This window comes from Papio anubis, chromosome 3 (assembly GCF_008728515.1).
Source record: "Papio anubis isolate 15944 chromosome 3, Panubis1.0, whole genome shotgun sequence".
In the NCBI taxonomy this organism is placed as follows: Eukaryota; Metazoa; Chordata; class Mammalia; order Primates; family Cercopithecidae; genus Papio; species Papio anubis.
The window spans coordinates 4,934,114-5,077,713 of NC_044978.1; the positions used below are offsets into that span (position 1 = coordinate 4,934,114).

The 143,600-nt window shown below is 44.4% G+C and overlaps 2 protein-coding genes, 2 long non-coding RNA genes and 1 pseudogene across 24 annotated transcripts in view; 4 read left to right on the forward strand and 1 right to left on the reverse strand.

Moving 5' to 3' along the window:
- The first annotated feature begins 4,810 nt into the window (after positions 1 to 4,810).
- Positions 4,811 to 16,437, forward strand: LOC110743366. Its single transcript, XR_002522331.1, has 3 exons — positions 4,811 to 5,229; positions 14,209 to 14,276; positions 16,287 to 16,437. It is a non-coding gene; the product is annotated as an uncharacterized LOC110743366 (long non-coding RNA).
- Positions 16,438 to 29,148: 12,711 nt separating this feature from the next.
- ACSL1 (acyl-CoA synthetase long chain family member 1) lies at positions 29,149 to 100,991 on the forward strand. 18 transcript variants are annotated; one of them, XM_031664128.1, is made up of 23 exons: positions 29,212 to 29,356; positions 40,813 to 40,873; positions 51,255 to 51,481; positions 67,695 to 67,809; positions 72,690 to 72,754; positions 76,223 to 76,324; positions 79,656 to 79,755; positions 79,977 to 80,155; positions 83,432 to 83,464; positions 83,598 to 83,649; positions 84,177 to 84,250; positions 86,931 to 87,008; positions 87,078 to 87,155; positions 88,947 to 89,081; positions 90,640 to 90,774; positions 91,401 to 91,496; positions 92,471 to 92,543; positions 94,365 to 94,453; positions 95,095 to 95,211; positions 97,144 to 97,287; positions 98,662 to 98,763; positions 98,876 to 98,947; positions 99,320 to 100,991. In XM_031664128.1, the coding sequence occupies exons 3-23, from the start codon at positions 51,287 to 51,289 to the stop codon at positions 99,458 to 99,460; spliced, it is 2,175 nt and encodes a 724-aa protein (XP_031519988.1). In that variant the 5' UTR covers positions 29,212 to 29,356; positions 40,813 to 40,873; positions 51,255 to 51,286; the 3' UTR covers positions 99,461 to 100,991. The 18 variants fall into 18 exon arrangements, with proteins under 18 accessions (XP_031519998.1, XP_031519986.1, XP_003899458.2 ...); XM_031664126.1 differs by lacking the exon at positions 40,813 to 40,873 and having other exon boundaries at positions 29,183 to 29,356; XM_031664135.1 differs by lacking the exons at positions 29,212 to 29,356; positions 40,813 to 40,873 and adding an exon at positions 39,074 to 39,187.
- On the forward strand, positions 55,650 to 56,820 carry LOC116274113 (annotated as a pseudogene).
- A 9,450-nt stretch (positions 100,992 to 110,441) lies between the features above and the next one.
- Positions 110,442 to 114,918, reverse strand: LOC108586169. The gene is made up of 3 exons (XR_004182597.1): positions 113,804 to 114,918; positions 113,200 to 113,725; positions 110,442 to 110,749 (listed from the first exon to the last, which is right to left on the reverse strand). It is a non-coding gene; the product is annotated as an uncharacterized LOC108586169 (long non-coding RNA).
- Positions 114,919 to 116,293: 1,375 nt separating this feature from the next.
- Positions 116,294 to 143,600, forward strand: part of CENPU (centromere protein U) — a 43,271-nt gene continuing 15,964 nt past the window's right edge. For 2 of the 4 annotated variants that reach the window (XM_009207960.3, XM_017959256.3), the window contains exons 1-7: positions 116,294 to 116,422; positions 119,427 to 119,475; positions 121,361 to 121,478; positions 125,358 to 125,463; positions 133,126 to 133,186; positions 133,689 to 133,925; positions 137,294 to 137,363. In XM_009207960.3, coding sequence (XP_009206224.1) covers positions 116,373 to 116,422; positions 119,427 to 119,475; positions 121,361 to 121,478; positions 125,358 to 125,463; positions 133,126 to 133,186; positions 133,689 to 133,925; positions 137,294 to 137,363 — 691 coding nt within the window. In that variant the 5' untranslated portion in view covers positions 116,294 to 116,372. The remainder of the gene's footprint in view (positions 116,423 to 119,426; positions 119,476 to 121,360; positions 121,479 to 125,357; positions 125,464 to 133,125; positions 133,187 to 133,688; positions 133,926 to 137,293; positions 137,364 to 143,600) is intronic. The other 2 variants (XR_647631.3, XM_003899406.4) reach the window with 1 other exon arrangement.

Sequence of the window (143,600 nt, forward strand, 5' to 3'; positions counted from 1 at the left end):
ACTTGAGTCAACCTTGAGAACATTATCTAAGTGAAATAGGCCAGACACAAAAGACAAATATTCTACGATTCCACTTATAGGAGTTACCTAGAATAGACAACTTATTAAAGACAGCAAGTAGAATCGAGGTTATCAGGGGCTAGGGGGAAGCAGAAATGGAGAATTATTCTTTGGTGTGTACAGAGTTTCAGTTTATTTTTCCAGAAAAAGTTCTGGAAATGGATAGTGGTAATGGTTGCACAACCTTGTGAAGAAACTGCCACTGAATTATGCACTTGAAATTGGCTAAAATGGTAATTTTTGTGTTAAGAATATTTTACCATAATAGAAAATGCGTAGAAAAAACTGTATGCATGATTTTTTTAAAAACACATGCTTTGAGACATAGGACAATGTGTAGTGAGATATTAAGGTGTAATCTCAGAGTATTCATTGATTCATTGAAAAAAGCTAATTCTATTGAGTCCCTGCTTGTGCCAGTTACTCTTCTCGTTCTGGGGACGGAGCTTGATAAACAAGACAAACAGGCCCTTGCTCTAGTGGAGGGGGTCACAGACACTGGGGTTATAAGAAGATTCTTTCGTTTTTGCCCCTTTCTATATTTTCCGAATCTTTCCAATGGGCACTGTATTTTTATGTATGGAGAAAATATAAATGGAAGAAGGGAGGCAATTATGAGATCAACATTGGCCCAAGATGGTTGTTAATTTTCCTCTTCCTCCTGGTCTTATGCTGTGAGCACACACCTCATTAATACAGAGAGGACCAGGTCCGATGACGATGAGGGAGGGATGCAGGAGGATCGGAACTGACGGAGCAAGAGAGTGGCGCCTGCTCAGTCTGCCATCCTGCTGTCTCCCAGCTATGCTTTGAGCTTTCTGGCTTCCAGAGGCACCCGAACTCCAGTGATCTGTCAACCCCCCTCACTCCACCCAGTGGTCGTTTACATCAGTGTTCAAAAGATCCAGAGCTGCTCTTTTTTTGGTGCTGGGATTTTTATTCTTTTAACAATAGTCCTGCAATAGCTCTTGAATAATTATCTTGACCCCTCCTCTGCTTATACCAGGCTATCACCCTTCTAGAGACTCGAAAAATTATCTGAAAATATCAGGCAGAGGTTAATAAATGAAAGGCCTCAGCACCTTTCCTCCAAGAAATTATTGCTAATTTGGGGCTCCTCTTGCAACATAGCAAAACCGAGAATTTCAGGGCTTTGCAATGCAAAAAGTCCCCAGTGGCCTCGTTTCTACATTTCCTCTCTACCCCCAACTAATTGACCGTAAGTTGTTGTTCATTCTCGTCTGATCTTGGCTAATATTAGGTGAGGCAGTTTGACCCAGATGAATGAAATTCTGCTTCCTTGATCATGACTGCAAAGGAACACCGCCCCGTGCCCCACCTCCTCAGTGCGGAGACAGGAGGAATCCCTCAGACCCTGTAGCTCTCTCTCATCTCTAGCAGCCTGCACCCCCTGCTGTAAGAGATGAAAGAGATCCACACGACGATCCCTGGCATCTTTGGCTACTGTTATTCTTCTGTATTCCTTGGCCTAGGGATCTATTTTAGGCAGTAACTTCCACTCCCTCTCTGTCAGAAACCTCTCTCATCATTGAACTAGATTTTGGAAGTGTATGAACATCTGGTTTTTGGACTGTGAGTCCCCTCAAGGCTGATAGCACGTTTAATTTTAGCTAATGAATGGATATTTAATTTATGAGTATATGATGAATGAATAAAACCAGCTTTGATGGTTTCATTTTAATCTCATTCCAAGACAAATCTTACTTTCTATATTTTTCCCCACAAAAATGGATCTTTCTTCTCTATTTCAATTCTTTTTATCTACCTCTCCCCAAAATCTCCAATTATCAGCTCTGCCATGGGAAATTTCTTCTCTCCTCTCTGTTCTGACTTGTTCGTGATCCAGTCGTTCTCTCTAAGAAAGGCTATGTAGTTTGGAGGTTGTGAAGCTCAGGCTTCCTGTGTTCAAGTCCTGATTCCACCACTTGGTGGTTGTAACCTCTGTGTGCCTCAGTGTCCCCACTTGTAAATTGGGGCTAGTCGTAGACACCAGGTTGTGGGGTCACTTCAGGAGGGGTAATGAAGATAAAAAAAAAAGAACACATATCGTTGAACCTGGCAACTGATGAAAGATTCAATAACGGTGGCTGTTAGTAACATTTAAGTAACATTTTACTTAAATAGATAGAGGTTATGATATTATCTAGGTAGTTAGCCCTTTCTTAAAGGCCTCGGTCTAACCCAACACTTTATCATATGGGGAGAAAATGTGTAACTGAACTGTGAGGAAAACTCTGGAAGGATGGGTTGCTGGTGCCAGAGAGGAGGGGACTGGAAAGTGTGGCAGCTCCTCTTGCCCTGCCGTCTCTTGCCTTGAACCCACTTCCACGTGCCTCAGAGCCTTTGAGCCTCCAGCAACTCCACCATCTGCTCCAGGTGTGAACTTTGCACATGGTGAGCTCACTGAGGTCCAGCCTACTTATCAGCTGTCTTAGTCCCCTCTTTCAAAGAAAGGAGCTGCAGTGTCATAAGTACAAACAACTTGCCTGGGTCTACAACCCCAAGGTGACGGTGTCGAGTTGTGATCCCGCGTCTTCAGAGGACCAGCTGGGACCTCTGGGAGACGCAGAGCTGCTGGGGTGCTCTTCACGTGCACTTAATCTGCTGTGTCCACTAAATCTACCCCACTTCTAACACCCCAGTCCCAGGCTCCGTGGGTGCAAAACGTGAGTCTCTGCACCCCTCTTCACATCCCGGGGGGGCTTGAGAATAAGCCAGCAGCCCGGACCTGGGCTCTGTGGCCTGGTCATGACTGCCAGTGGGGGCCTTGCATCTGTGTCCTCAACCCCCAGCCTGGCCCCATTTTGGGGACTTGAACCAACCCACAGTGTCAGTTCCTGCCATAAACAGATTTCAGGGGATAGCAGCACTTCCTCTTGACTCCCAGGCACTTGAAGGCCGCCTGCATCCTCCACTCCTAGGCCTTGCCGGCCTGAGGGCAAGCTCCTTCCATGACCTGCAACTTCAGAAACTAGGCCCTCCTCCTTACTTCCCATCCCCCATTTTGTCAAAAAACCTAGAATGTTTTGTTATGCGAGGAGCCTAGGTTTTGACAAACCCTAGGATTGCTAGTATCTCTTTTTGGAGTGGACTTGAACTGTTTACTACAACTGTGACATGCAGCAAATCACTTTACTGCTCTGAGGCTTTACTTCCTTCTAGCCAGAATGAGCATTAGGCTGGACATGGTGGCTCATTCCTGTAATACCAGCTCTTTGGGAGACCGAGGCAGGTGGATCACGAGGTCAGGAGTTCAAGACCGGCCTGGCCAAGATGGTGAAACCGGATGTGGTGGTGGGTGCCTGTAATCTCAGCTACTCGGGAGGCTGAGGCAGAGAATTGCTTGAACCCAGGAGGCGGAGGTTGCAGTAAGCCAAAATTGCGCCACTGCGCTCCAGCCTGGATGACAGAGCAAGACTACATCAAAAAACAAAAAAACAAACAAAAAAAACAGAGCATTAAATATATGACTTCTTAAAACTGTGTGGATTTTCTCTGCTGTAGGTGAAGACCTCTAGTCTTCATTTTCAACTCATATGCCTCATGCTATTGTTCAAGAATCATCTTTTCTATTCATGTAAGCTATATACACTGATCTTTTAAAAATCTTATTTATTATTTTTTTATTTTTGTAATGGAGTCTCCCTCTGTCACCCAGGCTGGAGTGCAGTGGTGCAACCTCAGTTCACTGCAACCTATGCCTCCCGGGTTCAAGTGATTCCCCTGCCTCAGCCTCCAGAGTAGCTGGGATTACAGGTGCGCACCACCACACCTGGATAATTTTTGTATTTTTAGCAGAGATGGGGTTTCACCATGTTGTCCAGGCTGGTCTCGAACTCCTGACCTCAGTTGATCCGCCCGACTCAGCCTCCCAGAGTGCTGGGATTACAGGCAAGAGCCACTGCACCCAGCCCTTTTTTTTTAACTTTAAAATCCACTTTTGACACTTTTGTAAAATACCATCAACCTTGTGTACTAAGCTACTGTTGTGACAACCATGATAATTTCCCTCTGAAAATGCTTTGGAGACACGAAATAATAAAAATAACCTTTAAAATGCAATATCACTCTGATTCTATTAGGAAACACATAAGTCACTGGATTTAAACTATGTCAATGCCCTGTACTTTCCGTCTCTCAGTAGGTACTGTAACTGTTGGTTAAATGATTATTTTTCATGCTTCCTTTCTCATTTCTGCTTTTTAGATGTTTAAAATGTCTTTGCTTCTTGATAAGCGAATTATTTCCTCCCACATGACCATGAGTCATGACCTTATACTCTTGTTTCAGTACAGGGGAAAGTGTCATGAATTTACTAATGCATTCATTCAGCAAGTAAACTTCTGCAATCCTCGTTTACTCATATACTTTTACATAAACAAAGAGACCCACAAGCTTTTTGAGTCTTCGCAACCCAAAACATGTATTTGAAACTGAAAATTAAATCACTCCATGTTTATAGGCATATTGCTTGACAGAAACATATAAATCATTACCTGGATTTTTTTTTTTCTTTGAGATAGCGTCTAGCTCTGTCACCCAGGCTGGAGTGCAGTGGTACAATCCCGGCTCACTGCAACCTCCGCCTCCCGGGTTCAAGCTATTCTCCTGCCTCAGTCTCCTGAGTAGCTGGGATTACAGGCATATGCCACCACCACACCCGGCTAATTTTTTTTTTTTTAATTTTTAATTGAGACAGAGTTTCACCATATTGGCTACGCTAGTCTTGAACTCCTGACCTCTGGTGATCCACCTGCCTCGGCCTCCCAAAGTGCTGGGATTACAGGCGTGAGCCACCGCACCCAGCCTGGATTTTTTTTTTAATCCAACCCAATTCTGTATTTTCCTCTAGAGAGATTGACTCACCAAACCTATCTCTTTCCTGGAAACACAATCAAATTAACTTTCCAGTCACCACTGCATGTAGGTGGGGCCACATGAGTAGTTCTCACCAGTGGAATGTAGTGAAAACGAGATGCTGTCTCTTAGGGACTAAGGAAGCTGTCTTTCCTCTTCTGACATTTGCTGACCAGATGATGCTAGATGATCTTGAGACCCTGTGCTGAAGACTGGAGAACTGCAGGAAAGGAGCCGTGCCTCTGAATTATCGTGTGGAAGACTGCTTGTCTAACCGCTGACGACTGTGAGGTAAGTCATTACGGATCTGGGATTGTCTGATACAGCAGTCAGCAGGCCCTGACTGACACATCCCTCTTACTCTTTAAGTTGAACAAATTAGCGGCTGGAGTGTTCTGGGTAGCGTTGCTATATGGCATGGTGAAAGACGGCACTTCACAGGTGATTTACAACCCTCCTACCATTTACTCTGTATTCATTTCGAATAATATAACCTATAATTTCCTAACCTTCAGCAGAATAGGAAAAAAGGCTCAAAGCCACAAACACACACGTTTCCTTTCAGTGTACCTTTGCTGATCACCCACAGTGGCGAGTTCATGGGCCTGGCAAGACCTCTCCCTATTTGGGCGTTTCGTGAATACAGAAGAATGGACACCCTGGTGTGACTCAACATCAGAATCCAAAACATGGCATCTTTACCTAGCCCTGTTCGCTTCTTTTAGATCATCAATAAACATAATCTGTTTTCTTTCAAAATAACATGGTTATCTAATTCCCTTCATTAGCAGCTAGTAAAAGAGGCCCCCGGCTTCCCGTGACCTAATTCACCGGGTCCCTGAGCTATTGCAGGCTTTCCCGCTCGCTCTTGCGACAGGCACAATCTCACTTCTTTAATGTAAGGTATGGTTTTTCTGTTGAAATGTGCTTCCTGTTTTCACCTCCATAACTTACAGGCGTGACTGCCCGGGTCTTCTCTCATCATTCCCAGCCCACTGCCTCTTCACATCCCGTGGTACCTCTGTCTTCAGGAGCCTCCTTCACTACTGTTCCCTGGAAATTTATCTCAGATCATTTCCTTTTAGGTCTATCTCTTCTTTAAGAGAAATAATTTTAAAGTCAAAGCTCCATAATACAGAGATCTGTGTCTCTTTCCCACCATCTGTTTTCTGAACCTCCCCTCCTGGTTCAAGCCTCTGCAGGATAATTTGAACACAAATCATCGACTGCCAACTGAAATCAAACAAGATAATGTCCAATTTGCCCTTTTTTCTCTCTCATTTGTCCCAATGTTTATATTTCTCTATCAGTCAATGAACAAATCACTTTGGTACACTGTGCCAGTAGCTTTGAGAGGAGAACAGAAGAAATACAAGCAAGCTCACCAGTAACTTATGAGGCTCACTTACATGAAGCCATTCAAGAATAAGACAATAGATGACAGCAGTCACGTGGTGTGTACAGAAAGACAGAAAGTGCGTTCAGACTTGCAGAGGGGAGAGATCAATGTGTGCTACAGCCAAGGAAACATTTAGTAAATATGGAATTTAACCCCTAAGCACTGTCAGGCTAGAGCAATAGGAAGTACAAACATTTCATATGCAGAGAATAACACGAACAAAGGCACAGGAGCAGAAATACAAGTAACAGACTCAGTGGGTCCTGTTCGTTATGCACCTGTCCTGACCCTTGCACCATGCCGGGCCCTTTGCATTCATTGTATCTGATGCTCACAGCAATCCTGAGATTATGAGGTGGATATTTTACAAATACAAGAAGTCAGTGTTAGAGAAGTACTAAATGGCAGAATCAGGATTTCATGTCTGTACTTCATTCACCGTGTAGGAAGGTGAAGGTGGTTAAGGAGGTGCCGCTCTGGGAGCAGAAGGCAGTCACTGGGGCAGATCGGTGGAGCTATGTTACGGAGATCCAGCATGGTCAGTGAGGATGCTGGGCCTCACCTGGTAAGCAACAGGGACTGCCGTAGGTGTTTTAGCACAGAAATAGAACGGCAAACTTTAATCAGACACAATCTGAGTTCGAGGCCATGTTCTGTGTTAGCTGTGTGACTGGGAACCACAGTTAAACCTGCTGAGATTCTGTTTCCTCCTCTATAAAATGTGTTCAACAGCAACATCAATGTATAGCATTGAAAGGCTTAAATGAGATTATACTAAAGTACCTGAGATATAGTTAGCATTTACTATATGATAGATGTTGTTGCTGTTACTACTACTACCACCACCACCACTGCTGCTGCAACAGTGCTTAAGGATGATAATCTGGAGAAAAACAGCTAACAGATATCTCCTGAAGACATGAAATGAGATGGCATAGATAGATAGATAGATAGATAGATAGATAGATAGATAGATAGACAGACAGAAAGATAGGTAGATGATAGGCAGATAGAGATATATGCCATTTGGTTATATATACACAATCAAAACTTGACTCTGGAAATACAGATGAATAAAGGTGAATTAGAGTCTAGTATAAAGAGAGAAGATTGGAGAATGAGGATTGACACATCTGGGATGTCCACAGTTGGGGAGCAGGACACGGGAGAGAGTCAGTGACAGACACAAGGAAAATGCAGAGGAAGAGGTAAGATGGTCACGTAGACCACAGCAGTCAGGTAACAGGAAGGGGTTCCTCAAAGGGCGAGTGAGGTCTACTGTGCCGAGGCGTGCTATGGGGAGAACAGATTAAGGACTAGGAAAAGGCTTCTGCAGTTGGGGTGGTGACAATGTGGAACACAGACTGGGAGGAACCAGGTAGGAGTAAAAGACAGTGGCCACAGCCACAGGCACTGCCCATTCATCTGAGGTGTAAGTATACAGAGAGAACTCGGCTGTGGCTTGAAGTAATAGCAAGACAAAGAAGGAGGTTATTTTTAGTTCTTGGAGAGGCCAATACTGCTGATAATCCTGAGTGAGCTTCAGTTCATCCCTACGCCTTACTATGGCACAACTCTTCATCGACTGGTCTCTGAGCCTGCACCCTCTTACGGTGCAGGTTAGTCCTGCACTTAGTCTGGGTTCTGTTAACTCTTGTTTTCTCTTTCAGGTCTCACTGTTGCTACCCCACTCATCAACTTGATCTGTTTGCCCCCAATCCCACCATTTTGGATGACATTATGGATGCTCTGATCTTTAACAAATCTATCCAAGATTGTCTGTTTCTTCTTCTAAGGTGTCGCCAGGAATGAAGATTCTTTCACCTGATTTATTTATTCTGGTTTAACACGTGTCTGAAAAAATAATAGCAATTATTATTATCATCATTGTAGAATTCATTTCACTCCTCTCAAACACTTTCAAAAAGTCTCTTCATCTCTTCCACTATGATTATACTCAGCTGTTACCCAACTACCCAACTGTATCTTGGGGTTGTGTAATTCTGTCATGAGTTGCACTCAACTGTTATCAAACATATCTTGGAGCATGCACCAGGAACAAAACCCCTAACTCAGCCCACCTTGCAAGTAATTCTTAGGCACACACTTTCTCCACAAAGCCTGGCTAGTTGAAGTTCTCTAAATCCCCGCCCCCACCCCCCACCAACCCCGGTTAAGCATAGGACTTCCATGGTTACATCCTATTTATTACTTTCCCAAACATGCTTAATGCATTTCATCTCCAGTTACAAACATTGTCTGCTAATGAACAATGTAGATAGTTACCACGTTGTATAAACAGTTACTTATTTCCCTTCTGTTGTTGGTTTTATCCAATAAACTAGTCCCATCACCTTCAATTTATATCACCTTATCTCATACAGATGAGAAACTGTATGTAATTCAGCCTGTCTAAACTGGAGGTAACGCTAGACTGCAGTATCCCTGCACAGTGTCATATTAAAAATGGCGCCCTATAAATTTTTTATGAGTTAATAATGATTGTGATCCTATTCCTATTTTCTACAAGTTCTTCTATTATGGTGGCAATTAAATAGCCTCACTTTCATTTTCTGCAAACCTACTGCAGTCATCATTAACTTTCTTAATTGGCAGTGGCTCTGAATTCCAGTCTTCCAGAGAGTTCCCATAAACAGCCTCTTTCTTAATACTTATATCATAATGTTTTCCTCCTTCCCTTGCATTTCATTCCGCCTTTGGGCAGGAACAGCATCATTTCCTGCTCTTCTGGGGTTTCAACACTGACTTCAAAGCACCCTTGCTCATCTCACTGGGAGACTCTGCAGCCAAGCAGAGATTTGCATGAAGCCCACCCACCCTTCACCAGCACAGGATACATGGACATAACTGCAGTGACTCTTGGCGACTAGTCTCTGTGGTGCACACTCTCCACCCTACCACCAAAAAGGTCCCCAGTACCCTAAAAGGAACTGTGGACTCAAATATCACCTCAAATAAAATGAGGTCTTTCTGAGAGAAAAGAGATGTTGACGCAGGTGATGGGGAGGGAATAGGAGAGAGTTGATATAAAATGCAATTATAGGCTCTTATGCTTTCCAAAGAGGGGGATGATTCAGTGATTCCTGGCTAGTCCACAGCCGTATGTCAACTGAGGTTAAAATGCTAATTTGAATTGCAAATCTCTGAAAAGAAGGGGAAAAGCTAAGGAGATAAAATTTAACAGGGTGAGTCCTGAATTTATATTTAAACGAACTCCACAAGTACAAGAAGGCAGAGGCTGGCAACAGTACTTGCTGTCATGTTTAGTTGGCCACTGGTCAGTCTGACACAGCACGGGGTGTGATCATGTAGCAGCTATGAAAAGCTTATGCTGCATAATAATAGTAGTCATACTTTAAAGCGTATTTCAGTTATGAATGCACTCTGACCAGAAAAGTAACTTGCACTAGAGTAGCAGTCAAACAGCAAGACGCGTGGAGAAGTGGCGCTCGCTGTGCTTCAGCAGCTCAACAGTGTCTCTACTCTCCCAGCCTCTTCTTTCTGCTTGCCACCTCTCAGTCACAAGACGGCTGCTGCCACCCAGGCTCATATCCAAATTCAAGGCAACAAGAAGGCCATGGAGTGGCCCCTGCCAGGTATGGCCTTTTTCCAGGCATCCCCAGCAGATTTCTCACTGTCTGTAACCACATCCCACAGCGTTCTTTTTTTTTTTTTTTTTTTTAAATACTTTATGTTCTAGGGTATATGTGCACAACGTGCAGGTTTGTTACATATATATGCATGTGCCAAGTTGGTGTGCTGCACCCATTAACTCGTCATTTACATTAGGTATATCTCCTAATGCTATCCCTCCCCGCTCCCTGCACCCCACAACAGGCCCCAGTGTGTGATATTCCCCACTCTGTGTCCAAGTGTTCTCATTGTTCAATTCCCACTATGAGTGAGAACATGCGGTGTTTGGTTTTCTGTTCTTGCAATAGTTTGCTGAGAATGATGGTTCCCAGCTGCATCCATGTCCCTACAAAGGACACGAACTCATCCTTTTTTATGGCTGCATAGTATTCCATGGTGTATATGTGCCACATTTTCTTAATCCAGTCTGTCACTGATGGACATTTGGGTTGGTTCCAAGTCTTTGCTATTGTGAATAGTGCCATAATAAACATATGTGTGCATGTGTCTTTATAGCAGCATGATTTATAATCCTTTGGGTGTATACCCAGTAATGGGATGGCAGGGTCAAATGGTATTTCTAGTTCTAGATCCTTGAAGAATCGCCACACTGTCTTCCACAATGGTTGAACTAGTTTACAGTCCCACCAACAGTGTAAAAGTGTTCCTATTTCTCCACATCCTCTCCAGCACCTGTTGTTTCCTGACTTTTTAATGATTGCCATTTTAACTGGTGTGAGACGATACCTCATTTCCCACGGTGTTCTTAGGTGCAAGGCTGGCCTGGAGAGTCAACGCTTGGGTTTTCCTATACCTGCATGGGACGTGGGCAAGAAGGAAGGGAGTTGGGTTTAGGAAACCAGTAGTGCCATCCCTTTACTTATATCCCATCTGATCCCCGCAGCAACCCTGAGGAGTGGCTATTTATTATCCCTATTGAGCAAATGAAGAAAATCAGAACTGGCAACATCAAGAAAAAATGAGGAAAGACATACATTAGTAAATAATAAAGCCAGGGTTCCAATTCAGATCAGGTTGAATCCAAAATTCCTCTCCCTGCCATTATAATGCATCATAGTGTTCGGGTCATGTGGGCCTGGGAAGGATGAATCATATTCAACTATCCCACCACATTTTTGTCCATTTTTTAAAAACTAAAGTATAACATACATCTTGTTATGTTAATACTGACATCTCGAGAATATTAAATCTTCCAATCCATGAACATAGACTGTTTTTACATTTATTTGGTTTCTTCTTTGATTTATTTCAACAAAGCTTTGTAGTTTTCACAGCATAAGTTTTGTACTTCTTTGTTAAATTTAATTCTAAGTATTTTAGTCTTTGTATCTTAAGTGAAATTACTTTCTTAATTTCATTTTTGGTTTGCTCATTGCTACTGTATACAATACAATTAATATTTGTACATTGCTCTTAATCCTGTAACCTTGCCATACCTTATTCATCTTGTTTGTTCTTTGAATATGTGAAACATTTAAAAGATTTTAAAAGACAGAACTATACACAAAGGTATTGTCCTTGTAATTTTATGTCTGATTGGAAGAATTCTCCACAGACTAGCTTCTGGTGGTGCACTTTTCAAACCTTGTTTTTCTCCACTACCCATACATTTTCATGAGAATTCTGGGTACTAGAAGGTACAGTCATACCACAGTATGACCTCTGGTCCTGGACTTTAGTATCAGTGCTGTTAGTCAGTAAGCCATAGGAGTATTCCTGGAGGTCATTTTCTCACTGGGGTGCCCAGTAATAACTTAACCATATGTTGAAGTTACGGGAAACCACATCATTATAACCTACTCCACCAAAACTAAATGTATTGATAACTCAATTTCCCCTTAATTGGGTCTCCAAAATGCCCACTGACACCTGATGCAAGGGGAAATGTGATGGAGGGGAGGCTGAAGTGAAGGTCCAGCAGACTTAACTAGTTGTAGTAAAGATACTTTACCTCGGAACAGTTACGAAACATATGACCATGCGAACACAATTCTGGGTCCCCTCTGGGACTCAGAAGAAGGTGTCAGTGCTAACGAGGGGCTCTAAAAGTGAAAACTTCATTAAATTCATTGCAAATCCGCCTTTCTACTCCAACTCTGAGTTGTGTTCCTTTATTTGCAAAATACAAATAATATTTGCTTTGCCTATTTGAAAGGTTATTGTGATATATAATGAAATTTGTGGTTTTTTAAAAAAAATTTGTATTATTATTTAATGCCTGATTAGAGTTTTTGTGTATTTCATGCATTAGAGTTTTACATGTATTTTCCAGCATTGGCTGTGACAATATCTCCCTTCCCACATTCTCTTCCTATGATAACTTTGACACTCCTCCACTGAGAGCCTGGGTCTTTGCTCCCTCTCTTTGAATTTGGATGTCATCCTGTGGCCACAGCAGAAGTGACACTATGACTCCAAAAGCTACGTCATAAATGGCAATACAGCTTTCAACCGGCTCTCTTGAAATCAAACTGCTGTAAGGAAATTCAAACCATAGAGAAGCCCACACAAAGAACAGACAGCTACCTCCAACCTTCCAGTCATGCAAGGGAGCCCATTTGAAAGTGGTCTCTCCAGGTCCCATTAAGCTGACACAGGGTGGAACACAGACAAGCTGTAGACTCACGAGCAAAAGCAATGACTGTTGTTGCTTTAAGCCTTTAGATTTTGGAGTGGTGTATTATGCAGCAACTGATAACTGATACACCATCCCAGCTTTCCAGTGAAGGCCCTCTCCACTCACGCCAAAATGAATTTCTGTTCTGCAATACACTTTGCATTTCCCCCAATATGCCTTTCTCATGCCATCTCTTCCAGAATGTTTTCTGCCCATTGAAATACGACTTGTCCTTAAAGGCCCCTCTCAAATGCTACTTCCTCTCTGAAGCTTCTCGCACTGCCCCCGCCAGTTTTCCTATCTCCCTCCTCGAAAATCTTGGAGACCTTTGATTCTATCATTTATACAGTACTTATTGCCAGGATTGATATTTAGGATATTTATCAACTGACCCAGAAGGGAAGCTTCCTGGATTATCCGTCCTGGGAGCGCCCTCTGCCTTGTGGCAAAGTTGGTTCCACACCTTTTCAGCTCCTCCTCTTCTAGCCTAGAAGCACCTTAAAGGCAGGCTGCCTCATATGTTTTTCCTCCACGCAAAACATAGGTTCTTGCACATAATAAACTTCATACATTATTATTATTATTGAGACAAGTCCTGCTCTTGTCCCCCAGGCTGGAGTGCAATGGCACAGTCTTGGCTCACTGTAACCTCCACCTCCAGGGTTCAAGCAATTCTCCTGCCTCAGCCTCCCGAGTAGCTGGGACTACAGGCACACGCCACCACACCCAGCTAATTTTTGTATTTTTAGTAGAGATGGGGTTTCTCCATGTTGGCCAAGCTGGTGTCAAACTCCTGACCTCAGGTGATCCACCCACCTCGGCCTCCCAAAGTGCGGGGATTACAGGTGTGGGCCACGACACCCAGCCCATACATTATTTTATAAATAATTTGTTGGGACGTAAAGATGGAGAGAAAATACTCACAGGGGAGAAAGAAGATTAAACCTTTAATACTATAAATTACTGAGAAATAAGATCATTTTTCTCAAATTGGGATTCTGAAGTCACAGGATTTTTGATCTGGCAGCTTTTTAGAGATCATTTAATTGGGTCTCACTTTTTTTTTTTTTTTTTTGAGACGGAGTTTTGCTCTTGTTGCCCAGGCTGGAGTGATCTCAGCTCACTGCAACCTCTGCCTCCTGAGTTCAAGCGATTCTCCTGCCTCAGCCTCCGTAGTAGCTGGGATTACAGGCACACACCACCATGCCGGCTGATTTTTATATTTTTAGTAGAGACAGCATTTCATCATGTAGGCCAGGCTGGTCTCGAACTCCTGACCTCAGGTGATATGCCTGCCTCGGCCTCCCAAAGTGCTGGGATTACAGGTGCGAGTGACCGTGCCCAGTGATTCTTACATTTTTGTGTGCAAAAGGATCCCTTGAGGAAGATGGGGGAGGGGCATGCAGGTTCTGGAGTTCCCCTCCAGACATTCTGAATGGGCAGATCTGGCTGGGCTGATGCAGTTGCCTCCTTAACAAGCTGCCCACCTGGCGCTGATGTGGGTAGTCTGAGGCCCACAGTGTCAGAAGCCCGGTTTAGTCAGGCTTCTGCATGGTGACTGGTTTGTCCCCTCCTGCAGGAGTCACGTGTCCTCTGAACTGGCCATGGAGCAGAAGAGGCCGCACAGCCAGAAGGAAAGGAAAACTGGTGAGGAGAGCCACAGCTCTGGGGCTGGATTTGAAGGAGAAATCACTGCCTTTCATCCTTGGGTGGTGGTAAAAGCACGTCTTCCTTTGGGGCTGTCCTCAGGTGGGGTGATCTGTTTCTTCACAGTCAGTCATTGTTAATGGTGTGAATCACTCAACTCTGGTTCGACCTCCAAACTTGGCTACCCGTTCCCACCACTCCCTCGTCTAATTTCACTTGCTCACAGCCCCAGGGCCATGCTGAGATTCTAATACTAGATCATCTACTGCCACCCGTTTTTCCTGCATAAAATTTACCTTGTTCTGAAACCTTCATCTATATAGAAAGAAACCCATGAAGTCTTTCTAGTTTATTTTTCCAGCTTCCGTCTCCCCGTCCCCTAGAATCGTTGACAGAATGAATTAATCTGCGCTGGGATCTGGGTCTCTGGTTGAGGCCTTGGAGCCACCGCCTGTGCCTGTGAGCTCACCCATCATCGCTAACAGGTTGCTCCACAGCCTTTCAGATCTCCATATTTCCCTAACATAAAACCCAAGGGGCCAGGCGCGGTGGCTCATGCCTGTAATCCCAGCACTTTGGGAGGCCGAGGTGGGTGGATCGCTTGAGGTCAGGAGTTCGAGACCAGCCTGGCCAACATGGAGAAACCCCATCTCTACTAAAAATACAAAATTAGCCGGGCATGGTGGCACGTGCCTGTAATCCCAGCTACTCGGGAGGCTGAGGCAGGAGAATTGCTTGAACCCTGGGGGTGGAGGTTGTGGTGAGCCGAGATTGCACCACTGCACTCCAGTCTGGGTGACAGAGAGAGACTCCATCTCAAAAGAAAACACACACACACACAAACACACACACACACACACACACACACACACAAAACCAAGGGACTTCGGGAATTAAAACACCTCGACCCTTTCATCACCAGTGTCTTCCTCGTCTTAGAGGCAGAAAAGGAAAAAAAGCAGTGGGAAGCAGTAAGAAGCTACCGCTGACTCACTATGAATTACTGCTGACTTTGAATTATTCAGCAGCTGCAGAATAGCCATCTTTTGTTTAAAAAATAATAGGCTTTTCTGAAATGCTTTTTGGTTTTTTTATTTTTATAAATACCTGCCCAGAACAGTCAAGACAACTGACATCTGCTAAGTGACTGAGACCCTGTAGAATTTGTATACTGGCATGGTGTGCAGTTTCGTGCAAGTATAACAACAGAGACAAACAAATCTCTATCATTGCCACAGACTGCTTATAGCAAAATTCCAGAGCTCCTGTCATTGGTCTTTAACAGTTGTGCTTTGTTGATTTTGTTACAACGGGTGCATTTGTGTCAACATTATACAAAGCACTCCTTATCACAAGAGCTAGTTTCACTCTACAACCATACTGTAAGACAGGTATTATTTTAAGATCAAGAAACCAAGGCTCTGAGAGGTTGAGTGACTCACCTAAGATCATGAACTAATAATAAGCAACAGATCAGGGACATGACCTGGGACATTGATGCCAATTCCAGGGCACCTTCCACCGTATCATGTGGCACTTGCTCTACATATGTGCCAGGCAGCACCCACATGGCTTTTGCTCATGAAACAACGTGGACCCAGGCCTACACAGCAGTTGTGAGAAAGTGCCTTCAGCTGGGAGCACATCTGGCCCAGGGCACCAGCTGCCACTCCACGCTCTGAATCCATCCTGGCCTATGCTGAGGCTCCCTTTCCATGGGCTGCTCCCCGCCCATGATGGGGCATGGCAGGGACACTAAGCAGGCCCTTTCCTGAGAGACATGGGGCTCTTCTGCCTAGAATGTTGTCTCAGCACTTCCCTTCTGCCTTGCTGAACTTTCCCTAGAACAAAGGAGGCCTCCATACAACCTTTCCTCTCCTATGTTTGGAATCAGACTTGCATTGCAGTCTAATGGTCATCCCACTTTTCTCCAGGCCATAGATAAAATCTACGTCCTCTGCTTCTTGGAGGACCCAGATTATTACAGCTTATCTCATTCCTTTGCAACAGATGCCCAGGCAAGCCATCTCTCCAGGCTCAGGAACCTAAAGAAGAATCTGCCCAGATGTGGTGGCTCACACCTGTGATCCCAGCATTTTGGGAGGCTGAGGCAAGAGGATCACTTGAGCCCAGGAGTTGGAGACCAACCTAGGCAATACAGCAAGACTCCCACCTCTACCAAAAAAAAAAAAAAAGAAAAGAAATTAGCTGGCTGTGGTGCTGCACATCTGTAATCCCAGCTACTCTAGAGGCTACGGCTGGAGGATCACTTGAGCCCGGGAGTGAGCTATGACCACACCATTGCACTTCAGCCTCAGTGACAGAGCAAGGCCCTGCCTCAAAAAAAAAAAAAAAAAAAAAAAAGAATAAGATAAAACAAATAATAAAGGAGACCCTAGTGCTCAGGTTCTCTAGTGAAGAGGAAGGCGAAAGATAGAAAGGTCAGACAAACTTGAACATGCATGCCAAGATTGGCCTGGGTCTGCCCGTAGACAAGGAGGAATCTTCTGATAGAATGTTAGGCAGGGAAACGGACGCTGCTATGAGCATGTCGGCCTGGGCAGCTTGCGATGGTCAGGAGGAGGTGGCTGCTCCCCAGCAGCGGTGCTTCCAATGAAGCTGCATGTTGCAGTGGAAGACAGGCCATTCCTGTCCGGCCTTCTGCACCGCGCCTAGGCTTCCAAAAGCTGCTATCATCAAGACCTATTTTTGTTCACCTTTAAACTGCTTGTTACGGGGAGGAGCCAGCCAGCCATGACGCATACTCGTTAAAGAAAGAAGCGCCCATGGTGAGCGCTCCTGATAAGAAGAGAGAGCATTCGTCATTGTCTGTATCTGTCATTCGAAGAAGGAATCAATGTCAAAAATCCCACACGTTCTGCTCCTGTGAGTCACCGAGTAAGCCTCCCATTCTCGAGCTCGTTCAGTCACCAAACACATTCTGATCTCCCTGTGCCCAGGCGGTGGGATTCAGAGAAGAAATGCTGCCTAACAGTCAGCACCCAGTGCCAGGAAAACAGGACAAGGGGAGTTGTTGGGGGAGACACCAGGATTAAAGTTGCTTTTACTAAAAAGACATTTTTTTTACCTTGTTAACAAACATATTTACCATGGTACATGGTGGCAATGCTCTCAGTTTTAAAACACAGCAATTATCCTCCAGTGGTCACTAATTAATCCAGGTGTGGCTAGGAACAGCTAGATATTGATGTGTGTGATGATGGCACCTCTATCATCTGGCTGCCATTGCTGGCTGGGGTTCTGTTCTGGGGCTGTGTGCCCAGGGTTTACACCTCACTATCTTACAGCACACTGGAGCTCCCAACAGTCCCCCAAGGTCCGGAGATAACCAATGGGCAGGAGACAAGGGAGGGGTTTAGATATCAAGGAGCCAAGTTCTACAGCATCCTCTAGATCCGGGCTATCGAGCATTTGAAATGCAGCTAAGTCTGAACTGAAATGTGCCATGTGTAAGAAACACAACAGATTTTGAAGACAGCATGAGAAAAAGAAAGTAAAATATCTCAGTAATTTTATATTGGTTACATGTTGAAATAATACTAATTTTTGATATTAGTATTTTTGATATAATTTTGATATATTGGGTTAAATAACAGCTGAGCCGAGACCACACCACTGCACTCCAGCCTGGGCGACAGAGTGAGAATCCATCTCAAAAAAAAAAAAAAAAGGATGAGTGAACAAATAGCATCTGCTACTCATTTCTGGTAGGTCAAGAAGCAGTTCTACCCTCTCCTAATCTTAACCTAACACCTGAGAAGGAGGTAGGAGATTTGCAAAAATCCATCTCCCAAATTTGAATCTTCAGCCCTGAACTCCCCTGAGGTGTATATCTGACTGCTTACTTGAAAACTCCACTTAGACGAGTAATAGACATCTCAAACTTCACATTTCCAAAACAGAATTTTTTATTTTCCCCTCAAACTGGCTCCTACCTAAGTCTTTTTCATCTTAATAGATGGCACCATGATCCATCTGGTTTTTTTCAGGGCAAATACCTAGAAGTCATTCTTGAGTCCTGTAGTTTCCTACTCTTCTCCCCCATGATCACCACCACCCAGTCCCATTCATTCAAGAAACAGTCCTATTGCTTATGCCTGTAATCCCAGCACTTTGGGAGGCCAAGGCAGGTGGATCACTTGAGGTCAGGAGTTCAAGACCAGCCTGGTCAACATGGTGAAACCCCGTCTCTACTAAAATACATAAAAATGAGCTGGGCATGGTTGTGTGTGCCTGAAATCCCAGCTACTCAGGAGGCTGAGGCAGGAGAATCGCTTGAACCCGGGAGGCAGAGGTTGCAGTGAGCTGAGATCATGCCACTGCACTCCAGCCTGGGTGACAGAGTGAGACTCTGTCTTAAAAAAAAAAAAAAAAAAAAGAAAGAAAGAAAGAAAAGAAAGGAAACTATTGGTTCTATTGCAACATCCATTGCTACTACATCCACTTTTTCCACTGTCACTGTTATCACCTAGGGATAAGCCCCCTCCATCTCTCACATGCATTATTTCTGACTGTCCAGGTGTTGCTGCCACCGCTATCAGAATTCTGTAAGCCATTATTAGCCTTCTGACAAGACAAAAACATGGATGCTGTGAACTGTACAGCAAGATGACTTTGATCCGCATGTAACAGATGCGCTTCCATCCAGAGAGACACCACATGGGAGGGAAACAACTGGAGGCAGTCATCTAAATATACAACTGCCTTCGGGCAAGTCTTCACTTGGCTGGTCCAGACAGCAATCTACCCTCTTTATAAAGCCCTCCACAGATGTGAGGTTCACAGACAGGCAGGCCTAGGCTTTGACTCGACCATTCATTGGTTGAATAGCCTTCCCCATGGGGTGGGTACAATAACGGGTACAATAACGACAGCAAGCATCACTTTCCACCCCAGTGCTCTTCCTGCTGCCTTTGGGGACCTCACCAACATCATTCTCCAGTTCAGAAGCAAGCAAAGCAGAACCCTCACCCCCACTTAGAACATACAAAGCAAAAACCAGCCTTCATCTGCAGGATCACCGAAAAATGAGGGAGAAATCAAAGATGATGGAACTACACACAGACACACTCTTGGCATTGAATTTAACAGACTCAAGGAAGAGAATGTGCTTTCACAGAGATATATGGGTGTCAAACATAGGCCAGACTTTGATCCCATAGCCAAAATGCTGGCGGTATCAATAATGAAATGTCTTTTTAGTGGGTTAATCAGGTAAAACATTTTATGCTAAAAGTTTTAGGCAAATTGCATTCTGTGGATAGATGGGTACTAGGTCATCATACTGCGAGCTCCATAAGGTCTCACATTATGTTCAACCCTGTATCCTTTCACAGTCAGGTATAAACACACACTTGCATACTCCAGCACCTGCCACTGTGGCTAGCACATAATAAATGCTCAGTAAATGGTTTCACGTGAATGCATGAAGACCTCTTCAGGAAAGTCTTCATGAAGTTGGCATGAAACTTCCACCTATTAGCTCCAGGGACTTGCAAATGGTAACCACGTATCTAGGAGGCTGAGACAGGGAAGACAAAACTGAGGACCTATCACATAGCAGGTCCCTTACAACCTGCAGTGCTGGCCTTACCTCATTTTCAGATGTAGACATTGAGGCTCAGAGAGATCAGCGACAGAATTAGTAAGAGGTAGAATCAGACCTTGAACTTAGATCTCTACAACTACAAATCCAGTGCCCTTTCTATTCCCCCAGGGGCTCTTAACTGGGGACCCCAGGGAACCCATAGAAAGCATGTGGGAAATGTTTATGAGGAGGGTCTGTATCTTCCATTGCATTCCCATGGTGGTGCATGGCTTCCAAAAGGCTGAGATGTGAGCTCCTGGCTGTATGCAGGCTCTGGGCCGGCATCAGCCTGCTGCAGGAGAGAAGTAGAGGATGCAAATGGAAGTGGAGCATGGTGGTATGTTGTTCCACTCACAGTTTCAACATCCCTCTGAGCCAATATGCCAACTCTATGGGGTCCTGGGGTCCTGCCCCCATAGGGTATCATAGGGCGACAAATGACCTGATCCAAGTCCCATCCACTGCCCATGGCATTTATAGACATACTCTACTCACATAAACTTAAAATACTGATGTTTGTGAGCATGTGTGTGTGTGTGTGTGTTGGGGTGGGGGTGAGGGGTCCGAAAGACCACGGGGACATGGATAAGACCTGCAATGATTCTCTCTGTTGTGGTGATGTCACTGGGTTGTGATCTAAAAAGGAGAGAAAAGCCAGCAGAGTTCATACCCTAGGGATGCAGTAAGAAACAGCTATTGATAGATTAAATGCTAAATCTAATTTTACTCTGGATCTCTGGGCCACAGGACTTCTTGGGCATAAGACAGAGATAGAAAACTCTGTTTCCTAAATTTAACAGGTGTTGGCCAGGCACAGTGGCTCATGCCTGTAATCCCAGCACTTTGGGAGGCCAAGACGAGCAGACCACCTGAGGTCAGGAGTTCAAGACCAGCCCAGCCAACATGGTGAAACATTGTCTCTATTAAAAATACAAAAATTAGCCGGGTCTGGTGGCAGGTGCCTGTAATCCTAGGTACTCGGGAGGCTGAGGCACGAGAATCACTTGAACTGGGAGGTGGAGGTTGCAGTGAGCAGAGATTGCCCCACTTCACTCCAGCCTGGGTGACAGAGTGAGACTCAATCTCATAAATAAATAAATACATAAATGTAACAGGTATTTATAGAGTATTTGCTGCTGCCACTAGTCATGGTACTGGGGCAACTCTGTGTAATATAAAGAAATAAGGAAAATTCTTTATGTGTGCATGTTAAGCAAACAAGTCATCACAGTTCAGTGTGACAAGACTAGAAAGATGGCAGGGTGCTGTGGGAGCACCCTCAGAGGAAAGGAAGATGCCCAGGGGCATGAGAAGCAGTTCTGTTGGAAGTGATATGTCACTTCAATTAAATAAACACATACCAAGTGCCAGGCACTGTACTGGCTTGGGGGTGGAAAGTGTCTAGACACAGAATATCTGCTACCAAAGAGCCCAAAACCAGGCCCACGGGAGCACAAGAAGGACAACCTGCTACAACAAAGGCAATGTGTGTAAAGTACAGGGCGGCACAGCCCTGGGAGCAACAAACTGTGTGTGTGTCCTAGGGAGAGTGATGTCTGAGTCAGGTTTGGGAGGATAAACATGAGTTTACCAGTGTAGAAAGGAACACAGACACAAATGTGATAGTAATAGTATGTACAGAACATTCACCAGGGGCCAAACACTGTACTAAGTGATATTATTGACATTATCTCACAGAGCACTACTACTCAACTCTTTGAGGTAAACACTACTACTCTTAGTACTTGTGCACTCTTAGTACAAATTTCTTCAGACTTTATTATGTACACAGTCAGGATGTGGGTAGATTGCAAAATAGCCAGCAAAATTCTCCTCCTCATACTCATGTGCTTCTGTAGTTCTTTCCCGTACTGAGTCTTGATTTGGTCATGTGGCTTGCTTTAGCCACAGAACCCATCCCTGCTGTAATTCCCCTCTCCAGCAAGACAGAACTCTCTGCAGGTTAAGAGCCAAGGGTCTAGAGCCAGATTGCCTGGATTCGAGCACACAAACATGATGCACGGGGTTTGAAAAGCATTTATACCCTGAGGCTTGTCCCCTTTGCTGTGCTTGGAGCCCTGACACCACTATTTGAACATGCTTGAGCTAGCTTATTAGGGCGGCCATGTGAAGAACTGAGGAGCCTCAGCAAATAGCCAACCATCAAACATGTAAATGAGGCTATCCCAGAGCACCTGGGCCCAGCTGATCACCAGCTGTTGGTGGCTGCAGGATGGAGCCCAAGAGAGACCAGCAGAGGAACCACCCAGCTGAACCTAGCCCAAGTGCCAACCCACAGAATGATGAGCTAATGAATGATTGTGGTGTTAAGCCATTAAGTTTTGGTGTGATTTGTCATATAGCAAAAGCTAATTGATAGAGGGTGCATCTTCCAATGGACATTGTTTTGCAATTAAAGTCAGCAGAAATTCTTTTCTTTATCAAGGCTACATAAATTAATGGTGCATCTTACAATTGGTGATTTAGATTTGATGCAATACAAAGTATAATATTCACTCAGCAGATAAGAAAGATAGGGATTTGACGGTTGCTTGCCTTGGGTCTGAACTAATAAGTAGTGGAATTGGATCCAAGCAGTGTGACTCCAGACTTTTGACTCTTGACCTACAGATAGCTGGAGAGGAAAATGACAAGAACTTGTCGGTGGGGAAAGCAGGGTCGGATTATGAAGCGTGCTTTAGAAACCCTTGCAGAGGTTGAATTTTACTGGTTGGGAATAAGTGGCCAGTTGAGTGAGAAAGGTGAAGTAATTATCATTTCTTTTTGACATTGACTACATACAATCTTCATATCACTTCCAGAAGCAAAAAAAAAAAAAAAAAAAAAAAAAAAGAGTGCTGTGGGGATGCAGGGTGGGGTCTGGAAGCCCTGGTTTGTCAGCTGTGTGTTGGGGCAGAACTGCAATGCCGGGAGAGGGCCTGAGCAGTGAGTCTGGGAGAGCTGGAGGCCTCTGACCCAGAAAAGAGAGAGGAAACGCCGGGCAGCTGTGGCCTAAGCAGCTGTGGATTGCTCTCCCTCATGGAGTGGATGAAGCCGGTGGATCAAGTGCATGCTAAAACTAAAAGGGTTGTGGAGAAAGGGACTATGGCTTCATCAGGGCCACTGAAGACCATGGGATAATTATCAGTAGTGTTAGAACAGTGTCCGCCTGGTGGAAAAGCCTCTTCTTCACTACTGCTGAAGCCCAGGAGAGTTGTACCATCAAATCCAAGCAGTAGCACAATAACAGTGCAAAAAGCATTGCCAACGAGTAGATTTATCGCGAGGCTCATATAGCTTAATTTTTAGGGCTTCTCACTTATAGAAGCCCCTTGTGAGATCTTGGGAGGGGCTCTGGCAACCTAGTCACTTGGATAAACGTTTCCACAGAATTTGCAAAAGTAAGACCACATAGCTGCAATCAGCTGATGCAGCACATAGCACAGTTGGTGCACTCTATACCAAGTCTCTTCTGTCACCACCTCATCCCATGATGGTGCTGAAGTGGACAAGGTCATCTTTGGAACCCAACTAAGAGGAGCTGGAGCTGAACATACATTTCTTTCGGTCTGGGGAGACATAGTTATGGAATTCACAGTGACTTGCTCGTATAGCTCTAGCTTTCTCTGCACAGGAATGCCTTCAGGGATACTTCTCCATCCTCTCCGTCAACTTATCTAGCATCCTGGCAGGAGGTTCAAGGTCAGAGGTCATATCTCCCCTCTCCTAAGGCATCTTAGGGCATGGGCAGGGGAAGAGAAACACGGAGTGAAATGGACATAGCCGGTAGGTTTACCACTGAAAATTCTTCCAATCAGCAGGCATTTAAAACAAAAAGCAATGAACTTGGTACTCATCAACATAGTTTTGATTTTGAATCAAAACTAACAATGTAAGAAAAGCCCATCAATCACGGTAAAGTCCAAATTTTCTTCCTGTAGAAAATTATATTATAAAAATGTCACATGGCCTTCCTCCCAAAAACCTATAGCCCCAGTCTAATCATGAGAAAAACATCAGACAACTCCCAACAGAAGTATGTTTACAAAACACTCACCAGTATGCCTCAAAACTGTCAAGGTCCTAAAAAACAAGGATACTCTGAGAAACTGTCATAGCGGAGAGGAACCTAAGGAGGCATGATGAGTAAATGCAGTGCCATATCCTGGCTGGGATCCAATGCAATGCCATATCCTGGTGGGGATCCTGGGACAGAAAAAGGACACTGGGTAAAAACAGATGAAATCTGAACAATGGATGGGCTTTGGTTATAATAATGTGCCATTATTGGCTCAATCATCATCACAAATGTTAATCTAAGATGTTAATCAGTGGAAATTGGGTGGGGGGGTTTATGGAATTTGGCAATTTTTCTATAAATCAAAAACTGTTTTGTCAAGTTTATTTGAAATGTTGCATGAAGAAAACATTGAAGAGTATGCAGCCCAAAACATAGGGAAAAAAACTTATTAGAATGGTAAGAAAAAATAATTAATAAAATTTTTCGGTTATTTTTTCTGGATTTTGTGAAATTTATGATTGCAATTATGTATGTAGGCAACATTTTTTTCCTTCCTTACTGCTGGAGGCCCGAGAAAGCCCAAACTTTTAAAATTTGTATTTTACTGTGATTTCTGTTCTAATTCTGAAGGAAACATTCACTTTCATATCCAACTTTGTATTTGTAATTTTCTTAAAGAGTTTCCCTAAATTGTGTAAGTTTAAGGCTCCGAATATGGGTCTACCCTTGGTTGACGTTGATCACATCTGAGTAGTTAGAAAAATGTGTCCAACTCAACAATTGAATACCTACTCTATGTAAATGCAGAGGACTTGCAGGGGAGTAAGAAAGACTGGGATGGTTCATGAGGATTCACGGGACACACTGCCTCCTTCCAGGCCCTTACAGTTTCATGGGAGCATGGACGTACGCCTAATAGAGTTGCAGCCCCAAAATGGATTGAACAACAAGCACTCAATTACTGATGCCAATCTTCCTTTAACTAGCCAATTACCAAATTGGCTGGTAATTGGCTCTGTAATTAAAAGCACATCGGCCATTATTAATTGATGTGGCTGCACTTCAGATAGCCATGCCCAAAAGCAATAGACACAGAAGATTAAAAATAATTACAGCTTCGTAGTTCCTAATCACAAGTGGGAACTTTTGAGACAAGACCACTGTAAACCTGCTCATCAGCTTGTCCCAGAAAGACTTTGATTCTTTTTTTCTTTTTTCTTTCTTTGTGTTGACATGGTCTTGCTCTGTTGCCCATGCCAAAGTGCAATGGTGCAATCACAGTTCACTGCAGTCTCGACCTCCTGGGTTCAAGAGATCCTCCCACCTCAGCCTCCCATGTAGCTGGGACTACAGGCTACAGGTGCACACCACCACGCTGGGCTAATTTTTGTGTTTTTTGTAGAGACAGGATCTCGCCATGTTGCTCACACTGGTCTCGAACTCCTGGGCTGAAGTGATCCACTGACCTTGGCCTCCCAACACGCTGGGATTACAGGCATGTGCCACTGCACCCAACCCAACTCTCTTTAGCTTCTCTAGGAGATTGACCAATCAGTGGTAGGCAGATATCAATGTGAATCTAGCCAGAACTAGCCACAACATTTTAATCAGGCCAAAATGTAACAAGAGCAGGAGCAACCAAAAAAAGACTCAAATTTCCACTAGGAAATTTGCACCACTATAATATCCAATTGGCTCTTATTCCTTTGGCTAGAGAGATGTTTGAAAAGACAAGAAAGTAGAAAGGAGGGTTAAGACTGATTTCTTAAAGAAGTAAGTACAAGGAAGTATAGATTCATGCTGCCTACTTCTAAAAGAATTCCATTCCTCATAACTACATAGCATTATAATACTACTGATTCATAAGAAGTTTAATTCTATTGGAGAGGACACCAGGATTACTAGTGTTTATTTTCGTCCAGGATCTTTATTCTTTAATGTTGCTGGTCCCACTGACATATTTCAGTATACAAAAACACTGCAGCATCAATAGCCAAAAGAAAAGCCATTATGATGTGAATAGTGGTCATTGTGATCACTGTGATACAATTTTTAAAAACTTTTTCTTAGAGACAGGGTCTCACTATGTTGCTTAGGCTGGTCTTGAATTCCTGGACTCAAGCAATCCTCCTGCTTTTGCCTCCCAGAGTGCTAGGATTACAGGTGTGAGCTACCGCACCTGGCCTAATTTAAAAAAAAAAAAAAAAAGTTTATGTCCTTCATTTAAAAAAAAAAAAAGGCCAGGCACGGTGGCTCATATCTGTAATCCCAGCACTTTGGGAGGGTGAGGCAGGTGGATCACGAGGTCAGAAGATTGAGACCATCCTGGCTAACCCGGTGAAACCCCGTCTTTACTAAAAATACAAAAAACTAGCTGGGCGTGGTGGTGGGCGCCTGTAGTCCCAGCTACTCAGGAGGCTGAGGCAGGAGAATGGCGTGAACCCGGGAGGCGGAGCTTGCAGTGAGCTGAGATTGCGCCACTGCACTCCAGCCTGGGTGACAGGGCGAGACTCCATCTCAAACAAACAAACAAACAAACAAAAAACAAAACCTGTTTTTTTTTTTACCTAAGTCACAAACTCCCAAATATAGAGTCTGGAATCTTCATTTAATGAGAACACCAAGGGCATGGTTGTCAATCCTATGACACCTGTCTGAGGTAGGCATTATTCCTTATTTAAGGAGGATGCAATGAGGCTTGATGCAGATTCACTGACCCCAAAGCCTGTGTTCTTAACCACTATGCAATACTGCTTCCCATCAAAGTCTTTACTCAAGGCCACAAGACAACCCCATACATTGTAAAACTTTTTGGAGTGATTAGACTCAAAAAGTTTTGTTTTTTTTTTAAGTGTTTGTGCTGAAAGAGACCTAAGAGATTATTTAGCCCAGCCTCCTTATATCCTGAGGAGAAATCTAGGTTCTAAGGAATGAAGGTGCTTCCCAATGTCACATAGAAGTTCTTGTCAGAAGGAGTGCGAACTCAGGTCTGATTCTGGGTTGTGTGCCTTTCCCACCCTTGAGTTGGAAATCACCTGCATTAAGAGCTAGAGCCCAGGGAGAGGCACCCAGTTTAAGAGTAAAGTGTCTTGAGGAGAAGAGATAAGGTGAGACAACCAGTGATGACCGACTTGTTACAGGTTGAATTGTCCCCTCCACATTCCCCAAGTTCACATGTTCAGGGTTTTTTTGTTGTTGTTGTTGTTTGTTTGTTTGTTTGTTTTGGGACAGTCTTGCTCTGTCTCCCAGGCTGGAGTGCAGTGGCGCAATCTTGACTGGCTCACAGCAGCCTCCACCTCCCTGGGTTCAAACAATTCTTCTGCCTCAGCCTCCTGAGTAGCTGGGACTACAGGTATGCGCCAGCACACCTCGCTAATTTTTGCATTATTAGTAGAGACTGGGTTTCACCATGTTGGCCAGGCTGGTCTTGAGCTCCTGACCTCAGTTGATCTGCCTGCCTCGGCCTCGCAGAGTGCTGGGATTACAGGTGTGAGCCACCGTGCCTGGCTGTTCAGGTATCTTAGAATGGGACCTTACTTGGAGATTATCTCTTGATTACAGAGGTCATCAAGTTAAAATGAGGCAATTAGGATGGGCCCTCATCCAGTATGACTGGTGTCCTTATAGAAAGGGGGAATTTGCACACACACACACCACAGGGAAGATGGTGTGAGGAGACATAGGGAGAAGATGGACATCTGCAAGCCAGAGAGGCCTGGCACAGATGCTCTTCATGACCCTCAAAGGCAGCCAGCCCTGCCCTCGCCGTGATTTTGTACTTCTAGTCTCCAGGACCAGGAAAGACCATACCATTTCGATTGTTGAAGCCACTTAGTGTGTGGTACTTTGTTCCAGCAGCCCTTGAAAAAAATAGACCACAGAACTTGGGAGGTGCCTGCGGAGGCTCTAGGGCTGAGGGACTGGTTGCAGAAGTAAGATGAAAAAGGAGAGGCAAAGATGACAAAATCATGGGTGGGGAGGCGAGATCTGGACAGAAAAACCAGGGATTAGCCAAGTGGGAAGCAGTGAAAACGAACGTGGAGTCCATTTTTTCTAGATCTAGAAGAACTGAGCTGCCAGAGAGGTTGCTGGTGTGTGCGTTGCCCTCACCCCACTGCACCGCTGCGCCCAGCACATTGTGGGAGAGACCCAGGGAAAGTCCTTCAGATATTTGTGGGAGTGAACTGCAGGGTGCCTGAGGCCTGGGGCGAACCCATGGTCAGTTTCCCCGGCCTGCAGCCCAGGCATAGTCCTGTGGTGGTTGTGCCCACACTCTGGGGGCGACCTAAGTGCCAAGTGTGGTACTGCCCTCAGTAGCATTCAACCTCTGTGCCCCGCTTCCTCTTTGGTGAAAGGACAGTAATGACAGCACCTACCCCACCGGATTATGAAGATTAAATAGAATAATGTGTATGCAATGTTTGTAGCAGTGCCTCGCATCAAGCACTGGGTAAACAGTATCTGTTATTATCAAAGGCCTTTATGACAACAATCATTCTTCAAACGGCCCGCCAGCCAACGCTGGGCGCAAACCCCACGGTAACCGGGACCACTGTTGTTAGAAGTTGAGGTTCCTGGTCGGTCCCAGGTGCTACAAGGAAGAGTAGCCTTTGGAATGTGAGCCCGAAAACCATCGTGTTGGCTTCTGAAGCCCCCAGACGGGCATGGCAGGGACGCGGAAGCCCTGAGAACCGCACAGCAGGTGGCCGCCCTGGTGCAGCGCGCAGTCGTCCCTCAGCTCCCCTGCACTGGTGTGAGCTGCAGGCGCTGCCCACGTCAGGCTCTGCAGACACCAGACAGAAAAGGTCTTCCGGCCAGGCAGCGTGGCGAAGCCCTGTGGGGCCGCGGTGAAAAAGGGCTCAAAGCGGCCGCGCAAGTCGGTGTCAAGCAAAAACGGAGAGGAAGGCCCTTGCCGCTAGGGCCCTCGCAGCAGAAGCCCGGCCTGCCAGGAGGCCAGCGGGGCACGGGCTGAGGGTGCAGGATCCGGAGGGCGCCGCCCGCCCCTCGGGCATCGCATGGCCCAGGGTCCGCGGGGCCTCTGAGGTGAGGCGGTCCAATGTACCCTTTGTCCTTCCTCAGATTCATTATGAAATCCCAGGCAGTCCGGGCGACTCCAGCTGCGTTCTTCCGCCCGCCGTTTTTCCCCGCCGGCCATCCGCCAGCCACGCGCACCCAGACTGGAGGGCGGCCGTGGGCGCAGCGGCGGGCGGCCTGCGGGGGCGGGGCCTGCGGATGGGCGGGCCGCGGGGGCGGGCCGCGGGAGGGCGGGGGCGGGGCCGGCGCGGCGAGCGCACCAGCAGCATCCTGGCTCAACCGCGGCGGTGGCGGGGGCGCAACTAGCAGGCAGAGGCGGCGGCGCCAGCGGCGCCTTAAATAGCATCCAGAGCTGGCGCGGGGCAGGGAGTGGGCTGCGGTGACAGCCGGCGGCGGAGCGGCCGGTCCACGGAGGAGGTGAGTGCGCCCGCCGTGCGGAGCCGCGCCTGCTCCTGCGGCGGTGCCTGGGCCCCGGCCGAGGAGCGGGCTGAGGTTGCCCTTCGGGCCGAGCCCGGAGCAGCGGCCGCCGCGGAGGCGCGTGAGCCGCCTCAGGCTCGTGGGGCCGCGCCGCCTTTCCGGCCTCCTGCCGCGGCCCCGCTTCCCTCGGCAGCCGGAGGCCTCCAGGGCGCCCGTGCCGCCGCGGCTTCCTGTGTCTGAGCCGCGGGCGGCGCGGGCGCGGGGCTTGTGCGCGGCGGGGGATGCGCGCGGCACCGACCCCTGTGTGTGCGGCGGCGGGGACCGGCCCGGCGGAGCGGCCGGACGCCGCGCTTCGGTTGGGAGGAGGTGGCCCCGCCAGACCGCTGACGTTTCTCTCGGCCGCGGCCCCTGCCTGCCCCAGAGACCGGGTTCGCGGGCGTTCGGACCGCGCGTGGGGCGGGACTGCACCCGCGCCCGCTGAGATGCCGGCCCCACGCCGCGCGCCGGCACGAGGCCCACAGGCAGCTCAGAGGCCGCTGCCAGTGGCTGACATTCTCGCAGTGTCTCCAGAGGAGTGCCCGTGGCCCCTGCACTTGACCGTGGAGCATTGATCTAAGGCGTGCTGGCATTTTTTGAAATTGAGAAGCAAAGATAACGTCTGTCACCTGGCAGCGTAGACAGAGAGTGGCGGTAGATGACTTGAATGGACACGTGGATTCGAGTCTGGGGACAGGCGTTCCCCCAGTCAGTGCGTGTGAGAGTGTGGAAACCCCTTCCCCACTCCGTCCAATTTCAAGGTTATGGAGCGTAGTTAAGAGTGACCATTCTAAAAGCGTCCTCTAGTGCCCTGGCTAAGACTTTTAAGCTTCTTGGTGCAGGAGTATCTGAAGTCCCGCGACTCTCACTGCCCTGCCTTTTATTATTTCTTGACTTTTGATTAGCTTTGAGAGAAACTGGTTAAATCTTGCAGGTTCTGCCACACATTTCACAATATAACCTGTGATTGTCCCATGGAAAACAGTTATTGGCTTCATGCCAGCAAAAAAATCAAAAACTTCTGGTTGATTCTTTTTTTTTTTTTTTCAAGTGGATGTGGGAAGGTTAGGTTGGCTAAAACGTAAAGTTTGAGTTGTAGGAGTGTGCTGCGTAGGCTTGAGAAGATGGAGCTGTTTAAGGAACCATTGCTAGCCATCAGGTTGGAGCTAGACAGTGCAGTGCCATATAGTGGAAAAGCACCGGGTCTTGGGAGACTTACTTTCTTCTTCTGACTCAACTCGGAAAACACCTACCTAGTCTGAGGCCCCCTCAGACTATCTCAGAGTTGCTGCCACAAACACTGGTAAAACTGTCCCTACCTTCTAGCATGCTTAATGTCTAGGTCTTGCTACATCTTTTTTGATGTAACTGTTTTGTGGAAAATGGTTGTGTGTTTGGGGAGGCTTTTGAGAAAAGATGAGGTTGCCTTGTCATTAGAGCTGGGTATTTCTCCTCCTCTCTCCCTTCCAGTTTCACTTTTCTGGAAATAGCAAGACTGTAGGAATAGTAATTTGTAGATATTTATAGTCAGTAACCTTAGAGGAATGTTTCGTTTTTAAGATCAATTGAATTTATTGTGTAAGTTTGCCATTTAAAACGTGCCCATTTGTGTTTACTGTCTCTCGTAACCGAACTCTGTTAAGTTAGAATCCATTAGTAATGTTTTGTGGACAGTCTTGTTTGGATGATGCAATGCATGAGACTCCTGTACTACAAAATAGAGAAGAATTTCCTTTAAGGCAGCTCAAAGCTGTTGGTATCCTAAAGCCTTTTTAGGCCTCAGTCTCTGACAGGCAGTGATCTGACAGGAGGTAGATAAAGGTGCCGGAGTTCTTAGTGAAGGCTGGCAGTCCAACTTGGTAGTCAGACAAACACATGACGGTCAAAAGTGCCTTCGACACTGGGGCCTGGAGAAGAATTCTCAGTGGCCAGCGCTGATCTGAAGCTGCAGGGAGTTGAGTTTGAGTTTCAACATGCTGGTACTTCAAGGGGCTTCTGAAAAGTTTTAAAGGAGCACAAGCCCTGAAGGAGTAGCTGAACTTAGTGAACTAGAGAAGGCAGGGGCAGTTTTACCAGGGTTTGTGGCAGCAACTCTAAGATTGTCATTTTACATCAAATGCTGAATGTCAATGCATAAGAAATTTCAGTTTGTGGCAAGCCTTGGGTTGTATATAACGGCAAGAAGAGAAAACTATGACATAATCTGAGTGATGTTCATTTTCTACATCATGACATTTTCGCTTTCTTTTTTTTTCTTTTCTCCCAGATAAGGTCTCACTCTGTCGCCCAGGTTGGAGTACAGGCACAATCATGGCTCACTGCAGCCTCCACTTCCCTGGGCTCAGTTGATCTTCCCACCTCAGCCTCTCCAGTAGCTTAGAGTACAGGCGCACACCACCATGCCCAGATAATTGTTTTTTTTGTTGGGGTGGTGGTGAAGCGGTTTTGCCATATTGTCTAGGCTTGTCTCGAACTCCTGGGCTCAAGCGATTTGCCCTCCTTGGCCTCCCCAAAGTGCTAGGATTACAGGCGTGAGCCACTGCATCTAGCCCACTTTCACTTTCTTGACTGTGTTAGAAACAACACAGTATTCATTCACTTACGACCTTTGAGGAATCTAGAGGGGTGGGTGAAATACTGGAGACTCCTTGAAGTGTGGCTGGCTTCAAGGGTGTCACCCTTGGACAAAAACTTAAGTGGAGGTGAGTAAGGGCCCTGCTCCCCTGTGCTGCCAGCCTTAGAAGGATATGATCATCTGGAGGCAAATAGCTTGTTGCTTGAGGCCAGGAGTTCAAGACCAGCCTGGGCAACACAGCAAGACCCCATCTCTAGAGAAAAAAGGTAAAAACAATAACATAAAATCTCAAAACTGGTGGTTCCATATAGGTGCCTGGGCTGATTCTCTTTATGAAATATTTGCTGGTCTTCAAGTTTAAATAAAATTCTGAAAGCTGTCTAATATCTAAATCAAAACCACTTACCACAGAAAAGCTATATTCATTTTTCATATTTCAAGAGTCATGCACGCTTATTGGAAAAAATTTGGGAAATAGGACAAATGAAGCTCTTCCAGAGATTAAATACTATTAACATTTTGTTGTATTTCCTTCCGGTCTTTTTTCCCTATACAATAAACAAATTTTAAGCATATATTGTTAATTAAAGATTAAAATTTTGACAATTTAATCACCTAAGTTATATTGTGGGCTTTTTTCCACGTCGTTACATATTCTTCAAAAACTAAGTTCTGAAGACAACTGCATTATTTGCTGTATGGACCATAATTTAGTTGCTTCTCCCCTATTGTTGGATATTTTTCAGAACAGTTTACCCACCTTTGTTATATGTTTAAATAGATCTTTAAAAAATAGGGCATGTTCTGCTTTAAAACTCTTGAAATTAACAATAATTTAAAAAGTGTTTTTAGTAATGAATAGGCTTGATGGACTTTTGGGTTCATGTGTTCCAGTCAAAAGCGGTTGAAATAGGGATTTCATGGTTTGGAAAGAGAAATGGAAAGAAGTTAGGGCATCAGAGGAGGAAACGGGGCCTGCCTGTAGACCATTTCCTCATTCTGGAGGGGACTTCTGATAAATGTAGGCTCTGTCCATTAGCACAGCTTTGGCTGCTATAGAAATGGGCACTTTCCCCTTAGGTTTGTTGTGGGAGAAATGTCCCTCTTAGAAGGACTGAAATACTCTGAATACTATTTATTCCTTTATTAAGCAGAGTCATGAGAAAGTGCTTCCGGAGCTAGTTTCTCCTTCTGGGCCCAGGTGTCTGCCACGAAGCAGGGCTGTGGTAGCTGACCGAGGTGGTGGCCACAGCCTGGACACAGCCAGGTTTAGGAACGAAGCAGTGACCATAGCAGCAGACAGAGCCAGGTGCTGCTAAGCTTCTGATGGGTTAACTCATTAGTACCCCCAGCAACCCCGTAAGGTAAGTCCTGCTGCTAGCCTTACTGTACGCAAGGTAAAGGAACAGGTGCAAAGATTAAGTTGCTCAAACCAGAATTTGAACCTAGGCAGTCTGGCTTCAGGGTCTGTGCTCCTAATTGCTTGACTCTGCTGCCCCTCCAGAGCTAGAAGTTTCTCAGTCCAGGAGGGCCTAAAAAGCTCCAGGTTAGGCCAGGCGCGGTGGCTCATGTCTGTAATCCCAGCATTTTGGGAGGCCCAGGCGGGTGGATCAACCTGACCAATATGGTGAAACCCCGTCTCTACTAAAAATAACAAAAATTAACCAGGCGTGGTGGCGCGTGCCTGTAGTCTCAGCTACTCGGGAGGTTGAGGCAGGAGAACTGCATGAACCCAGGAGATGGAGGCTGCAGTGAGCCCAGATTGCGCCACAGCACTCCAGCCTGAGCGGCAGAGTGAGACTCCCGTCTCAAAAAAAAAAAAAAAAAAAAAAAGGGAAGAAAGTTCCAGGTTATACACCTGGCAGTAAGACAGGAAGGACAGAGCTGGGTCTCCTTCGGTGTCGCTGCTCCTTGATTTTACCCCCATCTCATTTACAGTCTGCCTTGAATTATCTCTTTATACCACTAGAGTGCTGAAAGAGACCACACATTTTGATTCAGCTTGGCTCAGGGAGTGGTAAGATCACTTGCTATGTAGCTGTGACTTTCTAGAGAATTAAAAAATAAAAGGCTTTGCCTGCCCTGGACATTGGTCTTGTAAGGCTGGAGAACAATTGAGACGCACAATGAATGCATGCAGTGTGCTGGAGGAAGAGAGCACGTTTCAGCTGGGAACAGGACCCAGGCCGAGCAGTGGTGGAGCAGCGTCCGCTAATGTAGGAGACTGGCCTCACCGCACCCATAGGTTTGCTTTCTGCTGTGTGTCGTGGGGTACTTTGATCTCTCAGCGCATTCTAGATCATATTCAACACTTTCAACGAAAATAAAATTGGGGCTTTTTGGGGTTTGAAGGCACAGTAGCATCGCCTAGTGGTTATGGATCTCTTTTTCCCAGTGAGATTTTAGGCAGAACCCTGAGAGATGAAATACATAAAAGCAGGGCTGCGGTGGTTGAAGAGCTTCCTCTGTCTCCCTTTGCCACCTGTGAGGGACTTCAGAGCACCTCTGAAATAAGCCACCTTATTCATTGCACCCGTGCAGTGACTGCAGGGCTCGTAGGGGGGTGACTTGGCCAAGGTGACACAACCTGCCTGCCCCTCTGGCCATACACGCATGTGGAGTTTGTTCCTGGATCCTGTGCCTGTTCAAAGAATGGCTGGACCTTGGTGTTGCCCTTGATTTCTGCCCTGAAGTCCAGTCAGCCAGCAGTTCCGCTTATTCTGACCTACTCTCTGCAGTATTGCCCAACGCACGTGCATTTCCTCCTTGCCTTCTCAGTATCACCATCCTGGTCCAGAACTGTCACCTCCAGTTTAAACAGTGAAGGCCTTTGTCAGAAAGGGGGGCAGGGTGCAGAGGGGAATGGTTGCTTTTTCTAAATCACAGCTCTGGTCGAATCCCTCCTGAGCGGAAGCCTTCCAGGCCCCCTCTGTAAGGCCCCAGGTGTTTGTTTACCTGTCAGGGCCTCTGCAGCTTCGTTCTTACCTGTCAGGGCTTCTGCAGCTTCGTTCTTACCTGTCAGGGCTTCTGCAGCTTGGTTCTTACCTGCTGTCTCCACGCTTCTCCAAACCACCACATCCTGAGGCTTCTAGAAAGCAGACTCTGGTGGCACGGGGTTGATGGGTCTGTGTACCCAAGACACTGTACCTGGGTGCTGTCATCTGCCCGACTGACCTTCCTATGTCCTGGTCCGATGGTGTCTTTGATCTTACAGCTAAGATTCGAGACACTAAAAGTCTCTAGACTCAAGCCTGTGTTTTTGCTGGGATAAAGTTCGTGTTGAGTACATCTAGGCTGGGCGTGGTGGCTCACGCCTGTAATCCTAGCACTTTGGGAGGCCAAGGCAGGCGGATCACCTGAGGTCAGGAGTTTGAGACCAGCCTGGACAACATGGTGAAACCCTGTCTGTACTAAAAATACAAAAATTAACCGGGTGTGGTGGCAGGCACCTGTAATCCCAACTGCTCAGGAGGCTGAGGCAGGAGAATCCCTTGAGCCTCGGAGGCGGAGGTTGCAGTAAGCTGAGATAGCGCCACTGCACTCCAGCCTGGGGTATAGAATGAGAATCTGTCTTCAAAAAAAAAAAGTACATCTAAATGGTACAATGCCCACCTCGGCCTGTTTGGAATGCCATTCCTTGTCCCACAGAGCCCTGCTCCTCAGAGACACTTTTCCGGGAGTGACTCTCCCCTTCCTCAGCTGCGCTCACTGTCGTTCAGCTGGGGAGGCACCAGCGACCACGCTAGTGGTTAAAATATCAAAACACTCCCATCCTGGCTAGAGAACAGCTGCTACCCTAGTGCCCCACCCTTAATATGGAAACTAAAGGGTTCATACATGGGGCAGCAGAGGAACTTCGGAGCCCTGTTCTGGTGCCCTGGCCTGTGTCTTTCCTGACTGGTTGGTGCCTGGCTATACTGGGTATTAAATATTTTGACGAGCATCCCAGCCTCTGTCCCACGTGCATCTTTTCATGAGCACATATCTGGCTTTCACAGACCGGCACCCCAGCCACACTCTAAGCTCTGGGCACATGGGAGACCTAGTCACTGTCATTTCTGTGTTTTCAGCAGCATTTAATACAGGGCCTTACCACTAGTAAGCATGTATGATTATCTGATGATGGATTGAGTGTAGAGCAGGTTCCGATGGTCAGCTGTCCCATAGAAGGTGGTCCCTAACAAGAGTATACATTGTCATGTTCCAGGTTTGTCTATTCTGATCCTGTGCAAAACTTAGATCTTATAGCTAAGATCAAGGCACTGAAAGTCTCTAGACCTAAGTCTGTGCTTTCACTGGGTGAAGTTTGTGTTTCAGAGTACGTCTGAGGTGTTTCTTTCCGTGTAGTTTGAGTTGTGGTGGAGAAGCAGGTGGCTGTGGTCTTTGCAGGGTGTGGGAGGGGAGGAGATTGGTGTTGAGTCCCAGCTAATGTTACATAACTCTACTGTAGTCTTCCTTTACCTGGTATTCTTGCGTTCAAATTGCCCCTTGTTTCTGTGCCACTAGTGAAATGGTCAAATGGCTCATTGTTCCTTCAAGGAACAGGTAATAGGTGGACAATTACCTACATTGTGCCTCAGGCAAGTTTCTGAGGCATCCCAGGATGGGTAGCTGGCGGGGGCCTTGTCTGTCAAGCGTCCCAGCCAGGCACCTCACAGTGGACGGAACTGAGTTCTCGAGGGGGTGGCTGAGCAGTCCAGACTCTCACGTTAGAGTCTGAAGACAGCCAGTCTGTGCTTTTCTCTTCTGACGTGAGTCAGAGGCAAATTTTGCTGATGCCAAGACCTCCCTGGAGTTCAGGCAGGGTGAAGATCCTTGTCCTTGGGGTCAGGGCTGAAGCTTCAGGGTTTCCAGGACAGACCTTCAGAGGAGGCCAGTCCTGGAGCCTGGCATGGGTCTCAGCCTCAAGTATCTGTCCTCCACAAAGGCGGGCTCAGCACTAACCCTCTCTCGCAGGCCAAGTGACAGTCACCAGCAGCGTCTTGCCCTCTCTGGCATGCTTCTCTCCATCACTGGGTGATGCTGAGTGTCTTTGCTTCCCTCCTTGATGTGACAGTCCCTTTTTACAGGCTTTCGCAGACACTGCCCCTCTGCCTCCCAGGCGTGGCACGCGTTTCAAGGTGCTTCCATTAGCAGCTTCATTCATTGTTGCCCATGGTGGGGAACAGATGGAGACACTAGCCAGGCAAGATGCCAGAGAGGCTGCAGGGCTGCTCAGGAGATTGAAGGACTGTCTCGAGTGGGGTATGTGCCCCATAGAGGCTGGCTAGCCCATCCATTAGGGTGTAGATAGAATAGAAACATTAGAACTTCTACGGATAGTTATTTTTTGGCCATCTTTTAAATTCATATTTGTGTGTTTTCTAATGTTCAGAAAATATTTGCAGAATGTACATGTATATAGTTTATAGATAAAAGCATTTACATGTGAGGGGTGCATGTATTTATTAGGGTACATCATCAGAAGTTTAGAGAACCAGAAAGTTAACTCCTTCTCTAGCACCAGTATCATGAGAGACCTCTGAATGCCATTTTTTCTTTTTTTTTTTTTTTTTTTGAGACGGAGTCTCGCTCTGTAGCCCAGGCTGGAGTGCAGTGGCCGGATCTCAGCTCACTACAAGCTCCGCCTCCCGGGTTCACGCCATTCTCCGGCCTCAGCCTCCCGAGGAGCTGGGACTACAGGCGCCCGCCACCTCGCCCGGCTATTTTTTTTTGTATTTCTTAGTAGAGACGGGGTTTCACCGTGTTAGCCAGGATGGTCTCGATCTCCTGACCTCGTGATCCGCCCATCTCGGCCTCCCAAAGTGCTGGGATTACAGGCTTGAGCCACCGAATGCCATTTTTTCAAAAGGAAAGAATTTGTCAGTTAAAGGGGAATAGAAACTGCTCTCTGGCTGGGTTGTGGTTCTTGTCAAATAGGCCTGTGACTTCAGGAGAGTCGGGTTAACTACAGAGTATGTTTTGTCTTCGATTGCAGAGCTTAGCAATGTGGAAGCCTCATTGGGATCGGGGTTTTATTTTTTTCTCTTTTGTTTACTATCATATCCCCTGAGGCTGGAGCTGACTTGCATATCCTCAATATTTGCAAATTGAATATATGAGCCTTTTTATTGCATGATAATTAAGTATTGTGCTGAGTTGGATGCTTCAAGTCAATATTCAGGTTGGCTCCTTTTGTTTAAACCGTTGGGCAGTTGGCAAGATGCAGCCTACGTGCCAGTCAGTTTTACTGTCCTACACATCATACCCCCATGCGGTGGAACCATAGAGCCATGGAGGCCTCAGAAGTGTCACCTGAGAGACAGGGTGTTGGGATGTAACTTAAAATAATTTTTTAAGAAGTGGGTATAATGAAACAGTAGTAGCAAAATGTTGATCATTACTGGAACTGAAGTTGGAGTCATGGGTACATGAAATACAGTTTTATTATACTACTATGTTTACTTCTGAATAGATTTGAATTGTCATAATACATTTTAAGTGAAACATAAAGGGAGTATAGAGACCCCAAACTAGTATCACCCATTCCGAGCAGGTAATGGCCAAACTGCACAATCTCTTTTTCTTTGTCTTTTAAACACTGGTCATTGTTCTATAATCTTCTGCAACTTGTTAGGTTTGTTTTGATTTTGGCTTCCCCAGGGCCAGTCGCCTCTTTTTATAGTTACCTGAGCTCTTTGTGTAATTTTAGCTCCTGTCTCGTGGTTGTCACCCGTACCTCTCTTCTCCTTCCCCATACGATGGGCTAAATCCTGGTTAACCTTTTCTCTATTTCACTTGTTGCTTCCTGTGACACCACTGAGGTCTTCCGTGTAACAGGCACAATTTAGAGGTCAGAACAGGGTCCCATGTTTTTTGCAGGCTGTGTCTAGTCCTGGGAACTCACAACCTATGATTATCTTGTAGATTCCATTCATCTCTGCTTTTTTTTTTTTCTCTTTTTGACGGAGTCTCTGTCGCCCAGGCTGGAGTGCAGTGGCGCCATCTTGGCTAAGTGCCACCCCCGCTTCCCAGGTTCAATCGATTCTCCTGCCTCAGCCTCCGAGTAGCTGGGACTACAGGTGCCTGCCATCACGCCCGGCTAATTTCGCCATGTCAGCCATGCTGGTTTCGAACTCCTGACCTCAGATGATCCACCCACCTCTGCTTCCCAAAATGCTGGGATTACAGGCATGAGCCTGTAAACTTGGCCTCATCTCTGCTTTTTAAAGTCACAGCAGGTACCTGTTGAAATGTGTAAAAACTCAACTGGATTTCTCCAAACTCTTGAGAGGCTGGTCTTCCTCTCTGGGCAGAGAGGTCTTTGTGTTCTGTCTTCTCACCCATGTCCTGCTAAGCCATTTCTGTGGTTATCAGTCTCTGAAACCTTGATGTATTTTAAGAGGTGTAAGTAACTCTACCCAACCTGTGCCCTCTTTAGCCTTCTTATCCAGGTCACTGATATGTGATAGCTGTGACCTCTGCGAGCCGTGGGGTGGTGTGGACTCCTTGAAGACAAGGACTGAGTCTTGCTCCTCCCAGTCTCCCACTCCAGGCCTGGGTCCTGGCGGGGACAGGAGGGCTTTATGAACTAAACACCCACTGGGCGAGGGCGAGCCTCCTGCAGCCAGCTGTTTCTTACTCAGCCGGTTGACAAGAATGCTGTCATGGGAGAGAGAGGCAGAGGCTCCTGGCAGTTGCTTTACAATGTTGCTGTGAGTCCCCAGCCCACCTGCTGCTCCTGCAGGGCCTCCTCCCTGCCTCTTTGCTCACAGCACTGTCTGGCTGTTGCTGTTCTCCACCCCCTCCTGTCTCTGCCTGTTCAGACTTGGCCTGGTTCCACCTTCAGCTCTCTGGACAGCCCTCCCTCAGATGCCTGGTGCATGCGTACTGTTTTCTCCCTCCTCTAGATTCCTGGAGCACCAGGGCTCTACCTGCCCTGGTTATCAGATCTGTCTTCGGTGGCTCTGTTAACTCTTGCAGGTGTGTTTATCTTCATTGATATCCTAAACTTGCTGAAGGCAAAGAAAACCTTGTAAGTGCTTTATCCTCAAGCTTTCTGTTTGTCAGGGACTAAGGAGAGTTCCTCATCCCCCTGTAATGTTCAGAGTGTTGCTTCTTTTTTGTGGTGTGACCCCTTTTTCAAAGAGGCACTTAAGTGGAAGTGGCTCACATAGCAGGTCAGCAGCTGAGCTGGGTCCAGCGCAGGCAGACGATGCAAAGCATAGCTACGTATTTTCCAGGAAGGGTTTATATCCTATCTGTCATTCTGTTCTAAGGACAGGTCACTACCCTAAATCCTTTGTGGAGCAGGTGGGAAATACATAAATACAAGAGGACATTAACTGACCTGACTCACTTATAGCTTCTTTATCTTGAGAAACTTTAAAAATACAGCTAATAGTTAGGATGGCAAGTTTTATATTGTATTAATTTTACCACAGTAAAAAATTGGAAAAAATACAGCAACATACAAAGAACAACAACAGTAGTAAAAGCATCCATAGACTCACCACATAGAATTGAGGGTTTTATCATTGACTCTTTTGTTCACACATCACTGTTCCCTGGGGCTTTTGGGTATAGGTGGAAACTTCATTGTTTACTCCCGTACGCCGGGATTGCCTGGCCGTCTTTTCCCTTCTCTTACATAGTCTTGGAGAAGCTACCATGGTGTTCGTGATGGAACGAGGCGTAGCTCTCCTCTGTTCCCACTCTCTTCTTTATTCTCCCTGAAGCCGGCACCGGTAGAGGAGCTGGCTCAAGATTTTGCAGCTGATCGGAGGCACAGCCAGTACCTAGAATGTGATCTTCTTGCATTTGGTCTAGGATTCTTTCCATGTTCATATTCTGTTTATTTCCATAGTCACCACGGGAAGATGGGAAGATCCTGACTTTGGGCAAAGCACCTGAGAGGACCTGAGGATGTAGGTACCTTCTCTGCAAGCAGTTTCTCAAACAAGTGGAGCTTCCTCTCCATCTCTGGCCCTCGGAGGAGGAGAGTGCCTGCCTGGCTTGGGGCCAGCTCTGGCTGTTGTGAAAGGACATTTGATCCTCTCTGCTGTGAAGTTGTCCTCCCTTCTCCTGGTATGGTCCCTTGCTTCAGGGCTGACTTTGTGGTTCAGCTGAGTCCAGTAAGGTGAAGAGTCTTCTGGATTATTTCAGTGGCAAAAAGCCATTTATTTCCTTCTTTAGCTTTTGTAATAACAGGCCGTGCTCATCTTGCCTAATACCCTTAGAAGCTACTGCTGTGTTCTTCAACATGCAGTCATACAGACGCAATTCTGACTCTTCCTGTGCTGAACGTCCACTGAAATAACGTGCTGTATTGATCCAGTTCATGAGTGAGAAGTTTAATCTACACAAGCCTTATCTGTCTTGCTCTTTGCAGAATGGTTGCGTCAGCCTAACAAGCAGATCTTTCTGTCTCCATCCACTGCCACAAAGCTGTTGACTGAGGCTATCTGCCCAAGTCTGCTGGCTTCTCTAGCTCTTATCAGTAAACTTCTGTCTCGTTGTGATGTATCTACCACAGTTGCTTAGCCTTACTCAATCAGTATTGGAAGACAAGTGGAATAATCTTGCTTCTCAGGACATTTTTTGAATGGAAACTTGCCCTCTTAAATATGTACTGCCACAACTTAGCCCTGCTGTCCCACGCAAAGGCTGTACATGACCTGGATATCTCCACGGGGCATGTCCTAACTATAATCGTCATTTTCTCACGTGGATGTACGTGACAGATATTTGTCGCTGTGTGTGAAGAGAGAAGGGAGGAGAGCTCTATGTTTTTTTTTTTTTTTTTTACTCTGGAGAATGTTGGGCAGGTCCTGTTGTCAGCATTCCATACATCGCAGATGGCTGCCCACTAGCGCTGTGTTTCTGGAAGCGTTCTGCTCATTGGAGCCCTCGCACGGGACTCTGGATCTTGTGCTTGAGTCTTGTCTGTTTCCCTGGTTTGGAAGATTCTCTTTTCTGTCATAGAAAGCTCACAGAAGTTGGAGTCCAGCCCTGATATGGGGCTCTGGGCTCAAGCCTTTCTGACCATTTGCTGTTTTACCTAAGAAAAGTACTTATTTGATCTCTTCCCTTCCCTGTGGGCAGCCTTGATTTGTTTTAAATGAATCATCAGTCGTCTGTCCAAATCTCAGTGTATCTCAGTGTCTTCTAAAGACACTTGCCGTTAGAGTTGATGGCAGCCTTGGGCTGACGTTATACGTAAGTGAAACAATTTGACGGCAGCCTTGGGCTGACATTATACATAAGTGAAATAGAAAACGTGATCAAAATAAGAGCAAGAGAATATTCTTATGTCCCCTTTAAATCAGTGGCTCACACCCTTTTCTTTGTCCGCCAGTCAGCCAGGAGATGTTCTCTACTCCTTTCTGGTACACTGTATAGGAGTCTGGTGGGAGTAGAAGGAGATGACTGAAGTTGGAAAATGCTTTCAATACCCCCTTTCTTTTTGGAGAATCACTGATTTATGAATATATCCTCCAGGGACCTGTCGCAGAGACACGGTCACAATCACAGAGGGTGTGACATGGTCAGAATCACACAGGGTCATTCATGACTCGGCAGATGTTTGTTAAGCACCTGTCCTGGGCTTGGGACTGTGTTAAGCACCAAGGGCGTATAAAGACAGATGGGAGGAGACCCTGGCCGGGGAGAGGAAGGAGCAGCTACGTCGGTACTAAGTACCACTCGCTGTAAGTGTAAGACAGGAGGTCCTAAGTACCACACAGGGGTTACAGATAAAGAAGTCCTGGAGTTCAGAGGAAGGACTGATTGCTTCTCATAGAGAGGAGGGGATTGTGTAAGATTTCGGGGTGATTGTGGAACCGCCGCCTCCTCACACGTGAAGGAGGGCCCTGAGGACCCTGGAAAGTTGGGCGGGTTGCTCACAAATCGCCCTCCTGTCTCCTCCTCCCAGTGTCTCTTCAGGGTTTTGCCATTCATTCGCAGGCTCAAAATTACTTCTCTTTTTTCCATTTGTATCCACTGAAGCAGTTTTTAAAAATAATGAAACTTTTTTATTGTGGTAAACTATATATAACATAAAATTTGTCATTCTGATCATTTTTAAGTATACTGTTACACAATGGTTGAAGTACATTCACAGTGTTGTATAACCATTACCACCATCTAGTTCCAGAATTTTTCGTCATCCCGAGTTGAAACTCTGTACCCGTTAAGCAATAATGCTCATTCCTCCTCCCCCCGCCCAGCCCCCAGTAACCTCTCTGCTGCCTTCTGTCTGTAAATTTGCTGATTCTAGGTACCTCCTAGAAGTGAGATCATGCAATATTTGTCCTTTGCTTCATCCATGTCGTGGCATGTATCCAAATTTCCTTCTTTTTAAAGGTTGGGTAATATTCCATTGTATAGACTACATTTTGTTGATCCATTCATCTGTTGTTGGAAATTTGGATTCGAATCCTGGGCTCTTAAAGCATTGTGCAGCTGGGCGCGGTGGCTCACACCTGTAATCCCAGCACTTTGGGAGGCCAAGGCGGGCAGATCATGAGGTCAGGAGATCAAGACCATCCTGGCTAACACAGTGAAACCCTGTCTCTACTAAAAATACAAGAAAAAAAAAAAAACATTAGCTGGGCCTGTAGTGGCGAGTACCTGTAGTCCCAGCTACTCGGGAGGCTGAGGCAGGAGAATGGCGTGAACTGGGGAGGCGGAGCTTGCAGTGAGCCGAGATCGCGCCACTGCACTCCAGCCTGGGCGACAGAGTGAGACTCCGTCTCAAAAAAAAAAAAAAAAAAACTTTGTGCATCATGGCTGGTCATTATCAGTGTCACCTATGCCCTCTGTCTAGACTCGAACACCCACGCATGCCTGGGCTGATGTGCTTGGCTCTTGAGGTCCATGGGCTTTGGCTTCAGATCCAGGCAGTCATCCTGTTCTCGTGTGGAACAAGGGCAGGACATTTGACTCCTATAGTTTCCTGATCTTTGAGCTGAAGGCAGTAACAACCCCGTGCAGTAAGGCCTGTGACGAGCACGCATTTAGCCCTGTGCGCAGTCGCTTAGCACAGCGCCTGACACACGCCAAGTGCGTAAGCACAGTGGCTCCTTACAAAATCATAGCTAAGCCGATTTCCCCAAACATCTTCCTTCCCCTCTCCTATCCGCTTGAGCCCTATTGTTGGTTCCAGATTAATGTGCAAAAATGCGAGCCCTGGGGTCAGGAGGCACTTCTAGTAGCCTCGTCTCTGTCCCTGTAGCGTGAAGGATAGCTCATTTTCCTAGACGATGCTCATTTGTTGGGACCAGCTCAACTGTGCCTTCTCCATGCAAGTCTCCCCGGGAGAGAATGCTCCCTGTCAGAATTCCTTTTGCACTTACTGCTACTTTGTTATCCACTATTGTGTGTAGACATTTATGTTATATCTTTTAATTCCAAGCCTCATTAGTGAGGTCTGCAAGTTTTTCCTCAGTTTATACCCCCATCTGAATATGAAACAATTCACCTGCCCCAATATAAGATGAAAGTGTCCCAAAATTCTCCTTCAGTCTTCCTATTTAAGTCTTACCAAAGCTGTTGTAGTATGAGGTGCTCTCAGCCCCTGTATTTGGAGCAGCCTCAGGGAGAGAGAAGGCACATTGTACTGAAACCATCTCTGCCAGTCCTAGTCATGGGTCTTTGTACAGGTCAACTAGCTGAATTAGACTTTTTCTAAGGCAAATTTAATGCTAGCTGGGTAATTATTTCTTAGGGTTTGACCTTACAAAAGCAAATGTTGGTTGTTACTGTAAAAAGTACATTTAAAAATCCATTTAAAAAGCAATAGAGTATGAGGTTTAGATAGATAAATGTGGACCCATAGGACAAAATTTCTCCTGTTCTAATATCATTCAAATGTGTTCTTGTGACTTGGGAGGATTTTTTCACTAGTAGCACATATATGACTTCAAAAACTGCTTCAATTTCAACAATTTCAATGGAAGAGGAAAATGTGAACGTATGCCGCAGAAAACTGTTCGATGCTTCAAAAAGTGGCTGTAGAGATGCCCTAAACCCTATTTGAAGATGCATGTTCTAAGAACTCAAAGAACATAGTAATGAAATGGGAATTTTTTTTTTTTTTGAGACGGAGTCTCACTCTGTTGCCCAGGCTGGAGTGCAGTGGCACGATCTCAGCTCACTGCAAGCTCCGCTTCCCGGGTTCATACCATTCTCCTGCCTCAGCCTCCCTAGTAGCTGGGACTACAGGCGCTCGCCACCACACCCAACTAATTTTTTTTTTGTATTTTTAGTAGAAACGGGGTTTCACCATGTTAGCCAAGATGGCCTTGATCTCCTGACCTCGTGATCCTCCCGCCTTGGCCTCCCAAAGTGCTGGGATTACAGGTGTGAGCCACTGTGCCCGGCCTAATGAAATGTGAATTTAAAACAGTATTTCTAAAGTAATTTAGTTCTTCATGTGACTTAAATATAGATGTAGTTTAATGAATACAGAAACTGCTATACGATATTTGACCCTGCATCCTAAAAATTTATCTGTTCATATTCGACATGTTGTGTTTGAGATCTCTTTATTTTGGGGGGTATATATGATATTTGTGACCAATGTGAATGGTTGAGGTATGGTCCTCATTTTACTGGTTAACACTTAAAAGCTTTGTGTCTCACTCTGTCTCTGATAACTTTATAAGGGGATGGGCAGGGAGTGGTTTAAGTGTAGAGGTATTCAGCTGGACTTGATATTTCAATAAGATTTATAAAATCAGGGCATCCACTCTGTTTCTCCTTTTTAAGTCTTTTGGAAATTCAATTGGTGATCTATAAGATCACTTTAATGAAGATTGAGTGGGTTTAAGATTTATTATACTTAATTGGGAAGAAAAAGCCCCAAAGCAGTGGGGTGGGACTAGCTAACTCCCTGTGGAGCCGCTTGCATGTTTGTGCGTGGGATCCCAAAGTTACCCCGAATCTTTCTCCTGATGCTCGGAGTGAGGAGATGGGCCCAGGGCAGTGACCACAGTCAGGACTCGGTGGGATAGGGTTTGGACAGCAACCTCTGCTTTCCTCTCTAGCTGGGAGACTGGCATCTCTTTTGAGCTGCTGTACCTCCCTCTCTCTAGGGAGAGCCTGACTGCTCTTTTGGTTCAAAAGGGAATGGCTTAAGCAAATCTAACTTTAGGGAATTTGCCAAGCCAGGGTTAAGGAGCACACATCCAACGGGTTTGGAGTGGGGCTTTGAAAGAACAGCAAATGGCCCGGCTGCTGCTCTCTTGTTCCTCCCTGAAGCCTGAGCTCTGCCCAGCTAGTGAAGGACAAAGCGGGTGCTTTCAGCCTCTGTAAATAGCCTATTGTACAAGGGGAGGAGGCGGGGCACGGAATGGCAGCATCTTGCCAGCTTGGGTTGCTGCGTTAAGGAAAGATGTCAGGCTTTCTTAATTTGCCACTGCCGGGGCAAGGGTGCAGTTTATGTGTGTTTGTTTGAGGGCTGCATTCCTAGTGAAGTGTTCCATCAGATTGCCATTATTCATCTTAATGAAAGCTTGAGGAACTTTAGAAGGAGAGAAACATTCAGACCACCCGGTTTTTGGTTTCTAAATGACATGAAGAGAATACAATGTTAATGTAAGTAAAAGTTTGCAGAATTGCAGGGGTAGTGTGTGTGTGTGTGTGTGTGTGTGTCCTCGAGAAAATGATGTCCTTGTGAGTCACCTCTGGCCCTGAGCCACTATTTTCATGGTACAAATAAAAAGGTGAAGAGGTGAACCTTTGTGTATAGTAGGCCTCGCACCCACGTGTTCGGAGGCCGGGGTGATGGGATACATGCTAACGTTTATGTAAGACGTTGAGCATTCAGATGGACCTCAGTACAGAGCTCTCATAATACCTGGGAGTGTGAGTACTGGAAGGACTTTAGAAACCTGACCTCATGGTTCCTAACCTGGGTTGGGCTAAAGGAGACTTGTGGTAATTATGTGTATTCTCGGGGGAGAGGGTCAGTGGCTTAGCATAGTTTAAGAATTATTAGCATAGGTGGGATTTGGAGTCACATTGTTTGGTGTCCCGTTCTTGACTGACATCCTGGGGAAGCCTTATAAGTCTCTGGCCTTGGTTTCTTCCTCATCAGTTTGCGTTTGTGATGTTCAGATAAGACACTGGATATGAAAGCCTTTCCAAAACACTAAGGAAATGCTAATTGCATTTTTAGTTCTTCTATCCGAAGTTTGGGTAGACTTTCTGTTTTCTGACAGTCATGCAGTTCAGTTTCCATCACCCTGCCTCGCTGTGCCTGTCTCTGCCCAGGTCTATTTAAAGGAATCTTCTGTGCTGGATCTTTACACTGGGCTTGTGCCCATATTTCCTTGGCCATTGTTACCTTCCCTGTCCTTCTGTGGTCTTAGACTTCAGGTTTGTAGGAAATTCAGAAAACCCAGCTGAGCAAACCCACCTGCTGTAAGGGTCGGGAGGAGGGTGCACAGGAGTGGCTGTGGAGGAAGGAGAAGCTGGCTGTCAGTAGCCTTGTGTGTTCCTGGCTGGGAAATACTGGCTCCTTAAGCCTTTAAGCCAATTGAATCATATTTTTGGCAAACTGCAGCATGATTTTTATGCCCAGGCTATAAATTTCCTCAGATGTTTATGTGGAAATTTGATTTTGAAAGAATAAAGAAATATTGAAACCAGAACACTATTGGAATAAGAATAAAATCTGAGTTTTACCATTTGTTAGCAAGTGTATGAGTCTTAATCCTTCTTAGAGACCCCTTAGTCTAATGCTTATGTTCACATACAGCATTGAAAGGCTATTTATTGTGCCTGATTTTCCTTGGATGTAAGTCCGCCTCCATTTTTAAATACCCCAAGTGCCTTTTCCTTAATAGCAGTTAAATAGAAGGAAAAAGATTTGTAATGCTGTCAGTGTCGGTTTAAGAGTTGTTCTTCACACAGATCTAAATGAGCCATTGTCTTAGTTCTTTACGCATAGACTATAGTTTTCCTGTGTATAGCATTCATCAGTTGGTTCAGTGAAGTTGGCTTGCAGCTTGTTACCTGGCTGCCATCTAAGAGGCATGAATTAAACTGCTATAGTTTGTCATTATCACCCACTAAATACAGGAATTTGGCTGGATTCAACCCTTAGTATTGTAGATTAGTATCTAATGAAATGCTCTTGTATACATACTACTAAATATATAATTTTCTCAAGTTTTTTTTTAAAAAAGTGTTCTTAGATTTAATACACTTTCTTGGTATAATGCAGTGTATAGCATGGCTACTGCTGATGCTTAAAATAGACGAATTAATCACCTGTGTCTGACCGTATTTGTTTACAGAGGAATTATTTAATATTCTCACTCAGGGATGTGATTCTGTTGAGCAGCACCTGCAAATTCACACAATCTAGGTTTTATGGAGTTACTGTGGGAGCTCTGGGGAGAGAAGAGAGAAAGGCATGGCAGTGTGTGTCAAGGGTGAGTACTTCCTCTTCAGACCTGGAGTGCTGCAGGGTGATGAAGACAACTAGAGGTGGAAGGATTTGAGGGCAAAGCAAGTTTGCACGTTATATTCCTAAGGCTGCTATGAGGTTGTGGGGTTGCAATACTGTTTCTGAAATCTGACCACTCAGTGTCAATCGGACATGGACTTGATTTGTCTGCTTATCCCACCTGGTGTGCATCACTTCCTCAGAAAGGCCTTCCCCAGTGCCTTGCAGACCTTGCTTGTTTGATTTTTATCTTCCCTGCTAGAAGGTTAGCCCATCGAAAGCCTAGACCAGGTCATCAGCACTGTCTTCCCAGCGCCTGGCCAAAGCGTGGCTCACACTAGGTGCTCAGATATGCAGAGTGACAGGAGTAGCTCAATTCCTATGTATTCGTCCAGAATAAATCTGCTGTCGGCATGCTCTGGGCACTCGGTTTCTTTCTTGGTATGCCTTACCTTGGTTGGACATACCCCCCAGCATCCTATCCTTCATTTCAGTGGTTTAAAAAATATATGCCCATTGTCTCTTATTGGGAAGCTGAGCAGAAAGAAAACAGTGTCTGTTTTCAGAACCGGTCCTGGCAGCAACACTCACTGATGCCTGTCCCTGCCCATGGGTGGAGCAGTGGGGTGACTCTGCTGCTGGCTGCCCATTGGCCTATTCTCCGCCCTCTGCTCTCCTGAGAAGTCAAGTGTGGATTTTGTCTGCTAGTTACCTTTAGCCCAGTGGGCAGCAGCGTGGGGCTCGGCATGTGACTTATGCCCTGAGAGACCTTGGCAGGCTGGGGGAGCGCGGCTGAGCCCTGCTAACCACCCCCCACCCCCAGGCTCACTGCCCTCTTCTGTGTCTGCAGTGGGGTGTCACCTAGCAGTCAGCTGTTGGTGGCACAGATGGTGAGTGGTTTTGGAAGTGCTGGTGCCTTCTTTCCAGAATCGTGGCCTGAAGAACTCTGCTTATCTGTTCTTTCTTTGCTGTCATGGTAAACCTTGAAATTTCGTGTGTGTGTGTGTGTGTGTGTGTGTGTGTGTGTGTACACTTACACAGATTCATTGTAGCAAGGATTGAATGAGCAGAGCAAATACATTAGGTTGGTTCTGGTAGTATTAATGGCCTGTAAAACAGGGACTATTAAATTTAAAATTAATTTCATTTAAATTTAAATTTTAGCAGAAAATTTCTGTATTTTAACAAAGAAAAAGAAATGCACATCAAAACCACAGCGCATTTCTCTGATGACCAGTGATGATGAGCATTTTTTCATGTATGTGTTAGCTGCATAAATGTCTTCTTTTGAGAAGTGTCTGTTCATATCCTTTGCCCACTTTTTGATGGAGTTGTTTTTTTCTTGTAAATTTGTTTGGGTTCTTTGTAGATTCTGGACATTAGCCCTTTGTCAGATGGGTAGATTGCAAAAACTTTCTCCCATTCTGTCGGTTGCCTGTTCGCTCTGATGGTAGTTTCTTTTGCCGTGCAGAAGCTTCTTCATTTTATCTGAACACTCCTTGTAGGCAGTGTTTTTACCTGCATGCCTTACTTGTTCTGCACTCAGGATGAACCATAGAGCGTTGGTAGAGGAAATAATCATAGCATCTAACATTTTTGAGCACTTTCTAACGTGTGTGAGATCATTCTTACCTCTTTACTTGAGTCATTTAGCAGTCGGAAAAGCCCTACGGGATAAGGTGCTATTTCCAGCTCCTTTTACAGATAAGGAAACTGAGGCACATGGAGGTGAGGTCATTTGTCCCATATCATACAGCTCATAGGCTGGGGAGGCAGAATTTGACTCTAGTATCTAGCATTTAGGGTCTTTTTTTTTTTTTCTTTTTTGAGACGGAGTCTCACTTTGTCGCCCAGATTGGTGAGCAGTAGCTCACTGCAACCCTCTGTCTCCTGGGTTCAAGCGATTCTCCTGCCTCAGCCTTCTGAGTAGCTGAGATTACAGGTGCCCACCACCACACCCAGCTAATTTTTATATTTTTTGAAGAGATGGAGTTTCACCATGTTGGCCAGGCTGATCTCGAACTCTTGACCTCGAGTGATCTGCCCGCCTCAGCCTCCCAAAGTGCTGGGATTACAGGCATGAGCTACTGCACCCGGCTGCATCTAGGATCTTAAATACTATTCTCTACTTTCTCTCAAACACTGTGCTGTATTCCCTCTTTAGACATCTGGTGGTCGGTTTAAAGTTTATGCACACCAATTTATCTGTTGTTTCTTTTGGCTATAATGTCTTGGGGAGTGTAAAAGAAACTGATCTTACCAGAATAGGCAACTATGGGTTTCCCAGCATTTATATGGACACCGTAGTGGTGTGAGGCGTACAGGAAGGTGAAAGTTAGATTGGTGTGTTTAACCAGTTTGGGAACTTGTTCTGAGATTGTTGGAAGAAATAGAAACTGACGGCCCTTAGGTGGTTTGGGCTTGTTCTTCCTCTTCACTCACATTCCCATGAGCCTTGACAATGAGAGTCGAGTGTTTTTGATTAGGTGGACGGACAAGAGCAGAGACATAATAGCAAAGAAGAAAATAGAAACTTAAATCTACGTATTTGAGTTTTTATGGGAAGAATTCTTCATGAGTAAAATCTTTTTAATATGATTAATGAAAGGAAGAGAATGGGGTTTTTTTCAAGACAAGACAATGGAGAAATAGAATGAAAATGAAATCCTAAAGTGTTTTTAGAAAAATGACACTTGACAGCCAGGAAAAGACCTGGACCATTAGATTGTGGGTTTAATGCCTGGACTGGCCGAGCAGCTACCCAATTAGATGGCTGGCCTTTGGGAATTCTGGAGTTCTGAAGAGGAGTCCTGCTTCCCTGGAATGAACATGACATTTTTCTCTTCCAACAGAATTCAGCTTAGAGAACTATCAACACAGGACAATGCAGGCCCACGAGTTGTTCCGGTATTTTCGAATGCCAGAGCTGGTTGACTTCCGACAGTACGTGCGTACTCTTCCGACCAACACGCTTATGGGCTTCGGAGCTTTTGCAGCACTCACCACTTTCTGGTACGCCACGAGACCCAAAGCCCTGAAGCCACCATGTGACCTCTCCATGCAGTCGGTGGAAGTGGCGGTGAGTGGAGGGCCCAGCCTGCCTCGTGTGTTTTCTCTGCATTTCCCCAGATGAGCTAAGCCCTGTTGACTGTTATATCGATCAAGATCACAATCACAATCAAATATCTGTTTATAAGTACACTTTATAAATGGAAATGTGCCAAACAAACAAATTGCTAATGGTGGTAACCAAAGGTACAGGGCAAAATGTAGGCACAGGGAGAGATGAGAGGGTGTTGGTTGGATGTCTACCTTCAGTCACATGGAAGATCATTCTAGAAATCACATTGAGTTTCTACCCTGTAGTAAGCATTGTAGTCAGCCTGGAGGATTCCACAAGGAAAAAGACAGCACAGAACCTCTGTTCTCCCAGGGGTTAGATTCCGGCAGGAATGAGAGTTTTCAAACAAACGTTACCAAAAGAATGCGCTTGTGGTGCATCTGACACTTAGAACACAACCCCAGGCTGCTGGGAGGGACTTTGGGATTTCAGATAGAATAGGGCTGGAGTAAGAACTTGACGGAAGAACATGGCTGCAGAATTCAGGGCAGGACATGAAGAAACAACCCTCAAGAGGCGCATCTGGCTGGGTTGCTGAGTGCTGTGGTTGTGTGTGACTTGGGCAGACTGGAGGCTATGCTCTCATGTTAGGAAAATGAAACTGGAACGCAGGCGATTAGGGCTTAATAGGTGGGATGGTGTAAGGAAACCTTAGGATCCTTTCAGGAAGATTCTTAGTGCTCCTGCTCTCCCTGCCTTCCCTAGTGAGAAAGGCGGGGTGTGGAGAAGGTGAAGTGGCCACATGCTCACTGGTGCTTCCACTCCTCACCTGTTCTTTGGTTTTCTCTATGGTCGCTTGCTTTCCTTTACCCAAGTCAGTCACCCTTCAGTGTTTCCCGCATTCAGCAGATATGCAGAAGAACATTGTGAAACCCAGAATCCCCCCATTTACTGCTTCCAGATGGAAGGGATGGAAGACCTTCCCCACCCTCCCGGGCCGACCGCCGCAGAGGGAGCGCGTGCCCTTCCACACACAGCCCTGGCTGGAGCCAGCCTTTTTGTTATTTATGGGATGCTAGTCTTTGTTTTGTTTTAGACAAGTTCTTGGATTCATTAATGTGAAACTCTTAAAATATATAAAAGATTCTTCAGTCTAATTCATACTGAAATATAAATATAGAATGACTGAACTACTGCTGAGAAAAGTGAACTTTCTGCTTGATTTCTATTTAGAAGGTCAGGGCGCATTAATATTTCACCTGTGTTGATCACATAGGCTGGGGAAATGAGTGGAATCCCCCTTTTCCTAAGGGATTCCTGTGAGGTTCTGGCATTCCTTCTCTACTGGCAGAGCACCTGATGTATCCCGGCAGCGCTGCCGTCTCTATGAAGAACTGTTGGCAAGTGCAGTGTTAAGACATGTGTAACTTAGCAGTAACTGTAAGAAATGAGTAATTCCTATTGTATGAGAAATTGTGGGGGCACTTACGTATGGTTTTAAGACTTTAGCTTAGCATAAAGGCATTGTGCCTTCTTAAAATAATTACCTGTGTTCTCTGTAGAACAATTTAAAACTTCAGATATGCAGCAAAAAATGAAAATCTATAGTTTTACTGCCCAGGATAGAGGCTTCCTGATTTTTCTCTGTTTATAGAAATTGATTGAGCTCTGATTTTCAGAATTTGTGGGGCTGAGAAATAGATACTGAGCTTGCTTTGCCTTTTTAAAAAAGAAGTTAAAATTTTACATTTAAAAGTAGCTCTGGAATTATGGTGCTTAATAATTACAAATGCTTTGATGTAGCTAGCATCATCCTACGGACATCTAGGGCAGGGAAAGAGGAACTTGATTCACTTCATGAGGTACCGGTGAAGAGCCTGTGCTGCTGGCACTGCTGCGGGGCTGGTGGCCGGAGCGGAATATTGTGGCCGTGTTCCTACTTTGAAAACAAGTAAGCAAGGTTTGCAGTTCCCACCCTCACTCCGCACCCCCATCTCACACGCACAGTTTTTATCACCCTCCTCGTCCTGTAGAGTTTCCATGGATAATAAAATGAGAAGAATCCGCACTTTTTGGTTTGGCCACTTCTCATCACAGTCCACGCCGGCTGTTTCCCAGCTACTGATTTTTAAGGCAGTAGCACAAAGGTTCTTTGTAAGTTACACCTTCTGAAATTTCCTTTTAAAAATCAGGATCGTAGGGCTGGGTGCAGTGGCCACATGACTGTAATCCCAGCACTTTGGGAGGCCGAGGTGAGAGGACTGCTTGAGGCCAGGATTTTGAGACCAGCCTGGGCAACATAGCAAGACCTCATCTCTATAAATTGTTTTATTTTAATTAGTCGGGTGTGGTGGCTCATGCCTGTAGTCCCAGCAACTCAGGTGACTGAAGTGGACGAATCATTTGAACCCAGGAGTTGGAGGCTGCGGTGAGCTATGACTGTGCCACTGTACTCCAGCCTGGGCAACAGAGTGAGACCTTGTCTCTAAGAAAAATAAAAATCAGGGTTGTAAAGAAGAGGTTAACACTTATGCTGGTGATCTCTAATGAAGACCTAAATTAGAGAACAGGACAGACAAGCTGGGTTAGGAACAGAATCCAAAAAGTGTTTCCTAAGTGTTGGAGCCTCGACTGATCAGGGCCCTGTCTGCAGAACCATGTCCTTGTGTCTGTAGTGGCAGCTCACAGTCGTAACTGTGACTCCCTGCGTGCCAAGGAAGAACTTCCATCTTCTGAAGGATTTTGCTGCTGCTGCTCTGTGACTTTGAGCAGTGGATGGAAGCAGATTTTGTGGGTTTGGTTTGTTTTTACATCACCGTCACAGATAATGCAAGATTTCCGGGGTTAGCCTGTGTTCCGGTTTAGCCTGGCTAAATGTGTCAGCCTGTTCTCCGAGATTGAAGCTCCATGGCCCCCTAGTGAAAACCGTCTTCACTGGAGTGACTGGAAACCTTTTGGGATCGGTCAGAGCCCAGACACACGTGGTTCTGTTAAGCAAAGTACAGGAGCATGTTGGAGTGGAAAGGGACCAGGGAAAAGAGGGATGGGGCAGACGTGGGACTGGACTCCAACTTAGACCAGGCAGCCTTGGGCAAGTTCACCAGGCTTTTCTGACCTTCAGATTCCTCATGTGGAAAACAGAAGTGACAGTACCTTTCCTCCTTCAGTGTTGCTAAGAGGACTGAGTAGTTACGCAATGTCTGCTTGGCCCACAATAAGTATGTAGCAATTGTTTTTTCCCTTTCTCTTTTCCCTTCATATTTTATACACAAGAAAACTGAGTCCAAAGAGGTAAAACTGTATCATACAGTTAGTAGAAGGTCCAGAACTCTGTTTTGCTGCCTTCATTATAGTAGTAGAAAGTTGTATATTGTAACTAGGGCTTTGGGGAAGGGGGCAGTAAACCAGGATAATAAGGAAAGTTTGGATCTGTCCAGATCAATGTGAAGAGTCAGTGAACTGAGCCTCTGAACCCAGGAGCAGGCTTGTTTGTTTATTTGGAGACAGGGTCTTGCTCTGTTGTCCAGGCTGGAGTGCATTGGTGTGGTCATAGCTTACTACAGCCTCAAACTCCTGGGCTCAAGCTATACTCTCACCTCTAACTCCAGAGTAGCTAGGACTACAGGCATGCAACACCATGCCTGGCTAATTAAAAAAAATTTTTTTTAGAGGTGAGGTCTTGTTGTGTTAGTCTCAAACTAACGCAAACTAACTAGCTTGTGCCAGGCTAGTCTCAAACTCCTGGGCTCAAGCAAGCCTTCCTCCTTGACCTCCCAAAGTGCTGGGATTACAGGTGTGAGCCACAGCACCTGGTCTAGAGCAGTCTGTTTTGAAAATGGCTATGCAGACAAATGAGTCTAAACGTATTGATGGAAATGGATGGAGCCAAAGGGACAGGTAAAATAAAAACAGAGTCTAGGTTCTGTTGGGTATAGGATCAGAAATTGTCAAGAATCGGGCAGTGGGCTGGGCACAGTGGCTCACGCCTGTAATCCTAGCACTTTGGGAGGCCAAGGTGGGTGGATCACCTGGGGTTAGGAGTTCAAGACCCGCCTGACCAATATGGTGAAACCCTGTCTCTACTAAAAATACAAAAATTAGCCAGGTGTGGTGGCATGCCTGTAATCCCAGCTATTCGGGAGGCTGAGACAGGGGAATTGCTTGAACCTGGGAGGTGGAGGTTGCAGTGAACCGAGATTGCGCCACTGCACTCCAGCCTGGGCGACAGAGCGAGACTCCGTCTCAAAAAAATAATAATAATAAATAAATAATAAAAAATAAAGAATTGGGAATGGTGAGGACTGGTATAAAAGGGGCACAGGACTGTGAAAACTGGAGTGGTTCTGCCCTTCCCTCATCCTCTATCCCTGAACCAGGTCAGACATAGGTGGAGTCAGAGCAGAACTTGGTGTTGATGCGGCTTCAGGTCCACCTATCAGAGTTTGCGAGATTTAGGCCATGAACCATTATGAATATAGATGAGAACCTGTGTAATTGCTGAAGGAGGTAGTGTGTGCAAGACCTGCTGCTCCCAGTTAGTACGGACCCCTGTGACATTCACAGAAGCTCAGAATGTCTGAGATGCTCTGGAAGCTACCTTATCTCCGTCTGCAGCTACAACTCCAATGATCACATTCAGTGCTACGCTGGCGCAGCCAGCCTGGCCCTGCTCTGGATTGGAGGCATCCTCAAGGGCTGCTTCCTGTGGAAGCAGTTTCGCTGGACTGCAGGGAGCCCCTGGAATTTTGGATACTGGGCCTTGGGGTCACTTGGGAATGGGAATGGCTGTTGTGTGGCTCTGTTTGCCAGAGGGGGCCGTTGGTGATGAGCCCCATGCAAGTGGCACCTGCCCTTCGCCTGCTCCTTCTGAGCCAGTGAGACGGAGACCCTCCAGAGAGAGTATGTGAGTTACTCTCCTTGTGAGACAGGTGGTACGGGCATTGAGATGACTGACTTGTCAAATTAGTTCAGAAAGATGTTTGACAACTACTACAAGATCATAATGTCCTTAAACAAAAACCTGTGATATGTGTTATTTGTTTGTTTTTAAATATTAGAGAAGGGAATACATTTTAGCAAGTAAAAACTTTTTTATGCCTTCAAGTCTTTTCTAAGACTTACTTTTAAGAGTATCAAAACCTGGGTTAAGGTTTACTTCTGGTGACTAACCCAGTTAGACCATCACAGATTCGCTGTTTAGATTGTTATCAGACCTCGGTTCCAGCATGGGTTCACCTCTTATAACACACAGAACCAGTTCCAGCATGGGTTCACCTTTTATAACACACAGAACCAGTTCCAGCATGGGTTCACGTCTTATAACACACAAAACCAGTTCCAGCATGGGTTCACATCTTATAACAAATAGAACCAGTTCCAGCATGGGTTCATCTTATAACACACAGAACCAGTTCCAGTATGGATCTACATAACACACAGAACCAGTTCCAGCATGGGTTCACATCTTATAACACACAGAACCAGTTCCAGCATGGGTCTTCACCTCTTATAACACATAGAACCAGTTCCAGTAATGGTTCACTTTATAACACACAGAACCAGTTCCAGCATGGGTTCACATAACACACAGAACCAGTTCCAGCATGGGTTCACCTCTTACAACACACAGAACCAGTTCCAGCATGGGTTCATCTCTTATAACACACAGAACCAGTTCCAGCATGGGTTCACCTCTTATAACACACAGAACCGGTTCCAGCATGGGTTCACATAACACACAGAACCAGTTCCAGCATGGGTTCACCTCTTCTAACACACAGAACCAGTTCCAGCATGGGTTCACCTCTCATAACACACAGAACCAGTTCCAGCATGGGTTCACCTCTTATAACACACAGAACCAGTTCCAGCATGGGTTCACATCTTATAACACACAGAACCAGTTCCAGCATCGGTTCACATAACACACACAACCAGTTCCAGCATGGGTTCACTCCTTATAACACACAGAACCAGTTCCAGATAGTTCACATCTTATAACACACAGAACCAGTTCCAGCATGGGTTCACATCTACCAACCAGTTCCAGCATGGGTTCATACCACACAGAACCAGTTCCAGCATGAGTTCATCTTACACACAGAACCAGTTCCACATGGGTTCACCTTCTATAACACACAGAACCAGTTCCAGCATGTAATTCACTCATAACACACAGAACCGGGTTCCAGCATGGGTTCACATAACACACAGAACCAGTTCCAGCATGGGTCTTCGAATTTCTATAAATACCACAGAACCAGTTCCAGCATGCCTCATCTCTATAACACACAGAACCAGTTCCAGCATGGGTTCACTCCCTCTTATAACATTACAGAACCAGTTCCAGCATGTATACATAACACACAGAACCAGTTCCAGCATGGGTTCACCTCTTACAACACACAGAACCAGTTCCAGCATGGGTTCATCTCTTATAACACACAGAACCAGTTCCAGCATGGGTTCACCTCTTATAACACACAGAACCAGTTCCAGCATTGGGTTCATAACACACACAGAACCAGTTCCAGCATGGGTTCACTCCTTTATAACACACAGAAACGGTGTCCCAGCATGGGTTCACATCTTATAACACACAGAACCAGTTCCAGCATGGGTTCACCTCTTATAACACACAGAACCAGTTCCAGCATGGGTTCACATCTTATAACACACAGAACCAGTTCCAGCATGGGTTCACATCTTATAACACACAGAACCAGTTCCAGCATGGGTTCACATAACACACAGAACCAGTTCCAGCATGAGTTCACATCTTATAACACACAGAACCAGTTCCAGCATGGGTTCACCTCTTATAACACACACAACCAGTTCCAGCATGGGTTCACATCTTATAATACACAGAACCAGTTCCTTGGGTATAACTGATCTTGTTTCCTAGGTGGATGACTAAATTCCATACCAAATGATCTCATGACCTCCAGGTCACATGCTGGCCGGTGGCCCTTTTGCATGAGAGATTGAAATTTATACATCCATATGTTGGCATGTATATGGTTAGCGACTTGCTTTAGCATTTTAATCCTGTGCTTCATAAAGCCTACCACAGAGGATGTGACACTTTGGGTTTAATTCTCCACAAGTCACAGTGAATAGTTATCAGATCTATATTCATTCAGCAAGGACTTGAGTTTTTCTGGCACGATGTGCACAGTACCAGGGCAGAAAAGGCTGCTGCCCCCAGGGAGCTCCAGGCCAGCAGGAAGTACCACTCAGACCCCTTGTCCTTGGCAGAGGGTGAAAGCCATCTTGAGACTAGAGCAGTCAATGCAGGTGACTTGTTTTCATGCCACAGAACTAAGCTGTGGGTTCATTCTCAGGTAAGGATTTGGAAGAACAAACTAAAGGTGGCATATCCAGGCTGTGGAAGCCAGTGCTCAATCAACAGCATGGTTTACAGTTCAAAAGTCACACCCCACCAGAGGCCTTCTCAGTGTCATGATCTGCATGAACAAACCACAGACCTCCCAGCTCACATGCACACTGCAACAAGGACTAGCATCCTTCATCCATGTTTAGAGGGTGTATATGGACATGTTACCAAGTAGGATTTCCCCATGTGGCTGGTGGAATCCCTCATTTCCACATAACCATACTTCACATGTATGCATATAAAGGCCCACTTGCAAACTGGGAGAAGTAATTTTTGCAGGAGAAGAGAGTAACTCATTGATTCATAAGTTCTTATGAAGACTCACACTGGATTTGTAGAGGGAAAGCAAGTGTGGGCCTATGGGGATCATGCCAGTGGAAACGCTGAGGGTGGCGAGACACCCTTCTGGACTTGAGTGGCTGGGGCCCACTCTGAACGGGAGCTATTGTTGATCTGGGCAGGATTACACGTGTCTGTGAGGCAAACATTTAGAGACAAACCTAAATGGAAACTGCCAGGAGAGGGCAGGAAGGGAGCTATCCAGGAAGGGCAGCTGGGGTTGAGTTGGATGGTGGTGTCACTCGCCCTCACTGACAACAGCCTGGTGGGTCGGAAGAAGGAGTGTCACAGTCAGTTGCAAGATGGGGCAATAGATGAATGATTTTGAACCAAGTGGGAGGTAGCAGGTGAACATTGAGAGGAAGGGACAAGTATTAGGAACAGTAGTAGTAGTATCTGGTTGTTTCTGCAGTCATTTGTAAATATGACCTAATAAATACTGTTTCCACAGTCATTTGTAAATATAAACCTAATTCTCATCTCTGGGAAGCTTTAGAACAGAAATCAGTTATCTGACGTATATTTAACTAGAAGTGTGTATGAGACTTCAGAAGAATCTCCTGATCCGGTGCTCTGGCTTCATCCCTATTCTTCATCCTTATGGAAATCTGGGCTGTTTTTAGGCATTAACTTCCATTTATTACCATGTGTGATTGCAGATTCTGGGTCACTATTCCCCATGGCCTGTTATACCATGGTCTTGAAGCAACATAATTGTACAAATGGTCAAATGAAGCTGGGAGCAAAGATTTCCCCTTTTAATTCTACCCGTAGCAGCTTTGCTGACTAGATACTCAGAGAATTCCTGAAAAGTATTCCAGCATTTGAGGACATTTGCCGCAAGCGATCCTGGCAGTTGGGGCAGTGAGGTGGTGCATTAGTCAGGGTTCTCTAGAGGGACAGAGCTAATAGGATGGATATATAGGAGTTTATTAAGGAGTATTAACGCACATGATCACAAGGACCCACAGTAGGCCATCTGCAAACTGAGGAGCAAGAAAGCCAGTCCGAGTCCCAACGCTGAAGGATGTGAAGTCTGATGTTCGAGGGCAGGAAGCATCCAGCATAGGAGAAAGATGTAGGCTGGGAGGCTAAGCCAGTCTAGTCTTTTCACATTCCTCTGCCTGCTTTTTATTCTGGCTGTGCTGGCAGCTGAGTAGATGGTGTCCACCAGATTAAGGGTGGGTCTGCCTTCCCCAGCCCACTGACTCCAATGTTAATCTCCTTTGTCAACACCCTCCCAGACACACCCAGGATCAATACTTCATATCCTTCGAGCCAATCAAGTTGACACTCAGTATTAACAAGCATAGGTGGACGGAGAGAGTATGCCTAGAGGGGGTGTTTTTGTTTAGAAATGTTATTCTGGCAGGGTGCAAACATCAGCGTTTTCATGCCTTGAGGTAACTTTAGAACCTTTTCTAAAACTTAATGAGCTTCTTAATAACAAGTTATGAAAAACCTTGCTAAATTACTTGTTCTTACAGAACTCACATTACAGGAAACAACTGAGTTGCTCTCTGAGAGGCTGTAAGACATGTCTGCTGACTTAGGGATGCTTTTAGGTGGCTGAATTAGGTGGGAAAAGTGTTAGCGCTGGTAATGAGCAGTGGTGGCTGGGTGGGGTGGCCTGCAGGGTGAGAACCGAGGGCAGAGTTTCTGATCTTTATGCCAAGACCAGGCCACAGGAGTATTAAGTGCCTGGCTTAGGAATTCAAAAAAAGAAAGAAAGAGGTTGATTGTTATATTTAAAAAACTATTTCTGGGCTCCCTTTGCCTAGGAAGAAAAAGCTAAAGGTCCCTACATATATATAGGGAATATGATAAAGCAGGTCTGAAAACACAATTTGATTTTGTACAAATGATGTCGCTTCTCACAAGCTTCATTAAACAAAGAACGTGTGTATGCATAAATGACAGAAATGCATGCTGTAATATTTACTTATGTTTAAAAATAGCCTCCCTGAAATGGAACCAACTGGTGCCAAATGAAAAATGACCAGCATAGACTGTGTTTCTTGACAAAACCCCTTCAGCACCCATTGTCCAAAAGCAACCAAAGGTGGTAGATGGGAATGTGGCTTCCTTTGAACTAGGCAGAAGTGAAACAGATGCCTTGTATATTCAAATGGTTGGCATGTAAAAATTCTACTGGCAGTCCTGTTTCCTGGAACAATGTGTATTTGTAGGAATTTGGACGTTGTGACTTCACATTTTCTTCCCTTTCATTGAGGCGGGAGGGTGATACTTCCCCTCTTGTGGTCGGCTGATTTTTTTTTTTCTGGTGATGAGATATTTTGCAAAGTACCGTGTCAGCCTCCTGCCCCCATCCCCCCGTCCCTCTTCAGCAAATCCTCTAGTTGGGATAGTGGGGAGCTGGGAAGTTGGAAACTGGAGATGAACTAGGAATGAAAAGAAAAAAGGTTCTGAGGGTTATGAGCAAGTGCTGAAAAATCAGAAAACCCAGCCAGGCACAGGTGACCTGGACCCCACCTCCTCAAGGATGAAGGATGTCTCCACACACGCACAAAGGAGGTGTGGGCATGTTTGGGACCTGCCTGTGAACTGCCAAGCAAACCTTGACGTATCTGGATGTCTCATTGAGCTAGGTTCGAAGCTCTGCTCCACTACGTGGTGGACGTGGGACTAAGAAGGGAGGCGGCCCCCGGAGTCTGAGCTTCCACATCTGGAGAGGGGCTGGCCTTTAGCAGGCTCCGTACACATTCACTCGCCTTCCATCCCTCCTGCACACCAGTGTCAGGATAGTTCTGCCTTCTGTGCTCAGCTGGGAGGAAAGGATCTTGGGAAGTCAGCCAGTTCAACAGTGAGTATGAATAGTGAGCGTGAGGCCTCACTGTTTCCTTGTGACATTTACAGTTCACGTATTGGGGGAAATCTGGGAATTTTACAAATATCTATCCATTGTCATTTAGAAATTATTGTGGAGGGGGAGTTGCCCAGGGGCTGGCCTTTAAAAGACCTAGTGTAATTTATCAAAGATGTAGTCTGCTAGATAAGAGAATTGATGGCCAGAGTTCCTCTCTGAAAGGTCACTGGATGGAAAAGTAGTTTTATGTCTGTTTACAAAAAGAAGCACATGACGGAGTTCTGAGCAGGCTAAGATGCGTGTAAAATGTAAATGCTGGGAAGGATATGGTTGGCGCTCTGTGTCCGTGGATTAAAAATATTCTGTGGAAATAAGTGGATGGTTTTGTCTGTATGCCAGACATTTTTTCCTTGTCATTATTCCCTGAACAATACAGTTTAACAGCTACTTATTTACATCACATTAGGTATTGTGAGTAATCTAGAGACCGTTTAGAGTCTACAGAAAGATGTGCATAGGTTATATGCAAATACTATGCCATTTTGTATCAGGGACTTGAGCATCTGGATTTGGGTATCCTGCAGGGAAACAGCTGTGTGGACCACGTGTTAGGTATTAGAAGGAACAAAAAGGAATCACTTTTACCCCTGGTCCGTGGTTCTACGTGCTCCTTTGCACCCCAGAGATGGATTCCACGTTAGAACCCAGCCACGTCTTTGGCAGTCTCTTGGCTCTGCCTCTCCCCCTTCTACTCCTTTCTCTCTCTCATTCTCCCTTCTCTCTCTTCTCCCTTTCGCCCTGCGTCCACCTCCCTATCCCTCACCTGCATAAACAATAGCAACACAAGGGGCATATAACTGCTGTGGCCTGTAAATGCCCATTTGGAGATGGAGATGAATGAGGCTGTGAGTGGTAAAGCTTGGGCTTCTCTACACCTAAGAAATCCTCAAGGGCATAATTTGCTTTTGCACTTAAATAGGGGAGGGTACGAAATAACTGGCCATTGGGTTTCTATTAGTCACATATTGGTGAGAGCTCTGGCCTTGGAAAGCCTTGATATGCAGATGTTCTTCTGCCCCCAAGAGGAACTTGGACTTACTTCCTACTTCAGCCCTTGTGGGGAGATTGACCTCAGGAGGAACCTGAGCTTGTAGAGATGTTGTGGAATACACTCATGACCACCGATTTCACTGTAGTGGGTTTGACTCACCATCTTTTTTTTTTTTTTTTTTAACTGGGAAAGCTATATAACCACATTAAAGAGATCTGTAGCAGAAGCAGTAGAAGACCCATGATGCCTGCTGACTCACTGGCTCATGACTGATTTCCTACACATTCAACTGGCGTTGTCTGCTTCTCTTGCCCTGTTTCTTGAGCCCAAGCGACCCCCACACACTGCCACCTGCTCAGTAGGTTATGTCAGAAGGCCATAAGGGCCAGATTTAAGCTATTTTTCATTTAAATAGGTGTCCCTAGAAATAGCCACGTGGACGCACCTAGTACAGTATTTAAGTCCCCAGCTTTTGAAGTGACGCTATCTTGTAAAACCTACAGAAAATTTGGGCTCCAATTGTTACAGCTACGCTTCCCAGCACTCAGCTTGCAACCCCTTATGGAGATAAAACTAAGGTTGCTAACACCCAGTTTTAAATATAGCATTTTTGTTCAAAGAATAGCAACACTGGGCCAGGCGCAGTGGCTCACACCTGTAATCCCAATACTTTGGGAGGCCTAGAAGGAAGGATCACTTGAGCCCAGGAGTTTGAGACCAGCCTGGGCAGCATAGTGAGACCTTGTCTCTACAAATAATAAAAAAATTAGCCAAGCAAGGTGGCATGTGTCTGTGGTTTCAGCTACTCGGGAGGTTAAGTGGAAGGACTGCTTGAGTGCAGATGGTCGAGATGGCAGCAAGCTCTGATGATGCCACTGAACTCCAGCCTGGGCAACAGAGCACGACCCTGTTTCAAAAAAAAAAATAAAGATTCATTATTGGAATGTGTGGTCCTTTCATAGAGCCACAGATTTTGAAGCACGAATCTTAATGTTTTGTGCCCTTCCCCTTCTTATTCAACCCCCTTTCTTGAAATTACAGTTATGTCTGACAACTGAGTGACAGTGTGACCTTTTATCCAGTATCATCGAGCCTTCAATTAGTGTCTCCTTTTGGCAGATGTCTCATTTACTGCTTCATGTTCAGGCTTTTCTCATTATTCTAATTGCTAATTAGGGTAATAATAAATATCTTGCCCCAGGTTACATGTCACGATGTTGCTTTATTGGGGATATCATTCACTTCTTCAACTTTGATTTAGTTCGTTTGCCTCCGTGTTTCTCGGATTCCAGAAGATTATACACCACCAAAACCTTACACCTAACTAAAAAATTATTTAGCTAAAAATTTGTTATAAAATGGTCCTCTAGAGCAGTGGTTCTCAAAATAAAATTTGGGACGTTGACCAAAGTGGTTGACCTATCTCGAAGGGTTATGGTCTCTGTATGTCCAAAGCTAAACTTCTCTTTTCTGAAGCCTACCCCCAGTGCCCAGTCTTCTATTGGATTAAAGGGAACAGTTTTTCTTCTCAGCCATCCTTCTTTCTGCCTGCACCCCATTACCTGTCAAATCCTGTTCCTGAGTGCTGCAGCACGCCCAGTGCCTTGGTCCTTCCCGGTTCCCAACTCCCACTGCCCTCTCCAGGTCTGTAGGAGTTGGTTTCTCTCCAGTCTCTCCTCTCCCTCCTGTTCCACACACTGTCCACTTCTTGTAGATTTCTTTCTAACCCGTTCGCCTATCCTCACCACTTCCCTGCTGGAAACCTCAGTGTCTCTAGCAAGGTGTTTGTCAAACCTTAGCGGCCCCTGGAAGGCTTCTGAAAGCGCAGATTGCTGGATTGCATCCCCAGAATTTTGGATTCGGCAGGTCTGCTGTGATTTGCTTTCCTAACAAAGGTGTTCCGCAGACCACACTTTGAGAACCTTGGCTTTAGGATGAGCCTGTGTACCTGAGATTTCAGGCTTGCTTCTGTCTGTTCATCCTGACTCTCCCTGCACTCTTCTGCTCAGCCAGGGCTCCCTGAAGTCCCTCTGGTCACTTAGGGACAAGACTTGGGCTCCTTCAGAACAGGCTTGTGTCTTGTTCACCTTATCCCCATCTGCCCATTCACAGCTAGGGGAGTTCCTCTGCAGAGTGCAGTTGAAGAGATAGCGCTGAAAAAGACCGTGAATGCTTTTCTGTTGTGTCAAGAGGTATAGAAGGCACCATCCTAAGCAGAGCATCGTGAGGACCTCCCTGTGGGCGGCCAGGCCGCCTGCATCTCTAGGCCATGCTGAGACAACCACACTTCACCGTCATGCTTGGTGCTTTTCTTTTCTCTTTTCACACCCTCTCAGTCTTCCTGTTTTCTATCATTTTGTCCGTTCCCCCTTTCTCTTCCTACCTTAGCCTTGGTACCTTAGGTGTTTCTGGTGGCTTCATGGGTTAAAGAGGCTTCTGATACTCTCTACCAAGCCAGAAAATTGCTTCTGAATTTCAGGCTATTTGTTGGAGTCAAGATTGAGGTGATGGAGGACTTGTACTGTAGTTAGAGCATGTTATTGGGTGCACAAGTAATATTCTACACAATCATATTTTACAGGAAAGTTCTTCTTTAACAAAAAATAACCCTGGAAGTGGACTCATGATGTCTCCATGTTACAGAAAAGAAAACAGACTCAGCAATTAAGTAACAATAATGCGTGACACTAATGCAAAGATACTCTTCCATTCTTGTGCACACAAAGAATAACGTTTTTGCTTTACAAAGCAGCATGCTGTAGTTAGTAAGTATATTTGGAATCACAGCCATAGGTGTTAGAAAGTTTCTGCCAAGAGAGAGAAGACATTGTGATGATTAAAAGATATGATTGGGTCATATTTACTCCAGAAAAGTATTTGCAGTTTTGGATCAAGAGTTAAATACACATATGTAGCACACAGTGGATATTGACAGAATGTCTGTAAATGTATAAGCATAGAAAAAAGACTGGGAGGAATTTACCAAACTACTAATAGTAATCATTTTTCCTTGATATACTTCTGTATCACTTAAATGTTTTTTAAACAGTATATACATTATAACTTAAGGATGGACAAAAAGCAAAAGAGCTTGTAGAAAGAGGAATGGATATTCCTAATGAAAATACAAGAGTCCATGGAAACAGATCAGGCAGTCGTCACCTTCTAAGGGGTCTCCCTGTGAGTTCATCCCCTGGCACCCATCCATTTCCTCCTCCGCGCTGCCCTCCTCAGCGCTGCCACCCTACTCTGAGACCTAGCTTTTCCCCACTTCTTTCTGGTGTCTCCTGTTTTCTTTCATCACATCTTAAGCCAGAAGTGATCTCTTCCACTTTTGGACAGCTCTTTCCTGTTGGTACCAGAAGTTATCATATCACAGTCTAATTTCTCCAAGCGTTTCCAGACTGTTGTAAAAGTGAAGGCCCCTCTGAAATTTAAAGAACAAGTGGCAGGCTGTAACGTCACAGTCACTGAGCTTTTTTTTATCAGTCTCTGAAAAGTGCTTTTTGGCTTTCTGTGGATGTCTGGATGCCTTACAGTGTCCTTTGGCCCCAGAGGACTCAGCAGCTCCCATTGGAGACCTGCTACCTCTCAAGACTACTGCTGCTACTGTGGGAGGCTAGGCCCTGCCTTATCCATCATTAGGAGTTCTCGCCCATAGCAAATATACTCAGAAAGCCAACAGATGAAGACGACTTAGAGAAGGGTGCACAGCGATGTCAAGTCTGCACACCTATAAATGTTGCACCTAAAACTAGTGAAGTCCTGTCTCTGCACAATCATATGTTTTGTAGCTGATTATTTTAACTGTTAGAGATGCTATGAAAGAAAGTGAAGTTTCTAACAGATTATATTGCGCTTGGTGAGGAGATAAAATAGTGGAAATAGTCTCAAAAAGAATATAGGAAACATTTTAGAAGTATAGCCAAGTGGGGTTTCATTTCCACCAGAGCTGAGCAGGATCAGTCCTCTGTGTTGTGGATGGCAGTGGCTTGAGAACTGGCAATGTGTGTGGTGGTGGCAGTTTCTGGCTCTTCTCTTGCTCTCTTTGGCCTTATCTGGCAGGGCCAGCACTTATAGGTCTGTGAACCTGTTTTCTTTCTTCAGGCATCTTTTTGACAGCCCTGTTGTCTTAGCTGTGGTTCCCCGGAGCCTGTGCTTACCTCTAGGCGAACGATGGGTTTACCTCAGCACATCTTCCGCCACAGTCTTTCAGCACTCGCTCACTGAGCAGCTGTTCCGCAGGGGGCCACCTGGAGGGGTGCGGGTACCACAGGGGCGTGTTAGACTTTGTATTTAATTTTTAAGCATTTTATTTATTTTTTTAATGGACAAATACAAATTATATGTATTTATGGTGTATAATAGGAGGAACGAGTTCGGGACATCTATTTTTAATTAAAATGGTGACTATGTGCATTATTAGTTGGTGACTGTAGTTAATAACAGTGTATCATATACCTGAAATTACTAAGAGAATAGATTTTAAGTGTTCTCACTGCAAGTAAGTGATAAGGATGTAAAGGAATGGATATGTTAATTAGCTTGATTTAGCCATTCCACAGCGCGTACGTATTTCATCACCTTCTAACACGCCCCCTTTCTTCTTGGATAGGGCAGTGGTGGTGCACGAAGATCCGCACTGCTTGACAGCGACGAGCCCTTGGTGTATTTCTATGAGGATGTCACAACGTTATACGAAGGTTTCCAGAGGGGAATACAGGTGTCAAGTAAGCATTTTCCTGCGTTTGCGTGGCTGCCACTTGCTGTGTTTCATGAAGAACGAGTGGCCTTTCAGAAATGCACATTTGCTCTATCTTTCGCCGCCTTAGTATCGCTCAGGCCCCTCTGTGTCCACTGTAACTTCCCCAGCGTCTGTCCCAAAGCTCACTGGACCCTGTAGATGTTCCCTATGGCCCCGGGGCTCCATGGTCAAATATGTGAGTGTCACATTCAGTATTTTATGGCGAGTCACATGTTACACCAGTGCACAGTAGGCTCTGACGTTTCCTGCAATAAAGAGGTCTGTTAAACTGGTTCCACTCCAGCATTTTTCATGCTTACTTGACCAAGAGACCCATATTTTGAGAAAGAAATGCTGACATCCCAGGATGGCAGTGTTCTGTTAGAGACACTTGGGAAATGTTGGCTCATGGGATTACCCTTAATTCTTTTTTTTTTTTTTTTTTTTTTGAGACGGAGTCTCGCGCTGTGTCACCCAGGCTGGAGTGCAGTGGCGCGATCTCGGCTCACTGCAAGCTCCGCCTCCCAGGTTCACGCCATTCTCCTGCCTCAGCCTCCGAGTAGCTGGGACTACAGGCGCCCGCCACCACGCCCGGCTAGTTTTTTGTATTTTTAGTAGAGACGGGGTTTCACCATGTTAGCCAGGATGGTCTCGATCTCCTGACCTCGTGATCCACCCGCCTCGGCCTCCCAAAGTGCTGGGATTACAGGCTTGAGCCACCGCGCCCGGCCTACCCTTAATTCTTAACTGTGGCGTAAGAAACCCTGTGATATCCAGCATACCTCCTTTCCAGCCTCTGTCCCTCCCAGGCCTCCTGTATGTGGCTGTCAGGTCATACTGAACTTCCTGCAGAGCCACGACTACCTCTGCTCTCTCCCCAGCCCTGAGCCTTTGTGCAGTTTTATTTTGTTTTTTAGAAATGGGGTCTTCCTATGTTGCCCAGGCTGGACTCAAACTTCTGGCCTCAAGTGAGCCTCCTGCCTCAGCCTCCCAAAGTATTGGGACTACAGGTGTGAGCCACCGTGCCCAGACTTGTGCACTTCTTTTTTTTTTTTTTTTTTTTGAGACGGAGTTTTGCTCTTGTTGCCCAGGCTAGAGTGCAATGGCGTGATCTTGGCTCACCGCAACCTACACCTCCCAGGTTCAAGTGATTCTCCTGCCTCTGCCTCCCGAGTAGCTGGGATTACAGGCGCCCACTACCTCGCCTGGCTAATTTTTGTATTTTTAGTAGAGATGGAGTTTCAACATGTTGGCTAGGCTGGTCTCAAACTCCTGACCTCAGTGATCCACCCGCCTCGGCCTCCCAAAATACTGGGATTACAGGCCTGAGCCACCATGCCCAGCCATGCAGTTTTTTTTCTTGATCATAAAGCCTCTTTCTACCCCCAGCCTGGACGCTTGATGTATTCTTTAATCTTTTAAAACTCTCTGCATTTCACCTTTTCTCTAAAACCTTCCTAGTCTATCATTTTCATCCCCTACCTCCCAGTGAGGTGTTTCTTCCCTTTTCCCTTCCAGCACGTTATATTCCTTCCGCATAAACCCTGATGGCACAGAGGTGTTCACCTGGCATTCTGCCCCCCTAGCCCGAGCTCCTTGAGAACAGGGTGGCTGTCAGTCATCTCTTTTCACAGCATTGACAGTGCCTGGCACATAGTGAGCGCCCCACTAATTCATCCTCAGTGAAGGAGGGAGTACCTCTGGTTTCTCCACCCCTCTTTCTGTTTTAGCCACTTCATTTTTGCTTATACCAAGTACTTCTCTAAAAATGGTCTTGGAATCTGTGCTTTGTTATTTAAATCCTCTGATGCTTAGCTTTTATTTGGGCCACTGCTAGCTAGATTGTAATCCCTTTGTGGTCAGGAACCATGTGGTATTGCTGGCTCTATCCCTCATGATATGTTGCATGTAATATGCACTCAAGAAGTGCCTATTGGCCGGGTGTGGTGGCTCACGCCTGTAATCCCAGCATTTTGGAAGGCCGACGCGGGCATATCTCGAGGTCAGGAGTTCAAGACCAGCCTGACCAACATAGTGAAACTCCGTCTCTACTGAAAGTACAAAAATAGCTGGGCATGGTGGCACGTGTCCATAATCCCAGCTACTCAGGAGGCTGAGGCAGGAGAATCGCTTTAACTGGGGAGGTGGAGGTTGCAGTGAGCCGAGATTGCACCATTGCACTCCAGCCTGGATGACACAGCGAGACTCCGTCTCAAAAAAAAAAAAAAAAAAAAAGACTATTGTTTTTTGCTTAACACTGGTAACTGGATGTCTCAGCTTGGCGAGTTTGTCCCAGTGTTCCCATAGCAGGTGCATTAAGCCCATTACAAAGGAAGAGCAAGCTTACTTGTGTGTTATTTAATTTATGAACATTTTCACAGTTGGTGTCAAGGTCAGGATTTGTCTGTGATAGTAAATATCCATCAGGTGGATCAGCCTAACATGTGGCACATGAAGCAGAGTGTGTGTGTGTGTGTTCGTGTTCGTGTTCTTTACCACCATCACAGAGCATGTGCAGTTCTTGGAAACTGCAACTTGAAAACGACTATAATGAAACCAATTTTCTCATAGGCTAATTGATATGAACAAGAGTTAAATTCCCACAGCATATTTCTAGTCACAAAAACATCACCAAACTTCTAAATAAAGACCACACTTCTTATATTAAACATTGAAATAAATGTGAGTGCTACATACATTTAGGAACAATTAATACAAACAAGTAAGATAAATATTTACCTGTTTATTCCAGTTCAGGGTCATGGGTGACTGGAGCCCATCTAGGCAGCTGAGGATGTCAGGGGGGAACTGCCCTGGCCAGGACACCCTCCCATCGTAGGGAGACTCATACTCACACCGACTCACACTCACACTCACTAGGACCGTGGAGATGCACCAGATCACCTCACAGGCACAGCTTTGGGATGTGGGAGGAAGCCAGAGTTCCCAGGAAAAACCACACAGATGTGGGGAGAACATGCAAATGAAATGCCGTTATTTGAGGACCTGCTGTATACATGTAAGTGTATATACATTCATCGAGGAGTGTGGTGACTTACATTATGCTTTTGACTCTCCCCTGATCTGAAGACAAGTCACATAACTTTTCTTTGGTCACTTGCTCCCCCTGGAAAGTGAAAGTCCTATGGATGTGTCGGAGAAGGTGAAGGAAAGTGAGTCCAGTCTTCTTGATCTGTACTCATTGAAGGGAGCTGCTTTGCAGGTCTCAATTTACTTCCTTTTTTATTTTTATTTTTCCAGAAGATCTTTTTATTCTAAGCTTTGATTTTCTTAGGCTACTGTAGAGTTAAACTTCTACAAAAGAGCAAGACTCAGCATTTGGATAAGGGGTCAGAAGTTTGTTGAATGATAGAAGAAGCCCACCTAGAGGTTTTAAACCTCGTACTTTAAAATTGCACCAAGGAAGCCATTTGTAAAGATTGAGCTCCCTGCTTCTCAGTGGCTCTCATCTCTAGCTGCACTTTTGTGCCATCGGGGAACTCCTGGAAAATACTGAGACCCAGGCCCCATCCCTATTCAATTGAATAAAAAATTGTAGAGCCTGGGTAGAATAGAGCGTGGGTATAGTATTAAGTTCCCCCGGTGAGCCTGCAGCTTAACCGACTAGTTCTAAAGCTGGAGTTGGCATAGGTTTTCTGTAAAAAGTCTGATAGTAAATATTTTTGGCTTTGGTGCCATATGGTCTTGGTTGCAACTACTCAACTGCAGCCTTACACAGAACAAAAATGAATCAGTGTGGCTGTGTGCCACTATCACTGTGTCCACAAAAACAGGTGGTGGGCCTGATTTGGCCCTTGGCTGCAGTGTGCCCATCTCTGTTTTTGAGGAATAAAATCGCATCATTTCATATGGCTAATGCAATTTTTTTTCCCATCTGGCAACAGCATCTGATTGAATTCATCTTGTATGGCCCTTGTTACAGTCTCTGTAAATTGGAGAGGGTCCGAGAATAACCCTGTTTTCATCAGGACTGTTTTTAGGGATGGCAAAGAAGTCAGTGTGTCCGGCCTGCGTCCCCCCCGGCCGCGTGGCTGACTCCTGAATCTGTGTGTGCCGCACACTGTTGTTGTCTGGGGCATGATCTGTGTGATGGGGAAGTAGGACGGAAGCCCTGCCTTCCGTCCTACTTCCTTAGGTCCTCACGTCAAATCAGAGCCTCCTCACGAACACTCAGACCTAACGTGCTAAAGCCAGATGCACTATGGTCCCCTTTTGCTTCTTCGAAACCTCAATGGGAATCGGGAAACATCTCGATATTTCCTTTTGCTTCACAAATGGCACTTCACGTCCCCTCACTTCGCATCTTTTCTTTGTTTTTGTTCTTCTGCAATCACGACTTCACCCATGTAACTAGGATTCCAGGTAATTCTTGATACCTTTGGTCATCAAAATTTGGACACATAAAGAATTATATTTTCCTTTCTGTATTCTAAGTTAGAATGCTTTAGACTTCTTGAAAAGTTTTGATGAAGACCTCTTCTGAAAAGGTATCCCTTTACCACTACAGCAGGATCTCTTCACCACTCATCTGCTGACTCCTGGTCTAAAGCAGTAGGGTGTTAAAGAGGAATCACAAATTAAGTGCCCTTAAGAGTTGGATTTTACCATTTCTCCCCTCATCCCCCTCTCCTGCCCCACTTAAACAAAACAGAAATAAATCAGCAAAGAAAAAATCAGACCAAAACTGAGGGAGAAAACATTTCCAATCTGAAGCCACTATCTACTTATCTGAGGACTAAAGTAGAGTCTAGCTGATGTTTAGTAGGGTGGGGCTGGGATACAAATTAAAATCTGGGAATATGTATGTATGTTCAGCCCATCCATTGTTTTTTCTCTGTTTTTTAGATAATGGCCCTTGTTTAGGCTCTCGGAAACCAGACCAACCCTATGAATGGCTTTCATACAAACAGGTGAGTTTGTATGAAACAGGCTCTGTGAACTCCTCTTGCAAGCAGGGATGCTTCCGTATGTGAATTCTTGGAGCCAGAAGGTTGCTCCAAAGTGTATGTGCTGGACCAGCTCAGAGCCTTGCCGTAAGCATGGGGTGTCCAAGGAGAAACTTGACACAAAGGTTTGGGGAGAACAAGTTAAGGAATTTAGCTAGTGGTTCAAAGCACTGTATTTCAAAGCTGATGTGGATACATTGTGAAGCCGAGTATAATTTTTAAGATAAAATTTTAGAAACTCTCCCAGTTCCCCTGGCGGGATAGGATTATTCCTCTCCACTTGAGGGGTACTAGAAAAACTCAGAAGCCAGAACGTGGAAGCATGTCCTCATTTGATGGAGGAGGAGGACCTGTCTCAGGAAGAGAGGTGACTCACCCAAGGTCATAGCTGGTTAGTGGCAGAACCAGGACCAGAAGCAAGGCCTGCAGCCTCTTGTGTGGGCTTTCCTAGTGCGTGCTACTGACCCTCAAAGCTGTGCTTGGCCAACTCACCACCTGTGTGACACCCCCAGGGCAGCCGCAGGGAGGAACACAGATGTTCGGGGAAGACACTTGTGTTACTGTATAAGCACAAAGGAAGCTGGGATCTGAGTGTGGTGACCCTTGTCAGTCTCTAGTCCCCACCCATCAATGGCTACAACTGTCGAAACAGCAGTTCATGAGTGGCAGTAGCAGTGTAGGAGGACGTTGCTGTTTATTTATTTATTTTTTTGTCATGATTACAATGAATGTGGATGCCACGGTTCTTCCCCAGTGCACACGGCACCCCGGGACAGGCAGGTGCCCCAGACATGCCAGCTCCGCTTTGCTGCCTGCTGCTTCCACACAGCTGTCCAGGAAAGGCTCCCGCCCCTGGCTCCCCCTCTCCTGCTCTAGGGGCAGGTAATCATGCGGATTCCTGAACACAAATGCACTTGCTTCTTCTGGGTTTTGTGTGATGGGCAGTTTAGGGGCTGGTGTATTTGGGGTGCGTCTGTGGAAGGGATTGTTCTCTGCAGCTGCAGAGTGTGTTTGCAGAGTGTGTGGATTGTTCTCAGACTGAAGTGCGTGATTTTCCCCGTCCGTCCTCTGGGGTCGACAGGATGCAGAAGGCTTTGCTTGAGAGGTGTTCGTCTGTCTCTCAAGAGATGGGGAAGCGACTTCTCACACCTCCACTGTAGAAGGAGCTAGGAGCGGTAGCTCACATGACTGGAAGGATTTCCCATTTTTATTCTGTCCTACCAGAGGCCAAGTTTCCTGCGTAAATACTAGTTTCCAGGATCCCTCATTTTCACAAGTGTAAGAACAGCCTGTGTGTGTTGAACATGCGTGTGTTGTGTGTGATGATCCTGAGGCGTCATGGAGTCCTCTGTGTCTCCTGAGTTACTTCTGTTGTTTATTGGCTGGAAGAGAGAAGACACATCCATTGCAGATTGGCATTTTCAAGGCAGATGGAAAATCACTGGGGTTTCTGAAGGTGTGAATCTATGCCTTGCACGCTTCATTTGGAAGCGGGTGAAGATACAAAACTAAAGCCAACTTTGGATTTGTACATTCAAATCTTTTTTTTTTTCTTTTTCAATCATCCAATGAATATGACCTTTTGGTGACTAGGAATGCCTTAAAGGGGTTTTTTTTTGTTTGTTTGTTTTTTGTTTTTAAGAATGTATGACCGATCTAGAAATATAAATGTGCGTGTATTATTCAGTCATATTTACCAGCTATGTAGCATCCAATTGCAGGTATTTCTCAGGTTCCGATTCCCTAAATGCAACCGAGACTTTTGAACTCATCTGTGAAGGAGAGGGTAGTAATGAACCTGTTTGTGTCATCCTATTGTCACCTTACCATGATCACTCTGTTCCCCATAGGCAGGGCCAGGATGGTGCCAAGGCCCAGAAAGTAGGGTTCCAGGCCAGGAGTAGGTGTGGCCTTACTTCCTATGGGTATGGGTGTGCTTTAGGAGTGCTCTTGAGAATTTGTCAACTGAGAATAAAGAAAATAACTCCAGGCCAGGCACGGTATGCCTCATGCCTATAATCCCAGCACTTTGGGAGGCCGAGGGGGGCAGATCACCTGAGGTCAGGAGTTCAAGACCAACCTGGCCAACATGGCAAAACCCTGTCTTTACTGAAAAATACGATGTGGTGGCAGGTGCTGTAATCCCAGCTACTCTGGAGGCTGAGGCAGGGAGAATTGCTTGAACCCTTGAGGCGGAAGTTGCAGTGAGCCAAGACCATGCCCCTGCACTCCAGCCTGGGCAACAGAGTGAGACTCCATCTCAAAAAAAAAAAGAAAAGAAAAAAAGAACTGCAAAGTTTAAGATTTTTTAAAAATTTTAATTTATTTGGGGTAGGAACGGGGAGAGGATAGGATAACCCTGCCGAATTTTGCAAACCTACCAATTTTTACTTAGTTATTATAATATGCGTTTTTATATTTACATGTGTTGCTTATCATTATAATATTGTCCTAAGTTTGATATAGTTTTCACAATTATAATATTAACTAACCATGTAGCATTTTCTTAGTGATTTACCATCATTTACTTAATCACCAGCCATGATTAGGTTTTTTACCCTAGAGATTTTTGATGCAATAATTTTGAAATATTTGCATATGTTTATACGTAGGTTTTTTTTTTTTTTTTTTTGAGATGGAATCTCACTCTGTCACCCAGGCTGGAGTGCAGTGGGATGATCTCAGTGCACTGCAGACTCCACCTCCTGGGTTCAAGCAATTCTTCTACCTCAGCCTCCTGAGTAGCTGGGATTACAGGTGCACGCCACATGCCTGGCTAATTTTTGTATTTTCAGTAGAGACGGGGTTTTACCATGTTGGCCAGGCTGGCCTTGAACTCCCTCAAGTGATCTGCCCGCCTCGGCCTCCCAAAGTGCTGGGATTATAGGCGTGAGCCACCATGCCTAGCCTATATGTAGGCTTTTAAAAACCTCCTCCTGAGATTGAATTGTTTCCTAAGAATACGTTCTTAAGAACAGAATTGTAGAACTTCAGGATAATAACTTGCTCTTATTTTTTATAGGTCTCTCAAAAGTTGCTGTTTCTGTGTTTATACCAAATAAACAAGTTTTGGCTGCTTTATAAATTAAAAAAAATCCATCTCTTTACTATTTTTATAATTTTATAAAACTAAAATAGAAAAAAATGTATAAGAAGCCTTGCCATATAATTATCTGTGACCTGCAGCCGTTGGGATAAGATTAATTTGCTTTGCAGAAGGAACCCTGCGGTCAGTTCTCTTAATTCTGATTTCTTGTGAATAAAACCTTGTGTTTTACCAAAAAACCTACCAATAAAGGAATGCCTGCGTGTTCCCTCTCCCCTTCTGTGTGCAGCATTGCATGCTGGCTGAGATGTAAGCCTGTCCTCTGGTCAGCTTTGTTTCTGGAGTTGGGGCACAATCTGTTTCTGACTTTCTCCTCTCCATTTTAGGTTGCAGAAATGTCGGAGTGCCTAGGCTCAGCGCTGATCCAGAAGGGCTTCACGGCCACCCCAGATCAGTTCATTGGCATCTTTGCTCAAAATAGACCTGAGGTATGACCCAGTAGGTACTTGCTGTGCATGATTTGGAGAATTCTCCAATGTAAGAGCCTAACTTCTGCTAGAGACCAGATTTTGTAGTCTGATTGCTACTAAAAGTATAGCTTTGCGTTACACCTTAGAAAGTTACACATACAAAAACCTGAACCAGGGCTGGGCGCAGTGGCTCACACCTGTAATCCCAGCACTTTGGGAGGCTGAGGTGAGTGGGTTACCAGAGGTCAGGAGTTCCGGACTAGCCTGACCAACATGGAGAAACCTCATCTCTACTAAAAATACAAAATTAGCCAGGCCTGGTGGCACACATCTATAATCCCAGCTACTCAGGAGGCTGAGGCGGGAGAATCGCTTGAATCTGGGAGGCAGAGGTTGTGGTGAGCCACCAGTCCGGGCAACAAGAGCAAAACTCCCATCTCAAAAAAGAAAAGAAAAGAAAAGAAAAGAAAAGCTGAACCAGGGCCTTTTAATCGCCTTTAAGAGAAAAGAGAAATCACTTTTCTGGGGGGGATTATTTTAGTTTTTTTAAACCAGGTTCCCCAACAAAATCCTTAGAACAGATAACTAACAAAGGAGATTTTTTACTTTAAGAGTCACCTCTGTGGTTAGAAAAATGGCATTAATAAGTTATAGAGAGATTTAGATACATTTTTGTTAATAGCAGGCTGCTTTTTTTTTTCCTTTCTGAAAGGTATGAGGCTTTCCTTCTGGTTGGTTTCCAGAGTTTAAAATACCATGGGTGATGGGGACAGTACTCAGCGCTAGCCGGCCTTCATTTGCGCAGTCTGTCATTGGCGGTCTAGGCCCAGCACGGTTTCCGTAAACCAGTGTGTAAAAGTGTATTAGTCTGTTTTCACGCTGCTGATAAAGACATACCTGAGACTGGGAAGAAAAAGAGGTTTAATTGGACTTGCAGTTTCACATGGCTGGGGAGGCCTCATAATCACGGCAGGAGGTGAAAGGCACTTCTTACATGGTGGCAGCAAGAGAAAAATGAGGAAGAAACAAAAGCAGAAACCCGTGATAAACCCATCAGATCTCATGAAACTTACTATCACAAAAATAACTGGGAAAGACCAGCCCCCGTGATTCAATTACTTCCCCCTAGCTCCCTCCCACAACACGTGGGAATTCTGGGAGATACAACTCAAGTTGAGATTTGGGTGGGGACACCGCCAAAACATATCAGAAATTGAGTTTAAATGAGCAGCTCTTTTGGAAGTATAGCTTATGGTGTGACTCAACAGATTAGTAGATCTAGCTGGCCTGGAAAAATGGAAGCATCTGGCTTGAAGAAATCGAATTTATTCTTATACCTGCTTGTGGCCAGAAGACATGTTGACACAATTCCTGTGCTACTGACTTTTTTTTTTTAATAAATGAAGGTGACTTCTTTAGAGTTTTGTGGTCTTTCAAGGGGAAAACAGCATTCTCCACAGCTGGACTATGACTGGGCTTTGTAGAATTTAGTTTTTTTCATCCCAAATGAACACATCAAAATGTTTGTTTTGATGGAATTTTATCATGAATCTAGAACTGCAGAACGAATCTCCTCAAGAAGTAGGTTCATTCCTATACTTGTGAGTTCGTTCAACAAATGTTTGCTGAGCACCTACTATATGTCAGACACTGTGTGGGGGTGCCAAAGCACAGTAACTCAGCCCTTCTTCTGAGGTACCACATAAGGAAAGACCTAAACATGGGTGCTTTCTGAGTCATGTGGTACGTGTGGTTGCAGGGCAGAAGGATTATGGGAGCTTAGTCAAGGAAGGCTTCCTGGAGGTGGCACCTGAGTAGACTCTCGAAGGAAATAGGGGTGGGTAGGCCAAGGGAATGGCCACGTTCACACCTGTGTCTGGGAGTGGAGCATTTTCATGTGGCAGAGTGGCAGGAAAGAGAGCCTTCCTTAAGCGTCACGTGTGCCTAAGGAGCTTGGACCTGATCTCTCTGTTGTTGGCTGAAAATTCCTTCTGGGAAAACACCGAAACTCAGAAGCCCATTTCCAGGCCAAGTGGATGTGAGTGGGTTGTGCCCCCTTCCCCCGGCTGTGCCTTTATCTGTCCTGTGTGTCAGAGCTCTGCAGATGATTTCCTTAGAAAAGTGCAGCCGGAGGCAGTGGGGTGCCCTTGGGTATGATAGTGAGAGAGTGGTCTTTCACCTTAGTCCAGTAGGGAAGGCAGTGGCTATGTGGCCAGTGCCGTCAGAGACATCTTACAGCGTCTTCCATGTGGCAGTGTGGCCAGTTATCGTCTCACTTCCTTCCTTCACTTTTCTAGAGGGATGTTCTCAAAACAGTTTTGCTGCTAGACAAGGCACTCCTTCCCCTATTCCAGGGCATACAGTGCCCTGCTGCCAGAGGGATGTTCCTTGAGCCCCACAGCCACTGTTTTGTGAGAAACTCTCAGTGGCTGCCCCCTGCTCTCCAGCCAGAACCATCTGTGCCAGTCACATCGCTCTAACCCCCTGCTTTTGATCCTGCCGTCCCCTCTGTTAGCATCTCCCTGCCTCCATCTCTGTCTTTTTCTCTCTCTCTTTCTTTCTCTTTCCAAAGGCAATCTCAGTTACACCCTCCCAGTGGCATCTGTAACTACCTTGGCCAATGGTGGACTTTCTTATCTTGAATCAGTCACTATCTGATATTGCTAATTATCTTTTAACATATTTGCCTCAATTCTTCAGGCAGATTTTAATTTCTCTTTCTTTCTTTCTCTCTTTCTGTCCTTTTCCTTTCCTTTCTTTTTTCTTTTCTTTCTCAATCTCTCATCTTTCTCTGTCCTCTCTCTCCTCTTTCTTTCTCTCTCTCTCTTTCCTTCCTTCCCTCCTTCCCTCCCTCTCTTTGTGCATACATACATATATACAGGATCTCACTCTGTCACCCAGGCTGGAGTGCATTGGTGTGATCACAACTCACTGCAGCCTCAACCTTCTGGGTTCAAGCAATCCTCCCACCTCAGCCTCTCAAGTAGCCGTGACTGCAGGTGTGTGCCACCATGTCCAGATAACTTCTGTAGAGGCAGGGTTTTGCCATGTTGCCCAGGCTGGTCTTGAACTCCTGGCTCAACTGATTCCCCCCACCTGGGCCTCCCAAAGTGCTGGGATTCCTGGTGTGAGCCAGTGTGCCTGGCCTTAATTTCTTTTTAAGAATGGGGCAAGTGTTTTGTTCTCATTCTGAATCCCTCGTAGCACCTGGCACAGAGTAGTAGATAACACAAATGTTAATTTTGCTGCGTCAAAGGCTTTCACGTTGACTCTCTCTCGAGTATTGTTCTCCTTATTGATTCCATGGTGACATCTTGTTCTGTCTCCCTGACCTTTACTGTTTGTTTAGTGGGTGATTATTGAACAAGGATGCTTTGCTTATTCGATGGTGATCGTTCCACTTTATGATACCCTTGGAAACGAAGCCGTAACGTACATAGTCAACAAAGGTACGTCTGTGATCTTTGCCTGGATTATTGGCATAGTTATTGGTTAGGGTCAGTGACTTTACATTTGCTTACATTTGATTTGACAAAGATTTTACATGTAAATGTATATTTACCTTTTTATCCAAAGAATGTAGTACTTCAAGTATCCTTGTGCTGGATATGACAGAGTCAATCTTTCAACATCCCAGAGCTTATTCTTCATTGTATCTTTTCATTTACAGCTGAGCTCTCTCTGGTTTTTGTGGACAAGCCAGAGAAGGCCGAACTCTTACTAGAGGGTGTAGAAAATAAGTTAACACCAAGCCTTAAAATCATAGTTCTCATGGATGCCTACGGCAGTGAACTGGTAGAACGAGGCCAGAAGTGTGGGGTGGAAATAATCAGCCTGAAGGCGATGGAGGTGAGTTCCCAGTTCCCCCGCCTCCTTCCCCGAAGGCTTTCCCGGGGGCATGTTGGCTCACACGTGCTATCCAGTGCTATCTAGTGCCATCGTGTAGTCCCAGCGCTGGCCAGTCGCCTCCGCAACCCATGAAAGAGAGCAGAAATTTCTGTCTCATTGCTGGAGACAGGATTCTACATGTGTGCCCAGTGTTAACACATCACACCTTACCCAAGTGCTTTCAGCACTCAAATATTTATTCCAGAGCACTGACAAGCTGTGCCCGGAAATGCCAGAAATGGGAATTACAGCTTCAGGCAGGTGGAACTTTCAGTTTCTGTGTCTTCTTTGGCTTTAATGCCTTTTACTTACTAATTTGTCTTTAATGCCAAGCCAAATACAGAAATCAGCCTCATCGTTCTTTTCCCTGGGTGGCTCGTGGAGAGTCCTGGTGAGTTTCCAACATACATGTTTGATTTGGTTTATTTTCGTATTGACTCTTTTAAGAGTCATACCCATCACAACTTTAAAGGCAGCCGATCCAGGAGAATGAGTGTGGTCCATGCTCAGCGTGGGTGCTTGATGTCAGATGATACAAGAAGTTGATCCCCGTCAGCCGGACTTGGATTACAGTTCCATCCAAGGAGCATGACCAGAGGAGGATCTTTTTATACATATCATAGCAAGTCATAGGAAAATAGAGTCAGTCATTCTCTTTCTGAAGGAGTTAGAAATATTTTTCTGAAACTGTTATAAATAGGATTTTAAATTTTTATGTGTAATTTTCCTCCTTCTACAAAGAATTTGAGGCTGTAAGTAAGGATCCATAAAACCTTTCCTGAGGAACCTAGTAGGCACAGGGAAGCACGTGTGTTCTAATAGAACCTTCTCTCTCGTGCATGTGTGCGCCCCTGCCCAACTCGCTCTCTCAGTAGCACGGAACTGATTCCGTAAGTGCTGAGCCACGTGCTTCCTTGTTGAATTGGGGTTTTAGTTAGCTTGTTACCTGGTTTTTCCCCACTTCCCTTTTTTCACTTTTAACCCCTTCTCACTATAATGTAATCTCTTTTTTCCTTACCTTCCCTTTTTCCCTTTTTCTCCCCTCCCTCCCCATAGATGCGGAATTTTTCTGGTGTTTTTTGACTGCTGTATGATAAAGAAGTAATGTTGAAATTTTAAAATTATTTAGATGATTGAAGATTATAATATAAAGTTTATATTAAAATATTAAATTATAGAAGACATTGTTTTACACTTACCTGCTTAATATGATTTATACTTAGTTTTTAAAAATATTCTGAGCGAAAGGTGAAGGTCTAAAAAAAAGAATTTAAAACTAGCATTATGGTTGATCTTGTGTTGAATTTATATTAATGTATATTTTTACAGGATCAAAAATAGAATTATTGTATTTGGAATGTTTACATTTTTCAGTATTTTAATTATGAAAATTTTAAACATCCAGTTGAAAGAATTGCGTAGTAGACAGCTGTATACCCACCACCAATTGACATTTTAGTATATTTGCTTTATCACTTATCAGTTCATCACTTTATCCCTCCATTCATCCATCCATCTTATTTTTTTTGATGCATTTTTAGTAAGTTACAGATTTTATTACCTCTAAATACTTCAGTGTGTTTATCATTAACTAGAATTCAGTTTTTGTTTATGGGTGGTTTTTTTTTTCTTGGAACATAAAAACGGCAACTTTTTTTTTTTTTAAATAATTGTAGTATTTGGCCAGGCGCAGTGGCTCACTCCTGTAATTCCAGCACTTTGGGAGGCTGAGGTGGGCGGATCATGAGGTCAGGTTGAGACCAGCCTGGCCAGCATGGTGAAACACCGTCGTACTAGAAATACAAAAAATTAGCCTGGCATGGTGGCGCACACCTGTAATCCCAGCTATTTGGGAGGCTGAGGCAGGAGAATCGCTTGAACCCAGAAGGTGGAGGTTGTAGTGAGCCAAGATTGTGCCACTGCACAGCAGCCTGGGCGACAGAGCGAGACTCTGTCTCAAAAAATAATAATAATAATAGTAATTGCAGGATTTTTCCTAAGTGATACCGTAAGAGAGATGTAAGGCTGTGAAACTTCGTGGTAACAGTGCACTAATTTGGATAATGTTTGTTCCCAATAAATTAAGAGCCAAATTGTATGTAACTGGTGCTTTATTTTATTTAACATCAATTTTTGAAAACTTGGGCATCTCCTGAAGTTATGTAAGAATTTTTAATAGACAAGTAGAAATCTGGAGCTAATGACGGTTATTTTGAAAAAAATGTACAGAATTATTGCTTTAGCTTTTGGCTGACCTCTAATTGGATATATTAGTTCCTGTTCTTAATCAGTGGTCTGCCACTTACATCATTTAAAATGTAATTAAGATTGAAAACTTAATAAATGCTGGGCAGAAACTCAACGAGCCCTGAGCACATCCATCTAATTTCCATGTGAATTGAACATGTTCAATGGCATGTTCATTCCATATCCTCATTCATGCTGTTCCATTTTAATAGGAAAAGAATATAAATCGTTCATTTGTTAAAATTAATAGATATTAAAGTGGCCACCAAGACTGCACTCATGCAGTCAACCAAACCCCATCAGTGGTAGTGACTGGAAGCCTGCCGCTGGGAAATGCTGTGCCCACGCAATGCGTCATTCTTAACCTGTAAGTCCATTCAGGAAATAGTCTTCGAGGTTCTGCTGTGGCCTGTTTTATCATTGGAGGCTCCCAAATCCTATCTCCACTCTACGTGGGGAGATATTTGAGCAGATATTTGAGCCTCTCCAAAATGGCTAGCATTTCAAGCGAGCAGAGATTGATTTTTCTTCTCAGATTGCAGATGTTGTGCAGAATGCGGGGGTGAGGTCGTACTGTGCTCTGATTTGAGGAGCCTGCAGAGTATCTACAGTATCTAGTTATGGTTAAGAACAGGGCTTTATTAAAGGCCCTGATAAGGAGTGGAAGTGGGGACCAGAAATGCATTGTAAAGACTTTGACTGCTGTGTTTTAATACATCCTATTTCAAAGGCCAGTCCTAATATCATTTATGTAGTTTTATGTAAGAGAAGAGATAACTGGAAAATGGCTTCTCAGAACAATGAATAAATATTTTGGTTCTGGTTAATTAAAACTGCCATAGTTTCTTTAATTAGAAAAGTATGCTGTTTTTGAGCCAGCTGTGAATGAAGTCCACAGTTAAGCCAGCTTTAAGTGCCTTGATATGACCTTATCCTTTACAGTTAGAAAACGTTTCCATTTAAAATGACTTTTTTTCTCTTCTAATTAAGGACCTGGGAAGAGCCAACAGACGGAAGCCCAAGGTAAGCACACTGTGTCAGACCCTGCTCTGTCCTCTTTGTAGTCTTCAGTATCTAGCCTGGTACTTTGTGGTTTCTAGTTCTCTTTTCTGTTCTGATTTATACCAACTTTTTTTTTTTTTTTAATCTTTTTTAGCCTCCAGCACCTGAAGATCTTGCAGTAGTTTGTTTCACAAGTGGAACTACAGGTGAGTTTTGAGATAGAATTGCTTCTACATGTGGCAGCCAGTGGTCTGTACTCTCCCCCACCTCTTTTGGATGACTTCTCAGCTAACAGTAGATGGACCCAAAGCAGAAGAGAAGGAAGCTGTTCCAGTGCTGTCTTCTTGTGCTATGTGCTATCTTCTTGTTGCTCTGTAAGATCTTCTCAGAGTCCAAGAGTGCCGGATAATTCCTCAAACATTTATTGAGGGTGATATTAGATTCACCTGTCTTCCTAGGACAGACTAGATCGGTGGCTCCCAGGGAGACAATTTCTGGTTTTTCTTCTCCTATGACTACGTATACCCTTTAAAATTTGCCCATATTAATAAAGGTTTTTAAAGATAAGTCAGTGAAAGGATTGCAGGTTGCTCAGGAATTTAGTGTTCAACATTTGGCTTTCACAATGTATCTTAACAGTAGAGGTGTCTGAGGCCCTAATTATGCGGGGTTTCTGGGCCTCCTTCATTTCTATCATTCTTTAACTTTGTTCTGCTTCGTATGTGCTCCACAGGCAACCCCAAAGGAGCACTGATCACTCATCGAAACATAGTGAGCGATTGTTCAGCTTTTGTGAAAGCAACAGAGGTAACTTTTTGGGATGTTGTCATCTTTCCTCACTGGTTGACATTAGTCCTTGAGAATGAAAGTGCTGAGGGGTGGCACCACTGTGTTAGGCCCGTGTGGTATTTAGAAACGAGGTGACATACGGATAAGGTCAGAACTTTAGGCCCAAGTCCACCTTCTCTCTTTTTTCACTTTGGACCTAATCACCAACCCTTCTCTGTGATAATTAAGGTGAATTGACAGATGAAGTTCACTGCAACATTAATATAGTGAGAGTCTATTTGGAGATTGCCCTAGAAATATGTCCAAGAAAGGACAGAGAAGAGATGGATGTGTTTTTATCCAGTGTCCCTGCATTTGGGAAATAATTTATTTTAAATTGGCAATGATATGCTAAAAGTTTTTGGATTATTATTATCTGTTTTGGTCAGTGTGACTTCCATTGCACTAGAAGTATTAAAGACTTGCACTTCAACTAATTTCCCCTACTTTTAAAGTTTACTACCCAGTGTCTTAGTCTATTCAGGTTGCCATAACAAAAAAAAAAAAGAAAAAACCCACAGACTGGGTGGCTTATACAACAGACATTTATTTTCTCACGGTTCCGGAGGCTAGAAGTCCAAGATCAGCTGCTGGCAAATTTGGCTTCTGGTGAGGGCTGACTTCCTGGCTTGCAGACAGTCTCCTTCTCCTGTATCCTCACATGGCCTTTCTTCCATACATGTGCGAAGAGAGAGCGCTCTGGTGTCTCTTCCGCTTCTCATAAGGACACTAGCCCTATCAGATCATAGCCTACCTCCAAATACAGTCACAGCAGCGCCCTATCTACATTGGGAGTTAGGACGTCAACATATGAATTTAGAAGGAGGTGATGAGATTCAGTCCATAACACCAAGAGCCTATTCCAAACTTGCCCTTTATAAAGGTGCTTATTGAACAATATAATGCCTTTTCCTCATACTCTTTTTTACAGTTAACATAATTGGCTTTTGCAGTCTCTTTGGGAGTATTCTGTAGCTCTGATTTTTGTAGCAGGAGCCTGAGCTTAATGGCTTTGGGGAATGGACATGTTTGGTGGCTGCAGAAAACTGATCTTTGAAGGATTTTACACTTATTTTACTTGGCTCACCCTTTCCAAATACCCTTTATAAAGGTGTATACTTTCTAAACAGAGTTCAACATTTAGTACCTTACCAAAGTGAAATTTTAATGTTGTAATTGGCCTTCGAAGAAAACTTAAAATGCATTGGTGGTTCATTGAGGCAAATGATTGCAGAACTTTGTTTAAAGTCAATTATAATATCAAATTGATTACAATATCAGTTACAATATCTGTCTTCTTAGCTTTGTAAAATGTCTAATCATGATAATGGACAATATTTTTGTTCTAAATCAGAATGTTGAAAAGTATAGGTAGAATGGAGTCTGATTTCTCATTATACTAATAGAACAATTTCATCCTGAGAAGTACGACTTGGGATGCCTGTCAGACTTGAATACAATCAAGCTGAGATTACAGCATGCTCAGCCCACATCCGGTGCTTCTGAGGCTGCTGTGTTTGCTCAGGATTGATGCTTTCATCCATTGTCACGTTATTATTAAGGGTGACCCAGCTTTAGGAAAGGAAAGGGCATGGCTCAGAACTTGGTACATCATCCCCTAGGTAACGACAATGCCCTCATTTCTTAGTTGGTGTGACAGCAGCTGCTGTTGGACACCCCCTGTTTTGGCCAGAATTCTTTATGTTAAAAACATGAATATACTATACAAACCCTCACTGTGCCTGCCCTAAGTAAGGCCCACTCTGAGGGAAACCAGATGTCCAAACTTAATCTGTCTGTTTAATCATCATGATCAGTATTTTATAGGAGAGCAAATTCCTGGGTGCCGGATCTGAGGTTGCATTAAACAAATTATGTAAAGTAGGGCTTTATGTATTTGTATATTGATCAAACTCAAAATACTCTAGGGACCTTGGAAATCTACCTTCTTTTATCTTCTTTCCTCCTTTTCCTTAGCAACATAAAATGCAATTTTATGTTGAAATGGGACCTGTATTTCTTAAGGTAGAATTGAACTTGCTGGGTACTGGGATACTGTAGTGATGAAATACTGATTAGAGCACATAATCCCTTAACCTTCCAATTTGGGCAAAATTTTCCTTGTTTTGATTAAAGCCCTGAAGTGAATTTACTTTGTCATTGGGAGTGACTTCCACTTTATTTGAATAATGAAAGTATTGCTTTTTTTTTTTTTTTTTTTTTTTTGAGTCAGAGTCTCACTCTGTTATCTAGGCTGGAGTACAGTGGTACAATCTGGACTCACTGCAACCTCCACCTCCCTGGTTCAAGCGATTCTCCTGCCTCAGCCTCCTGAGTAGCTAGAATTACAGACATGTGACATTATGTTTGGCCAATTTTTGTATTTTTAGTAGGGATGGGGTTTTACCATGTTGGCCAGGCTGGTCTTGAACCCCTGACCTCAAGTGATCTGCCTGCCTCAGCCTCCCAAAGTGCTGGGATTACAGGCGTGAGCCACCATGCCCCTTACTTTTCATTTTATTCTTTGGTGAGAAAAAATTGCAGACCATAAGCAAAAGCTGTTTCTCCTCAGTGTTGAGGTACTATGTGCTCGGAAATAAAATGGAAAGTTACTGGGAGTCTTAATGCTTTTCTGCCTTGCTGGTGTCTTTGCTTACAGAATTCAGTCAATCCTTGCCCAGATGATACTTTGATATCTTTCTTGCCTCTCGCCCATATGTTTGAGAGAGTTGTAGAGGTAGGCATTTAGTTTTGTTTTCCTTGCTTGCCTGTTGTGTATGTTCTGCTAAGTTGTTGTGTTTTACAGAAAGTACTTCCCTTGAATGCCAGTGACACACACATTTCATTTTTACCACTTGCACACATGTATGAACAGCTCATGAAGGTAAGTGTGACGTGCAAACTGTCATCCCTATAAAGAATTCTTTGCTCAGCCCCGTTTTAGAAATGGTACAGAATATTTGAAAGAATATAAATTCTTTTTCTGAGTATGAACAAGATACTTGAATTTAATCACTCATTTTAAAATTAGGAGCTCAGACTTTTGAAGGATACTAATATGGACATCAGTCCAGAAAGATCAACTGTAAAAGAAAAGTCATTATTAATTTAGTTCTACAGAGCCCGGTGAGGCTTCTGTTCTGTAAGAAGTCTCTAGTTTTGATTGTGCTTGTTCATAATGGGCAAGTTGGCTTGAGACTAATTTTTTCAGCAATATTCTAAGTGCCCTTGGAAAAAGAGAATGATCCTCCAGTTGACCTTTGCTTAGGCTCCCTGTAATCAACTGTGTGACTAATTTTAAAACTGACCAAGAACCACCTTTTTTCTTTCTTTGACAATTTTGGATTTTATACTGTAGGAAAAAACAATGAGCACCATTCATTCATTTAGTGAGTAGTTACTGAGCTCTAGCTGTGTGCCCGCTGCTGTGTTGGAGACAGAGGTGACTAACAGCCAATGCTTTGGATGGCAGCTGCCCTGTCGGATTTGCTCACCCCAGAGGATCGAAGGCGATTACATCCCATCTGCCATCTGTTCTTTCTACGTCCTGCACACCTCAGGATCTTCTGGGTTTAAAGCAATCTCAAATGAGTTGCTGTACCCAACGAGTTTTAGAGGGGTGCCTAGAAGGCAGGCCACACTGAACAAAAGCTTTCTGAGCTGTAATTGTTAAACAGTGAACCATGGTGTACCTTTCTTGCGGTTTCTGCTTTTAAACCAGAGAACGTTTGTACTTCCCTTGTGTCATTTTTTGAGTCTTTTCTTTTTAAAATTTAAAATAGGCAAACTGTCAAGTCCATATGGCTTGCCAGTACGGTTTGTACTAGACAGGAGAAAGATTGTGCAGTGTGTTCTAGCTGAATCGCAAGCCACTTTGGTATTAGATACCCTGGTGTCACAAATTCATCATACTTGGTGGCCTTTCAGAAACTTTTAGTTAGATTCAAACAAAAGAAAGTGAGACTTTCACAAACTCGAACTCTAGGCAAGAAGTTAAGTTTTTATTCTGAGAATAAATTAAACGTAAAGTTTCTGGAAAGCTATATAAATATATTTGAGACAGAGTCTCCCTCTGTGGCCCAGGCTGGAGAGCAGTGGCATGATCTTGGCCCACTGCAACCTCCGCCTCCTGGGTTCAAGTGATTCTCCAGCATCAGCCTCCCGAGTGACTGGGACTACAGGCACCCGCCACACGCCCAGCTAATTTTTGTTCTAGTAGACGTGGGGTTTCACTCTAACATGGCCAGACTCATCTGGAACTCCTAAACTCAAGTGATCCGCCCGCCTTGGCCTCCCAAAGTGCTGGGATTACAGGCGTGAGCCACCGCACCCAGCCACTAAAAATATTTAGAATATGTAATACCATGTCATTCATTCAACAGACTACCACTTACCACCACACTAAAAGAGTAGAATCTCTGTGGTCATCACTAAAAACAACATAGCCTGGTTTTTTACTAAGTCTTGTATCTTCAGGATAACCAAGAGAAATACCACATTTTCATGTTGTACAATGACTAGTGAATGCACATTTTTTTTAAGTTACCTATATTTAGGAAATTTAAGATTTCTGGAAACTGGCCTGAACTGCTAAAACTGAAGTGTTGGGTGTTGTCCATGTTGTGTACTCCCTGCTGTGATGATAAAATGTTTGTTGTTTCCATTGCCCCTGTAGTGTGTAATGCTGTGTCATGGAGCTAAAATCGGATTTTTCCAAGGAGATATCAGGCTTCTCATGGATGACCTCAAGGTGCTTCAACCCACTGTCTTCCCTGTGGTTCCAAGACTGCTGAACCGAATGTTTGACCGCGTAAGTTCCAAGCAGCAAAGTCCCAGAACTGAGCACTGACTTGGACGCAGGGGCTTGGGTTTGAATTGGGCTGTGCCATGTGCCATGTGCATGACCCTGGACAATCCTCTCAGTCTTGTAGAACTTCAGTTTACTCATCTGTAAAGTTAGGATGCATTTACCTCCCAGAGTTGTTGATAAGGATTATAAGAGAAAACACTTGAACACACTTTGTAAACCGTGGTCACAATACAAGTGTAAGGTGGGAGGTTATTTTATTTTTACAATAAACACTTGAGCCTCTGCTTCCTCGTGTATAACATGGACTGTTACCTCTTCTCTCCTACTGTTTGTCTCCAAAAGTTGCTAATGGGGTCACATGAGGATAGTAACTATGAAATGGTTTTCTTCATTGTAAAGCTCCTTGCATGGACATGTAAAACATTACTTAATTGGCCACACTGAAGGAAGTGACTAAGCCACAGCAGAGCCCAAGAGAACACCAGCCCCTCTGTGGTGGGTATCATCGCGTGGACCACACAGCCAGGGTCAGACATGTGGGGCACGAGCAGGCAGTCTCCAGAATGAGTTTTCACTTAGAGGCAGGACTTCTGTCATGTCTCAGAACCTTCTTATGTTTTTAATGGTTCTTTTTAAAAGAACAACTTTATCAACATATAATACTCTGTATAATTTGCTGATTTAAAGTGTATAATTCAAAGGTTTTGAGTACTTTCACGGAGTTCTGCAGCCATCACTACAATCAATTTTAGAACATTTTCACCACCACCTTCATCATCACCACTTACCTATTCTTTAGCTGTCATCTCCCAGACCCCCTCCACCCTTAAGCATCCACTCATCTGTGTTCTCAATCTGTGTATTTCTGTATTCTGGACTTTTCTATGGATGGAATCATGCTGTATATGCTCCTGGCTTCTTTCACGAGCATCCATGTAGCACATATTTGCTTCATTCCTTTTAATGGCCAAATAATATTCCACTGTATGGATAGAACGCATTTTATTTATCCATTCCTTTTTTTTTTTTTTTGAGACAGGATCTCTCTCTGTCATCCAGGCTAGAGTGCAGTGGTGGTATCATGGCTCACTGCAACCTCCACCTCCAGGGCTCAAGCAGTCCTCCCACCTTAGCCTCCCGAGTAGCTGGGACCACAGGCACATGCCACCATGCCCGGCTAATTTTTGTATTTTTTGTAGAGATGGGGTCTTACCATGTTGGCCACATTGGACTCAAACTCCTGAGCTCAGGAGATCCACCCACCTCAGCCTCCCAAAGTGCTGGGAATACAAGCATAGGCCACCGCACCTGGCCTACACATTCCTGCTTGATGGGCATGTGGGGATGTATGTGTCCATTACTCCTGGGTGTATACCGAGGTGTGGAATTGCTGGTCCTGTGCTGACCACACGGGACTGTTAGAGGACTGGCCAGGCTATCAGAGCGGCTGTGCCATTTTGTGTTCCCCAGCCGTGTATGAGGGTTCCGATTTCTCCACACTTTTTGACTCTGGCCTTTCTAGTAGGCGTGAAAACCTTCTCATGTCTTGCCTCATTAGATTTTCGGACAAGCAAACACCACACTGAAGCGATGGCTCTTGGACTTTGCCTCCAAGAGGAAAGAAGCAGAGCTTCGCAGCGGCATCATCAGAAACAACAGCCTGTGGGACCGGCTGATCTTCCACAAAGTGCAGGTAACACGTGACTCACAGCCGCTGCTCCCATGGAAACCAGCTCCGGTTTTCAGAGTTCTGGGAGGGCTTTTTTTATGAGAGGGAGAGATGAAGGTAAGGGAGAGAATGACATGTTTTTGTTTAATTCTGGCACACATTTAAAAACTAAGGCAGAGCCATTAAGGAGGCCTCAGTTTCTAAGATAAACAGTATTGCAACCATCTAGGGGGAAAAGGATTCAGGGTAGTGTGGCCTTTGTTCTCATTCTCCATTTTGTTTCGTTTTTCCAGAACAAGTATGTCACTCTTGAGGTAATTTTTCAAGCATGAGTGATAATGTGTAATAATACTGTGCCCCCCAGAAGGCCAGAGTTGTGGTAGTTGCCACAGATCCCCCCAGTCATGTTCTAGTTTCCTGAAATAGCTTCTGCAGAGGTGGGGCTGACTTCCGTCCCCTTTGGGAGGGAACAGGGCAGTCGCGGGTGGAAACAAACTGGAGCCCTGTGTTGCCATCGTGCGCGCTGAGTTCTCCATGTGGCCTTCAGCTGTGGGTTAGGGAACAGGGTCTCAAGCGGGCCTCCTTGGCGGAGAGGCCGCCGACTTGCAGGTGTGTAACCCTCGCCTTCTCCCACTCTCCCTCCCTGAAAGTCGAGCCTGGGCGGAAGAGTCCGGCTGATGGTGACGGGAGCCGCACCGGTGTCTGCCACTGTGCTGACGTTCCTCAGAGCAGCCCTGGGCTGTCAGGTGAGGTGGATGTCAGGGCGCCTGATTCTCCCACACTGGGACGCCCAGTCCTCTTCTGCGCCAAAAGTCGTCTGTACTCTGTGTGTGTGTGTGCGCGCGCGCGTCTGTCTTTTTTCATTGGCAAGCGTATCTGTATTTGTGGCATACCACATGATGTTTTGATGTATGTAAACATTGTGGAATGGCTAAATCAAGCTCATTAACACGTGTCTTACCACCCATGCTTTTTTCTCCCCCCATGGTGAGAACACTTAGAATCTATTCTCTGGGCAGTTTTCAAGGGTATGATACATTGTTGTTAGCTGTAGTCACCTCGCGGTGCTATGGAGCTCTTGAACCCGCTCCTCCTGATGGAGACTTTGTGTCCGTTCACCAACATCACCCCAGTCCTTCCCCACCCCTGCTTTGTGTGTGTGTGTTACTTTTGTTTGGAAGATATGTTATTACTAGGTTGCTTGGAGAAGCAACCACATGTCTATTTTTTACCCTAGGCAGGGGAACGTGTGTGTCTGCCATTTGTTGAATTTTCTCCAGGATCAGGCACCAGATTGTCTAACCTTTAGAAGCAAGCATGCGGGTGTGGAATGGGTCACAGGTGATGAGCCTACCCGCACACCATGCTGACAACCTGTAGTAAAGGGGGAAAGGAGGATTTGGTGGCAGACGGGACATGTGTGGGGTACACGTCCTGTGAACTGGCCAAGGGAGTTCACTGCCGCTGGGTGGTGACCAGTCACATAGGGGTTCTCTCTTGCTTGGCAACAGGAAGTTAAGTAGAGGGTGCACCTGGGTGATGGCTGGTGTTGGCGTACAGCACACTGGACCATTGAATGAATTTACTGAACAGACCATTTGAAACGAAATTTCACTAGTCAGCCATGACTTGGGAGTTAGTGATACTTCGTTGCTTGTGCACTTCCAGCAAAGGTGTGATTGTACTCTCCTTAATAATGTCCCGTCTCTTGGTGCCCCAGTTTTATGAAGGCTACGGACAGACCGAGTGCACTGCCGGGTGCTGCCTGAGCATGCCTGGAGACTGGACCGCAGGTATGACTGTGGGAGGCTTCTTTTTGGAGTATTGTTCATACTGGGTTATTGGTATGTCTGAAACTGGGTTAATCACTGATTGGTTCATTAACCATCTTAAACAAAAGTGCTGTTTGCTTGTAAATCAGGGCACTGTGGGGAAAACGCCTCCTGCAACTGAGGGGTGGCATTGGGGATCTGACTGTAAAGCTGGTGGCAGCAGGGACTTGCCTAGACCCCACTAGCGACATCTGAGAGGGGGCCCTGTGTTCTAGATTGAGAATGTCTGGCCCCACAGAGCTTCCTAGTAATTGAGTAGGGTCTCGTTATTTGGTCATTTTAAACAACAAATAGTTATTAAATTTGTACTGTGTGCTGTGCTAGGTGTTAGGACTACCAATAGGAATAAATACAAGTCATTTTTCTCAAAGAGTCTTTTCTCAAAAGGAAAAAGGAGGAGGACAAACAAAAATCACTGAGAACCTGTCATGGGTGAGCCTCTACGATGGGTGCTTAGGATGCACCTGATGTCCGTGTAACCCCAACAGCGTCCCTGTGTGATAAGTTCTGGTACTTCTCAGAGGAAATGATAGATTGTTGCTTAAGTAACACATAAATAATATCTGAGAATTTACACAGCATTATGCTTTGGAGCCGGGATTTCAACCCCGGCCTGACTACAGAACTTCTGTGCTTCCTCTTTGTCACCTGAGTAGTAAATTCTATACTGTGATAAATAAACTTCCCCGGCTTATTTGGAGTATTATAAGTATTAGCACCATTTAGTAACATAGATTCTAGAACCTAGCACTGTCTAGTAACATAATTCTACTGGAATTGACACAGACAGTCTGTGAATCTTCTTTATGGTATTTGTTTAATTTTTAACCTCAGTTTCCTGAACAGAGAATTTGGGATACTGATCTCTAGAAGCTCAAATTATAAAAACATAGGAAGAATTATTTGTGATATCCAATGTGATATCTAATATCTAACATATCTAATGTCTGATGTTGCTGCTTTTGGAAAAGACAACCCAGTCTGAACAGCCTTTCGCAAGAGAGTTAAGTTAGCTGTAGAAATAAGCACTGTCCCATCTTAGTAAAAACTGTAAGACATGCTTCTTCATACGCAAGGAAATAAAGGCCATGTTGATGAGAACCAGGTGGTGTGTCAGGTTTGCCAAAGCTGCATATGTTCTCTCTTCTTACAGAGAACAGGGATGCTAAGAAGTCTGTGTAAGGGGAGGCCAAGGCGGGCGGATCACGAGGTCAGGAGATCCAGACCACCGTGAAACCCCGTCTCTACTAAAAAATACAAAAAATTAGCCGGGCGTGGTGGCGGGCGCCTGTAATCCCAGCTACTCGGGAGGCTGAGGCAGGAGAATGGCGGGAACCCGGGAGGCGGAGCTTGCAGTGAGCCGAGATCGCGCCACTGCACTCCAGCCTGGGCGACAGAGCGAGACTCCGTCTCAAAAAAAAAAAAGTCTGTGTAAGATGAGTGCAAGCGATGGGTGGGGGCGATTGGAGGGTGGAAGCCGGGTGAAGGTTTGAGAGAGCCTGCTTCCAGGTGTTTGTAGGAACCTTCACATAGAGGCCAAATTACTCATAAATAACAGAGCATCACACTTGGAAAAGGTCCTGAAGAGACTAAATGTGTTCTGCCCTACTCTAAGAATAGATTCTCTTCAATTATACTAGGAAGAGAATGGCTATAATTGCAGAAATCAGAAGTTTATCCCAGCTGTTTTTCTTTTGTGGAATCCTGTTTGCTATCAAAATAATGTGACCTGAGGTTATAATTAGTTCCCTTAGGAATGACCTTTGCTTACTTAACATACAGGCCATGTTGGGGCCCCGATGCCGTGCAATTTGATAAAACTTGTTGATGTGGAAGAAATGAATTACATGGCTGCTGAGGGCGAGGGCGAGGTGAGTGAAAACTGTCAGTCATTTCCCCTCACTGCCGTTTCCTGTGATCGCTGGCCTTTGCAAATGCAGTGGTATTTCCCAGCAGCTCAATAAAGCCATTGAGCTTGACTTCATTGGTGATCCTGGAGTCTGCCAGGCTTCTTTCCGAGGGTACATTTATGTTCAGCTCTTGGGGACTCGGCGGGAGGGACAAGACGCCTGCCTTCCTCTGCCAGGCCTCATAGGGATTTGGGCTCCAGAGCCTGCAAAGAAAGGCGCGGTGGCCTCAGTTCCTGGGACGAAGCTCCTGCCTGTGGATTGCCCTGGGTTCCTATTAGTGAGCTGCTGGCTGCTGGATGGGAAGCCTAATTACTTAAAAGGGATTTCATCCCCTGCAGGGTTTTCCAACAGCTTTGAGCCAGAACCCAGGGCAAGCATTCACCCTCCAAATTGACCAGAGCTGAGGTGATTCAGGAAGGGAAGTAGGGCCCTGGAGATCCCTCGCAGATCCCAGTGGGGCTCTGGTAACTGCCTCTGTATCCTGGAGTTTAGGGCTTCCAGCTGAAGGTTGGGGCAGACACACACGTACACACATGCACACACCAGTTTTCTCTGGAGAAGCCCCAGTAACTGCTGTTCACTGATGATCTTCTTTTCTTTAGGTGTGTGTGAAGGGGCCAAATGTATTTCAGGGCTACCTGAAGGACCCAGCGAAAACAGCAGAAGCTTTGGACAAAGACGGCTGGTTACACACAGGGGACATTGGAAAATGGTTACCAGTAAGTTGCCACCTCCTCTGGTCACAAACAGTTCTCTTCCACTGTAGGGAAGAAAATATCTGGTCTGCTGTACAGCTGCCACGTGGCAGTGGCACCCTGAATTTTCTCTTTCCCTTCCTCCTTGGTGAGTGGTATGATGTAGACTGTTCCATTTCCTGCAGGGGACAGGTTTACACTTAGCATCCTTGGTTGGATTTTCACTTTAACTTTAGCAAATGTGTTTTGTTTTGTTGGTTTTTTTGTCTGTTTGTTGTGTGTGTGTGTGTGGTTTTTTTTTGTTTTTTTTGTTTTGTTTTGTTTTGTTTTGTTTTTTTGAGACAGTCTTGTTCTTGTCGCCCACGCTGGAGTGCAGTGGCACGATCTTGACTCACTGCAACCTCCACCTCCTGGGTTCAAGTGATTCTCCTGCCTCAGCCTCCGAGTAGCTGCAATTACAGGTGCCCGCCACCACACCCGGCTAATTTTTATATTTTTAGTAGAGACGAGGTTTCACCATGTTGGCCAGGCTGGTCTCGAACTCCTGACCTCAGGTGATCCGCCCCCCTCGGCCTCCCAAAGTGCTGAGATTATTGGCGGGAGCCACCACTCCCGGCCTGTTTTGATGCTTAACATCAATTCTGGTTGTTGCTTCTCAACTGAAATACAAAGAGACAGTGGCTTTTTACAGTGTCCGTACTGAGCTGTGATGTTGAGGCTCAGTTAAATAAGATATGGGGGAATTTGTGGTAGACTTCCAGCAATGTAGGATGGGCAAGAATTTGGGAATAAATGTGTTTCTTGGGTTTGTCATCTCATTAAAAATAAGGTGTTTTACAGATTAGACGAACTCCTTGAATTTAGTTGGATTTAGTCTCAGAATCATTTACTGTGGAGAAATTCTGAAGAGTCTATCTTAAGAGTGAGAAGCTTGTGCAAGAAGCCTGACCTGTCCCACCTGTTGGTTTGACCAGTAACCTATTGTTTCAAAGTTATTACTATGCTGATTGCAAGCACTAAAATTACAAATACAATTTTTATTATTGTGTATTGGCAGATTCTTGTAGATTTTAGGTGCTTACTTCTCTCGAATTTGTATTGATTAGAAAAATACCTCCCAAAATGGCTTCAGATTTTGCAATACCCAAACTATTTAGAGATAAATTAAGTCCCCCTCTTCCGGTTCAAGAGAGATTAAATGTCAGTTCTAATTCTACTGTGGCACTCACAAACACATCCCATAGTCTCTCTGGACCTTGGTTTGCTCCTTTTGAAAATGGAGAACTGGTGTGGAACAAAAGAATGCTAGACACTTTCTACAGATCAATTTCGGAGGCGTGAGAGTGGCCCCGGTGTGGGGATGGGGTGAAAGTGAGACTAGTGTTTTGCTTACGGCACTACTGGGATGTGACTGGTCTGGTCCAGAGATGCTAGCGCACTTCCACAGTTGACTCACTCTTCCCAGAGGGCCAAGAGCACCCCTCCAGACATTGAGGAAGAAAACAGGAATTTGGCCTTTGTGTAGGAAACATTTCTTGAACTCTTACTCTGTGCAGAGCACTTTGGAAGGAAAAGTTGTGCTCCTGCTGTTAAGGAACTTGAGTCACTTGGTGAGCCAGGTGTTACACACCTAATTCAGGCAGGGGGCATAGTGAGCGAGCACAGCCTTGCTAGTGTTGACCAGTCAGTGGTGCCAAGTGGTGACGCTGAATGAGCACGGGCTCTAGGACCCCTTCTCCATCTCTGCACTTGGCCGAATAGCCTTGGACAAGTTCCTCAGTCTCGCTCATTCTTAGTTTTCCTCTCTGTAAAATGGGATCATAGCTGACCTCTGTGGGATGTTATTAGAATGAATCAATAGTGTGTATTAAATACCTTTCACTGTTATATTGGGATCCATCCTGGTTGGAAACTAGCCATCAGCCCATTCATAACCCCCTCCCTTCTGATCAACAGAATGGCACCTTGAAGATTATCGACAGGAAAAAGCACATATTTAAGCTGGCACAAGGAGAATACATAGCACCTGAAAAGATTGAAAATATCTACATACGAAGTGAGGCTATTGCTCAGGTGTTTGTCCACGGAGAAAGCTTGCAGGTATGTGCTTTCTGGGTCATCAGTTTTGCTGCATAGACGTTGCCATTGCCTGGTACTCCAGGGGCTTTAAATGTGATTGGAAGTTTGAGATGCCTATAAATCGGCTTTCATGTCTAATATACTAGAGCATCATTGACTGATTTTTGCTGCTTGGCATTTCCTACTCAGAAAAATTTGTTCTCTTTAATTTCTACGTTTTTATTTTACTGAGAGAGGTCTGATGTACCAAGGGAGGTTGGATAAACATACTGGGGGAGGGGGGCGTGGGTAATACATGTTTCCAATTATGAAAGAAAATATTGACATGGGTTATAAGAAAGTTTAAAATTTTCACACATATTAAACCCAGCCTATTGATGATAGGCTTCCTAATCATTTTTGAGTAAATGGTGGTTGTGAACCAAGAATACTCAAAATTGAAAATCAAAATCAGTATTGCAGTGAAACATGTATGATATTTGCCAAAATGTTGGACAGATGATGCCAAAGAAGAGAGAGACTCTGGTTTCCTGAAAGTTAACCTTTTGAAAAGTTGTAAGATTTTAAAATTATTTTAGAAGTATATTTTCTTATAAGAGAATGCACTTATTTTTCTTTGAGATTGCAGCTATTTTCCTTTGATCTAGAATCTCCTCATTCTTTGATTTTTATTTAATTTTATTGTTACTAGATTATAAAGAATGGGATATTAGAGATTTTTTCTTAAAAATGAACCTATATAAATTTTATTTATTTATTTTCTTGAAGATAGGCTCACTCTGTTGTCCAGGCTGGAGTGCAGTGGCAGTCATAGCTCACTACAGCTTCAAACTCCTGGGTTCAAGGGGATCTTCCTACCTCAGCCTCCTGAGTAGCTGGGATTACAGGTGCAAGTCACCACACCCAGCTGATTTTTAAATTTTTGGTAGAGGTGGAGTCTCACTATGTTGCCCAGGCTGGTCTCGAACTCCTGGCCTCAAGTGATCCTCCTCAGCTTACCAGAGTGCTGAGATTACAAGCATGAGACAGGCTCCCTTTTTTTCCTGTCTCATGATATCCATCATGTTCCTCTGATATCCATCAGGTTGTTTATTTGACCCTGCTTTTAAAAAATAAGTACACAGAAGTAAATACAAATTAGAGGTTTGTTAGATTGTTATTTCCAGTGGTTTTTTAAAAACACTAATTGCAGAATTCCTGATACCATCCACATTTTAGAGCCAGGAGTTCTTAATCTGGGCTGAATGAACTCCTGGGGGAGGGGGGTAGTATGTTCTGAAGAGATGAACCATAACTTGGATCATATTCTCCCAGGGGGCCATAAGACAGAAAAATAACCCCTATTTTAGAGCATTTGGATCAAGCTATGTAATGACTCATTTGTCTGTGTTAAAGGCATTTCTCATTGCAATTGTGGTACCAGATGTCGAGACATTACGTCCCTGGGCCCAAAAGAGAGGATTTGATGGGTCCTTTGAGGAACTGTGCAGAAATAAGGTAAGGTTCTGAAGCGTCCAGTCTGTCCTCATCATAACTTGGCATTAAATGTACCTGTAGATATTCAGGGCCCTCCAACAGAGGAAGTAATTTATTTTTCTTACCCAATTAGGATGTCAAAAAAGCTATCCTTGAAGACATGGTGAGACTTGGGAAGGATTCTGGTCTAAAACCATTTGAACAGGTATGACCTGCATCTGAGTGCATGAATTCCTGTAAAACAAATTTTCCACTTGAAGATGTTTTACAGGTAGATTAAGATAAACATATGGGGTGACCTAAAGACATGCATGAGGAATAAATAATGGAGCGGTTAGACAGGGGAAAGGTTTTTAAATCAAGAGCATGTATTCTTTTTTCCTGGACATCAGAATATCGATCCTGAATCCTCTCCTAAGAGTTGGATGCCTGTTCTTTGTGGAGAAAGTGCAGCTTGGCTGAAATGAGAGGATAGATTGGATGGCGGGAGGATGTTGATCCCCTCCAAGGCTTACGTGCTTTTTAGACCGGTGGCCTGTGTCCTCTTTCCTCTTTTAACTGCCTTGTTTATTGGCAGGTCAAAGGCATTGCACTGCACCCTGAATTATTTTCTATCGACAATGGCCTTCTGACTCCAACAATGAAGGCGAAAAGGCCAGAGCTGCGGAACTATTTCAGGTCGCAGATAGATGAACTTTATTCCACTATCAAGGTTTAGTGTGAAGAAGAAAGCTCAGAGGAAACGGCACAGTTCCACAATCTCTTCTCCTGCTGATGGCCTTGATGTTGGTAATTTTGAATACAGCAAGTGTAGGGAAGGAAGCGTTCGTGTTTGGCTTGTCCGTTCGCGGTTCTTCTCGTAGGAACGTTAGAGGAAACAGAACACTGCCTTACAGTCACCTCATGTTGCAGACCATGTTTATGGTGATACACACTTTCCCAAATGAGCCTTAAAAATTGTAAAGGGGAAACTATAAATGTGCTAAGTTATTTGAGACTTCCTCAGTTAAAAAGGTGGGTTTTAAATCTTCTGTCTCCCTGTTTTTCTATTCAAGGGGTTAGGACTTTGCTATCTCTGAGATGTCTGCTACTTGCTGCAAATTCTGCAGCCGTCTGCTGCTCTAAAGAGTACAGTGCACTAGAGGGAAGCGTTCCCTTTAAAAATAAGAACAACTGTCCTGGCTGGAGAATCTCACAAGCGGACCAGAGATTTTTTAAAATCCCTGCTACTGCCCCTTCTCACAGGCATTCACAGAACCCTTCTGATTCATAAGGGTTATGAAACTCATGTTCTTCTCCAGTCCCCTGTGGTTTCTGTTGGAGCATAAGGTTTCCAGTAAGCGGAAGGGCAGATCCAACTCAGAACCGTGCAGATAAGGAGCCTCCGGCAAATGGGTGCACATCAGAACGCATGGATTCTCATTCATGGCAGAATGTTCTTGGACTCTGTTCTCCAGGCCTGATTCCCCCATTCCATCCTTTTTCAGGGGTTATTTAAAAATCTGCCTTAGATTCTCTAGTGAAGACAAGCATTGCAAGAAAGAGTTACCTGGATCAGCCATGCTCAGCTGTGACGCCTGAATAACTGTCTGCTTTACCTTCACTGAACCACTCACTCTGTGTACTGGCCAACAGATTTTTCATGTGCTTTTCATATCAAAAGATCATGTTGGGATTAACTTGCCTTTTTCCCCAAAAAATAAACTCTCAGGCAAGCATTTCTTTAAAGATATTAAGGGAGTAAATATACTTGGGTACTTATTGAAATGGACAGTAATAAGTAAATGTTCTTATAATGCTACCTGATTTCTGTGAAATGTGTTTGAGAAGCCAAAATTCTAGGATGTAGAAATCTGGAAAGTTCATTTCCTGGGATTAACTTCTCCAGGGATTTTTTTAAGTTAATTTGGGAAATTAACAGCAGTTCACTTTATTGTGAGTCTTTGCCACATTTGACTGAATTGAGCTGTCATTTGTACATTTAAAGCAGCTGTTTTGGGGTATGTGCGAGTACATGTATTATATACAAGCACAACAGGGCTTGCACTAAAGAATTGTCATTGTAATAACACTATTTGGTAGCCTAACTTCATATATGTATTCTTAATTGCACAAAAAGTCAATAATTTGTCACCTTGGGGTTTTGAATGTTTGCTTTAAGTGTTGGCTCTTTCTATGTTTTATAAACCAAAACAGAATTTCCAAAAACAATGAAGGAAACCAAAATAAATATTTCTGCATTTCAGGGAGTGAGGCATCTTTTTTAATGTCACGTTTAATATTCAGAACAGCCTGTAATGTGCACAAGCAGAGAGCAAGAATGGCCCTGGGCCTGGAATCCTTCGCAGTTGTCTCCTTTTCTTCTTAGTCACCCTCCTGTAACTCAGCTGGCCTCAAACACTGACACTGACCCGAGCCTCCCACCAGGTTGTCTGTGGCAAAAGTCCTAACTGGTTGTGGAAAAGAAAGTCATGGTGTGAATAACAGAGAAGGTCCTGAAAATGCAGCTTCCTTGCTGGAAAATGGATTTCAGGTGATGCTGGCTGTAACTGGTGATTCTGTGGTGAATTTAATTCCACTATTGTATTTTAGCAGTATTTAGTATTCTCTTACTGTAGAATTATTTTAGATGTCTCTTTATAGCAGCCAACTTTTTCTTGTTTCTTTTCTTCTATCTCTACCCTATTCCTTCTGTTACGATTTTAAAGATTTTCTTTTCCACAGGTATTAATGAATCAACCCCCCAATTTCTTCCAAGCCTGTTGTGTTTAAATCTAGTTTCCTCTCTTAAATTCTGTTTGGTGTGATGATGTGCACATCAAGCCCTGTGCAGATGTTCTCTCATCCATCTTCCACTTTTATTTATTAAGATCCTTATCTTAGCGGGGGGCAGTGGCATGCACCTATAGTCCCAGCTACATGGGAGGCTGAGGCAGGAGGATCCCTTGAGCCCAGGAGTTCGAGTCCAGCCTGCCCCTTAAAAGAATTATTTTTGAGACAGAGTTGTGCTCTTGTTGCCCAGGCTGGAGCGCAATGGCACGATCTCAGCTCACCACAACTTCTGCCTCCTGGGTTCAAGCTATTCTCCTGCCTCAGCCTCCCGAGTAGCTGGGATTACAGGCGCATGCTACCATGCCCGGCTAATGTTTGTATATTTAGTAGAGACGGGGTTTCATCATACTGGTTAGGCTGGTCTCGAACTCCTGGCCTCAGGTGATCCGCCCGCCTTGGCCTCCCAAAGTGCTGGGATTACAGACGTGAGCCACTGTGCCTGGCAGGAATTTTTTTAATGCAGATCCTTCTCATGTCTTTTCTCAGCTTACCTTCCTCCCCTTCTCTCCTGATGAAGTGTGAGGTTCTTAAGGCCTTTCCTTTCTCCTCTCTCCCTTAGCACTAAACGTAGGGCTTAGAAACTAACAGATGTTCATTAAATAAATCTTTTGAACAAATACCTGAAATTTTGAACAAAGCTCCTCTTGCAATGAGGTCGATAATAAACACTGGGCTCTTTTAAGATCATGGTGAAATACACATAAAGTTAGCATCGTCACCATTTTTCAGTGTACAGTTCCGTGGCATTGAGGACGTTCATACTGCTGTGCTCTCATCGCTACCATCCAGCTGCAGAAGCTCTTCATCTTGCCAGACAAACTCTGTACACGTTAAATGACAGCTCCCCGTTCTCCTCTCCCATTAAACTCCTGGCAGCCACCACTTCTTTTCTGTTTCTGTTAAATTGACTAGGTACCTCATATAAGTGGAATCATACAGTGTTTGTCCTTTTGTGACTGGCTTATTTCACTCAGCATAATGTCCCCAAGGCTCCTCCATGTTGTAGCATGTGTCAGAAATTTCCTTCCTTTGCAAGGCTGAATAATGTTCCATTGTGTGTATAGGCCACGTTTTGTTGACCCACTCATCCATCGATAGACACGCAAATTGTTCTTACCCTATGGCTATTGTGAATTGTGCTGCTGTGAACACTAGTGTACAATTCTGTGGAGTCCCTGCTTTCACTTCTTTTGTATATATGCCCTGAAGTAGAACTGCTGCATCATGTGGTAATTCTATGTTTAATTTTTTTTTTGAGGAAACGCCATATTGTTTTCCACATCAACTATATCATTTTACATTTCCACCAGCAACGCACAAGGGTTCCAATTTCTCCACATCCTCACGAACACTTGTTTTCTGTTGTTTTCAGTAGTAGCCATCCTAATGAATGTGAAGTGTTGTTTCATGGTGGTTTTGATTTGCCTTTCCCTGATGATCAGTCATGTTGAGCATCTTTTCACATGCTTGATTACCATTGGTATATCTTCTTTGGAGAAATGTCTATTCAAATCCTCTACCCCTTTTTAAAAAATGAGTTGCTTGGGATTTTTATGTTATTGAGTTCTCTATATATTCTAGATATTGATCCCTAGACCTGGTTTTAATTCTTAATTTTCACTGCCCTGCTAGGGTTCAGTGCCTCCTTCATAGCACTAGCGATGTGACGGTGCTTCTCCCTCAACTCAAAAGCCCAGTGGTCTCTCTCCAGCCAGAACAGAAAAGAAAAAATATGATTGATTCCAAGATAGTTGTTTGCCTGGCTGTGCGGCAGTCCTTTCTTCCATCCAGGCCCCTGGCACGCTAATACTTCTTTCTGCAACTTCCCTGAGAGCTGAAGTCTCCAGGAGGACCTGAGTCAGGAGGCCCAAGTAGGGAAGGGAGGGTCTGGCAAGAGCAACCCTGCTGCCCTCAGAGCTCCCCAGGGACCCCTCCCAGGCCCCAGCCCTGCCATACCCTCATTTTACATCTAAACTCGGAAAGCAATCTATTTTTAAGTCTATTTGGCGTGTGGTCGTTAAATATTTTTGTCCCACTCCCTATTTGTAGATTATTGTAATAATTAAAATGTGTTGCTGCACGCCAGGAACATTTTACGTAGATTACCCATTTTATACTTACAAACTTTTGAGCCAAATGCCGCCATTATTCCAGTTTACAGATGACGAAATGGAAGCACACCAATAATTTCATCAGTGTCATGCCCCCAGACAGAATTAGAGCTAGCCATCTGCTTCCAGAGACTGAACTCGAAACCTCATGCCGTGGATCGCTGTTCCTTCTTGTGTGTTTTTGGCACTGAGCCTCCTGAGAAGACCTGGACTGCTTGGTGCCAACAGTTCTGCCTCCAAGCTTCAGAACAAATGGTTTTGATTCCCATCTAATGGCTTTTCTTTGCCCCAGTAGAGGCGAATGCCACTTCCCAGAGTTTTATTCTGGTTTTATAACTTGGCAGAAATGAAACCCCAAACCCATCAAGAACAAAAGCTTGATAGAAACACCACTCACCAGGTGTGGCGGCACACGCCTGTAATCGCAGCACTTTGGAAGGCCGAGGCAGGAGGATTGCGTGCACTCAGGAATTTGAGACCAGGCAGGGCAATGCAGTGAGACCTCGTCTCTACAGAAAATAAAACAATTAGCCAGGCATGGTGGCGTTCACCTGTAGTCCCAGCTACTTGGGAGGCTGAGGTGGGTGGATTCCTTGAGCCCAGGTCAAGGGTATGGTGAGCTATGATCTGCTACTGCACTCCAGCCTGGGTGACAGAACAATAACCTATCTCAAAAAAACAGATACCCTGTATTAGGAAAAAAATATGCATGAGTCACAGATATGCAGGTTCACGTGATTCCCCAGAACTTCCACGAATCACCAACCATGGAGATAATAATGGCCATAGGTATTGTGGATTTGCTAACGGGCAGTATGCCATGCTGTGCTCTTCACGTATGCTCTCATTTAATTCTCACGAAACCCCTGTTAGATGGGTGGTCAGTCCATAACGATGTATTCACTATCAAGTAAGTGCCAGGCACTACTGTATGCTGTGGAGGTGCAGCAGCGAGTGTGGCAGACGAGATCCTTGCCCTTGGGAGGCTTACTTCCTCATGGAGAGAGAGAAGGAGGCAATTGACAAGAGAACAAACAAATAATGCCTATTGTGATGGATGCTTTGAGGAAAGCAGTCGTATTGACGGTGCCCATTTTTAAGTGTTGTGGTCAGAAAAAGGTCCCTTCGAGGAAGTGACATTTTGGGGGATAAGCCAAAGAATGAACAGAAAGCCTTACAAAGCTCTGGGGGAAACGTTTTCCAACAAAAGAAGTAGTGGGTGCGAGGCCCTGGGGTGGGAAAGAGCTCGATCTATTCAAGGAACTGAAAGGAAGCCGACGTGTCTAAAGCATCATGAGCAAGGGCAAGAGTGGACTGGAAAGAAGTTGATGATGCGGGGCCAGGTTACCAGGCCCTGCCGCCCAGTGGAAATCTCAGTTTTCCACTGGTTTAGGAGGAAAGGGTTTGGGGCAAGAAGTGACATTCCTTGAATTCCCCTTTTGGGAACAGCTGCCGAGGGCTAAGAGGAGAGGCACAGAGACAGGTGGAGACAGTATAATGTGCAAGGGCAGCTTGAGCCAAGTGGGTGGCAGTGGCTGGAGAAGGAATTTATTTGAAAGCAGTTTGGAGGTAGAACCACTGTGTGGGAGGAGCCAGGAGCAGAGAGGGCTGGGGGTATGAGCATACTAGGGTAGATGGTGGCGCTGTGCTTACTGAGACGGGAAAGATGCCAAGGCATGTGTTTAGGAGGAGGGGATCAAGAGCTTGGACTGGAAGTTTTCACTTGAGGTTCCTGTCAGACCACCACGTGAAGAGACACACGAGTCTGCGGCTCAGGCTCAGGAGACAGCTCCAGCTGGAGAGAACAGTTCAGAAAGCCACCAGCCAGAGAAGGGATTTAGAGCTGTGGGACCTTATCAGGTAACCCGGGGAAGATGTGTAGATAGGAAGTGCAGTAGAGGACCCAAAACAGAGTCCTGGGGCCCTCTGACGAGAGGGTTAAAGAAGGAGCCGGCAAGGGTGATTGAGAATTACCTGCCTTGTAGGAACGACCAAAAACCAAGAGTATGGGGTCCCTGCAGCCAAGGCAGAAAGGCATTGTGGGAAAGGCGTAAGAGGCACTGGTTAAGGCATATGCTGTTAAAAGCAAAATATGTTGCCAGGCACGGTGACTCATGCCTGTAATCCCAACACTGAGAGGCTGAGGCTGGAAGATTGCTTGAGGCCAGGAGTTCAAGGCCAGTCTGGGCAACCGTAGCAAGACCTCCGTCTGTACAATTTTTTTTTTTTTAAGGTAGAATAATGTGGGGATAGTCCACTACATTCAGCAGTGGTGGTGACCCTGGCATAACTGCTACAGCAGAATAGGGAGGACAGAGCCTGCTGGAGCACATTGAGGAATGAACTCCCAGGAGGTCAGGATAAAGGGTAAATAGCTCTGTTTTGCTGTGAAGAAAGTGGAGATGAATGGACGATAACTGCAGAGAGAGGTGGGGTTGAGAGGTTCGCTTTTGCTCGCAGGTAGTGGTGGTTTCTAAGATGGGAGATACTGGAATAGAATGACGGGCTGGTGAGAGTGATCCAGCAGAGAAAGAGAATGATTTAGGGAAGGGCTAGCTCGAGAGGTGGGGAGGGTTAGATAGAGCTGAAGGTTAGTGGCGAGACTGGCCTTTGATAGGACTCTTCCATTACAACAGGAGAAGACTTGGCAATGTGGGTTAGATGTCGGGTAGACCCATGGTGATTGGGGTGGAAAGATTAGGGAGCTATCTGAATACTTCTGGGTTTTTGTTTTCTGTTTTTTTGTTTTGTTTTTTTTCTCTTGAGACAGTCTCGCTCTGTCACCCAGGCTGGAGTGCAGTGGCCCGATCTCGGCTCACCGCAACCTCCACCTCCCGGGTTCAAGCGATTCTCCTTCCTCAGCCTGCCAAGTAGCTGGGACTACAGGCGCCTGCCACCACGCCCAGCTAATTTTTGTATTTTTAGTAGAGATGGGTTTCACCATATTGACCAGGCTGGTCTCGTACTCCTGACCTCGTGATCCACCCGCCTCAGGCTCCCGAAGTGCTGGGATTACAGGCGTGGGCCACCGCACCTGGCTGGTACTTCTGTGGTTTTGTTTGGTTTTTTGTTTTTGTTTTTTCAGTTAAGTATTACCTCCTTGTTATGGATGAGAAACGACTTGGAGGGATCAGCTATTTTGTCCAAGTCCAGATGCCTATTAAGTGGCTGAGCTGGATTTGCTGACTCCAAGGCCTCTAAGCGTCTGGATCACCTTTTTGCTGTTCCTTCCCCTCTGATGCAAAGCCCAATGCCTTGAGCACCCTGAGTGCCCAATCATTGTTGAGTAAGTTCTCCTAAGTAGCCAGTCCTCGGGTGCAGCTAAACTTTCCATTGTAATTGTACCTGTTTGCGGTTCTGTGTTAGTCATGCCATAAGGGGAAGGAAGATAAATGCCAGGGACTCTGGAATTTCCTTTTTATGTTTTCATATTTCCAGTTGCTGTTTCCTTTCACAGCAGCCTGGCAGAAGAGAAACCTGCCACTGACCCCCATCGGTGCACAGCAGGTGGAGAAAGAGCAGAAGGTCCCAGTAGGACCAGAACAGGCAAGGGCCACGGGTCAGTTAGACTGGTCAGGCCCACAGCATCCCTCCCCTTCCTCAGCCTCCAGCACCCTCTTCTTTTATTATGAAAATGGTTGCAGCCCTGAATCTGACTGGAGGGAACTGTCCTTAGGCTCCCAGCACAGGGACAGTCCTTCCAACTCTTGTCAGCAGAGCAGTGTTGGTGCCCAGTGCTGAGAAACCTCCACTCCAGCTTAGTCTGGAGCCTGCCAAAGGGACCCCCCACCCAATGCCCTACCCTGGCTGACTCTTCACCACTGTACCCTGCAGTAGATGCCTCGGTATGTGTTGGTTCAGATTAAACTCACTTCTTTACTCAGCAAGAGTGATTAGGGAAATTTTCCCATCTTATTATTCATGTATTTGGCATGAACAGCGATCTAGAGTTTTCCTTTGGACTCAATCAACTCTTTTGCATGGTTGACTTGCTCCAAAGGTACAAGTCTTGCTAAAGGAATTTTGCTTCTAAGCAGTGTTCTTCAGGTGCAGAGGGATTCTGTTCTTGGCCTAAAACAGGATTTCTTTTTCATCAACATATTTTGCATGTAAGTTCTTAGTCACTCTTTTTTATTGAGACTTTTATCGGGCACGGGGAGTGGGTTTGACCGTCAAATTTGTTTGACTGTCAAATTTCTCTGGCCGAAATCGTCCTTGCTCAATACTAACTAACGCTGCAGTATTTCTCCCCAAGAACTCCAGGCAGACTTCCTGCTTTGCATGTGGCTTGTTCAAATTGGAGAATGAGCAGCAGAAGTGCCAACCCCAGAGCCCAGCTGCAGGGACAGCGAAGCACCCACGCATTGAATGGGACACACACTGAGCATATGTGAAAACCAGTTTGCTCACATTCTGCACCAGGCGACGTGTGCAGACACAGAAGGACTCTGGTTTTGGAGTCCCACACCCACTGATACTGCATTCGCCACCCTGCTGTGCTGCTGCCAGCGCCTGGACCCCACCCGGGCCCAGCTGTCAGTGGGCCGTGCATTTGGGAGAAGTTCCAGGGGTGCTGCAGGCAGCCTCAGCCACAAGTTCCTGCTGCTGCCGTCTCATATCGGCTACCAAATCTGGCCACCTGTCTCCATGCCCCATTCCCACTCCTGAGGGCGGAGGCCACGCCTTGCCAGGACCATTGCACCAGCCTGTTAGTTAGCCCCCTTGCTGCCTATATGGGTCCCTGCTCCCTTACCCATTCTGCGGCAAGAAAGATTTTTCTAAATCACAAGTCTTACCATGTGATTCTCCTGCTTCATTGTCCAGAGGCTTCCTATTCTCTAGTCTGAACTGCTTCATGGAGTGAGAGAGGGGCTTCTTGAGATTGTGCATCCAGTCATCTGAGAATTTTTTGTTTTTTTTCAGACAGGGTCTTGCTCTGTTGCCCAGGCTGCAGTATGTGGTATGATCACAGCTCACTACAGCCTTGACCTCCCAGGCTCAAGGATTCTCCTGCCTCAGCCTCCCAAGTAGCTGGGACCACAGGCGTACACCACCAAACCGGGCTAATTTGTTGATTTGTTTTTGTAGAAACAAGGTCTCACCATGTTGCCCAGGCTAGTCTCAAAGCCCTGAGCTCAAGCGAGACTCCAGCCTCAGCCTCCTAAAGTACTAGGATTACAGGCATGAACCACCTTGCCCAGCCACCTGGGGATCTTAACATGAAGATTCTGATTCAATAAATCTGCAATTCGGCATTTCTAACAAGCTTCCCGGGAACACCAGTGCTGCCGGTCTTCGTGCTACACTTTGAGGAGTGGGGAACTGAAGGGCACCTGCTTGCCCTGGTCTAATTTCTTGCCACTTGCCTAACTCTGTTCCAGCCATGCTTCAGTTATTCCAGTTCCCAAAGTGCATCCTACTTTCGCTCACCGCAAACAGGCTGGCCTCCCTCCCCAGAGCACTCTCACCCTGGCCCGGCTGCTCCTACAGGATTGGAGATGGCACTTCCCTTAGAAGCCTTCCCTGATTCTCTAAGCCCAGGAAACAAACGGCATGTTTGTGGCCTGGGTGATAATGATCTTTATGCTCAATGACAAGGGGTGAGACAGCTGGCCTGTGAGGTGCAGGGGAGCAGCCAGAGGTTTCGTTCTAGAGCAGGTTCTGTGAAGAAGGTTCCTGCATCGCCTGGGAGGCATGTCTGCCAGGTACCGTCTGCTGAGTCCATTCCTGCCTGAGCAGTAAGGGCGGCTGAGGTCAGGACACTGGCCGAACAAGATCAGCCTCACAGCGGTGTGTACTCTCAGGTCAACCAAAAGTGCTGTCAGAGTGAGCATGTTCATTACAGAGGTGAAAACCTTTTTCAGAAAGTTCTTTTCCAACCACAGCTTGAGGGAGAGTTATAGACATAAGATTCGACTGTAGACGTTTTCTTTCTTACTTTTCTGTCCTTATTTTCCTTAAAAACAAAAACACTTTTTCTCTGGGATGTCCTTCCATTTTCTCTTTCTCGGGTTTTTTACATCCGTTTCAGTTGTAAAGTTATTGCTTATGCAGGTTGGAAGTCTGCCATTCCTTGGCTAAAGAAATCCTGAATTTTGCTAGCATGCTCCTGCCAGGGTCCCAGCACCAGACTCTCCTGGCCCTTTGGGGAGCTGAGAATGGAATCTGAAGCATGAGACATTGCATGGTCATGATGTACTGGCCAGACCTATTTAGCCGTGTGATCGCAGCTTGGGTAGGAGCAGTGCCAGTTAGTTCTGGAAAAAGTAAAACAACATTAGTTACACAGCAAGTAAGTTCAGCAGCCGGGTAACAGCACCCAGGAAATGCTGAAAAGCATGTGACATAGGAAGAGATCTAACGTCATTGTTGTTTGCTACAAAAAATCTTTCTGCCCTCTAACTGTAAAAGGCGAGGAGTACTTCCTTTCTGGATTTTATTTCCTCTTTTTCTTAAAGAGAACATCCAAGAGAAAGTATTTTCCTCTGCTCCCCCATCTCTGCCCTCCTGGGATGTGTTAAGTCTGTTTTGCAGTGTCATAGTTACAGAGGTTGAACAATGGGTCTGCTTAAAACAGATAACAACTTCATTAAACTGCCAAGTTGAGTGAGATGTTCCTGTGTACCCAATAATTAGTAAGTGCTGTAGGAAGTTATATAAGAAAGTGGGAAAATTTGAGACATCAGTTCTTTTCCTCTCCATCATAGAAAATCATACTTTGCCTTATGGGAAATGGACAGGAATGGATCAAATAAATTGTGGAAGAATATCATTTATGTGAAAGGGGAAAAGGATTAAGCAAGCGCAGCTAAAATGTATAGTCTTATTCATCTTCTTGAACTGACTTTGAAGCAGTATTCACCATGTCTGAAAGTGAGGAGCTCTGTGCTCCAATGACATCGTCAAATCTCCAGGCCCTTTCTTCATCTGCCCCCTAGTGGACCCAGTGCTGAAAAGAAAATTCAACAGAAGAGCTCCCTGGAGAAAAGCTAAGTCCAGTAAGAAATGGCGTCCTTCTGTGTATCCAGGGGCCCCCACATTCTTCTCTTATCTTCATGAGTACCCTGTAAGATAGAAAATAATACTCTCACTTAAAATCAAACGAATGAGGCCAGGCACGGTGGCGGACACCTGTCATCCCAGCACCTTGGGAGGCCAAGGTAGGTGGATCTCTTGAGCCCAGGAGTTTGGGACCAGCCTGGGCAACATGGCGAAACCCTGTCTCTACGAAAAACACAAAAATTAGCCAGGTGTGGTGGCATGTGCCTGTAATCCCAGCTACTCAGGAGGCTGAGGCAGGAGGATCGCTTGAGCCCAGGAATTTGAGAATGTAGTGAGCTATGAAGTCACCACAGCACTCCAGCTTGGACAACAGAGTGAGACCCTTGTCTCAATCCAATCAATCAATCAAAATCAAACTAACAATTCCAAAACATGGAACTCACATATACATCAACCTCCTCACAGGGAACATATATTTCCACATGGAAGTGTCCAGGCCCAAGCACTCAGTTTATCCCAAGCCTCCCAAAAGTTTTGTCATTATTTTCTATAGTTTGTATAATAAAATCAACAGGTTTTTTTTTTTCCATTTCCCAAATATGAAAGCATATAACTTAAGGACCTGCTACCTATGTCCTCCAGTGTCCTGAAGCCTCTGGTCCTCTGGTGTCCCTGAAGTTCCTTGCAGTTGCTCACATTGTTCCAGATCACCTCTAGGACTCCTGACCCCGCTGCCTCCACTCCTGCGTTTTCAGCCCATCCCTTCTAATAAGCATGCTTCACCCACCCTGAACACTAGCTCGTTAATGGCAGTGCATACACACAGGTCTGCAGCAACTTCAGTTCTCGCTTCCTCCGAGGAAAGAATTTGACCAAGGGGCACAAGGCAGAGTGAGAGACGGAGCCAACTTTTAGAGCCCAGTGAAAGTTTATTTAAAAGTTTTAGAGCAGGAACAAAAGGAAGTACACTTGGAAGAGGGCCAAGCGGGGACAGGAGAGAGTCAAGTGTTGTGTGGCCTTTGACTTGGGGTCTTATACGTTAGCATGCTTTGAGGGAGGGGGCATGTTACCTGTCCCCAGATTCTTCCCTTGGGGAGGGCTGTCCTGAAGGGCAGTGGCCTGCCAGCACTTGGGAGGGGCCACAAACGCAGTGTTTACCGAGGCTGTGCACATGCGCAGTTGAGGCGTTCTCCCGTCTACCAGCTAAACGCCATCATTTTGCCTCTCACCGCGTTTGCTTGAGCTCACTCACCCAAATCCTTGGATCTTATCGGGAAGCTGCTAATCACCAGCTTCAGATGCTTTCCTGGTTGTAGAGGCCCTCTCCTGCCCTGCTCACGTCTGCTCGACTACCTTGCTAACGATCCTTCCTTCCTCACCGCCCCTTAGACACAGAAGGCTGTGGAGTTTAGCAAACTTTACTGACGGTTAACTGGTGGAAAGAGACCAGCACAACACAGGCACCATCTTAAAATGGAAAATACTGGCCATGGCTTCCCTAAAAAGTAACCCGTCTTTCTCCTTGCGGGGAGTTTCTTTCCTGATTGGTTGGAATCTGCTGGGCACCTCCTCTCCCCTCTACACACCCTTCTCCCCTATGACCAGCCTCCAGCCCCCACATTTATATCGAGGGCTTATGATGAGCCTTTGTGTTCTCTTCCTGCCACTCCAAACCAGGCTCCCCACCTGGCTTTCTATATCTAGAAACTCGCAGAGATGCTGTGGTTTCCATCCTCAACACCACAAATCACTACAGAAACTCCGAGATGGCTCTTCTGGGTCAGAATCGTAGGTAGGGCTCTCACACAACCTCTGCTCAGGGCACCCCGGGAGTCTCCTTCCTGTCATAGCATCCACTGGCTTTATCAGGTTACCCCGCCCCAGGCATCCTAGTAGACCCCCTTCCCTCTGCCCTCCCCTCACCCAAGCTGAGAATCATTGCCCTAAGCTGACAGTCTAACTGCGGAAGCAGCATGGAACAAAGGCAGGAGTGGGTTGGAATCCAGCTTCCCTATGAACAGCTCTACAACCCTGCGCAAGTTTCTGTCATGGATGTATCTGTCTCCGCAGCATGCATTTCCCCCTTTCCCAATTTATAGCCGGCTCCCCGCCACTCCAGTTCCAGCCGGAATCCAGGTGGTGCCAGGAAGCAAATGAGTGTATTCCATTTCCCTGGCCACAGGGATTGGTTCAGGGGCAGTGTGATGGTTAATGTTAGGTGTCAACTTGGCTATGCTATGGTGCCGAGTTGTTTGGTCAAACACCAGTCTAGGTACTGCCACGAAGGCGTTTTTTAGGCGTGATTACTATTTAAATCAGTAGGCTTTTACTGAAGCACATTACCCTCCATAATGTGGGTGGGCCTCATGCAATCTGTTGAAGGCCTTAAGACTGAGGTTTCCTGAAGAAGGAATTCTCCTCAATCCTGCCACACAGACCCTCTGCCTGGGTTTGCAGACTGTTTGGCCTGCTTTGTGGATTTTGGACTCATGATGGCAACATCAACTCTTACCTGAGTTTCCAGCCTGTGCGCCTGTTCCCAGAGATTGCAGACTTGCCAGCTTCCACTTTCGCATGAGCCAGTTCTTAAAATCTCTCCCTGCTGTCCCCGTATGTACATTGGTTCTGCTTCTCTGGAGAGCCCTAATACAGGTAGGCGCGGCAGCCCTTTTTCTGGGAAGGCTGGGAGATACGGAGTCTCTTTCTCTGAATGGTGGAATTCAGACAGACATGGAATAGCTGCCGGGTTTCAAGCTCTGGACCAGGCTCCCAGGAGCTCACGCAGGCAGCACCACTTGCTGTCACTGGGACCGCTCCCTGGGATCCTCCGCTGAGACGTGGGATTACAGTGCCTACTGCAGAGGGTAATTGAGAGGATTACATGAGTCAACAGATACTAATCACTCAGGACAACGCCTGCATCATAAGTGCTCGGTAAATCCAGAAGGAAGAGGGAAAACAGAAGACCTGGCCCCTGGAAAAGTCGACGTACAAGGCGGGCAAGCAAAAGGACTCAGAGCCCTGCCGGTTTCTCAAACCTCTCCATCCAACTCAGCTGGACACTCATTCTACCTCTGGACGTTTCAGTGACTCAGGGCCCTGCCCGCTTCTCAAACCTCTCCATCCAACTCCGCTGCACACTCATTCTAACCCTGGACGTTTCAGTGATGCACGCTCCTGATTTTCTTTTATTATTTACATGTATTTGGGTTGAGCGTTTGTTATTTCCACCCAGAGTGCTGAACCCCTTCTTGTTTTGACTGGGTAGTTTCTTTTTTCAGACCCGCAAGCACAAAAGGTTTGACTACACCCCCTTTCCTAGAAAACGGAGCTTCTCACTCACTCTCTTAAGGGCAACTACTTTTAGTGGCTCCAGGAACTTATGTCTACCCACCCACAGGGAACTACCTTTAATACCTTACAGGTGATTCCCTTCTATGGCAGTTGCCCACATGATTTCCAGGTAAACAAGCATTTCACTGAAGAGGAAATAGGAATGGCCTATAAGCAGTAAAAAAGATGATCAACTTACAGGAAATGCAAACCAAAACCCAACAGGATGCCCATATGGAAACCCATTTTAACTCACTGGATAAACAATGTAAAAGTCTTTAAAATGCTGAATATTGATAGTATTTGAAGCCAGTGGGGAGGTGTAAACTGTATGATCTACAACATGTAAACACTGGTATTATCATGGAAAGCTGTACTCTGTATCCTACATAGCAGTAATATCCCTACTGAATCTATCCCTAGAGAAGCTCTTAGACATGTCCCCTGCAAACCTCCTATAAGAGTGTTCAGTGCTGTATTGTTGGTAACAGCAGAGTACTGCAAACAACTGATACACCCACACACAAGAGAACAGATAAATAAAATATGGAGTATTTACTTATGCATTCCAAAGACTGAACATAAATGAACTGCAGCTACATGCAGATTTAGATGCAACTGCGGATACATCTAACAGTAACAGATTTATATGAGGACGCAAAGGCATTAAGAATGATACAATGGACTTTGAGGACTTAGGGGGAAGAGTGGGATGGGGGCAAAGGATAAAACACAACATATATGGTGCAGTGGGGTGATGGATGCACCAGGATCTTACAAATCACCATAAAGAACTTACTCGGCCAGGCGCAGTGGCTCACGTCTGTAATCCCAGCACTTTGGGAGGCTGAGGCAGGTGGATCCCGAGGTCAGGAGATCAAGACCATCCTGTCTAACACGGTGAAACCCCGTCTCTACTAAAAAATATATATTAAAAAAATAGCTGGGCGTGGTGGCGGGCGCCTGTAGTCCCAGCTACTCGGGAGGCTGAGGCAGGAGAATGGCATGAACCCGGGAGGTGGAGCTTGCAGTGAGCCAAGATTGGGCCACTGCACTCCAGCCTGGGAGACAGAGCGAGGCTCCGTCTCAAAAAAAAAAAAAAGAAAAGAAAAAAAGAACTTACTTATGTAACCAAATAGCACCTGCACCCCAATAATTTATGGAAAAATAAAATAAAAAATAAAAGCAATAGCTTTAGTAAGAAAGGACATTTGCAGAATACCTACCAAATATCATATAAAGTTTAGAAACATGCAATAATCAATACATTATTTGGGGCTATATCAAGGTAGAAAACCACAGGAATGATACACATAAAATTAGAACAGTGGTTATTCTCTGGAGGAGGAGGGTGCCATTCAGAGGGGTACCCAAGAGTTATGTATAATAATGATTCATATCCCCATCCAGTGCTGGTTACACGGATGTTTGTTTTTATCCTTACATTACACGTTATATTCTTTTATATGTATGAAACGTAATTTTTTATCATAGTAAAATATACACAACAAAATTTAGCATTTTAACCGTTTGTAAGTTTACAGTTCTGTGGCATCAAGTACGTTCATCTTGTGCATCCATCCACCACTATTTCCAAAACGTTTTCATCATCCCAAACTGCTGTTGGTATCATATCCAAGAAATCATACCACCAAGTCCAATGTTATGAAGCTTTTGCTCTGTTTTCTTCTAAGAGTTTTAATTTTAGCCTTTATATATAGGTGTTTGATCCATTTTGCGTTAATTTTTATACGCGGTGTAAGGTAAGGGTTCAATTTCATTCTTCTGCATTACACATTTTTAAACAAACAAAATAAAAGAACAAAAGGAACCCTGACCATTTACAAATGAAGGTGCTGGGATAGAGGTAAAGTAACATGCTAAGCTCAGACAGCTGATAAAGGCAGCAGGGGCTGCAAGCCAAATCCTGTGGGTCTGTCAAGACCACTGCGGCCTCAGCGGCACCAGCTGCGAACGCTGGTCTGCGCCCACCCACTTACCTGCCCACAGGCTCAAGGACACTAGCTCCTCCCCTTTCCCCACCCACAGGGGGCGGTCCCACGTGGCTCTGGGGCTTTCGGGCTCTGGAAAACTGGGGATGCGGGTGGGAGGAAAGCCCGGAAAACTTTGGCGTGACATGGACCGTAGGCAACTGGTTGTGCGGCATGGACTTCAGTTCCGTTGCGGTGTGATAGCCAGGCCCAGTTTTCCCTCGCGCTCCAAGGCGGGGAGGAGCCCGGGGCCCGCTCAGGAAGTTCTGCGCATGCGCGCGTGCTCGGCCCGGATTGGCTGCTCGGAGCGGCGAGGGGCTTGGCGGGAGCTTCCAGTCGCTCGGGAGCGGAGGGCGGCACCATGGCTCCGCGGGGGAGGCATCGGCGGTCGCGGCCTCACAGGCCTGAGGGGTAAGTACTGCCGACCCTCAGAGCGCGGGGCCGGAGACCAGCTTGAACTGCTTCCTCGCCTGCCGCGGTTTGCGCCTCCCGGCGCTGTTCGTGCTCCACTGTGGAGCTCGCCCGAGTGGCCAGTCGCCCGGGTCCCGGCTTTCTCGTCAGACTAGTGGGGATAAGAGTGATTCCCACCCGCACGGGCCTAACACTGCCTGGCGGGCGGGAAGACGTTAGCCAGTGTCGTGTCGTTTTGTGGGGGGCAGTCGTGCCGTCCAGAGTAGTGAGTGTCGAAGTGTTAGCTTGAAAGCAAAACATTCAGCGAATACTTGTTGCCTGCGATTTGGCAGACTTTAATGTGAGTGGAGTTTACTCTCCGGGAATCAGTTTTCTTATTTTGAAGACGCTGGTGTTTTCGGACTGCAAACCACAGACCGGAGCACAAGCGTGGCTGGGGGAGCGAGCTGCCGCCGGCCTTTCTTCAGGGTGGGTCGAGCGGTTGTTGTTTATCAAAGCCAGCGCGCGTTTGGTCGGTTAGCAAGACGCGCTCTAGAATGCTGGTCGCTGATTGGTTGGCGAATGGCCATCCAAGGCCCGGCCTGGATCTGGCGGGAAGGGTCTCGGCTCGCTGCAGACCGTGCACAAAACCGTGCGCCAAGACGGTCTGAAGACAACAGGAGTTCCCCCGGGCGGGGAAGGCTGCCTGGAGAAGGTGGTGCTGGCAGGTGCGGGGTTAGGGTGGAAAGCTGGAGCAGGACACCGCAGGTAGGTGGGGAAACCGAGACCAGACTCCTGGGGCCAGTGGAGAAGAGGATTAGAAAAGAATGTCAGCCTTGAATATCAGCTGAAAAGAGTTGATCCGAAAGGCTAGTGGTTTTTGTTGTCTTTATTTTTATTTTTTTAACTTTTGGGGGGTTTGAGACTCATGAAATCTGTTCAGGCCTCCTCCCAGAACACACTAATGCACATACAACAGAATTTTTTTTTTTTTTTTTTTGAGCCGGAATTTCACTCTAGCCCAGGCTGGAGTGCAGTGGCGCAACCTCCGCCTCCCAGGTTCAAGCGATTCTCCTGCCTCAGCCTCCACAGTAGCTGGGATTACAGGCGTGAGCCACCACGTCCAGCTCATTTGTGTATTTTTAGTAGAAATGGGGTCTCACCATGTTGGCCAGGATGGTCTCGATTTCCTGACCTCATGATCCGCCCGCCTTGACTTCTCAGAGCGCTGGGATTACAGGCGGGAGCCACCGCACCTGGCCCAGAAATTTTACCTGTGGGTTGTCACAGAGGTTTCTATCTCTCAGAAGCCCCACCTTGACTGCAACCTAAGGCAAGGAGGAACCTTGACTTTTTTCCCCCTCCAAGAAAGGACAAGACAGCTCAAAGAGTTTAGATGAAGAAGTTTATGTGGTCTAGTTTTTGTTGTGTTTCTGTTACTTGGCTTTGTGACCCTTGATAAGTCACTTAAATTTTAGGAACCCCGGAATCATCATCTATAAAATTGCCATAAAACCAGTACTTGTCCTACCTTCTTCCTTAGGTTTCATGAACTAAGTAAATAAATCATGAACTTGTTAGAAATGCAGAGTCCCAGGCCACGCCCCAGAGGGACTGAATCATACACTCCTGGGGTGGTGCGGAGCAACCTGTTTCACAAGCCCTGCTGAGAATGTTGATGACACTCCAGTCTGGGAACCACCGCTCTGAACAGTTTTCTAACTTTTTTTTTTTAAACTGTGATTCACAGTAATGATGTTTTACATCACACTTAGTACACATGGGCACACATCCACACATAACAAAACAAAAGGCTTATGAACATAGTATATCCAGTGCAATGTTTCATTTTATATTTTCCTTTTGTTTGTTTGTTTTTTTAAAATGCTGGCCTGGCAATCTTAAAAGGACATTATAGGACAATTGATGTGATTTGGGTATGGACTGTAGATTAGATTATGGTATCAGTGTTAAATTCCTTGATTTTAGAAATTGTACCATGAATATGCAGGATGATGCCCTCCTAGGAAAGACATACTATGGTATTTAGGGGTGGAGGTGCACAGTGTCTCCAGTCACACGCACACGCGCGCACGCACACAGCAAATGAGTAAAGGGCATACAGAAGGTCCTTGTACTGTTTGCAACTTTTCTGTGAGCTTGAAATGATATCAAATAAAAGGATACTAAAACATTGGTTTAGACTCACTAAGCTGATTTTGCTATCTACAAATGAGAAAAATATGGCTACAATCTGCATGGCATATTTTAAAGTCAGGAATTATGTACTGTATTATTCCAGAGTATCCCCCCGTACCCTTGTATGATGCCTGGTTGGTGGAGGATAGTCTGTACATATTCACTGACTCCTGGCACTATTAGTAATAATAATATATAATTCCTGCCACTGTTATTTCTCGTTTTTATTCTAGTCACCATTGTTACATCTGTTTCCTTGAAGCTTGTTGAAGATATATATACAACTTTATCGTTTAAAGCTATGGCCCAACTGAGAGAGTGTGAAGGGAGGTCAAGGGCAGGCCCTGGATTTGAACTGATGTAAATTTTAATGCAGGCTTGTCTCCCTCCTGGCTCCGTGTTGCTGTGGGCAAGCATACATCTGTAACATGGGATTCACTTCTACCTTATAGGACTATTAGAATTAAATGAGAAAAGGACATATGAGAGCCAGGCACAGGATGGAGCAGGTGTCCGGACTTAGCATTAGCCTACCTCCCCTTGTTGTTCAGCTCTGCAGAGAAAGTCAATCACTGCTGATTGATTAAGGCCTCAGGGAAAAAGTTAACAGCAAGATTCCAACTTTTCCATGTCCCTGAGGGGGAGAGGTATGTTATTTTATAACATTGGTGATAGGATTTGACCTATAAAAAATAAATTTGTGGAATATGGGTTCTTTTTTTTTTTTTTGTAAAAATGTGTGGAAAGGATCATAACTATGGTGTTTCCTCAGTTATTTTAACTATTTCATAACTCTTGTGGGTTTTTTTTTTTTGCTGTTTAATAGTGCAAGACGTTCGAAGAACACTTTAGAAAGAACACATTCCGTGAAAGATGTAAGTTATCTTTTTGTGTTGTAGTTTTCTCAAAATTAACAGTACAAAATAACATTTTTTGAGTACCTCAGTTTTGTAGACTTCACTTGGCAAGTTCAATGTTTCTTGTAGTGAAAAAGTGTGTTCATTTTCCTCACACTTTTTCCAGTATAGTGGATAAAATGACTTCTGTTAATGTTTTAGAATTTCCTTTATTTCTGAGCCTAGGTTGGTTTTATTTTCGTTTAGATAATTGGCTTCATGTAAAAATTGTACAATGCTGTCAACTTTTTTCACTTAAAGCCATTTCTCGTTGTACTTTTCAAGAATTGTTTATGATTTCATGATACTCCACTTAGTTCACATTACAGGTTTACTTTTCTTTAGAGTCCTAGAATAAATGTATGTGAAAAGTGTGTACATTTCTTTAATGTTCTTGATTGCTAATTCCAATATTTTTTCCAGTGGCTTGTGTGATTGGCATTGTAATCTCACATTAACAGTGTATGACAGTGCCAGGCACCCTGGAAGGAGTTACTTCTGCTTGTTCTGCCCTGAGCTTTCTTTGTCCTGCATAGTCCTTAACTCCAGCCTGAAGAGGATAGCTCTCTTCCCCTCTGGGAAACCCTGGGATCACCCTGCAGGATTTTGCTCAACGCTCTGCTCCCACCCCAGCATTACTTCGCGGGTTCTTTGGGTGGGTTTCTCTCAGTTGTCCTGCCTTGCCCCTGCCATTAGTAGCCAAAGTCCAGTGTGCATCGGAGGGATTTATCTAAGCTCCAGCCTTAGCTGGAAGCCCAGAGTTCCTGGAATGGATTCAGCTTTCCTGGCCTTCCCTCTGCAAGGCAGTGCCTTACATGTGGAGGCCCCCTATGCCTTGGGAGGAGCTGGAAGACCTGCCAGCTCTCTTTGCATTCCACCCACAAGCACTCCAGGAATGATTCTTTTACTGGGGGCATCTGAATGGTCAAGTTTGTATATGGTTTGCCAATTTTATTTTACCTCCTTTATACCTGCCAGAATTTTCTTATTTTCGTATCTGTTAATACTACCCTTCCACATTTTCCGGAACTACCATGAAAGTTTTTCTCATTTTATATATGTTTTCATGTTTCATTAGATTTGGGGTAGCAGACTTCATGGGCATATCAGTATATTGAACTGTAAACCCTGGTGTCCTTTAGTCAGGAGTTGTTAACCCATGTGTACCCTTAAAACTGTTTATGAACTTTTGGGTATATGGGCATATTTCCGGAGATAGGACCCATCACTTTCCCTAGGTCAGAGGTGTAGGCAAACTGGTCCATGGGCCAGATCTAGCCTGCCACCTGTTTTTGTATATCCCTGCAAGCTAAGAATGGTTTTTACATTTTTTAATGGTTGAAATAAAATGAAAAGACTATGTCATAACATGTGAACATGATATTAAATTCAAATTGCAGTGTTTAAAAGTCAAATTGTATTGGAACACAGCCATGCTCATTCTTTTCTGTGTGGTTACTGTCGTCATTCACATGACAGCGGTTGAGTTAGTAGTCAAAAGAGAAACCTTATGGCCTGCAAAGCCTAAAATAATTTACTTTCTGGTCCTTTATAGAAAAAGTTTGCCAATCCTTGCCTTAGGTTATCAAAAGAGTCTGTGTCCCCAAAAAGTGTTAGCTTGCTTCTTTCTTTTTATTTTACCTGAAACATCGTAATTGTACACATTTGTGGGGTATAATTTGATCTTGCCATACGTGTCTATGTTGTATAATGACCCAATCGGGGTAGGTAGTGAATCCATCACCCCATGCTTAAGGATTGCTTCCTTAGGCAGCAGTGATTACAAGAATATTCTTGCTGCATAAATCAGCCTATTGTTCTTTGTGAGAGCCAACTCAGTAACTTCAACTTCATTCACTTTTAGAAAGCTGGTCAAAAGTGCAAGCCTATTGACGTGTTCGACTTTCCTGATAATTCTGATGTCTCAAGCATTGGCAGGCTGGGTGAAAATGAGAAAGATGAAGAACCTGATGAGACCTTTGGTTAGTACTTTAAATCTTTATCCTAACATAACTCTAAAGCAACAACATTTAGGCCAGATATAATAAAAATTAGAAATATCTTCAAATATAAAAATTAGTTGCCTGCATGTAAATATAATGTTCTCTGGGGAGTACTTGATAATTTGAATTAATTTTTCTCACGTCTAGGTACATGGAAACTAAGAACATTATCAAAGTGGTGGCACTCTTCTAGTGGTATTCGTTAACAATCCAGTCACATGAGGACACTTACTATAGTACTCTGTAACAAGAGGAACATAGAATACATTTCTCACTTCATTCTGCCATTTGATAGAGCCATTAATTTAGGGAGGAGAAGAGTATGGGTAATTTTCCTTTGTCCTAAACTCATGGAGGCAGGGGGTGCTTTGGGAGAGCCAGTGGGAGAGTTTCACCTGTGTTCCTTTGGCGTATGAGGTAAAAGATCAGTACCTGGCTGGCCAGGAGTGTGTGAGTTGTCAGGGTGGGCTGCTTGTGTCACTGGGCACTCCAGAGGCCAGAAATGACAGAGAAAATGCCATGTGCCCCCACATCTAGAACTGTAGTAGTCAGGCATTTTTGCTGGAATAAGTTTTAAGAGAATTTTGAAGGCTTTGGTTTAATTTTTTGTTAATAAAAGAAAATATTATACATTTTATAAGGTGAAATACATTCACCAGAATAATGTCTTTTATTATGACTTGATAAAAATGTCCTATTTGTCTAAAATCTAAATCTAAAAGATCTGAACCTAAAACCCCATAATTTAAAAAATGGAAATGAATTCACATACCATAAAATTCACCCTTTTAAAGTGTACACATCATTGGTTTTTAGTTTATTCACAAGGTTGTACAACTGTCTGCATTATCTAGTTCCAGAAAATTGTTATCATCCTGTAGAGAACCCTGTACCCATGAGTGGTCACTCCCTCTTCCCCCTTCCTTCAGGCCCCTGGCAGCCATGAATCTCCTTTCTGTCTGCAGATTTGCCATTTCTGTACATATCAGTGGAATCCTAGACTCTGGTCCTTTGTGACTGGCTTCTTTTACTTAGTTTGTGTTTTCAGAGTTTATCCATGTTGTAGTGTGTATCTGCTTCATTCCTACACGTTTTTATAGCTCAGCAATACTCCATTGTTTGAATATACCGCAACTTGTTATCCATTTATCAGTTACATTTAGGTGGTTTCTATTTTTTGGCCACTATGAATAATGCTGCCATGAACATTTGTGTATGAGTTTTTGTGTGGGCTTTTTTCACTTCTCTTGGGCATATGGTGGGAGCAGAATTGCTGAGTCCTACGGTAATTCTATTTTTAACTTTTTAAGGAACTGTTTTACAAAGCAGCTACATGACTTTATAATTCCATGGCAGTGTATGAGAGTTGTCGTTTCTGCACAGCTTCACTGAAACTTACCGAGTTTTTTATTCTAGCCATCCCCGCACCTCATTGTGGGTATGAGTGTATTGGTGGGGGTATGGGTGGTAAAATATAGTTTACCATTTTAACCTTTTTTAAGTGTATGAACTCTGTAGCAGATAAATACATTCACATTGTTGTGCAACCATCATCACCATCCATCTCCAGAACTTTTTCATCTTTCCTAACTGAAATGCTCTATTAAACAACTTCCCGTTCTCCCCTCCCCTCAACTCCTGGCAACCATCATTCTGCTTTCTAGGAATCTGATGTGAAAGGAAGCATACAATAGTTGGTTCTTTGGTAACTGGCTTATTTCATGTAGCATAATGTCTTTGAGGTTTATCTGTGTTGTAGCCTGAGTCAGAATTTTTTTTTTTTTTTTTTTTGGAGGCAAAGACTTGCTCTCTTACCTAGGCTGAACTGCAGTGGCACAATCTCGGCTCACTGCAACCTCCACCTCCCAGGTTCAAGCAATTCTCCCTGCCTCAGCGTCCCGAGTGGCTGGGATTCCAAGCGCTCCCCTCCCTTCCACACCACGCCTGGCTAATTTTTGTATTTTTTAGTAGAGATGGGGCTTTGCCATATTGGCCAGGCTGGCGTTGAACTCCTGACCGCAGGTGGTCCACCTACCTCGGCCTCCCAAATTGCTGGGATTACAGGCGTGAGCCACCGCGCCCAGCCAGAATTTCCTTTTTACGTTGAAGAACAGTCTGTATGTACCACATTTTATTTATCTATTCATCTGTTAATGGACCCTTGGGTTACTTCTGCTTTTTGACTGTGAATAATGCTGCTATTAATACTAACATGAGTGTATCAATAGCTGTTTGGGTCCCTGCTTTCCCCTCTTTGGGGCGTTTACCCAGAAATGGGATTGCTGGATCATATATATTTTATGTTTTCAGGAGTCACCATTTCCGCGGTGCCTGTATTCCCACCAGCAGTGCCCAAGGATTTCAGTTTCTCCACATCCTTGCCTACACTTCTTATTTTCTGGGTGTGTGTTTGTTTTTGTTTTTTAAATAATAGCTAGCCTAAGCTTAGGGTGTGAAGTACTATCTCATTATGGTTTTGATTCATATTTCCCTAATTACTAATGGTGTTCAGCACCTTTTCAGTGTGCTTATGGCTGACCATTTGCTTTTTTTCCCCTTTGACCCTCTTATACATGATTATTGGCCATTTGCATATTCTTTGAAGAAGTTTCTGTTCACCCTTTGCCCGTTTTTAAATTGGATTATTTGTCTTTTTATTGTGAAGTTGTGAGAATCCAGTTTATATGAGTGGTTATCTGTGAACATTTGGGATTGTTCTATTTCTTTTCCCCCTCTTGTTATTCACAGCAATGGAGTAAATAAATCCCTTTGCCTTGTTGAGGGCAATACAAAGTATACTACTAACTTAAAAATTGTGCAGTTGATATGTTCATTATTTAAGCAGCTGTTTAGTTGAAAAAATGTTGAAGTTTGCACTGTCGTGCTAAACTTTGAGCATGAAGAAATGGTTGCTTGGCTCTTACCAGGCCCCCTTACAGCAGTTTAGTTCTGTCACCACTGGCCACCTCTTCTTCAAGCTCTCTAACCCTGCGATAAGTCTTGGATCTCTCCTGTTACTCCTCTTTCCTGAGCACCCGCTAGGAGCATCTTTCTCCTCTTAGCATCTCTTTTCTATGCCTTTCCACCAAGTCCATTTGCTCTCCTTCTCTTGTATCTTCTTCCTCATTCAAGGTACCTTTATATGCTATCTAAAGGCTCTGGCATCCCAGAGTAAAGCAGAGAGGAAGTAAGGGAGGCCTGGAATCTCCCCAAAGGGCTTTTCATTCAAAAATACTGTATGACCGCTATATGCAGGGCACTTTGTGAGGTGACCTCTCTAGGCCTGTAGAGTTTATAGTTTAATGCAGTGGTCTCTAATGCAGAGTGTATGACACCTGACAGGGATGAGGAAAGAAAATGTTAGATTTCCGATTTATATTTTTATCTCATTAAAATTTCCCCAACCTGGGCAACATAGTGAGACCCTGTCTCTACAAATAATTTAAAAATTACCTGGGCATGGTGGCATGTGCCTGTAGTCCCAGCTATTCAGGAGGCTGAGGCAGGAGGATCGCTTGAGCTTAGGTGCTCCAGGCTGCAGTGAGCTGAGATCGCACTACTGCATTCCAGCCTGGGCAACAGCGTGAGGCCCTGTTTCAAACACCAAAAATAATTCCATATAAGTGCGGTAATAAAGGTTTATTATTCATAAATATTCATGTGTTTGTTGGTGATAGGGTTTAAAATTTTTATTGTTGAAGTGTGAGATCAAAAACATTTGGGAAGTGGCCTGTTTAATTGATTTTGATTTTGTTAGTTGAACAAAGATTGTTTTGTACTCCATTGTAAGGGAATAAACTTCAGTATTGCCCAAATAGCCAGACTTTTAAAGTTGTCTTCTTTTTTGTCTTTTGAAAGATCCTCCTTTACATAGCACAGCTATATATGCTGATGAAGAAGAATTCTCCAAACTTTGTGGACTATCTATCCCTTCAACTCCTCCAGGAAAAGAAGCAAAAATAAGGTACTGGTATATTCAAGCAATTGTTTATTCATGGTTAATGGGATTTCTGAGATAGAAGCTAATAAAAAGAAAGCGTTTTAAGATACTTTGAGCCAACTTGTTATGCTTTTTCTCAAGAGAACTGAGGCATAAAAACTTTATTAATAATTGACAATTATGATAATTATAATAGCTGTGATAACTGACAGAATTCACACCTGATTATCCTAGAAATCATGCCTAGGAAGATAGTTTAGCTTTGAGTCAAATAAGAAAGGAGGGAAAGATTTTATGAGCATAAAATTTTAGGTGATTTTTGGGAGGTCTCTTTCATTTACAAACTCTAATGATCACAAATGAGATGTTTCCTTGTATATGGTAGGTGATAATTACAAAGCAATACAAAGCCTGTTTCAGATGCATTGTTCCTGAGGCGCATTGGTTTGAGTCTTTCAGATTTATGTGAACGTATAGGTCAGGAAAATCTCTATAAAAATGATTTCATAGAGAAAACTTGGGAGCAAGTTATATAATGCAGAACTCTTCGATAACTGTAGTACTCATTTTAAGTTGTTATCTAGAGCAGCTTTTTGACTTACGGACCTCTATTGGGTAATAGGTCAGTTCTAGTTACTAAATGTATTTAGCAAGTATCAAAAGTGCAGTGTTTGTTTCTTTATTTATTTTTTTGAGATGGAATCTTGCTCTGACTCCCACACTGGAGTGCAGTGGCGTGATCTGGGCTCACTGCAAGCTCCGCCTCCCGGGTTCACGCCATTCTCCTGCCTCAGCCTCCCGAGTGGCTGGGACTACAGGCGCCCACCACCACACCCAGCTAATTTTTTTTGTATTTTTAGTAGAGACTAGTTTCACCGTGTTACCCAGGATGGTCTCGATCTCCTGACCTCATGATCCGCCCACCTTGGCCTCCCAAAGTACTGGGATTACAGACGTGAGCCACCGCGCCCGGCCAAAACTGTAGTTTTAAAACAAATATTCCAGTTGGGCAGAAATCTGAGAAGTCATTTTGAGACTGTCTATACTAGGGAAGTTTTACAGTACTTGGTTATTTTGGAGACTCACTCTGTCACCAGGCTGGAGTGCAGTGGCGCTGTCTCGGCTCACTGCAACCTCCACCTCCTCAGTTCAAGCAATTCTTCTGCCTCAGCCTCTCGAGTAGTTTGGACTACAGGCGCATGCCACCATGCCCAGCTAAATTTTTGTATTTTTTAGTAGAGATGGGGTTTCACCATGTTGGCCAGGATGGTCTTGATCTCCTGACCTCGTGATCTGCCCGCCTTGGCCTCCCAAAGTGCTAGGATTACAGGTGTTAACCACCGCTCCTGGCTGACTCCAGTTTTATATGTTACTGAAAATCAGTAGAAGTCATACATTTGGAAAACATGCACTCTAAATAGTGGTGAATGTAATTTTTAAAGAGGAATACTTTGAGTAAACATTCACATGGTTTAAAAATATAAAAAGGTGTATAGTAAGTCTTCATATCATGTCTACTATCCATCTAGCTCCTAGAACCCACTTCTTCCCTCTCCCTTATTATTTTCTCATATGTCCTTCCAGAATTTCTTGGTGCATATAAAAGTAAATATGAAACACATTTTAACCCTTTTTTTGTGTACAAAAGGCAGCATAGGTTGCTACCTAGCTTTTTTCACTTAATACATCTTAGAGATCTTTATATGTCAATACACATGGAGCTTTCTCATTGTTCTACCCTTTCAACAGCATGAGTGTTCCTTAGTGTGATTATCCAGTCCTGTATGAATGGGCAGTCAGGCTGTTTCCAGTCTGTGCTCTCACTTCCAGTGCCACTGGGAGTGCCATTTCACACTTGTGCTTGTGTATCTATAGGAGATAGTCATAAAAGTGAAATTCTGAGTCAAATGAAATGTGTTTGTCATTTTTATAGTTATTGCCACATTGCCACCAAAGTGAGATCAAACTTGGATTTTTGCCAATGTGATAGGTCAAAAATGCTATCCCAGCCTAGTTCTAATTTGTATTCTTCTTAGGAATGATTGAACAGCAATCATTTAAAAGCTCTTGAATTTGTCTTTCTGCAAACTGTTTATATCCTTTTTACTATAGTTGATGTTGGTCATTTTCTTCATGACTTCATTTAAACATTAGTGAGATGAGCCCTATGTTACAGTTTTTTTTTTTTTAACTGGTTCATCTGTCTTTTGACAAAACACCTAATGGTGGTGTTTTTTTTTCCAACATAGAAAATGTTTAGTTTTATTTAGATACGGTGATATATTTATCACTCTTAGCGTTTAGGGATTTTGAGTCATAGTTAGGAAGATGTCTCCCTTCATGTTTTCTTTTAGAACTTGTATGATTTGTATTAAAATCCTTGATCTTTTCTATTCTTGTGAGGTATAAATGCAACTTTTCTCATTGTTTTCTCATTTTTTTAAATGACTTTTAAGAGCTACTTGTTAAGTTAAAAGCAAAGTTACAATCTTTATTGGGTTGAGGTAAATTTATACATTTATTTATAAAAGCTGATCTTTATTAGTTTTGAATTTGGTTTGTTCTTGCTTTTCTAGTTCTTTAAGATGCATCATTAGGTTATTTAAAGATTTTCTTTTTTGATGTAGGCACTTACAGCTGTAAACTTCCCTCTTAGTATTGCTTTTGTGGTATCCCTTAGGCTTTGGAATGTTGTGTTTCCATTATCATTTGTCTCAAGAAATTGTTCAGCTTCCTTCTTAATCTCTTAATTGACCCACTGGTCCTTCATTAACATTTTTTCTCTGTGTGTTTGTATAACTTCCAAAATTCCTCTTGTTATTGATTTCTAGTTTTATTCCACAGGAAGATACTTGATATTTCAGTTTTTAAAAAATGTTTTAAGACTTGTTTTGTGACCTATCACATGGTCTGTACTTGAAAATGATCCATGTGCTGAGGAAAAGAATGTGTATTCTGCAGCTGTTGGATGAAATGTTCTATAAATATCTGTTAGGTCCATATGGTCTACAGTGCAGATTAAGTCTGCTGTTTCTTTATTGATCTTCTGTCTGGAAGATCTCTCCAGTGCTGAAAGTGGGGTGTTGAAGTCTCCAGCTAATGTATTGGGGTCTATCTCTCCCTTTAGCTCTAATAATACTAGCTTCATCTATCTGGGTGTTCCAATGTTGGGTGCATGTATATTTAAAATTGTTGTATCCTCTTGCTGAATTTGACCCCTTTTGTCATTACGTAGTGACCTTCTTTGTCTCTTCTTACAGTTTCTGTCTCAAAAATCTAGTTTATCTGAAATAAGTATAGCTATTCTGCCCTTTTTTTGGTTTCCATTGGCATGGAATATCTTTTTCTGTACCTTTATTTTCACTCTGTGTGTATCTTTATAGATGAAATGTGTTTCTTGTAGGCAACAAATCATTGGGTCTTTTTTCCCCCCCAATCTAGCCACTCTATGTCTTTTGATTGGAGAGTTTAGTCCATTTACATTCAGTATTACTATTGCTAAGCAGGGACTTACTCATGCCATTTTATTTTTTGTTTTCTGATTGTTTTGTGGCCCTCTCTTCTTTTCTTCCTTCCTGTCTTGCTTTTAGTAAAGGTGATTTTCTCTGGCAGTGTGATTTCTTGGTCTTTTTATGTATTTGTTGTTTTTTTTAATTTGAGGTTACCATGAGGCTAGCAGGTACTGCCATATAACCCATTATTTTATGCCGTTAACAACTTAACCCTGCTTTCATAAACAAGCAAAAAAAACTAATAACAACTCTACACTTTCACTTTGCTCCCCCACTTTTTAACTTTTTGTTTTTACTTTTATTGTACTGTTTATGTTTTGAAAAGTTGTTATTTTTGATTGGTTCATCTTTTAGTCTTTCTACTTACAATGAGAGTAGTTTACACACATCAGCTACAGTGTTATCCTTTTCCGTGTACTTAATATTACCAGTGAGTTTTATACCTTCAGGTGATTTATACTGCTCATTAATGTCCTTTTCTTTCTGCTTGAATTACTCCCTTTAGCATTTCTTTTGGGACAGGTCTGGAGCTGATAAAATTTCTCAGCTTTTGTTTGGGAAAGTCTTTATTTCTTTTTCATGTTTGAAGGATATTTCCACCAGATATATTCTTATAGGGTAAAAGTTTTTTTCCTTCAACACTTTAAATATATCATGCCAGTCTCTCCTGGCCTGTAAGGTGTCCACTGAAAGTCTGCTGCCAGACATATCGGAGCTCCATTGTAAGTTACCTGTTTCTTTTCTCTTGCTGCTTTTAGATTCTTTATCTTTGACCTTTGGGTGTTTTATTATTAAATGCCTTGAGGTAGTCTTCTTTGGGTTAAAGCTGCTTGGTGTTGGTTGTATAACCTTCTTGTACTTGGATATTGATACCTTTCTCTTGGTTTGGGAAGTTCTCTGTTGCTACCTTTTTGAATAAACTTTCTACCCGCCTTTCTCTACCTTTCTTTAAGGCCAGTAACTCTTTGATTTGCCCTTTGAAGCTTTTTCTAGACCCTGTAGGCATGCTTCATGACTGTTTTTTCTTTTTTCTTTTTTTTCCTCTGTATTTTCAAATAGCCTTTCTTCAAGCTCACTAATTCTTTCTTCTGCTTGATAGATTCTGCTATTAAGAGACTCTGATGTATTCTTTAATAGGTCAGCTACATTTTTCAACTACTGAATTTCTGCTTGATTTTTAAAAATTATTTCAATTCTTTGTTAAAGTGATCTGATAGAATTCTGAATTCCTTCTCTGTGTTATCTTGAATTTCTTTGAGTTTCCTCAAAACAGCTATTTTGAATTCTCTGTCTAGAAGGTCACGTATCTGCTGTTTCCCCAGTATTGGTCCCTGGTGCCTTATTTAGTTCATTTGATGAGGTCATGTTTTACCGGATGGTCTTGATGCTTATGGATGTTTATTAGTGTGTGGACATTGAAGAGTCAGGTATTTATTGTAGTCATTGGAGTCTGGGCTTGTTTGGATCCATCCTTTTTGGGAAGGCTTTCCAGATATTTGAAAGGACTTAGGTGTTGTGATCTGCATTAGGGGGTCTCATGACCCTGACTGGTGCCCTGTGCTACTGTGGCTGAGCTGGTATCCAAGATGGAAAACAAAGTCCTCTCCACTCTTCTCTCTCCTCTCCTCTCGCAGAAGAAAGAGGTCTCTTTTGGAGCCATGGGCTGTGCTGCCTGGGCCTGGGAGAGGGGTGATGCCAGCACACCCTTAGCCACACTGGTTGGTGTCTCAGTAGGTCTCATGCCGCCACAGTCCACTGTCTCCAAGCCCAGCTCAGCACTAGGAGTTACCATCCTTGTGGCCTAGACTGCCCCTCAGGCTCACGTGGGGCCGCAGAGCACTTTAGCCCACAGTGGCAAGGCTTGTCAGAGCTCTACCTCCCACTGCTAAGATGGGCAATTCCCCTCACACCAGGACTAGTCCAAATGCTCCCTCTGTGTGTGGGCATCAGTTTAGTTCAGCCTGGTTCTGCTTTCCGCTGTTAAAGGACAGCGCTGATTTCAAAGCAAAGCTGCAAAATCACTGCGCTCTCCCCCTAAGAGCACGGATTCTCTGTGCCACGCAGCCACTGTCAGAGATGGGGAAGGGGTAGCGTCAGCGATTGTAGACTCTTTCCTACCCTCTTCAGTGCCTCTTTCAGCGATAGGAAGTCAAGAACAGGCACTGTGAGTACTCAGCTGACTTTTGTTTCCTGTGAAGGTGCTCCCTTTGTATAGATAGTTGTTAAACTTTGTGTTCCTGCGGGGACAATCAGTGGAGCCCTCTGTTCAGCCATCTTGCTCCTGGCTGTTTCCTCTCCTGTTTTTTTTTTCTTTATGTGTAGGTGATTCTGTTCTCAGCCCTCTCTTCTCTGGCCCTCTCTTCTCCATCCAACCCCAGTTCACGCTCATGGTTTTAACTACCTGTGTGCCACCGTTTCTTAAGTTTGTCTCTTGTCCAGACCCTCTCCTGAGTTCCAAGATGTCTTGCACATTGGCCATATTTCTCTAGATGCCCATAGGCACCTCACTCAACAAAGGCAAAACTGAGCTCCTTTTCCTTCTCATCTAGTGTCAGTGAACTCTTTTGGTATTCTCTAGGTTAATAGTCTTGCCATTCACCCAGTCCCCTCCAATCTAGCAATCTGGGAATCAGTCCTGGTATGTTCTGTCTGGCCAGTCCTATTTTTCTGGCCTGTGACTGCCTTGAGAATCCGTTTTTCCTTTCCACACCCCTGCCACCTCCCTGTGGCTGCCATGGTTTGGGAACTTCACTCTTACCAGCATTCCTGCGGTAGTTTCCTGTCTGGTGTTCTTATCTCTCGTGCCAGCTCCCTCTGGCCTACCTTCCCATACACCTTCCAGAGTGATCTTTTGAAACCCCAGTCTCGTCTTACTCCTACGTCCACGTCCTGTTAGGGCTCTCCTTTGTCTGTATGCATGGCATAGAGGGCCCCTGTGCCAGTTGGGATCCTTGGGTGAGTAGACACTGAGGCAGTTAGGAATGGAAGGGGTTTATTAGTGATATCTGTGAAGGGTAAAGTTGGATAAGCAGGATGGGGCAGAGATGGCCTCAAATTGCACTGTAGTGCCTACGGTTCTGAACAAGCCACTGCGGAGCTCTGGAGGAGTGAGGGCTGTTAAAAGGAGGCCTGACCTGTATCAGGCAGAAACGTCGAGGCCCCAGACCCTCGCTGTGCTTACTTGTTGGCTAGAGACTGCCCACAGCTATAGCCTCTGCCCAGATGCTGCAGTGGATCCAGAAGTTGCTGCAGTGGATCTAGAAGATGCTGCAGCTGGAGGCTGGCGCTGACCATAGGAGATCCATGCAGCATGCCCATGTGGGTACCCTGCAGCCCTTCAGTCATAGCCTTTGGCTTTTCCCGAGCGTTTGTTATCTTCTCTTAGAAAATACATTTTATCCGTGCTCTGTTGCACGTTTCTTGAACGTGCCAGGCTGTTTTACACCACCATGCTTTTACATTAACTTTTCCATCTGCTTTAGATGTCCTTCTCCACACTTGTTTTCCTGAAAAAAGTTTTTTACCAGTCACCGCCAAGTGTCATAACTGTGTTGCCTTTCCTAATACCCAAGCCGTGTCTCCACATCATCTTCTCTGTCAGGTGCTTGCCAGGTCATCACTCTGCACTATCTTTGGCCTTCCTGCTAGACAGTGAACCCTTTGAAGGAAAACCTCTCAATTTTGAAGTAATTTTATTCACTGTACTTTGTATTTTGAGGTTGGTGTTAAATAAATTTGTTGTATTGAACAGAATGAAAAGATGAATTTTCATATCCCATCAGAAGTTAGGACTATTTTTTTCCTTTTTAAAGGATAAAAGGTGTTCCCTTTTCTATCACCTAAGGATGGGCCTAGTGGATTAGCTTTTAGTACAAATGATGGCCCATATGCCTGGGACTGGTAACTTGGAGAAAAGTGCAGTTCTCAGACATCACCACAGGTGCTGCAGTAATGGAACAGGTTACTTGCTTGCCTGGGATAAACTCATGTGGCCTGGGTATGGGAAGATGTGGGAGGCAGCAGTAAACCTGGGAACATGGCAGGCTTGTATGTGACAAGTAGGATATTTCCTCACTAAATTGAGTCTGTTTTCGTGTTGGATGAGCAAGTTAGAGAAGACATGCGAATATAAATGGAATGTGTACAAGATATTGATGACTTGTACTTTTTACAGTTCAGACACTTCTGGAAATGAAGCAAGTGCAATCGAATCTGTAAAAATTAGTGCAAAAAAGGTATGTAGGAGTATTCGCTCTTCTATTTTAATTTGTAATATAGTTTGATTGGATTCAAATAGAAAATGTTCTGTAAAATATTTCATTTCCTCTTTAGATTGGATGCAAATAGAGAAAATATTCCATAGCAACATTTTTCATAAAGTTCTATTTTTAGAATATACTTTTATAGTAAAAAGCAAAATATTTTTGTTATCTGAAGTGTTTTTCATTAAAGAGGTCTCACATCTCTATGTACTTTGTCAATTTTCATAGCATTCTTGTACTGTGGTTAGGTCGTGATTTTAAAAGGCAGAGGGAATTGTTGGGAGTGTTTATTGTAACCTTTGATTTAGCTTTCCTGTCCTATCCATTAATTATGTTGCTGTCTTCCTATTATGTTCAGTTTTGAAGTTTAGAAGTGAGTAATGTGGACTGTATATATGGTTTTCTACTATTACAGTAAGAATTATAAGCATTTCTATTTTCTAAATAAGTACTGCTGTTTTTTTCTTTTACACAGCCAGGAAGAAAGCTCAAGCCCATTAGTGATGACTCTGAAAGCACTGAAGGAAGTGATACAAGAAGAAAAGTTAAATCAGCAGAGAAAACAAATACACAGCGTCATGAGGTTATTCCAACTACAGCATCTTCAGTACCTTCAGAGAAACCAGCTGAGTCGGTCACTTCTAAAAAGACAGGACCCCTTAGTGCCCAGCCCTCTGTTGAAAAAGAGAACTTGGCACTAGAAAGTCAATCGGTAAGAATGTCAGCCATCCCCAAGGAGAGCAAAAAAGGTTTATTGAAAAATTTTGGGGAAGAAAATGAAGCATTTTCTCTTTCCTTCATATCTTTTCAAAGATAAATTTTATATTTTCCTTAATGTAATAAAAATGTTTGTTTTAGAAAATCTAGATGGTATGGCCGGGTGCAGTGGCTCACGCCTGTAATCCCAGCACTTTGGGAGACCGAGGCAGGGGGATCACCTGAGGTCAGGAGTTCAAGACCAGCCTGGGCAACATGGTGAAACCCTGTCTCTACTAAAAGTACAAAAATTAGCTGGATGCAGTGGCGCATGCCTGTAATCCTAGCTACTCAGGAGGCTGAGGCAGGAGAATCGCTTGAGTCCAGGCGGCGGAGGTTGCAGTAAGCTGAGATTGCACCATTGCACTCCAGCCTGGGTGACAGAGCAAGACTCCGTCTTAAAAAAAAGAAAAAAAAAAAAAACTAGAAGGCATGGAAAAGAAGATAAAATCACCTATAATTCCATAACCCAAAATAACCACGTCTTTTGGTCTATGCTGTTCAGTCCTTTCAGTGAGCTTTAATTACCCTGAGATCATATACTTGTTATTAAGTATTCAACAATGCGTAACATTCCATTCATGGCATGCCATAGTTAATCTCTTACTAATGAAGAATTGCTATTTAAAAAATTATAAGTGCTTTGATGAATTTTGTTGTAGCTAAATATTCGTGCATTCCTTAGATCATTTCCTTAGAAAAAAACTACTGATAAGAATTCTGGGTCTTAGGTCAGGCGCGGTGGCTCATGCCTGTAATCCTACCACTTTGGGAGGCCAAGGCATGCGGATCACCTGAGGTCAGGAGTTCGAGACCAGCCTGGCCAACATGGCAAAACCCCTTCTCTACTAAAAATACAAAAATTAGCCGGGTGTGGTGGTGCATGCCTATAATCCCAGCTACTCAGAAGGTTGTAGCAGGAGAATCAACTTGAACCCAGGAGGCGGAGGTTGGAGTGAGCTGAGACTGTGCCACTGTACTGGGCAATAGAGTGAGACTCAGTCTCAAAAAACAAAGAATTCTGGGTCTTATTGGTTCTAAAATTCTTGACATATAATATCTTTTGGCAAGTTCTTAATATGTGATTAATTCATTTGGGCTTAATTGAATAAATAATTTATGCTCATGTTTGAAAACTTTTTGAAGTATAGTAAATTATCCCTGCTACCCTGTCTTCTTCACCTTTCCACCTGCTAAACATACACACAGGTAACCTTATACTTTCTTATATATCTTTCAAATTTCCTTTTGTACATGTAAACAAGTATGAATGTATATTCTTATTTTTATTTCTTGTCTTTACACAAATTGAAGCAAACTATGATCTCTGTTGTTGATCTGTTTTGGTGAACATCCCATGTGCACTTGAATTTGCAGTTGTGTTCTGTAAATGTCAGTTGAGGTCAAGTGTAGTTCAGAGATTTTGTCTCCTTACTCTTGTTTTTGGTGATGGGGGATGGTCTGCTTGATCTATCAGTTACTTAGAGGAGGTATTTTTTTTAACTTCTGCTAAAAGTCCATTGACTTTTGATGTAATTTTAAATATGGTGAGGTTCACATCTACCATACTCTGTTTTCCATTTGCTCCTGTTTTCTGTCTCTCTTAGAACTCATTTTGGATTAGTTGAACATTGTTTTTGTATTCTATTTTATTTTCTCTATTGACTTCTTAGCTATACCTTTTTAAATTTTTTTCAGTGGTTGCTCCTGGGTTAAAAATGTACATCCTTAAATTAGCAAAGTCTATTTAGAATCAGTGTGTTATCACTTCATACATTCTACTTGACAATTAACTACCTCCCACTACATAAATGTAATTACGTAACAATATTATGTATAATTCTATTTATCCATCCCCATCCTCTGTGCTGTTTTGTCTTGTTTTACTTCTGTGTTACAAATCTAACCTTACAGTATTGTCATTTCTGCTTGAAAGAGTTGTTTTTTTAAAAAATATGAGAAGCAGCAGCTCTGTAGTCTTCTACCAGTTCCTCTCTCCAGTTCACTGATTGCCTGCCTATAGATACTAGTTTCCATCTGTTACCTTTTCCATCAGCCCACAGAGTATCTTCTAGCATTTCTTTCATGGCAGGTCTACTGGTGACAAATTCTCTCAGATTTTGTTTATCTGAAAGTGTTTTTATTTCAACTCTGTTTTTGAAGGATATTTCACTGGCTGTGGAATTCTGAGTTGACAGATTTATTCCCCAGCTCTTTATACCATTCTGTTGTCTTCTGGTCTCCATGGTTTCTGATGAGCCGTGAGTTGTCTCTTTCCCACGTACATTTACCTTGTCCTGTGCCCCCAATGCTGCTTGCCCTTCATTATCAACTATGTTGTTATCCTCACGATAGCGTTTTCTGGTAGGCTTTATGTGGTCTCACCCGGCACATGGGCGGTACTTAGACAAGGCCTCTTAGGACCCCCGTTCCACAGGCACCTGTGCTCTCCTGAGCAGCTTATTCCAAGTGCCTCTCAGCTGGGTAGGATGGTCATGCCCTGCTTAGACTTCAGCTCACTATACCCCATTTAGAAACTCTGTGTGCGTGGAGTGGGGGTGGTAGTCATAGGGTTCACCTTCCAAGTTTCCCCTTTCTCCTGGAACTCAGTCTTGTATTGCCTATTGTCCAATGCCTGAATAAAATTGCCACCCCTTTTCCCCCATTTTATGGTTGTTTATGGCAAGAGAGCTAGTTTGGAAGCTGTTACTTCACCGTAGCTGGAACAGAAATTTGAGCTGATTCCACATGTTATTATCTTAAGTAAAAGTTCAACTTTCCCATCAAGGCAACAATTGTTATAAGTCAACTGAAAGTTTTATTTGCTCTTATTTTGTGATGGTTTTGTTTGCAATGCTTCCTTATATTAATGTAGATAATTTATATAGCTAATCTGTTTTACAACTAAATGAGAATTATAGCTAAAGTTTTTTTTCTTCTTGAGATGGAGTCTCGCTCTGTCACCCAGGCTGGAGTGCAGTGGTGCAATCTCAGCTCACTGCAACCTCTGACTCCTCCCAGGTTCAAGCAGTTCTTCTGCCTCAGCCTCCCCAGTAGCTGGGACTACAGGCGTGCGCCACCACACCCTGGCAATTTTTGTATTTTTAGTAGAGGTGGGGTTTTACCATGTTGGCCAGGCTGGTCTGGAACTCCTGACCTCAAGTGATCTGCCTGCCTCAGCCTCCCAAAGTGCTAGGATTACAGGCATGAGCCACTATGCCCAGCTAAAATATTGAATGACAGTTTGGTAACAGTCTTAATCCTTATGTTTTAAGAGAAAGAAAACTTCTTAAAACCTTAATGCTTTTTTTTTTTTTTTTGTAGAAAACTCAGAAAAAAGGGAAGATGTCTCATGGCAAAAAGAAGAAATCAAGAAGTAAAGCCGTAGGCTCAGGTAGAGAATGATGTTTTATATTTTGTCACTCGTTCAGGAATTTCATGAGAGAAATAAGACCCTATTCTTAATTTGTTATAGTTGTAAATTGTAAGTACATAAAATTGCCACTTTTAAAAATTAGGAATATGTGACTTTGAAGTAACATTTTTTTCTAACATTTTGTCATGAAAATTTTCAGCATACAACTAAGATGGAAAAAAAATTTATATATTCATATACCCACTACTTAGATTTTACAGTTAACATTTTATTATTTACTTTATTAGATAGGTAGTAAAGTTAGTATTAATCCATTAATCCAGTTTTTAAGGCATTTTAAAATAATGTAGACATCAGTACTTCCTCTGGAATACTTAAGTATGTACATGATTAACTGGAGTTCAGTGTGTTTACAGTTTTTTCTTTGAATGTAAAATGTACATGCAGTACAATGTGTAACTCAAGCCGCTGTCAACATGTGAAGTCTTTACTCCAGAAAGTTCCCCCATGCCTCTTTCATGTCAGTCCCCACCCCATATCTCCGGAGGCAGTGGCTTCAGGGATGTTTTTTCTGCCATGGATTAGTTTTGTCTGTTCTGGGATTTTGTGTAGATGGAATCTTATAGTGTGTACTCTTTTGTGTAAGGCTTCTTTCACTCAGCATAGTTTTTTTGCAATCCATCTATGTTGTTTGGTATCATTTTTATTACTGAGCTTATTCCACTGTGTGATTACACCACAGTTGATCCAGTCTCTTACTGATGGACAGCTGAGTTGTTTTCAGGTTTTGGCTATTTGAATAAAGCTGCTGTGAACTTTTTTTTGTTGTTGTTGTTGAGACTGAGTCTTGCTCTGTTGCCAGGCTGGAGTGCAGTGGCTTGATCTCAGCTCACTGCAACTTCCGCCTCCCAGGTTCAAGCGAATCTCCTGCCTCAGTCTCCTGAGTAGCTGAGACTACAGGCCCACACCACCACGCCCGGCTAATTTTTTGTATTTTTAGTAGAGATGGGGTTTCACCATGTTGGCCAGGATGGTCTTAATCTCCTGACCTCATGATCCACCTGCCTTGGCCTCCCAAAGTGCTGGGATTACAGGTGTGAGCCACTGCAACCAGCCAGTGAACATTTTTATACACATTTCTTTGTGAACATATGTTTTCATTTCTCTTGGGTAAATAAAAAGGAGTGAAGTTGCTGAGTCATAGGGTAGGCATATGTTTAATTTTACAAGAAACTGCCAAACTTTGCAAACTGCATTCCCAAAGTGGTTGTATAACATAATTTTATACTCCTACCAGAAGTTTAAATGTTTAAATGCACAGTTTAAATGTTACTAAGAATATAATGAACAACTTCATGTGAATAAATTTAAAATAGATAGGGGAGGCTAGTGGGGAGCGGGGAGAGGGAGAGGCTGGTCAGTGGGTACAAAGTTACAATTAGATAGGTATAAATTCAGGTGTTCTCTTGCACAGTAGGGTGACTGTGGTTAACAGTGTTACACATTTCAAAACAACTAGAAGAGAGGATTTTTAGTCTTCTTACCACAAACAAATGATAAATGTATGAGGTGATGGATATGCTGAATGCCCTAATTTGATTTTTTAGACAATACATATATGTATTGACACATCACACTGTACCCATAAATATGTACAATTACTATGTGTCAATTAAAAACAAAAATTTAAAAGTGAATCCACCCACCCCGCCAAAATAGAGGAAAAGGGGATATCCTCTTCTCCCCCATATTGTAACACATAAATATCTAGAAAAATGCAAGGCTAATGAAGCTGGATTTTGAAGAAGAAAACTGAAATAATCCTATAACTATCAAATTCAAACACTAGTTTAAAATTTTTCTATTAAACTAACAAAAACTCCTCAATTCTATATAGTTTTATAGGCAGGTCTAATATAGCAGTCCCCAAACTTTTTCGCACCAGGGACTGGTTTCATGGCAGACAATTTTTGCGTGGACGAGGATTGGAGATGGTTTTGGGATAAAACTGTTCCACCTCAGATCATCAGCGTTAGATTCCCAAAAGGAGCTCACAACCTAGATCCCTCGCATGTGCAGTTCACAATGAGGTTCGTGCTCCCATGAGAGTCTAATGCCACCACTACTCTGACAGGAGGTGGAGCTCGGGTGGTCATGCTCACTCGCCCCCCCACCCTGCCACTCACCTCCTGCTGTGTGGCCCAGTTCCTAACAGGCCACAAACTGATACCGGTCTGTGACCGGGGGCTTGGGGACCCCTGGTCTAACAGACATTTAATTCTAATCTTAGGGACCGTGACACCAAAAGATAGACCAGAAAAGAGACCCTGCATATATGGAAACTTGATGAATGTATGACAAAAATGTTGGCTGCTGGTCAGTGGGGAAAGGTGGTTCTGTGACAGTGTTTTCCCTGTAGAAAAATGAAATGAGACTGCCTCTGACTTGCAGCACACAAAAAAAGTTCTGAATTGAAGTCTTAAATATGACAGGTAAAATTGGACAATTTTTAGAGAAAATAAAGGAGTATCAATGAAAAGACAACTTAGTAGAAAAATGGGCAGATGACACCAACATTTTTACAGAAGAGGAAATAGTAAAATAAACATTTGGAGGGAGTGCATTCCTAATCACAGAAATTTAAATTCACAGCTACAGTGAGACACTCCTTTGCATCTCCTAGTTTGACACATATTTTAGCCTCTCAAGAGTCCATATTTAATGAGGATGTCGCCAGTAGAGATCCTTAATCACTGCAGATATGAAGAGATATAAGCACTTTGAAAATAATTTTGGCCATTCTCTGGCAAAGTTGAAAAAACATGCAGACTTTGAAACCTAGCAGTTGCTGGTGGGTGTATTTACTAGAGGAATTCTTGAACGTGTCTGTGTATCATGTGTATGAGTGCTCTTAGCATTGTCTTTCATGCTAGCAAAGTACTGCAAACAACTTATCACATTAGAATTGATAGATAAATTGCTGTGTACGTATGGAGTGGAATACAAAAGCAGAACTTTTACCGGTGCATTAGCAATTGTAAAAAGGTCAAAAACATTCTAAACTCCACATTGTTTAGGAATATATTTGTGTACAATAAAATTATAACAAAGAGTAATATGATGATAAACACAAAGTTCAGAAGGCATTGGAGTCAGGTACGCAGAGTGCTTCCAGTGTCTTATTAATGCTCTCTTTTTTTTTTGACCGAGTTTTGCTCTTGTCGCCCAGGCTGCAGTGAAGTGGCACAATCTCAGCTTCCTTCAACCTCTGCCTCCCAGGTTCAAGCAATTCTCCTGCCTGAGCCTCCTGAGTAGTTGGGATTACAGGCGCCCGCCACTACTCCCTGGCTAATTTTTTGATTGATTTTTTTTTTTTTTAAATAGGGGGTTTCACCATATTGGCCAGGCTGGTCTTGAACTCTTGACCTCAGGTGATCTATCCACCTCAGCCTCCCAAAGTGCTGGGATTATAGGTGTGAGCCACCGCACCTGACCAGTGCTCTCCTCCTTAAGTTGTACTGTGGTCCTATGGGCAACCCTTTTATTATGCATATTTATATTATGCATATATAAATGTTGTCGTGTATAAAATAACTCATCATAGATCAATTCTGATGCCAAAATAAATGTTATGCTCAGTAAGAGTAGATAGCTTGGATATACGGTTCTTAATTAAACTTAAAAAAAAAAAAATCTGTTGGTCCTGAGAGCTTAAGGAAGATTTTATTTAAACTAATAAGACCTTTAGATATTGTGTCTTTTATAAAAGCAGAACTAGGCCAGGTGCAGTGGCTCACGCCTGTAATCACAGCACTTTGGGAGGCCGAGGCGGGCGGATCACGAGGTCAGGAGATCCAGACCATCCTGGGTAACACTGTGAAACCCTGTTTCTACCAAAAATACAAAAATAGCCGGGCATGGTGGCGGGAGCCTGTAGTCCCAGCTACTCGGGAGGCTGAGGCAGGAGAATGGCGTGAACCCAGGAGGCAGAGCTTGCAGTGAGCTGAGATCGTGCCCCTGCACTCCAGCCTGGGCGGCAAAGCGAGACTCTGTCTCAATAAATAAATAAATAAAATGCAGAACTACTTTTTGCAGATTACTGGTTTTTCTAAAAATCATGGTGAGCTGAGTTTAGGTGAGTAGGGATTTATGTATATTGGGGTGGTGGCAGAATTGTGGGTAACAGTGATATGGGTCTGGTCTGGAAGTATTATTGGAATACTTTTTACTAACTTCTGTTCCTACTGTTTCTATTTTATAAATTAGTAGCAACAAAGACAGCAAAGTATTTACTATGTGCCAGTCATTATACTGAGTGTTTAATGTTATCTTCTCTCTCATTCTTATAATAAACCTATGAAGTATAGATATTATTTCCCCCATTTTTACAGGTGAGAAAATTGAGGTCTTAGGTTAAAAAACTTGTCTGAGCTTACACAGCCATAAGTGGGTTCAGCCAGTGTTTTGGGTGTATTAATGCCTAACAAACTACCTTAAAACTTACTAATCTAAAAACTATGTGTAGGCCGGGCACGGTGGCTCACACCTGTAATCCCAGCACTTTGGGAGGCCAAGGTGGGTGGATCACTTCAGGTCAGGAGTTCGAGACCAGCTTGACCAACATGGTGAAACCCCGTCTCTACTGAAAATACAAAAATTAGCCAGGCATGGTGGCACATGCCCGTAAATCCCAGCTACTCGGGAGGGCGAGATAAGCGAATCACTTGAACCTGGGAAGCAGAGTTCAGCCTGGGCAACAAAAGCAAAACTCTGTCTCAAAAAAAAAAATCTATATCTACAATTCAAATTTAGTCCATTGCCTGTTTTTGAAAATGAACTTTTATTGGATCACAGCCAGATTCACTCTTCTGTGGATTGTTTGTGGCTGCCTTCACACTACAATGGCAGAGTTGAACAGTTGGCCCATGAAGCCAACAGTAGTTACCATCTGGCACTTCACTGAAGCTTGCCAGCCCCTGATTGACAATGGCCATCGTTTTATTTGCTTACAGTTTTGCTTTGGGCAATTCTGTTCGTTTAATGGCTGAGCTAGGGTGGAAGGTCTAAGATGACTGTTTTCATCTATCTGGTGCCTTGTTCCTCCTGCATGTGGCCTCTTTTTAAGTGGCTAGCTTGGGTTTGCCTGTTGTTCAGTAGTCAGAATTTCATGTGACAGTTGATGTCCAAGAGGGAGCATTGCAGGAGGTGTAAAGCAGAAGCTGCAGATACCCTGAGACCTGGCCTTTCACTCCTTCATGCTCTGTTGATCAAGCCGGTTATAGGGGGCTATCCCAGATTCAAGGGAATGGAAGTAGGGAAGAGTGGGAAAGAATTGGTGGCTGTTACTAATCCACCAGAGCCAAGAGTTGCACTCAGGTCATTGTGAATCTGGAGACAAACTCTCAGTATGTTTGTCAGTTTTGCAGTATTAAACAAAGAATTATGGAAGAAGAGTAGACTTTCCTGCCAATGGCTTCTGTTAACATACAGAAAATTGGGGGCCGAGAATGATGGGTGCACCTGTAATCCCAGCACTTTGGGAGGCTGAGGTGAGAGGACTGCTTGAGCCCAGGAGTTCAAGACCAGCCTGGGCAACATAGTGGGACCCCACCTTTACAAAAAATTTTCAGAACTAGCCAGGCATAGTGGCATACACTTGTAGTCTCAGCTGTTTGGGAGGCTGAGGTGGGAGGATCACTTGAACCTAGGACTTCGAGGCTGTAATGAGTGCTGAGCATGCTACTGCACTGCAGCTTGGACAACAGAGTGAGACCCTGTCTCAAAAAAAATTTTTTTAAAGAAAAAAAATTGAGGTATGCTTTGGAAATTGATAATAACACCTTACAGATGTATAGTATGTTATAGTTTTTATAAATGCATTCACAGATATTTTCTTGCTTGAGCCTCATAATAAAAAGGAGAGCATTCTTTTATTCCATTTATCATTGAGGAAATGGTCTCTGGAAGGTTAACTGACTTGCCTGAGATCTTACGACTAGTAAGAAAGAAGCTCAAACTAGAACAAAGATCTGTCTTCAGATCCCTGTGTGGGATAGTACTGTATATTACTACAATTATTTAAATTAATACACTGAATAATCTTGCTGTATCCTACAAGATTATTAAAGGCCTATCAGATAGATTAAAATTCAGAAAATACAGCTAACAATGAAGAGCTTATCCCCAGTGATGTTAAATAACAGCACACTACTAAATAAAGATAGAGTAAGGTGATTAAAAGGCAGCAATGCTTTT

Bases quoted from the DNA above. Each gene is read 5' to 3' on its own strand.
- ACSL1 (XM_009207967.3), top strand. The intron at 87,156-88,946 runs GTAAGTGTGACG...TTGCCCCTGTAG, and splicing joins TGTATGAACAGCTCATGAAG to TGTGTAATGCTGTGTCATGG. The intron at 98,948-99,319 runs GTATGACCTGCA...GTTTATTGGCAG, and splicing joins GTCTAAAACCATTTGAACAG to GTCAAAGGCATTGCACTGCA.